We start from the raw sequence: 135,707 nt of genomic DNA, 5'->3' as shown, positions 1-135,707 counted from the left end.
ATATCTTTCTATTGTTTTGTCCAATTTCCTTTAAAAGGGGGAAATAAAAGGGGGATTGGAAATAAAAGGGAGACAGAGACAGAAATAGAGAGAGAGCGGTGGAAAGAGAGAGAGAGAGAGAGAGAGAGAGAGAAAGAAAGAGAGAGTGTGTATGTATAGAGAGGGAGAGAGAGGGGGGGAGAGAGAGAGAGAGAGAGAGAAGAGAGAGAGAGAGAGAGAGAGAGAGAGAAAAGACCTCCACGCCTGCATACATTTATACTGTGAAGAAAAGTGCCTCACAGCTGGAAATACAAATTTAGCACCAAGATTTATTTAATGCCAGGAACGAAAAGGTACACCACAAATTAAACCCAGTCTAGCGGCTCTGACCGCATGCAGTAATCGAGGGAGAATTTGGTTGAAATCAAAGCACAGCGTGAAACGCGAATTCTCGATCGTTATTCATCGAAGGCTCAATATGGAAACAAAAATGTTGATCAATTCTATAAAAGGGAGGCAAAGTGCACGCTCAGACCTCGATGGTGTCATGTACATGTGTAGCTTAGAGATCATCAATACAAAGAACATGATCGCATGATCGAATACGATCGCAAAGACTTCGAAAAATCAACCCAAGGACATTTTAAAAATGACATGACAATGACATATAATGTTATTCGAATATGATTTCTAAAGGCAACATACATGACAGGTATTGAAATTTCCCTCAGATTGATTGCTTGGGTTTAAGTCTTAGGTTTTAGATCCCGTTGAAATAGATTCGACATAATTCTAACAAAAGAGAATTGAGAATATCTTTATCCATGCAGACAGAGCAAACCGAATGACAAAATGGCTTGATTGATCATTCAACAAGTAAATCATCAACGCGCGCTTACATAGTGTGGAGGTTTAATGAGCGATAATCACTTTTGAAAAAGCATTTATAACCATGAGTTCTAATCTCATTAAAATTAATCACCTAACTTTAAGCAATATCAGGCCTTTCGGCGTCGGATCATTATAAATTGAAATTGAGTTGTATCAGGACGTGCCTTGATTTCCCGGATGGCACATGTAGTAAAGGTAATGTTGTTATCTTAAAACAAAAAGGGCCGACGGGAAAGCATAAAGAATGCTGTCCGACTAACACATATTTGCCAGTGAAACATGATCTAGTGTGTAAGGCAAATAAACCTACGACTGTATGAGACCAGTTTGTATTGTCGCTGATGTACAAATATTCTTCTTTTTTTTGCAAACAAAAGTGACATTCACACACATAATGTATGAGATGAGTAATGACTTATGTCATCAAAACTAGTTGATTCCTCTCATAGTACCATACGCATGGTATTCAGCATTTCGTTACTTTCGGATTACGTCATAATTGCAAAAAAATGCGATTGAAAGTGATGATTTGAAGGCGCTAATGACTTTCTTTGGCTAACCGGAAAAAGACCCGCATGAAAGATTTGGCATTAAAGAAATTGATAATAGGGTCATTAAGCTCTGTGACTTTTAGAAAAAGTAATTGAAACTCTTTCTGGCGTTGCAAATGATGTCGAATTCTGCAATAGTGAGCGTAATTATTATCATAGTCATTCCATATTTTTAGAGCTTCTTTTTCTGGCAGTCAATAATGGTGTCTGAAATGGGATTCGGATTAAAAAAAATGAAATTATAGCAAAATGTGTGGGCCACTAACCACTACCTAAAGTCAAATGAAGTAAGCAGCATTGAGACTCACTCGTATATTCTTTCTAATTTTAGTTCATCCAATTTTGTTTTATAAATTATTGCTGTCAAAATGATGTGTACCATATTACAAATGTTGCAGATTAAATTAACTATCTGGAGTATAATTCTAAATAATTTGTCTCTAATTTGCCTCGTAAGCACGTTCCCCTAAGGTTTCTACTACAAAGGAAATTTCCATTTGAAATTTCGTTATGCCTTTAATAATAATGCTCCTTAGGTTTCCACTACATGGGAAAATTTCAGAAATTTCAGCATGCTGTGAATTCAATTATACTAGTCTAATTTCTTTCTGTCTGTGCCTATTTATTTCCACCCACTCTCCCGCTCTATCTGTGTCTCACTCTCCATCACTGTGTTCGTGTGTGTATCTGTCTCTGGTTGTCTATTCCTCATCTTTCTCTCTCCCTCTCTGTGGCTTTTTTTTGTGGGTCAATAATGCACACGTATAAGCGCTTGCATTAAAGTAATGAGTATGTACATGTATAGTGTACAAGTAACAAATGCATTTTGATAGAACGGTGGTTTTTGTAATTTTTTCAATTTCAATTTCAATTTCAACTGCTAGACTTATATTATGAAAGTCTAGCCGGAATTAGTGTATAACACGAATATTTTAATGACATTTGGTTCATGATATATATATGCATTTTTGTTAATCATTTGATTCTGGCAAGAGAATCTGCCAACCATTATGATAGTAACTGCACAATATTTCAGAAACGAAATGGACGATTATCATTTATCTTATAGCTATTAATTTGGAAAATTTACAATGAATAAAACTGAAATCAATGTAGACGTCGCGACGTTTTTACCCCAGATTAACCAATTGAATTGTTAACATCATGAATTAAATTCTGAATATTTCAAGAAATGTGCATAGAATGAACAGACACAGGTAGTATTAAAGCATCCATTTTTTAAAACGTGATTATCCTACAACGAGGGAATGACATTTTTTATAGTGGCAATCTTTTGGGAAATATTTGTGGCGACTGTGCGTAGAAGCGATAAAAGTACAACATGTTTCAAGATTGTGCAATTGTGGATAATGAATTTGACTAATATTCCGGCACGATATAAAAGTATTGATCTCCACGCTGCATGTCGATATTACCCTTTTAATATGAGCGACTTAGTGAATTCCAAATATCTCCACACAAACGGCATTCGTGCAGTTGCCTGATTTCGATCAATTAAAATCATTATACACACTGTAATGTAATAATCTAGGAAGCTGATATTCGTTTACTTACGAAATTCATATAGTATACTATAGTTGATTTAAAAGCAAAATCCCATTACTTTGACAGCACAATTTGTTGTACCACGCAGTCGAATTATGTAGACCCATCGACTCCGGAGACAACAGTACTATCGTAAAGAAAAACGAGTTCGATGTTCTTGCACCAATAACTTTCATAATGGTTGTAATTGAGAAGTTTAAGTAATACATACATTTTGAAACAAGCTTCAAAGAAGCTACATGAGTAACTGAGCTGGCGGAATCCATCTTTATTATTACTATTACATTAATATTAGTATTTAGAGAATAACAATCATTGGCAGATGACGAAGAAATAGAGAAACGAGGTAATAACGAAAATAACACATGATGGGGAATACTCACCGCTATTGTAGTTCAACATCTAACGGAGATAAACAGGAAAGGGCAGTTTCACAACTTTGGCGACGAAGCAGCAAACAAAAGGTGTGTTCTTTCCCCAAACACTCACCGTCGTCTGAATAATAAACTACATGTACAGCCCGTATTTCCCTGCGCCACCCGGCCCTCGCCGTTAGTGGGACGTACGTGCGAGAAGTAAGCTTCGTGTAAAACAAAAAATCGAATCGAAGAGAGAGAGAGAGAGAGAGAGAGAGAGAGAGAGAGAGATGAGGAGGGAGTGAGGGAAAGGGAGAAAGGGTAACTCGAGAGAGTGGGATAGAGAGAGAGAGCATTTGCAACAGTACGCATCAACGGATAATGAACTCAATCCATTAACTCCAGCTAGTCTTGCACCGTAAACTCCCATCGTTTTGTTATTCTACAGATGTGGGAATTGAAGCAAATTTAGGCAAGTTTCATTGAGGTTTGATCACACCGAAAGATCAGATCATTTAATTTCAATATCACGGGTGATATTCTACATGTGCACTATTATACCTTGGGCAATGTGCACTGGTGTAGGCCTATCTAGTTATATACAAATTTGAAATAAGAGGAGGAGATTGGGAGCTGCGATGAGAACAGAACCAAAGGCGGTGAATTGCGGGAGTATGCTTCCCTCGGAATCAAATTGAATATAAATCTCTACATCAATATGTCATGCCAGAACTAACAGAAACCAATGTTTTGCAACCAACACTATTCTGCATGCCGTTAAAGACATATTTCCCGATTCAAATTTTGCATATGTTTACAGAGAAAGAGAGAGAGAGAGAGAGAGAGAGAGAGAAAGAAAAAGAGAGAGGAATAGAAATAGAGAGAGAGAGAGAGAGAGAGGGAAAAAGGGGGGGGGTAGAGAGAGAGAGGAAGTTCAATGTACAAATTACACACAAAAAATATTTGATTTCGTATAATTTGAATAACCGTTGAGCACCCATCAAGATTTAATGATCTGATGATGTAGAATACTTCATATTTTTCAGACGCCTGCAACGAATAAAGAAAATGCAATTCACCACTGCAGTTATACTGAATATTAAGGAGAGCATTCTATTTTTGGTTTATCTTGAAAGAAAGGGATTTAACAGTTTTCCTATTCGGTTCTAACAATAGGATATTTGCTATAATATCGGCTAGTTTAGTCCTCTCTTTACCTCTTCATATAACAAAGAGAAAAATTTGGTTTGTGGATGCCAAAAATATATATTGTATACATATATCTTTCTTCGAATTTTACACTTCAATATACCCCCTCCATTATTACTATTAAACTATGTATGTAATAGGAAACTTATTTTGAATGAAGATATTGATTCTGTAATGATTTAATTAACAAAAGGCTGGTAGTAATATCGTATAATGGTATGATATTATCAGTTATAAATAGGAGAAATGCACTAGTTAATTGCTATAATATGCATATTTCTTTTGTCTTTGTTGAGCTCTTATGTTATGTTTGTAAAATTTTATTTCTTTCGTTACACCCTGCCTATAGTGTGATTAAGCAGTAATGTTCATATAACCACACAGAGGACCGGGGTTTTTATGTCGCATCTTTATCGTAATTTAATTTGATTTTCATGTACATTATGAAAAAAAGAATGACTGAAAAAAGATGATCAATATATTACAACATATTCATAAAAATCCTCTGTAATTGATTTGAAGTATTAGAAATTTTAATAAATTTTATATACAAAATCAAAAGATTATATTGTTCAATGAATTTTTATTGTGCGGAGTTTTATCAGCATTTAGGTGTTTCATAGAAGAAAATATAAATATGAAAAAGAATGAAAGAATTGAGAAAACATGTAGAATTTTATTTTTTGCAATAAGTTGTTTTATATTTCAGATTTAACATTTTGGTCTGTTTTCGAATTGAATAATCCCCGCTTAATCATGCTTCCTTATCACGTTATATCATTAAATTGTTTTGATTGAATTAAATGTCACTAAGTCAAGTGGAAATATTGAAACGAGCATGTACCTGGAGCCCGGAGGAGATGTAAAGGTGTTGTTGTCTATCAAATATGGCTAGTTTAGTATTTTGAAATTTGTTGGAATGAATTTTTCAAAAATTGACACATTTATCTTCATTGGCCGATCGGAAAGCTCACAAAATAATGGATTTATCCACACCTAGTATACTCTTTGACAAAATCAAGTGTTTTTATTCAAAACAAACAAAATATTTCATAATCACTGATTTTTACGATTCAAAGGTAAAGACAATAGGAAAGAATAACAACCATCCCAGCGACTTGAAGACCTCGATGACATAGGAAAGTGGTCTATCCTACAGAGATAATGATGGTATCCCCTGGGGGAAGTTGTCATGGCTACGAGAGTATATCAGGGAAAAGTGCGCTGCATCAATCCAAAGCTGCTACACCGCAGATATTATCTCGATAATTAGACATGTAGATGACAGACTCAATAGAAACAACACTCTAATATGCCATTCCAGGTACTAGGCATCAGATAATTGAGGACATTAACATGCTTTCTTAGTTGATCTTGTTACCATAGAGCCTAGGATGACACTCACTAGTACGCGACATAATACTTTTATTTGTATACGTCTAAGATTATTATTATTGAAAACAAGTGTGAGAGAAAGAGAGAGAGAGAGAGAGAGAGAGAAAATATATATTGATATAGAGAGAAAGAGAGAGAGAGAGAGAGAAGAGGATTATAGAGAAGAAAAGAGAAGAGCAGAGAAGTACACAAAAATGACGTTTACCAAACCATGCATACCAAGAATGTTATACAGTATTAAACGATTCATCAACTCCCTAAGGATTGCCCTTGACAACCTGAAATCTTGCCCGAGGCTTTTCTGACATAGCAACAAGTAAAATATACAGATTGGATTCCAAGTATTGTATTTCATTCATTAATCACAGGTTTAAAAAAATGGCAAAACTCGTCACTATCCCTAAAGCCCCTTTCACACCGGGCCATGCGTATAGTGGCGTAGTGTTGCGTACCGACTACGCCGAGCGTACGCTGCCCTACGAAAATATACACTGAGGGACGTACGCAAAGGGGTACGCGAGATGGACGCGCGTACTTTCGGTGTAGACCCTAGACGCAGAAAATACACATTTGTTTACGCCAGTCTAGGCAACACTACGCTACAGTACGCCAAGCCTACGCAGTAGTACGCTTCCCTACGCCAGTCCGACGAAGCTTTAAAAGCTTGCGCACACAGGGCAATAGTTCGGTTTACAAACATATTCAAATTTATGGATGTTTCTTCCCTGGGAACCTAGTGACGAAGTATTCCATTAACCTGTTATTAATGGATGAAGTACAACTTATTTATCCAGTCTGCATACAATTTATTAGAATATTTTAGTAAACCGGTCTATAGATTTCAAAAGCCTTGTCCAAAACGTAATAAAATGTGATAATATGACCATGACGTACTTTTACGAAATTCGAACATGCAATAAAGTACTGAAATTTGTCGAAATTCTCTGCTATCGTGTTAAATATATATATATATTTTTAAAGTGATGAATACCGATGTAATTAAGAGTACGAACTAACTGAGCTTTACATTGGATGGACATTATATAGATACGGGTCATTCTGGGTGCGGCGAAACATTCTTTTTTCTTCAAGATACTGGACAGTTCAACACCTCCCCCCCCCCCATCACGATTAACAAGTGGTCACGAAATGCTTTTGATTACAATGTTTCTTATATTATTTTGATGTTATCCGTAATACAGCCTTCCTTGTTGTATTTCGTTTCTGCCGACAATTAGTGGTAGTAGTACACAATACAATGCGTCCCTCCGTTTCGTTGACGATCAGCCATGCACAAAAAAGACGAAAGACTTGATGTATGGCTGATCGTCACCGAAACGGGGTTAAGTTATGGTCATACCTCAGAGCGGCGACCGACCGATTTGTAGTCTGCTCGGTCGCCGCTGGAATTTAGGTATCGCCCAACGATTTTCGAGCAGGCTGTAGAGCCCCAAGTCCCCAACGATTCCTGGGCGGTGGCCTGTCGATTTCCCGTCGGTCGCCGGTCAATTTTAGGTCAAAACTGGGTCCCCAACAGGACAAATTAATCTGTAGGGCCATACATTTTGATTAAAGGCATGCCCACATAAAGGATTTTTTTTATGTTAGGGGTCGGGGCAAAATGCAATGAATTATTGATAATTGATTGCATTTGCTTTGTTGTTTGTATTTGTGGGGGCGGCGACGTACCTTGGCCCCCGCTGCGTACAGTCATGATTTAGTGGCTAAGCAATGGCCTCGTTACTGTGAGGCCCCATGATCAAAACCGTGTCGATCAGCTATATTAGTGCCCTTTTATGAGGCATTATTCCTCATTACTGTCAGTTATGATTTAATGGCGTAGGTCCCCTAGTTGATTACCATAGTAACATACACGTGCTTTAGCAGTCACGCAAAAAAAAACACTCACAAATTATTATTCAATAAAATCTGAGAATATACTTTTATCTAGATCTATTAGGAATAAATCATTGTCAAAATCATTCCATAAATTGGGGTAAAAATAATTACTACACCATTATGACCAACAGTGTATATTACCCCTTAGATTAGCCAATGCTTTTCATCGGCACACCATATTAAAGAGGGAGCTTTATTGGGTATCCTGCTCAGGCGATGAATTTATTTGTGCAACTACGGTTAGTTACTGGTCATGAAGAAAAAACCAATGGCGTTTCCAGCACTGGATTTAGAGGGTTTCAACCCCTTCCACCCCCGAATCATTGTCTACGGAGAGTAACCTAACCCCTTCTATTCAGTTGGCATTTATTAATATCATGCAGCCTGTCAACAACAAAAATGATGAAATTTAGATGCTCAAGCTTGTCCCATCGCGGCAAAAACCTGTAAAATCTGTTAAGGACATCTTCAAATGGTTCCTTTAGAAAAATGGTGTTGCTAAAATTAATTTATAGTTATTTGAATAATCACAATGATGTTCAAAAAGCCGCCATTTGTATACGTTCAAATGTGAATTGAAACCCTTTTCTTCACTAGAGCGTATTAATCAATGTACAGAGCTCTCAACCCAGGTGCGGAACCGAATTTTTCCAAAAAGGGGTTGGGGCGTGAAATGTACTTAATTGCGGGTGCGAAGCGTTTACGGGGTGGGGTCTGGGGCGCGAATTTTTTTATTCCCAAACAGGTTTGCAATTTCTTATATTTCCGTGCTTCTCAATGGCTGATATGTTCTACGTCATTATCAGCTTGGAAAGAGGTCACAAACAATAAAATTAGACTTTGATTTTTTATTGCTTTGCCTCACTATTTATAAAGGCAAAAAAACGGATTAAACCGTGACTTGAACCCACAACACTATGGTTGTAAAACGCTGACCTTACCGATTGAGCCAACGATGGGTTGATGAAATGTGATTCTGCATGATTTCTATAACCTTATCACTCACCCTTACGGTTTCGTCATAATGACGTAACATATCAGCCAATCAGAAGACCGGAAAAATTAGCATTGGCAAACCTGTTTGGGAAAAAAAATAGCGTCCGGGGCCCGCCTATTTTAAACCTTGAGTTCCGTATATGGTACTATGGTGCTCTTTTGCATACTTAAATGATTTCAGTGAGGCCACGTCATCGTCATAATTTACGATAAAGCTGCAGGGGACAAGTCTCGCGACATAATTGCATTCCACATTTTTAAAAGTATATCGAAGTTAGTATACATGTACCTATTCATATTTCGTTTTTTTTTTGTCACATTACTATTGTACGTCGTAGCCTATAATAAAGAAAAGCTGTAAGGACAAGAACCCTACCATGTACAAAGCCCCATCCCGCTCTGTACCGTGATGGTCTACCTTCGGTTAATACCGATTATTCCATCTCCGAATACTTAGAGGTTTTCCGAAACCATCCAATATTAATTTTGTAAGGAAAAATGTGAGCAATTGATTTTAAATACTGTGAATTGTTTTCTTGTTCAATTCTTAGGTCAAAGACAAATATTGTTTTTCTTTTTAATAATTTCATTTCATTCGATTTCAAATGATTTCATTTCTTTTCATTTGAATTAATTTAAGTTTTCATGTTTCATTTAATTTTGCATTTCATGGTTTCGGTATTTACAAAGTATGTCCGTTTTTTCCATTCATGGGACCGTCTTGCAGTCGTTTGTATTGCACAAAATTTGTCTCTTCTTATCAAATAAGATGATAATGTATTTAGATTTCACATTGGCGCAGCCTAATTTTTGTTAAAAGGAAAAGAAAAACAAACACAAGTATTTCCAAGTTTGACATAACTCTTTGTGTCATTTGAAATTGTTTTGTGTTATGTCGTAACATTTTTTCAAATCTTGCTCAAACTCGACAGTGTATTCATTTGGTTAATATGATTTGAATTTCATCCTGACAAATTTTTCATGAATTAATTCTTTAAACTGACGTTCATCAGTCAAGACATATTAATGTCAGTAATTTTTATTTAGAGCTATCATAAAATATACATATACAAAAGATGAAGAATAGAATGGATATTTAAAATGGCCCTAACACTGTGTTTCGAAAAGATATCAAGCATTTCATTATGACCCCCCCAAAAAAAAAGACAATTTATATTGCATGAATTAAAAAAGATACCAAACCAGCTCATGTAGGCCTAGGTAATAACCGCAAATACCAATTTACTACTCATAATTATGATATTGCAAATATTTGCGATTTTTATTTTAGTTGTGCTTTTCTTAATTGCAGAAATTTACAAATCGCAAAATGAACACTGCTGTAAAGTTTTGACAAATCATTGCAATATAATTGTTTATTTTGTCCGTGATACTAACCTATACAAAAAAAAGTTATCCAATGAACGTCATTTGGATGTAATTTATTGTCACTTTAAAGAGCTTGCAATAATATGTTGTGGGTTTAATTCGACCCTTAGTAACAACGGCTATTGAATGCATGAAAAACGCATTGCGATTTATACATTTCTGAAATTCAAAAATGTAACAAAGAAAGAGAAATTAAAATTGAATTAGAATCGAATTAAATTTTTAAAATAGATAATTTGATATCTTGTCGAAAACAAGGTTTGACTACAACATCCTAACCAGCTCGTCTACGACCTATTTATATTTCGTTTTTTTTTGCCACATTACTATTGAGGCTTCGTAGCCTATAGTAAAGAAAAGCTGTAATGACAAGAACCCTACCATGTACAGAGCCCAATCCCGCTCTATACCGTGACGGTCTACCTTCGGTTAATACCGATTATTCCATCTCCGAATGCTTAGAAGTTTTCCAAAACCATCCGATATTGTAAGGAAAAATGTGAGCAATTGATTTTAAATCCTGTGAATTGTTTTCTTGTTCAGTTTTTAGGACAAAGACAAATATTGTTTTCTTTTTAATGATTTAATTTCATTCGATTTCAAATGATTTCATTTCTTTTCATTTGAATTAATTTAACTTTTCATAGTTTCGGTATTTACAAAGTATGTCCGTTTATTCCATTCATGGGATCGTCTTGCAGTCGGTTGTATTGCACAAGATTTTTCTCTTCTTTTCAAATCAGACGGTACTATGTTTAGATTTCACATGGGCGCAGCCTGCCTTTTGTTAAAAAGAAAAGTAAAAAAACACAAGTAGGCTATTTCCAAGTTTGACAGAACTCTTTGTGTCATTTGAAATTGTTATGTGCTATACCGTTACATTATTAAAAATCTTGCTCAAACTCAAAAGTGTATTCATTTGGTTCTTATGATTTGAATTTCAATGTGAAAAGTTTTTCATGAACTCAAGACATAGTAATTCCTGTTTAGTTATATCATCAAATACATATACAAAACACGAAGAATAGAATGAATATTTACAATACTTACCTAACACTGTATTTCGAAAAGATATCAGACATTTCATTATAACCCCCCCCCCTCAAAAAAAAAAAAGATTGACTTTTCATTTTGCATGAACTAAAAAGATACCAAACCAGCGCATGTAGGCCTAAATGTAATAACGCAAATACCAATATATAATTATGATACTGAATTCATTTGCGTTTTCCATATTAGTTGTGCTTTTCTTAATTGTAGAAATTTACAAATCGCAAATTGTCCACTGCTGTAAAGTCTTGACAAATTAGGCCTATTGCTTTATCTTTGTAGTTTTTTTGGGGTGATACTTACCTATCTCCAAAGATAAATTATCCAATAAAAGTCATTTGGATGTCTTTTGTTTTCACTTTAAAGAGCTTGCAATAATATGTTGTGAGTTAAATTCGACTTTTAGTAACAACGGCTTTTGAATGCATGAAAAACGCATGGCGATTTGTACATTTCCGGAATTGGAAAATATAACAAAGAAAGAGAAATTGAAATTGAATTGAAATTGAATTGAATTAAAAAAATTAATATAATCTCATATTTTATCGAATACAGTGCTTGTCTACATCATTCTCTCCAGCTCGGCTACGACTTCGTCGATGCTAGGTCGGCAGAGTTGTGAGCTCTGTCGACAGATGTTGCCGATGGCGGTGAGATCGGCGTTTGTCGTAGCACCTCCCATTAAGGTGAGAAGTCTTCCGAGCTGGAACACGTCGCTCGCGACCGAGGTCAGCCGGTCATCGAGGGCGCATTCAGGAGCGATGTGGACATACACCTCCTGTAAAAATAAGAGGGGAATACATGACGATTGAAATTCTTTTAAATAAAAGGGTATTTGTTTATATTTTTAACTACCTGTACATCAAATTCATTGCACACCGAGAAGATCACAAGCTACTGAAATACAAATTATATAAACTTGAGTGAAATACTATGACGTAATACGGGTAGATAGCCAAGAAAGGGAAGCGTTCCGGGCCCAATTCTTAATGTTTGAGATCCTGTGGGCACATTGTCTATGATGTCAACAGAAATATGAAAAACAATAATTAGCCAAATAATCCTGTTAGTAATATCTATATATTCGCTTATTCTGCCCCTTTCCATTTTTCTCACACACACAGAAAAATGATTTACCAAATTTCATAGGAACCACATTAGAAGAAAAAGAAAAAAATAATCAGCATACCCTTCTACGGTACTTCTCCTTGTTTTCATTGGAAAAGCGGTAGAAGTAAGGTGCATCGCAAGGACACGCGAGCCCGAAGTCCACGATAACTGCTTGCCACCGACCAGTTGGTGTCTTCCGGAGCAAGCAGTTATCTTCTTTAAGGTCGTTCATGAGAAAGCCTTTCTCATGGATGCGACCTAGGGACTTGGCGATGTCGAGAGCCAGAGCTAGCCTGTTTGAAGAAAAAAGGACGGTAATTGGTTTCACAATAATGCATTATTCTATACAACCTGTGTACTGCCCTGAAGTACAACGACATCGTCATCATCATCGTTTATTTTACCTGGGTCGAAAGTGGCAAATGGAGATCAATGTCTTTCCACAGACTGCTGTCATATCCACAAGGCCTCTATCAAAATAATGTAGCACTCACAAAAAGACTTTTGATCGTTCAAAGACTTAAAGATTTAAAGAGAAACTCATCTGTACTCACCAGCCTTGCTGGCTAAGGGCTAGGTTTCGCATGCCACGGCTCAGTGTCCAGGACTCTCCCGTCATCGTATCCCCGACGAAATCCATCGCAAGACCTATCTTACCTGGGCTGATCTCCAAGCATCCAAGAAAAGTGGGAAAGCAATCCTCCCTGCCGAGAACGTCAAGGATGAAAGCTTCCGACTGGATGGCGGTCGCCTGTAAGGTTGAACAAAAAAAAGAAGATACTTGAGTATAGATACAAATTCATGACCATTATCAGTATTGTTGTTTTTATGTTTTCATCATCATTCTCATTCTTCCCTCTCTTTAGTCATCGTATGTCGCTACAATGCTCAGTCATAAAGGGGCGGCAACCAAATTATTTTGTTAATTTTTTGTTAACCCACCTTCCTTGTCATTGATTTGATGTCGTTAGGTAGCTCGAAGGTTTTCAGCGCGATCGGATGGTCGGTTGCACGATGACGGTAGAGATGTACCGTCCCGTTGGCCCCGCTGCCCAAGAAGACGTCGCCACCGCCCTTGTGAAACGACATTAGATCAGACGTCCCCCAAACGTAGGAGGAGGCTGATGGGCCTTGGGCTGGGACAGCTGCTCTGCTCGAAGGCGAAGTGGTTCCAACATCAGCAGCACTCACTTTTGGAGATCTGGTTAGAGAAGATAGATATCGAAGTAATAACAAAAATATAAAAATACAATCAAACAAACAAATCACAAAAAACCTTCTCAGATTTTTGCATTTTCCCACTTAAATGAAAAGGTAATTAATGTTTTCATTTGTTTTAGAAATTTCCAAACAAAAATATTTTTAAAAATGTTGTTAAAGAAAAATTAATGTTGTCTTACCGTGAAGCTGTGCGTGGAGTAAGTTGGGGAACCACAGGGGCCTGAGCGGGCAGAGGAACTGTTAGAGGGGTACCAGCTAGAGGGGTACCATGGTCACTAACCAAAGGGCTGGGGCTAGGTGGTCTAATGAAAAAATGGAAAATCAGAAGAATTCGTTCATGTTTATCCTTTCATTCCACAAGATAATACTTTCTGACCAGACTAGTGTCAGATCCAAGGGCACACAAACGTTGCTTGCATCTCTCTAGGATGTGACATATATACATACGTATTTTGTTGGGGTATTTATTTATTCATGGTTTCCTCGTGTATATTCATTCTTTTAGTTATTAGTTAATCAATTAATTAATTCATCTATAATCCGAATTTTATTCCATCATTTATTTGTTTGTTTGTATGTTTTATTTATCACTATTTTTGTTTACATAGGGTAGCCCTTTGTTTGTGATTCTTACATGAGGGATAACGGGACGGTGTCGATGGGGGCTGTGCTAGGAGTAGATGGATGGGTGGGTGCTACTCCATTGTCTAATGGTGCTGTAGATGGTGTTTGGGGATTAACTCCAGAACACCTAAAGACAACAGAAACACCGACATAACATTTCCCATCATGATATTGGCCTCCTGTGAGTATCAATCGATATTGATTCCATGGCGTAATGCTCTTCACAAAAAGTTGTAAATATTAACTGTTTCTCAATTACACCACTTTAAATTAACAAGAGCATTACTATTTCACTTTTATTGTGCTTAATGTATTGTTTGTTTTTGATATTTACCAAGAAACACAAGTAGACGGGCCGCTGTCGGCAGGAGATAGGACCGTTGGCTGCCATGTCAGATCCTAAAGGAAAAACACAAAAGAAAATCAAACAGTATTTCTAATAGACATTCTATAGGTATACAACTATGAATTTATTTGTTCGTATCATATTAGCATGCCTTTTTTTCTCGATTTTGAAATAAGAGAACCCTATCGGAAGAGACAAAAATGGTGAAAACCAATGGGACTAATGAAAAGCAACATTGTTATACCGTCAAACCGATATGCAACAAAAATAGAAAAATAAATAAATAAATGGTTTACTTGGAGATTCTTCAAAGCAGCATCTTTCTGCTTTCTGGCCTCAGCCAGCTCTAGCTCCAAGATTTGGCCATTCATGGTATTGTCCAGGTACCTCTCCTCAAATGCCTTAGCCCTTCTCTCTGCTGACACTCTCCTCCTCTCTGATTCTGTCACCAGAGAGCTGATCTTAGTGAGGAGGGCTGTGCTATCTCCATCAGCCCTAACTCCAAGCTGAGTTGCCAGGCTCTGTCATCCAAAACAAAGCAAGAAAATAAAAAAATAAAGATTTCTTTTTGAATTTTGGGTTTCTTATTTCAATCTCTGATTTTTTTAATAAATATTATATGACACTTGTATTAAAGCATCAGATATACAATTCAGTTTTACCTAATATGGTTTAAAACTTATATTATGCGATATTTAGTTTCACCATTGCCATCATAATTGCCATAATGAAATTGTTGATTTCATACTATCGATGATATGTATTTCTAGCGCAAAAATGAGAAATCCGAATTGATTGATTTCAGCTATTATTACTTTACTAGTACTCAAGACTTACAGCAATGCCTTGCTGAAGTTGTTCTTTCTCCAAGTTGTTCTGGAGGTACTTCAGAAGGAGCTTGCCCGACATAGCTGGTGTGGGTGAGATGGTAGAAGGCAGAGAGAAGCTGGGGTCTTGGAAGGACCTACATAACTCCTGTTTATATCAAGTTTGAGGCAAAAATTGTAACTGTTTTTTTTGTGTGTATCGGTGAACTGATGTCCATGTATACGGCTATATCATACAGTAGGCCACCTACACAATTCCAGTGACTATGCATGGTAAACGCAAAGTATACTATCTAAATGTGTTTTATATTTTCTTTTTCGTATTATCTTCCAAATAACTGTTTTTTCTTCTTCATTTTGTTAACATTTTTGCCTATATATTTTACGTTGGTTATCATGTTTTTGTTGATCGTTTGAAGAATTTTTCGTATCTATCTGGATCTATATACCTCTATATATTTTTCTTATTATTTTATTTATTTCATTTCATGTTTTATTTTCTTGCTTACATCCTGGGGGATAGCCATCGGGATGGCAACAGGAAAAGTTGACCTGATACAGGGTAAAGGTCTGCCAAGGATATAGGGGTGTGGGGAGCGAAGACGTCCAACGCAAAACATTTCCAGTGATATTATTTAGAAACTGTGATCTAAACGAGGGGGGGGGGGCGAAAGAAAAAAGGAGACGAAGTTGAAATGCATAAATAGCACATGAAAAGAAAAGGGGAGATAATATCATCACGTAAGCGGGTTTGGCAGACATCATGATCAAGATCATAGTTAACAGCGTCGTCATGATACGGGAATAGATGTGAACAACAAAAGTCAACGAAAAGTTCTTTTTGCTTCGATAAAATATAGAATATTGTTCCGTTTTTCTTCAAATTTGATCTAAATAATCATTAATGTGTAAGAATTAGGTACTTACGTGGCGGATGGAAATAAGATCTTTTAAAAGAGTGGAAAATAGGCAAAAACTGTCAAAAGTTTGGCAGAAAGTTCTCGAGATCGCAAAGTGCAAGAGAATGTGATTTGTGTACATTTTTGTTACCAGGGCGTTAGCTAGGGCGTAAATACTTGCAACGCGCAGCGCATACATGAAGCGCATCATTATGCTTCCAGTTTAGTGGCCCGTATTGGAGTTAAGCGCTTTAACTACGCCCTTTCACGCCCTGTAACGCGCAGAAGCCAGTGCCTTGTGACGATACTGTCATTCAAGTTGTCAATGTCAATGTAATGACGTCATCAGAGTTTCACATAACTGACCAATCGTGGAGCATGAACCTTGCTTAGTTTCGAAAATTATTGTTTGGTTACCAATAAAAAAAACGTTTCGTTCCACTTTTAAATAAAGTTTAAAGATAAAATTGTTCTTTTTTTAATACAAAAGGGGATGAAACTGAATGAAAAAGCATTGCTTATTTATCATTTTTGAAATTAAAATTAAAAAAATATCCCTTATCTGACCAATCACGAAAAGCCTACTATTCATGACAGGCGGTAAAGCAAACTTTTTAACCAATCAGAAGTGATACCTTTCTCAGGTGGAGTGAGGGGGACGGGCCGTAATTGACTTACCCGGATGCGTTATTTTTTTATGCGGCACATATTGGGGCATGGCGCGTGTTAAACCTATGGGAAGTACGTTCTTTCCCTTCTGAATAGTGTCTGCACGTACGTGAGACTAGTCATGTTAGCTAGCGCATTAGCGCTGCGAAGAAGTTTGTATATCCATCGCGAACTATGTGTTTAGATAACATTCCTCTTCGTTTAAGTTAGTTAAGTTTTATTGACTAATTATTGTGATGTTTTCCTTATTGACGTGCTGCCTCCTCTTCAGATTTCCAATTTGATTTTGATTGTTGATGTAATGATTTTCCATACGGTAGTGGAATAAATGTAACACTATTAAAAACAGACCTCATACTGTCTAGTACGCACACGACCACTATTAGTCTGTAAATCAAGACCCCTTTAAAAAAAAGCCCCAATCTGTGCCGCATAAAAAAATAACGCTACCCGGATTAGATTGATTTTGGATTATAGGAAATGGAAGTAACTTCGCCGTCAGGTTAACACTTACAAACTATGCGTGACCTGACCCTATCTTCGGAGTCATCTTCATATGAGGAGAGGTATTTCTTAATACAGACTGAGCATAATGCTTATCCATTTTCTCCCCCACCACCTGCCTGCTCCCACCTTCACACACAGAGGCGGATCCAGAATTTTTTTCCCGGGGGGGGGGGGGGGGGGGCAGGGGGGGATCCAGGATTTCTTAGGGGGGGGGGGGGGGGGCCCAAATTTGAAATTATGCGAGCCAAATATTGGTACGTAATGGTGACCAACAATGACGTAATGCGGGGGGGGGGGTCGATGCAGGGAGGGGCGAGTTTCCCCCTCCCTCCTCCGCGAACGCGGAAGTTTTGAAGTTTCATTAAATTATTAGAGAAATAAGACGATTCGTTGTACCGTTCTAAAAAATAATTCTCGTCTGAATTTAGTTTTTCCCCTCCCGCGCAAAGCGCGGAAAATTTTACGATTTATTAAATTATTACGATTCTTTGGAGAGTTCTCGACTCTTAATCCTCGTCTGAATTCAGGTTCGCGCGGAAGCTTTTTAAGTTTCCTTTAATCATTAGAGAAAGAAGACGATTCGTTGTACCGTTTTCGACTGTAATCCTCGCCTGAAATCTGTTTTCCCCCTTCCGCGCGAAGCGCGGAAGCTTTTACGATTCATTGAATCAGAGAAAGAAGACGATTCGTTATTCCGTTCTCGAAAATAATCCTCGTCGCAATTTAGTTCCCCCTACATCACGCGCGAATCATTCGAAAGAAGCCGATTCGTTGTACAGTTCTCGACTCTTAATCCTCGTCCAAATTCAGGTCCCCCCCCCTCTTTCCCGCGCGAAGCGCGGAAGCTTTTAAGTTCCATAAGATTATGAGAGAAAGAAGACGATTGGCTGTACAGTTCTCGACTCTTAATCCTCGTCTGAATTCAGTTCCCCCCTCCCGCGCTAAGTGCGGAAGCTTTTACGTTTCATTAAATCATTCGAAAGAAGACGATTCTTTGGAGAGCTCTCGACTCTTAATCCTCGTCTGAATTCAGGTCCGCCCCCCTCTCGCGCGAAGCGCGGAAGCTTTTACGTTTCATTAAATCATTAGAGAAAGAAGACGATTCGTTGTACCGTTCTCGACTCTTAATCCTCGTCTGAATTCAGTCCCTCCCCCCCCTCCCGCGCGAAGCGCGGAAGCTTTTACGTTTCATTAAATCATTCGAAAGAAGACGATTCGTTGTACAGTTCTCGACTCTTAATCCTCGTCCAATTTCAGGTCCCTCCCCTCCCGCGCGAAGCGCGGAATTTTTTAATTTTCATTAAATCATTAGAGAAAGAAGACGATTCGTTGTACCGTTCTCGAAAAATAATCCTCGTCGGAATATAGTTTCCCCTCCATCCCGCGCGAAGCGCGGAAGCTTTTACGTTTCATTAATTTATTAAAGATTCGTATTACCGTTCTCGCCTCTGAATCCTCGTCTGAATTCATTTCCCCCCCCCCTCCCGCGCGAAGCGCGGAAGCCTTTACGTTTCATTAAAGCATTCGAAAGAAGACGATCCGTTTTACAGTTCTCGATTCTTAATCATCGTCCGAATTCAGGTCCCCCCCCCCCCCTTTCCCGCGCGAAGCGCGGAAGCTTTTAAGTTTCATAAGATTATGAGAGAAAGAAGACGATTGGCTGTACAGTTCTCGATTCTTAATCCTCGTCTGAATTCAGTTCCCCCCCCAACCCGCGCTAAGCGCGGAAGCTTTTACGTGTCATTAAATAATTCGAAAGAAGACGATTCGTTGTACAGTAATTCTCGACTCTTAATCCTCGTCCAATTTCAGGTCCCTCCCCTCCCGCGCGAAGCGCGGAAGTTTTTAATTTTCATTAAATCATTAGAGAAAGAAGACGATTCGTTGTACCGTTCTCGAAAAATAATCCTCGTCGGAATATAGTTTCCCCTCCATCCCGCGCGAAGCGCGGAAGCTTTTACATTTCATTAATTTATTAAAGATTCGTATTACCGTTCTCGCCTCTGAATCCTCGTCTGAATTCATTTCCCCCCCCCTCCCGCGCGAAGCGCGGAAGCCTTTACGTTTCATTTAAGCATTCGGAAGAAGACGATCCGTTTTACAGTTCTCGACTCTTAATCATCGTCCGAATTCAGGTCACCCCCCTCCTTTCCCGCGCGAAGCGCGGAAGCTTTTAAATTTCATAAGATTATGAGAGAAAGAAGACGATTGGCTGTACAGTTCTCGACTCTTAATCCTCGTCTGAATTCAGTTCCCCCCATCCCGCGTTAAGCGCGGAAGCTTTTACGTTTCATTAAATCATTCGAAAGATGACGATTCGTTGTACAGTTCTCGACTCTTAATCCTCGTCCGAATTCAGGTCCCCCTCCCCCCCCCCTTCCCGCGCAAAGCGCGGAAGCTTTTAGATTTCATAATGTTATGAGAGAAAGAAGACGATTGGCTGTACAGTTCTCGACTCTAAATCCTCGTCTGAATTCAGGAAGTTTTTAATTTTCGTTAACTCATTAGAGAGCGCGGAAGCTTTTACGTTTCATTAATTTATTAAAGATTCGTATTACCGTTCTCGCCTCTGAATCCTCGTCTGAATTCCCGCGAAGCGCGGAAGCTTTTAGATTTCATAATGTTATGAGAGAAAGAAGACGATTGGCTGTACAGTTCTCGACTCTAAATCCTCGTCTGAATTCAGGAAGTTTTTAATTTTCGTTAACTCATTAGAGAAAGAAGACGATTCGTTGTACCGTTCTCGAAAAATAATCCTCGTCGGAATATAGTTTCTCCTCCATCCCGCGCGAAGCGCGGAGGCTTTTACGTTTCATTAAATCATTAAAGATTCGTATAACCGTTCTCGCCTCTGAATCCTCGTCTGAATTCAGGTTCCCCACTCTTGCGCTTCGCGCTGAAGCTTTGACGTTTCACAAGATTATGAGAGAAAGAAGACGATTCGCTGTACCGTTCTCGATTCTTAATCCTTGTCTGAATTCAGTTCCCCCCTCCCCTCCTGAGCGAAGCTTTGACGTTTCATTAAATTATTAGAGAAAGAAGACGATGCGTTGTACCGTTGTCTATACTCTTAATCCTTTTTTAAATGTGTTCTTTGTCTGCTCTTTTTTCTTCCTACGTCCTCTTCCGATTTGGGGGGACCGCCCCCCCCCCCCCTGGCTACGCGCCTGCGGTCAGATAAACACATTTTGATACCTTGTCCGACCCCGCAAGCATTTAGGGGCTCGCCTTAGGGCCCCTGGTGGGTTCCAGGGGGCGAAGCCCCCCCCCCCAATCAGGGGTTTTAGGCATTAAATTACCGTCAGATGAGTATCTAAGGGCCCGCCGTAGGGTCCTAGGTGGAATCCAGGGGCAGAGCCCACGGGAGCTTAGGGGTTGTAGGCATTTAATCACGGTCAGATGAGCATATTTAGATGCCTCATTAATTTTTAACACTGGCAGTTAACTATTGTTTCTTTCTTGCTCTCATTCTATTTTATTTCTCTTTAATATACTTTTTCAAAAAAGTGGGGGGGGGGGGGGGAGCTCGAGGCTCCCGATCCCCGCCCCACCTCGGGCCTGACATGTAGGAATCTCAAGAATCATATTTCTTGCCTGGCTGTAAATTTAGTAATTTGTCATTCTCCAACAAACACATACAAACGTATTTACTCAAAAGTGAGGAAAAATCTCGGAATTATGTCATTTCTTTCCCTTTCCTTCCTTCTCTCTTATTTTTTTTATTGGGGGGGGGGGGGGGGGGGGGGGGGGGGGGTCAACAGCCTGAGAGGCAAGGTCCTTTCGACCCCCCCAATCTCCTTCTTCCCCCTTTTCTTTTTTCTTTCTCTTCTTTCTTTCCCTTCTCTCCTCTTTCCCTTTTCCTTCTTTTCCTTTCTTCTCTCTCTTTTTTTTTTTTTTTTTTTTTTTTTGCGGGGGGGGGGGGGGGCCAAGGCCCGCTCGGCCCCCCCTGGATCCGCGCCTGGGGGGGGGGGGGGGGCACACGGGGGGGGGGGGGGGGTAAGAGGACATATATATATTTTTGTTTGGTCCAAAAAAAATCGCAACGACTCAGCCAGCCGCTGAAAAAGCGGGGGGGGGGGGGGGGGAGGGTAAGAGGAAATATATATATATATTTTTTTTTTTGTTCCCGAAAATTTGAAAATCGCGCCGCAAACTCGCTCAGTGATGGAGGGGGGGGGGGGTAGTGCGCACTATTTTTTATTTATTATTTTTTTTTGGGGGGGGCACGTGCCTCCTGTGCCCCCTCCCTAGATCCGTCCCTGACACCCCCCCCCCCCCCCCACTCCCAACCTCCCTTCACTTCATCTCATTCAGTCTCTCCCTCTCTTTTCTTTCTCTCTCTCTCTCTCTATCTACCCCAAGGACAACCACCCCGAGGATAACAACTACCCCCGGAAAATTTCCCCCTAGGACAATATTATTCTTTTATAAATGTAATGCTTCTTGGGAGAAATTTCAATTATTTAAACATTATGCTTAAATATTATTCTTGTAAAAAAAATGAACAGAAATGTACCTTTTCTTCTTTGCTCAAGGGGACCCCTCACTATGCCACCCCCCCATCCCCCCTCCACTGAACGATTTTCAAAGTTTCGGGGACAAAATAAAAACAAATATTAAGTGCTCACTAACCCCCCCCCCCCCCCCCCCACTAAGCGAACTATCGGCCGGCAGGATTTTCAAATTTCAGCACACTAAATTTCAAATTAATTTCAAATTTGGCCCCCCCCCCCTAAGAAATCCTGGATCCGCGCCTGCGGCAGGCAGCCAGTGAAAACGAATTCGTTTAACCAAATTGTAGAAATGCAAGCTGATTGAGGTTTCATATGAAAGGGCAGAAAATGAACTTTCTAGAAATGAGATTTCCTCTTTGAAATTTAGATACCGCCCGCCAAATTACTTTTTGGTATCCTCTCTTCAAATTGTTCTTAATCATCCACGTGTGAAATATGCATCATATGAGTTGAATCAAATGAAAGAGGAGGATCTAAGCTTTACAAATATGTGTCATTTATTAATTTTAATTGTGATTAAGTTATGATAAAACACCGATAATTCTCGGTTCCGTTTTTCCTGGGACGCACTGTATATAAATGTATAGCATCAAACAAGAACCCTCCAGAAATGCTTTTGTTTAGACTAAAAGGTACCTGTAAGAAGCCTAAATTAAATCTTAATTACTTAGGAATATAAAAGATAAAAAACCTTACAGCATTTAAAAATATATACTGATTCAGAATTTGTTTTTGTCTTATTGATGACGTTAAACGGGTTTTCTGTGCACGCATACAGGCATAATTCTATACTTCAGTTCGTATAGTGATTCACCTTTCTTAATTCAATAAGTCCGCCGAAGTTTGCATGTGAAGCTACGTGTTTTTAATTTACTTAATGTCTCGCACTCGTGTTCGAACACAGGTGGAAATACCTCATTTTATGGAGGGGAGGCATGGACCTCGCATCACTCACTTGTTATCTACATGCATAAAGTTTTTCCTCAATAGGATGTATTGACGGGTGTTTAACGCCCCTCCCCTTTTCCCTTGCCCAATCTTAAAACTTGGTCAATAATGACACCAACCCCCCTCCTAGGAAATAAGAAAAATAAGTACTCATGTGCAAGAAGTTTTATAAGCATGAGCTCATTGAAATAATGAGTTCAATGGCGTTGCAGAAGAAAAAAAATCGAGCCTTCAAGCCCAACCCCCCCCCCCCCCCCCTCAAAAAAAAAGTAGTATCACGCGCCTCTGATTACAAAGTGATGGCGTGTGTACCTCTTCTTCAGGGGTTATTCATGTCCACGAACGAAAGTAGTGTTTGTTTCCTCTCTCTCTCTCTCTCTCTCTCTCTCTCTCTCTCTCTCTCTCGCTGTGTCTCTCTCTCTGTCTCACTCTCTCTCTCTGTCTCTCTCAATCTGTGGAACTTGAGGCTGACAAAAGAAAGAAACTCGAAGCGAAGTCATGTTTATATACCAATTACAGACAGTTCTCAAGGATTGTTGACATGAATACACTTATAACATTACATGCCTGTTTGACTGTTATGAGAAGACTATTAGTGGGTGTGACTGTGTTTTTTTGTTGTTTTTGTTTATCCGGAGAGGTATTAATTTGAATTGCGATATTTTGAATTTGCGAACAAGCGATTTCCTCTCCCACTTTGAAGTAATGTAACCCAACGAGAATCGTACTTTGGAATTCCTTGTCTTTCTTTTCTTTTTACCCCCTTTTTCCCTTTTATACATTCGGCTTTCGGCAAATTGTCTCTTGCACGAGAATCCCAGTCAATACATCATGGCCCTTTGATCCCATGGTTATGTTTTTATGACTGCGAGCTATGTGTAAATGTATATGTAAATTGACAGAATTTGCACTTAGTGTTTCTCTTTCCCCCTTTCCTCTTCCCCCATCTCTTTCTTTCTCTCTCTCTCTCTCTCTCTCTCTCTCTCTCTCTCTCTCTCTCTCTCTCTCTCTCTCATGCACGGACCATTTTCCTAAAACTGTTGTTATCGGCAGTATTCAATCAAAGTAGTATCGCTCTTCTGCAGACCCCCCTACACGACTGAGTTGATCAACAGCTATTCTTGAACATGGAAAATAAGATAATAAATTGCGCAATAGCAGTGTCTTATTAACAAAATCCACGATGAAACTAATCTGTCTTAAATTTCTCTCTAGGATACTTTCTGCACGTATCGCCGAACTTGAAAACCTCCTGCACACTGATAAAACAGAGAAAATATCGTCATGTTCAAGATATATATGAAGAGAATATATATTTATCACAAGATGTCTGAAAATATTTAACGGTCAAATATTTGTAAATTAACCAAAAGATTTTTGCTATTAAAAAACATACTTAAATTATGTTATAGGATATTAGATCCATGGCTCTGTGTAAAAACCCTTTTTTCACTTGTTATTCTTGCAAAATTGCATAATTTTTCTTTATCATATTATCAATAAGAAGGATCAATCGCACAGTTGTTGAAAGTAAGATTGATCACCTTGGCAGTGAAACATTTTGTATAGCTTGCTTCATACCAACATGGAGGACGTCAATTCAATTTGACAATGATTCAATTCAATATATTCATAGTGCGACATTTATTATGCAAACATAGAAACTATTCTCTCCTGACATATTACTGGCATGTATCTATGTCGCAATTTGTAACTTGTATTGCAGTACGTCGTCAAAATAGAATGCAAGTGGCGGATTCAAGGGGAGGAGAGGGGAGAGAGGGGACTAAGGGGCACGACCCTCACCTCGACTTAACCTTTCCCCCTACCCCTCCCACGAGCCACTTCAGTATACGCCACTAAATCTTTTATTTAGTCCCGTTTCTGTTTATTCTGTTATGGAAAATTCATTCATCCTACATATCTCATCGACTGATCAAACTACACATGTGATTTTGCGATCTTCCAAATATAGCTATTCTCAATTTTCTCGCTATCCATATGCCTGTTCATATCGGCTCCAAATTTACCATCCTACAAAATGCCAACTGCAGACTATTTATTCTCAGTCAGATCCATGTAAGCCCACATCTTTCGTTCATAACTAAATACGAAGTAAATCGAATATGCATCTCTCTTCTGTCTCTGTCTCTTTTTTTTTCTTTCTGATAGTCTTTTTACATACACTTGTTTGGATTAAAATATGTTTGTATTTTTACTAGAATTGCTTCATGCACGAATTTTGATCGACATCATCTATGATGTTCAAACTGTAATGACCAATTACTGATTGCACAAATACAAGGTAAGTGATAACAAACACACTAAACATGTAAAGTATTAAAAAATGATGAAGATAGAAGTAATAGAAATGAAGAACAGAGAAAGTGCTTTTTAAGTATCAATCATATTTTAATAATTTTTCTTACGAAATTGCATTGCACAACATGGTTATCAGATCATGGATGTATGCATATTAAAACGAATCTTGACATATTTCTATTAAAATCATACATTTGGAGCATTATAGGTTTGGAACAAATAATAGATTGTGTCAATCAAAATCTAATTACTCATACTCCAACTGACATCTGTCCAGATTAATTTTCTCACATAACATCTTCATCTACTGTTTCCTTTTCTGGTTGGTCTGGCCATGCATACAAATTTCCTGCTGGTCCTAATATAGGACTCATTTTCTTTCCAACATAAGGGCATGTGCGATGTAACATTATTATTCACTTTTCAAATAAAAAATTATTGAATTAAAATCAGGATGAAAGGGATGATCCGAAGGTCAATCCTGGGGTACATATCAATAATTCAAATTCAAATTCAAATGCATATGGTTTACAGGTTTGTTTTTTAATTAAAAATAAATATTTGATCATCAAACCATAACATATGAACTACCAAGAATTGATTTGGAGCTGTTTCATATACATATCTTTTATCTCAAAAAAAGTAATACCGTAGGTAAAAAAAAAAACCCCAACAACAAACAAAAAAACCTTACATTTATATGAGATGATGTTGCCAGTCAATATATTCAGATTTTCTTACAGAAGGTATTCTATCAGACTTATCTGTCATTAAACGAAGATATAATTATTGATGACCTGAGTGAATGGTTGGCTTATTCTGCATCTCGGTTTCAAGTCTTGTTTGGAAACATATTGCCAGTGGCACCAACTTCGGTGGCAGGTACATAAAATATTACAACAATATAGCAATGTCGATCATAACACATTATCAACGTCTTTTGTATAAAAACATGAGACCAAAATTAATTGACCAAGATTAAAGCCATACAGTCATGTATTTCATATTATCTCTGATTTGTATTCACTTTCTTTCTATCAGACACATGAATAACTATTTGAAATGGGCTGGTACTTACTCCCTCCCTCCCTCCATAAAACCTTGGTATTAAAAAACACCTCTTTACAAGGAGACAGCAATGCCTCATTCATGCATGTTCCCAAAATCTCTGGCTCGTAACAAAGAAAAAGATCTGCCCCTATTGACTTTACAAACCAGACTTATGCTGAAAAGGGGGGGGGGGGGTGCTGAAAAGGCTCATAATTACAAAAGAAAAAGATCTACCCGTATTGACTTTACATACCAGACTTATGCTGAGAAGGGGGGGGGGGGGTTGCTGGGAACGCACATATGCGTACCCTTAATAACACTGAGGGGGAGGGGGGGGATATACCATGGTAAACGGTGTAGATTTATTTTATAAAAATGTAATAGCCTGGCAACAGTGCACTTTGAACGAACGAACAAGGTACCAATATCTGAGTATTGGAACATTCAAGGAGGAACCTAGTATATCCGACTGTGGACGTCTGCCGGAGCCCCTCTGCTGCATGTGGCCCCTAGGGCCAGTTAAAAAGAGGCCCAAAATGTATTTGATCAAATGAAAAAGATTTCTACGAACTAGATGTAACTACAGAAGTCTATCTGGAACAAGAAAGTGGTAGTGCGAATGACCATTCTAAATGTTACAGAAGCTTCTTTATTGTGAACAGGGCATCTATAGGCCTAACCACAATGCAAACAACCAGTACAAAATCTCGACACTCAGGGAGAGAAGTTCAACGCCAAGATCAGATGCCAAATGTTAACTGAAGGGCTCTTGTATCTTAAGCAGAAGACCATCAAACAAAAGGTGGAACTATTGTCAGATTGCCTCACCAAAGATGGATGTGATGCAATAATTGCTGCTGCCCCTGAAGAAGTATTGACAGAGTAAAGGCTCTAGTTGGCGATAGAGATATCTTATCGCCAAAGAGGCTAAAAGTTTAGAAAGCTTTGGGTATAGAAGGGGATGGGGGATAGGTAAGATTGTATGTGTGTCTGAGTATATGAGTGTATGTCTGAGTGTGTGTCTATCTGTGCGTGAGGCTCTTTTTGGGGGTAAATATTACTCATTCAGTGCACAACATATCATATTGTTATAATGAGTAATAACTTATAACTGTATATAGTTCTGTTATGTTTCTGTGATAATAAATGTAAGTATGCTTTGTTATGCATTTGTAATAGTTTGAGATGTAAAAATGGAAAGTTGTGATTTGTTATTATATAATTCATTTACGTGAAAGTATTGTAACTCCAATATCTTGTAATATTATGACGAATTATATATATGTTATCATTCTGTTATTATTTCTTGTGAATTGAATGAACAATAAAATAACTTTTAAGAAAAAACAAAAAAAAACAAAAAAAACAAAACAAAACAAAGGGGGGGGGGTTTTAGTTTTTTTTAGGGGGGTTTACACACATAAAAATACCAAAGGGGGGGGGGTTTGAACCCCCAAACCCCCTCCCCCTGCGTACGCCCTGGAAGAAGGCATTGCAGAGCAACCGGGCAATCACGTTCTGGAAATATTGGCGTTCGTGAAAAGCATTGACGGAAGACTCAAACGTCAAGAAACGAAGGCAGAAGATCGCGACGCCACAACTAACACTACCTTTGTGAAAGAGGGCATCGTAGAGGAGACTGACGACACTATCCTTAATTGAGGATCTGCCCGGAAATGACGAGGATCTGCCCGGAAATGACGAAAATCAAGACATACAGGAGATAATAACGGTGCCGACATCTAACCGCATCAAAGTTCTTGCTGTTCAAGAAACAATGACAGAAGCTTTGCCGTTAACACCTACTACTTCTACTTCACCGCCATACCAGGAGCAGATAGAGGGCTACATCCACCGACATCGTGTGATCCGCAACAAACATGATGTAGTTGTGGTCGGAGATTCGATGATCAAACACGTCGACGGAAGACATCTCCCCCGCAGCAAGAACGTGAAGTGCGTCTCTTTCCCTGGTGCAAAAGTGAGAGACATCTTCACCGCTTCGCCTTGGGTTTACTGAAGGGCTCTTGTATCTTTTGTACTGTTAAGCGAAAGACCATCAAACAGAAGGTGGAACTATTGTCAGATTGCCTCACCAAAGATGGATGTGATGCAATAGTTGCTGCTGCCCCTAAAGCAGTATTGACAGAGTAAAGGCTCTAGTTGCCGATAGAGATATCTTATCGCCAAAGAGGCTCAATACCACAGGTCTTCCAAGCATGAATTCTTAAGAGAAGCAGCAGCTGTTCAAGAGACTGGAGGCACATCAAATAGGTGTCTACATGCAACTACTTTTGAATCAATATCAGACACGATTGAGAAAGAGCTAAATGGGAATGGCAAAGCAATGCTTTCATCATCCATCATGGAATTATACAGGAATGAATTTCTGAGCGCAGGCGGAACAACAGTAGATATTGCCTGTTATACAGCTCAAGCTTTGATGAAAAAGATAAAGGACAAATATGGTGAAAAAATCTCTGTAGCTACTTTTAACAAACGGAAGGTTAATGTCTAGTTAAGTTCTGCAATGTCTTAAGGCGATGCTAGAGCAAGCCTCTATAGTGATGATGAGAAGAATCTCCACATGATACACAATGCAGGATGTGATCAAGGCTATGCCCAATTGGGAAACACCAACTCCTACATCTGTATCATCACTGAATGCATGTTTACTAGATCTTCCGGAAAAACCATTACTGTTCTACAAAAAACACTGCCGTGTGGCCTTTGCGTATCGTCTTGTGTCTCCACTATTCGACCTCCAGTTCCTTCTCATATTATCATATTATAACAGCCGCCTCACAGACCTTTCAAGTGGACGCGTTTATGCTACTATCTCAAGGAGACATCTTCCTGGGGGGACTTCCATCCCTAAAGACAACATTATCAAGGTGTATGATTTGTACATTGAAAAGACTGTAAGTCCAGTCTCAATGAAAGTGTACCGTGATGTCTTCCAGAAAGAGTTCAATCTTGGCTTCCATCAGCCAAAGAAAGAGATTTGCAAGGACTGTGTTGCATTTGATGGTTTGACCACAGTGGAAAGGGCCTTGTACAGCAAGAGCATGATAATCATGTATCTCTCAAAGAAAGCTGCCAGAAAGATAAAGCACTTGACAAAATCAGAGCGGCTGAGAGTGACAAAGCTTTTCATAGTGTGACTTTTGATTTGCAGCAAGTGCTGAATATTCCTACCGGGAATGCTTCCTCCCTGTACTACAAGCAGAAGCTGGCCACATACAACTTGACCTCCTTCGATCAGATTTCACATGAGTGCACATGTTATGTGTGGCACGAGTTACGAGGTAGCCTCAGGGTCTGCCAGAAGAAATTAAAGAAGTGATATTGTTTTCAGACTCATGCATTGGTCAAAATCAAAACAAAAATGTGGCTGCAGGCTTATTTCATGTGGTGCAGACTAGTTCATCTTTGCATACCATCGACCACAAAGTCCTCCTGAGTGGTCACACCGAGATGGAGGTTGATAGTATGCTTTATAGCTGCATTGAGAGGGCAAAGAAGGGTCGTGTCATCCACCATCCGGATCAATGGCAAGGGGTGATGCAGATGGCCAGGAGGAAGAAGCCATATGTCATCAACAGTGTCCCTGGCAGTGAATTTGTTGATCCGAAAGAGCTTTCCCAACTTTTCCGACGGAAGACATCTCTCCCGCAGCAAGAACGTGAAGTGCGTCTCTTTCCCTGGTGCAAAAGTGAGAAACATCTTCACCTCTTCGCCTTGGGTTTACTGAAGGGGTCTTGTATCTTTTGTACTGTTAAGCAAAAGACCATCAAACAGAAGGTGGAACTATTGTCAGATTGCCTCACCAGAGATGGATGTGATGCAATAGTTGCTGCTGCCCCTAAAGCAGTATTGACAGAGTAAAGGCTCTAGTTGCCGATAGAGATATCTTATCGCCAAAGAGGCTCAACACCACAGGTCTTCCAAGCATGAATTCTTAAGAGAAGCAGCAGCTGTTCAAGAGACTGGAGGCACATCAAATAGATGTCTACATGCAACTACTTTTGAATCAATATCAGACACGATTGAGAAAGAGCTAAATGGGAATGGCAAAGCAATGCTTTCATCATCCATCATGGAATTATACAGGAATGAATTTCTGAGCGCAGGCGGAACAACAGTAGATATTGCCTGTTATACAGCTCAAGCTTTGATGAAAAAGATAAAGGACAAATATGGTGAAAAAATCTCTGTAGCTACTTTAAACAAACGGAAGGGTAATGTCTAGTAAAGTTCTGCAATGTCTTAAGGCGATGCTAGAGCAAGCCTCTATAGTGCTGATGAGAAGAATCTCCACATGATACACAATGCAGGATGTGATCAAGGCTATGCCCAATTGGGAAACACCAACTCCTACATCTGTATCATCACTGAATGCATGTTTACTAGATCTTCCGGAAAAACCATTACTGTTCTACAAAAAACACTGCCGTGTGGCCTTTGCGTATCGTCTTGTGTCTCCACTATTCGACCTCCAGTTCCTTCTCATATTATCATATTATAACAGCCGCCTCACAGACCTTTCAAATGGACGCGTTTATGCTACTATCTCAAGGAGACATCTTCCTGGCGGGACTTACATCCCTAAAGACAACATTATCAAGGTGTACGATTTGTACATTGAAAAGACTGTAAGTCCAGTCTCAATGAAAGTGTAACGTGATGTCTTCCAGAAAGAGTTCAATTTTGGCTTCCATCAGCCAAAGAAAGAGATTTGCAAGGACTGTGTTGCATTTGATGGTTTGACCACAGTGGAAAGGGCCTTGTACAGCAAGAGCATGATAATCATGTATCTCTCAAAGAAAGCTGCCAGAAAGAAGTGGTATTGTTTTCAGACTCATGCATTGGCCAAAATCAAAACAAAAATGTGGCTGTAGGCTTATTTCATGTGGTGCAGACTAGTTCATCTTTGCATACCATCGACCACAAAGTCCTCCTGAGTGGTCACACCGAGATGGAGGTTGATAGTATGCTTTATAGCTGCATTGAGAGGGCCAAGAAGGGTCATGTCATCCACCATCCGGATCAATGGCAAGGGGTGATGCAGATGGCCAGGAGGAAGAAGCCATATGTCATCAACAGTGTCCCTGGCAGTGAATTTGTTGATCCGAAAGAGCTTTCCCAGCGTCTATTTCCTTCTGGGACAAACCGATGCACGACTGGCAAGACACATCAGTTGGTTGTCAGTCAGCTAAGAAAGCATCACATAGGACACAATCAGCAAGATCATCAATAACACCAGCATCGGAGACTGCAAGTCTTCTGGCTACATAGCTTGAAATTGAATGTGAGCGACTACTTGTTGAGAAGGAGAACCTGTCACTTAGAATGGAGGGATTCTCCTTGAAGAAAGAGAAAATGGAAATGATGAAGGGGATGCTAATAATCCTTCATCAATTGGCAAGGAGTGAGGCATAAATTCATGATGTTTAAAGACCCTCTAAAGTTACCATGATGAAGGAGATCTATGTTAACTATCCTTCATCAATTGGCAAAGAGTGAGGCATAGATTCAGGATGTTTAAAGACCTTCTAAAGTTACCCTTCTACTGACCAGGGACGACAATTTGAAGCTAACATTGTCAAACAACTGTGCAAGACCCTGGGAATCAGGAAATCCCGCTCTTCACCCTACCATCCACAAGGAGCAGGTATTGTGGAAAGAACAAACAGGGTCATTAAGGACCAAATAGCTAAGTACCTAGCTGAAAGGGGAGGAGAGTGGGACCAGTACCTGGATCAGCTCGAGATAGCATGGAACACTAGTGTGCACTCATCAACAGGTCTCATGCCTTTCTTCATGGTACATGGGAGAGAAGCAAGACCCCCCCCCTACATTACTCCTGCAATACACCCATAACCTCCATCAAAGTCTGAACACAGCTTTTCTGTATGCCTGATCCCGTAACGATCAGGCTAGAGCAAGGCAGAAGTTCATGTATGACAAGAAGGAAAGAAGTTTTGTCTACAAGCCTGGAGATCTCGTCTGGCTTAACGATCCCATCACATCTAGAAGCAAGTTGGCGCCAAACTGAAAATGACCGTACCGAGTCTTGTCATCCGCCACCAACCACACCCATAGAATCCTGAACCTGCATGATGACCAGCAGAAACGATTGGTTGTACAGCAGAACAGACTCAATCGTATCGATCCAAGTGAACTCCGCACACCAGAGCTGACGTCCAATCGTCTAACACAGACGTTCCTCCTATTTTATGTAAAATCGGGTTTTGCAGTAATTTCTTGTACCAAAACGATTTCCAAAAACGTGCAAATCAGTTTATGGATTCATATGGTGTTCATGTAGTGAATGTTTGTTCTCATGAATATTTTTTAGCAACTTTGAATTATGACGTTCCTTTGTAGTACAACTCATGTGTATCAAATTCTTGTAATTGACGATAATTGTTAGTTGATACATGTAGGAGTAAAATCAAAGCACATGGAAAAGGCCATCATAATGTGAAATGTGTGTATTGAAAATGTTCTACAGGTGCAAAAATATAGCTCAAGGTGTACACAATTATCATAAATTTTAGATACAATGAGTCATGTTCATGTTATGTATATATTTGAAGTTTATACAGGATGTATTTTACATGGACATTTTAGTTGAATACAAAATAATGTCTTTCATCTATTTCTATTAGTGTGAAAACAGTGTGTATATGCACAAATTAAATTAATTGCTCTAACTAATGTTGTATGAAAGACAGCACAGGCTAAGAAAGCATCACATACGATGCAATCAGCAAGATCTTCAGTAACACCAGCATCAGAGACTGCAAGTCTTCTGGCTACACAGCTTGAAATTGAATGTGAGCGAATACATGTTGAGAAGGAGAACCTGTCACTTAGAATGGAGGAATTCTCCTTGAAAAAAGAGCATATGGAAATGAAGAAAGAGAAAATGGCAATGATGAAGGAGATGTTGACTATCCTTCGTCAATTGGCAAAGAGTGAGGCATAAATTCATGATGTTTAAAGACCCTCTAAAGTTTTGGGAACAATGATGTACGCAGACTATTCACATTTTGTAATCTTCATCAATATTTGTCTTTAAAGTATATTTTCTCATGTAAGTAGGATCTTGATGAGTAGTTTTTGTGTATTGGAATAGAATTTAAAATTCCTAGTAAAGGATTATTCGTTTTGTGGTTGTCTATCAAAATATTTGATTACATTTTCTCTCCCACCGTTGTCATTTCTCTCAGTCTATTATGATGCAAGATATGAAGAAGCATCTAGCAGACTTGGGGACGCTGGTAAAGAACATGAAGCTAGCCATGGATAGCAAGGAAGCGGAAGTAGAAGCTGCTTCTGCACAGGCAGAGGCGAAGGCTGCCAAGGAAGGGTCTAGAAACATCAACAAGATGTATCTACGGAGGAGGCTACCTCAGGGACAGCTTCCCACCAAGAAACAGCTAGCCCCATGGCGCCCAGAGAAAAGCAGTGATCCCTCTGCGGAGGACTGGATTGAAGATGCACAAATGGTGATGGTCTCTATGAACTTACGGGAAGAAGAGCAAGTAGCATTTCTCCTCAAACACTTGTGTGGAAAAGCCCGGACAGAGATTCTCGGAAGAGGGGTTGACGTGAAGAAGGACCCGTCTAGAATTTTTGCTGTGCTGTGTTTGGGGACAGCAACCTGCCACAGCTTCAGCAGAAGCTTTACAGCTACCGTCGGGCCGATGGTGAGGACATTGTGTCATTGTCACTTGAACTGTTGCGATTGTTTGATCGCATTATTGCGCTTGACCCCTCTCTCAAGAGACAAGAGAGAACCAAATCAAGAACCGCTTGGCAGAGGCAGTGAGAGAGGAGAAGGAATGAGCCGTTCTTCAAGGATGTGATGACTGGAAAACTTGGCCCCACCGCCCAATACTGGTGCATGTATGTCTTCATGATTAATCGAGTTTACATGGACCTAATGCACTCTGCTCAAATGATCTTGATGGATACATCTTCTTTGTACTGAATCGACCCAATTATGCTCGATGGGTGTACTCTTTCTCAGTCAGCTCACATCAGCAAAGCGGGGTACGTCCCTCACAGAACAGCGGCCGTGAAGCAGCAAGCAAAAGAGTTACAGACCTCCAGAATTGAGAAGGAAAGTTGCCAAAGGGATGTTTTGGTACATGTCATTATAGACACATGTCACCCTTTCTCTTCTCTAGTAACAACACCCACGTGTCTGCTCAACATAGCTACATGCAAAGCCGAATTTCAGGAAACCCAAGACTATCTGACTGGAAGTCTTGGAACTGGCTATGAACTTCGTTGAGGTTCCAGGATGAAAGTGTAGGAGACAAGCAAAGATTCCTGAAGCCTATCTACAGACGGAAGGTAGACATTTTTCCATGGGACGATTTAAAGAGGCATCCTATTGTGTCTGAAACAAGAATGATTATTCTGTCCTCTAAATGATATATATTGTTTATATGCATGATTTGGTCAGGTGGTCAACCTCTAGATGTATGCCATTAGGCAAGAAACTTAACCTCATGACTGTTTATATTCTGTCTACATGTCAAGGACCTTCTCAGTGTATAAAAGTTGAGCATGTCTATAAATCGTCACTTGTTTTCCCAGACCCTATACAGTTGCTATCTTAGTCATTCTTACGAGTACACAAAACACCCCATCACAAAAGGAAAATCATCAACATTCTGTAACTAACATTGTCCATTTATTTACTTTATTTTAAGTTTCTTTTCAAAGGGGTCGCAATTCTAAGAAGCTTGGTGCCTTTTAGAGCAGCTATGGAAGGTTAGCAGAGGTGAGATCGCTCATCCCTAGTGCTGTTCCAGTCATGAGTTTGACCGCGACTTCTACACTGGCCTTGAGGAGTGAACTTATCACCAGCCTGTCACTAACATCACCAACAATCATCACAGACTCACCGGACCGGCCAAACTTTTTCTACAACCTCATACAAACATCCCAGAAAGAGAACCCATAAATTTTCCACTAAAACAAAACAAGCAAAAAAAGCCAAGATCTATTATCTTTTGTCGCTCCCACAGGCAATGCCGTTCTCTCTACAGTTATTTACATGATGAACTTGGCAGTGAATACAAACAGTATTTTGCAATGTTTCACTCTACAACAGATGACAATATGAAAGAGTATGTCTTGAAATCATTTTCAGACCCAAATGGTCCAATTTATGCACGATTGCATTTGGTATGGGCATTGATTGTAAGAACTCAAACCCCAGGGCTTTGTTTAAAAAAACCCAATCTGTACATAACATTAGAATGCGCAGTGCACAAAATGCAGGATTAATTTTACCCGAAATAAAAACCCACATGGGAAAACAAAGTTTTTCATTTGATGGTGCGGCTTTTTGGAATAGTTTACCTAATTTTTAAGAAATGCGCCATCAAATTCTTCATTTACTCTTTTGTTTTGGCATTATAATAATTTAAATCATTGAACTGGTCAATTGTGTTGTTTTTGTTTCTTTTCTTTTGTTCGAAAATGTTGTAACTAAATTAATTTTGTTTCGATTTGGATTGTTTACATCAATATGTTTGTAAATTTTGTATTTATGTTGTAGGGCCTCCACGGAAAACAGTTAACTAATGATGGAGCTACCCTACTAAAAAAAGACTAATAAATAAATAAAATAAATAAATAAATAAACTTGAAATCAATCTACCACTACGACCCATCAGTATTAAATTAACATTGTCCATTTATTTACTTTAATTTTATGTTTCCTTTCAAAGGGATCAAAATTCTAAGAAGCTTGGTGCCTTTTGGAGCAGGCATGGAAGGTTAGCAGAGGTGCGATCGCCCCTCCCTAGTGCTGTTCCAGTCATGAGTTTGATCGCGACTTCTAAACTGGCCTGGAGGGGTGAGCTTCAATATCACCAGCCTGTCACTAACATCAGCAATAATCTTCACAGACTCACCAGACCGACCAAACATTTTTTACAACCTCATACAAATATCCCAGAAGAAGAACCCACAAATTTTCCACCGCCTTGTCTTGGAACTGAAACAAAACAAGCAACAAACGCCAAGATCTATCATCTTTTGTCGCACCCACAGGCAGTGCCGTTCTCCCCACAGTTATTTCCATGATGAATTTGGCAGTGGATCCAAACAGTATTTTGCAATGTTTCACTCTACAACAGATGACAATATGAAAGAATATGTCTTGAAATCATTTTCAGACCCAAATGGTCCAATTCATGTGCTGTTTTGCACGATTGCATTTGGTATGGGCATCAATTGAACGAATTCGAGAACAATTTACCACTACGGCCCATCAGAGGATGACTATGTGCAGGAAAGTGGGGTGGAGGACCTGGGCCCCGTATTATAAAAATTTTGACTTACCATAATAGTAACTCCCCGAGTTACTATTATGGTAGTTACCATCAATGGTAACTACCATCGGAGCTTAATATCCGTTGCATAAAACCGATATTAACTAATATAAGAAAAACCCGCGAATGGTCTTCTTGGACGAGCCAGAAATTTTAGCGCATGCGCAATACACGTCGTCTGCTAGATATAGCCACTGAGATAAACACCGAAGACGGCTGCTGCCAATCTACAATTATCGCATATCGTACGTATTTCTTGACTTTAATCATATTTATGTGTTAATCGAAAGAGCATATTCATTCTGCTATACATATTGATAAATGTATCAGTACTGGCAATAAACTTGCAGCCTTTACTCAGACAGTATTTGCCATCGTACTGGGGTTTAATTGTAATGTTTACGTCAGTCTCCGCAGCCCTACGTGCTTTCAGAAGCCAGCGGCGACTAGAGTACTGAGCTCCCCGGAGGAGCTGGGTAGCATAATCTGACATTCCACTACTAGCATGACTAGATTGGGTGGTGTTTTGAACATTCGTTTATCTACAATACCCGATGATTTAAAGTTGTTTAAGGGTAAACAACTTGCAATTACCTCATAATATCATTCTAAAATGTAAAATACTAGACTCTCAATTAGAATATCTAGATAAAATTAAGACTCTCGATAGACTCTAAGGGTGGTATTCTGGTAGCGCGTACTAAGTTAGCGCGTGCTTAGTTAGTTCACACTTTTATGGAGTGCCTGTTGTGAACTAATTTACCCTGAACAGATTATTTTAATCCTTCAATGAAAAGCGTCCAAAAAATTAATTTTGCAATGAAATGGGAAGAAAAAGATAATATGAGTATGAACTGAATTTCAACAAAGTCTTTGGTAGATTATCCTTGTCACGAATATTGAAGGAGGAAGATGAAACCTAGCATTCCATAGAAGTGTGAACTAAAATTCTTGTTTAGTCTGGACTTAGTCCCGGCTTAACTTATGAGAATACCACCCTAAGTCGATTAGAATTTCAACTTCATTCCAATTTCCAGTCTATAATTATAAAGACTCTCAATTATAATTTCAACTTTATTCAGCTTCAGACTAGTAGTAGATCTATAATCAGATACTACTTAAAATATAATAGACCCTAGACTATGTCTAGTGTCAGGCGCGGATCCAGGATTTCTTAGGGGGGGGGGCCCAAATGTGAAATTATGCGAGCCAAATATTGGTACGTAATGGTGACCAGCAGTGACGTAATGCGGGGAGGGGGGGTGGGTGCAGGGAGGGGCGAGTTCCCCCTCCCTCTCGACGTTTCATTGAATTATTAGAGAAAGAAGACGTTTCGTTATACCGTTTTCGAAAATAATCCTCGTCTAAATTCAGTTTTTCCCTGCCCGCGCAAAGCGCGGGAGCTTTTACGATTCATTAAACCATTAGAGAAAAAAGACGATTCGTCGTACAGTTCTCGACTCTAAATCCTCGTCTGAATTCAGGTCCCCCCCCCCCCACTCGCGCGGAAGCTTTTGCGATTCATTAAACCATTAGAGAAAAAAAACGATTCGTCGTACAGTTCTCGACTCTAAATCCTCTTCTGAATTCAGGCCCCTCTCCCGCGCGAAGCTTTTAAGTTTCATTAAAAGCATTAAAGAAAGAAGACGATTCGTTGTACCGTTCTCGAAAATAATCCTCGTCTGAATTTAGTTTCCCCCCCCCCCCAACTCCCGCGCGAAGCTTTTACATTTCATTAAATCATTAGAGAAACAAGACGATTCGTATTACCTTTCACGACTCTGAATCCTAGTCTGAATTCAGTTTTTCCCCTACCGCAAAGCAAACCCCTTAAACTTTAATTTATTTTTCAATTGATAATAATAATAATTATTATTGATAATAATAATAATATATTGTAAAATGCATTAACTACATGTAGAGTCTAGTCTATATTTAGATGTTAAATGGTGGTAATTTAATTGGCAGGTTTTGGACCTATACTAGTAGAAATATTGAGATACTACATGAGTCTAGATCTAGATCGAGGCCCTATACTGATCGAGTAACAAAACCAAACAACAATCTTGTGTTTAAAAGGGTTTGATACCGTCAAATTTGATTTAACAGAACTCATTTTAAACAATCTTTCTGGCTTCTCATTAGTTTTTTAATTTTGTTTCTTCATTCTAGGAAATGGTGAAACGCAGGCCGAACTTGACAGGTCGGGATGTCCTGGCAGCTTTCGTAAAAAAGAACCGCCAAGCTTTGTTCGGCAAAGCGGGGAACTGTGTGGAAAAGGTTTGTAAAATCCAATGCAGATCTATCTATGAAAATTTCCAGAACATAACTATGATTTCGAATTTGAATAAAGAGTCTTTTTATCTAACTTATTTTTATTTTTCCTTCTTTCAACATTTCTTCTAATAAGTATACCGAAAATGATCTTTTGGTTTTCATTTTTTCTGATGCCCAAGACAGAATGCAGTCCACTGTCTTTGGAGACAGTTGGATGCTATCATATGAGAGTATTCTTTCAAAATAAGTAAGGGTGAATTAATATGTTAATCATCTATTGCATATAATTAAAGAGAACTTGAGTAGGTTCCAATTTACATTGTACTTTTTGTTCTTAAATTTTTGTAGATCATAAAACGAAAAGAGGATGCATGGGCCCTAGGGCTCGTATCCCTAGAGGCCCAGGGACTCCAACCAGGTAGGACGGTTAAGGACTTACGTCTTACCTGGAACGAAATGGCGGCAAAGGCTCGAAAGTACAGGGACTCAAAGAACAAGACAGGTAAATTAAGCTGTCTTTATTGTGTAACAGATAAAACTGTAAAAGGTACCTTTCTTGTATACTCCTACCACATGTAATTTATCACCAATAGTTACCTGTGCTTGCATGGTATATCGTATTTCAATAAAGAATACTCTGAGTAGCCTGTCAAGAAGAGTATTGAATTAGTAAAGGGGTTTATTATTATTAGGAGACTTAGTTGGTAGATTGGTGGTCTCATAATCCGGTGACCTAGGTTCAAAACCATGTCGTCGATGCACTAGTGCCCTTTGGTATTCAGGCATTATTCCTCATTACCAAGGTCCCTTAGGACCTAAAGTCGTCGGTTAATAACAAGCACTCGTGCTTTTTTAGCAGTCGGGTAAAATAACCACCACTTAACCGCAAATCACAACTTATATTTATTTGGTATAGGTTATTAACCATCACGACCTAATCCAAGATCTCTCTTTAACTGTTATGGAAAACAAAATTACGATCGATATTAACATTTCGTAAAATTTATGGTAAGAAGTTAACATTTATTTCTTTGACTTTGGATCAGGAGGTGGACCACCAGTGGAATACAATGAAAAACACGAGGCTGTACTGGAGGCAATGGTGGAGGAGAGTGTCGAGGGCATTCTGGGGCCAGAAGAGGAGGCTGGATACCTAGCTCTCCCTTCGAGCCAAATGTCACAGGTAAAATTCGTAGAATTTGATTGACCCCCTCTCTGGGTATGAGAGTACAAACAAACAAACATAAAAATATACATAGCGATGCATGACTTGTGAATATGTACATCTTTGGTTTAATAACTTAGCTACTTGGCAGAAAGCAAATCATGCCGCTCAATCTTCGAAGCGGGACCTCAACTGGGACTTTCATCCCCGTCAGCTCGCATCTTCCGATACTCCAACCAACCCCGCCCCTTCAGACTTTGAAGTATTTGTTCGGAAAAGAATTTCTGACATTCGTTCAATGCTTTCTAATTTTGAGGAAGCTCTAGCCTACCAAGATGCTTGTACTACAGAGTTAGAGAAGAAGATTACCCCACTTGAGAAGAAGGTGAATGACTTAGAAGCCCGCATTTTGACCCATGAATCCCGTCTGCAGATGGAAGAGCTAGCTGAAAATAAACTGGAATGTTTTTCTCCGAGAAACAACTTCAGAATTGTCGGAGTACATTATTACCCCAATGAGAATGCTATGGATGTCGCAAAAGATATTCTCAAGAGATATTTTGGTACGGAAAACCCACAAATTGAACGTGCCAATCGAGACGGCCCCCAAATGAAGGATTTGCCACGTCATCTTTTGGCAAAAATGCTGTCTTTTCAAGACAAGAGATATGTCGTTTCCCAGCAGAGAAAAAAGCTAGAAAAGGAGAAAATATACGTCTATACGATTCGACCAAGAAAGATAGAGAAGAGAAGAAAAAATGGCTGAAGGAAGTCAATGCTGCGTTTCTTTCTTGATCGCGTTATCATTTCTCTGCCGGAAAAACCACCAACTTCCCCACTCCTAGAAACTCCGTCTTTGGCCGATGACACCCAAACACCACCAACTTCCCCCTCGCCCAGGAACCCCATCCACGGCTGATGACACCTAACCACCACCAGCTTCCCCTCTCCAAGAAACCCCGTCCCCGGCTAAAGACACCCAAACACCACCATTTTCCCCTCTCCCAGAAATCCCACCCCATCAGCATGATGACGACGGAACAAGCGTAAATGCGAACCCTGTCAACGCGTGGTATGAATATACTAATGACACTGGAACCCAAACATCAGACCCCGAGGACCACATCGCCAAATTAATGGACAGATGCCATATTTCTATCAAACAAAACCCGGACTCAACACGCACCGAGGCCTGCAGCGAGACTAAGAGCTATTTTCACACGTTAAAAAGTAGAGAAAGTGTTGCCCGGGTCTTCGAGACTCTTCACCTTCCTGGAGGAGGGTTTGATATGAGATTCGAGTATAAAGTTCGCAAGTATTAAAGCCTCCTCTACCCTATTTTGCCTCTTTTATCTTTCTATCAACTTCTTAATCTTTTTCTATCTCTATCCCTATTTCTTCTGTAACCCCACTGATAAGTATATATATATATATATATATATATGATTATTGTGTGTATATAGGTCAATTGAGCATTACTTTGATAAAGACTTAATGGGGAGGCCAAATTACCTAGTTAATAAGATAATCTTTTTGAGGTGAATTTCAACCGAAGAATATATACGTCAAATTTTGGCAGGACAAGAGATGTTATTTGAGTAAATGAATATTCGATTAATAGATTTTTTTTGGAGACATGTATATGCGTTAAGGTGATTGATTGATGTTGTTGATGATGATAGGACGTTCCTATCGGGTGATGGATTAAGTGTTCCAAAGAATGGAAATCAAAGAACAAGTAACAGAACTATTAGACAAAGGACTAATAGAACCTACAGATAGTCCCTGGGCCTCTAACATAGTACTCGTTAGAAAGAAGGACGGTACAATATTTATTCATGTGTGTTGAACAACGGGCATGCTTCTATTTTTCCCAATCATATGTGGTGTTAGACAAGGCTGCCCATTTAGCCCCCTTCTGTATACAATTTGTAAAGAAATAATGAGTATATGGATAAGGAGAGATAATGATGTTAAAGGCACCAGAGTGAACAGTACAGAAATTAAGCTTAAGTCATATGCTGATGACACCAAGTCATGTAATGCCAGAAAGGAGGAGGCACCCTACTAGCTCTTCCTAAAGAAAGTGAGGCTGCATGGCCAGGCTTACAACAAGGGATGGTATCCTAATTTTATCAAAAGCGGAAGTTGCTCTAAACACCTGCAAGATGGTTAATTCATTGCTCGATGCAGCATTCATTAAAGAGGAGTTACAAAGTCATTCATTGCTCAGAAAGTCATGTAATGAGAGAAAGGAGGAGGCAACACAACTAGCTCTTCCTCAAGAAAAAACTCATGCAATTAGAGACTTTGTATGCAAGACCTTTAGTGGATACAGAGCCATCGATTTCAACAGACATGTGAGGGAGAGGCTGCCGCACATCCAGAGAAATAAAGTAGAAAAGTAAACTGTGCTAAAATAGTTTTTGTTGTTACTAGTGTGTTTCCCAGATTGTGGTTCATGTATATTATCGTGCTTCATCTGTGAGGCTTCATAGCCAGGCTTACACAAGGGATGGTATCTTAATTTTATAAAAAGCGGAAGTTGCTCTTCTTCCAACTGCAGCATTCACTAAAGAGGAGTTACAAAGTTATTCACAGCTCCAAAACTACAGTAGTATGAAGTTGGAACGCCTTGCGCTCTATTGGGCAATTACCAAGAAATTCCGGGCAAACTACTTGGGGCAGAGTTTGTTGTATTTACAGACAACAATCCTCTGAGCTACTTACAGACGACGGCTAAGCTGGGAGCAACGGAGATCAGGTGGCAGGCGGACCTTGCTCAATTCAATTTCGAGATTAAGCTCAGATCTGGTAGGCTGAATGTGAACGCAGACGCATTGAGCAGAAAAATAGACCATGGGATTGAACAACAGAGACTCAAAGAAGTTGGAGTTAGTCTTCAAAGCCATCCTTCGTCTTTGTCTACACCAGTGCCATTAGCACTTGCAGTGAGAGTAAAAGAAGTCATGGAGATAACAGATACAGACATGCCAGCAAGGAATGACCCAGTCATTAGAAAACTGCTACTCTACAAGGAGAAAGAAAGTGCCCCGACTCCGAGGCAGATGGCTAATGAAGACAAGCCAGTTCGGAAACTGTTGCGACAGTGGGAACGTCTCCTTCTCGTAGATGGTATTCTACACCGCAGAGTTACGCTGAAGGGGCAACCAAGCAAGCAACTTCTGGTACCAGGAGCCTTGAAGAACAGGCTCTTAAGTGCACTCCATAATGAGGTTGGCCACCAAGCTTCAGAAATGACTACTAGATTAGCAGTCCAACGCTTCTACTGACCAGGAATGGAAGCAGAGATCCGCACCCACTGCAAAAGCTGCCAGCGATGCATACTTTCCAAAGCAGGGAGGAAATTGCATCTGAAAATGGGTTCACTGATTGCAAGAGAGCCCCTGCAGGTACTTGCGATAGACTTTATAGTGTTAGAGCCCAGCTCTAACAGGGTGGAGAATGTCCTTGTACTGACAGAGGTCTTCACGAAATACACTCAAGCTATACCTACCAGAGACCAGCGGGCAACTACGGTCGCAAAGGTACTCGTCAAAAACTGGTTTGTAACATTTGGCATGCCTAAGCGGCTGCACAGCGACCAAGGTTTGAACTTTACGAGCATACGATGCATGACCGACTGCGTACTCTTCCGCCGGAGAAGAAGAGAAGATGGCCTGAATATTTCCGAGTTGGTATACGGCTATACGCCTACAACTGTACACCACATTCGTCAACAGGTTATTCTCCATATTATCTCTTCTTGTTAATTCATTGCTTGATGCAGCATTCACCAAAGAAGAGTTATGAAGTCATTCATTGCTCGGAAAGTCATGTAATGCAAGAAAGGAGAAGGCAACACAACCAGCTCTTCTTCAAGAAAAATTCATGTGATTAGAGACTTTGTATTGAAGACCTTTAGTGGATACAGAGCCATCGTTTGCAACAGACATGGGAGAGAGAGGCTGTGAAACATCTAGAGAAATAAAGAAGGAAAGTAATCTGTGCATTAATAGTTTTTGTTTTTACCTTTTGGTGTTGGAATAAAAAGTGAACTACATGCAACAATCCGTGTTGAGCAATATTTTCCTGCATCACATGAAGAAAAAAAAACCTAGGAAGTGAAATCTCAAATTTGATACCTTTTAGACTGTGTATATTAAAATGTTAACATAAACATGAAGCAGAGAGGCCCTAGCAGATGTCCACTTTTGGAAATACTAGGTTCCTCCCCGGATGTTCCAATACTCAGATATTGGTACCTTGTTCGTTTGATCAAAGTGCAATGGGATGCCGGGCTTTATGTCTAATATGCTTCACTTTTTTTATCTTATAACACAAACGGCAAGTGAAAACGTGTAGGACCTTTGATGTATGCACATATTTGCCATTCGTTAACACGTTTTTTAAAAAAATGGTGCAGTTGACTTCGGCAGATGTGAACAGACCTTTAGTTGTTTCCAGGGAGTGACAAGAATTTCAAAGGAAAACATGAAAACTGTGGTGGCAGTTGTTAGCATACATGTATCTCGCTAAAAAGGAGAGAAGAATCCCTCAATCGGAAGAGTGCTCAATTCTGAGTTTGCCTAAAATTTTAGTTGATTACCCCTGTTTTTGCTTCTGAATAGCCTAAGGCAACCACACATCTTACCATTTGACCGTGATTGGATTTTGCTAGAAATTAAAATTGGATCAGTTATATGACTCCTCTTGCACTTTTTCTCCTGATTGAGGTGTCTATTTCAGATAAAAGACAAGACCTGTTACAATAATTTTGATATCACACCACGATTCACAAGAACTGACCATTGACTTGTAGAAGGTGATTTGGCTTTTCCCGGACTGCAAAGCTTATAATGCAATGCCATTTCAATTGAATAGACATATGAATATCATTTATATTCATATGATTATTCAGGACCTCAATTCTTTACAGTTTACATGGGATTTTTGAGAGAAAAAAAAAATATTCTTCTAACATTTCTTTTAAAATCAAGACATAATCAGGTCTTGGGATGCGAGATGGCATCAACGGTATTCCTCTTTAACAAAAGGAACTCCATTTAACTACATACATTCAGCTTCTGATGCATGCAAAGGTCACTTTGATATTGATGTATACCCAGCAATAGTTAAACAAGAAGAGAATAACCAATATTCTGTTGATATCACGTCTTCTGATCGAAAGTCCAATCCTCTTTATGTAGTGCTTTTGCTTGATCGTCAACCTCTGATGTGGTTTCTATGGGTTTCACTGTGAAGTCTTCATCTTCGCCAGCTGTCAGGACCTCAAAACCTGACTTCGTTATCAGGATTGTGTGCTCAAACTGGGCTGATCTAGAATGGACAATGACAAAGAGGATAAAGTATTGAAGTGACTCGGTTGAAGGTTGATGAAAAAACTGTGTAATTTTTCTATGGAATGTTACTTATTATATTCCTTCTACTGTACTAACTCTCTGACATGCAAAAAATCCTGAAAAAATTCTCAAACCACAAAGATATTTATGGTTTTCTTTGAAGGCGTCACTGTGTGACACCCTCTCACAGTAAATTCTCCCAACCATTTTTGAACTTTCCCAACTGTTTTTCCATGAAAATAAGACATAAGACAGGCATTTAAAAATTTGTCAACACTTAAATGTCTGGAATGGTATATAGAGCCAATTCATTGCTTTGTGATGATTTACACCTAAATTCACCTAAAATGTAATCAAATTGTAATGATATAGTTGGGAGAATTAAGGATTCGATCAGATAAGTTTATCCCAAATGTTAACATTAATAATGGTCTGTTTTCACTCAAACTGTCAGATTATCTTTAAATGTACATCTAGCATCGAAGTCACAACCTTAGCACCATTTTCTATCATCTGAACAATGTTACCAAGTCCCTTTAAGACATTAGGATGAATGAAACAAAAACAAATCTCAATAACACCTAGGCTACTGAGACAAGTTCTAAATATATCAATTCTCCAAAAGGCAGTAGCATTTACCTGATATCAATTTTTTTTTTTTTTTGGGGGGGGGGGGGGGGGGGGTTGGGTTTGAAATGGCAGATGATGCACTACTCTAAAATTGCTGACCAAAAATAATATTTGTCATAGACTACTGCATATATATTTTCTAATAGGTTCATATAAAATTACTTTGTCTATCTTATTTAAGTAGGTCTATTCATGATGAAACCTTACAAAAAGAAGGCAAATACCAGTATATGATATCATGAGTCTTTTTATTCATTTGTAAAGCTTATTTCACTTCAAATATGTAGCTTTTCAATGTTAAATACAACCATGCATAAGTAAAGACGTTCTAGCACATCTGTTCGTTGAAAGACATTGTGATAATGGTTTAAATACCTTGTATGATTTTGAGCATACACAGTCCAATCATCATCTCCTGTTACCATCCTGTCCACACTCTCTAAGATCACAGGTTCTATTGTGAATGTCAAACCAGCCATCATGCTCTCTGGATAAAAGTTTGCTGAAGGACAAATAACATTGAACATTTTACAAATTAAAAAGCATTGATATTATTATATTGGCCTTTGACCTTAAAATTCAGGATGTTATCTAGAAAACTCTGTTATATTCTATTGTGGTGAAAGTGGGGGGTAATTTTCATTTAAAAATCTAAACTAAGACAAGTCATTGGTTCATTACACCAGTGACATACAAATCCTTGACAAATATCTACATGTATATAAAGTATGCAAACACAAAATTAAAACACCAGAGACAGAGGCTGAATTGGAGTGATAGCAGTATGGCAGCTAATGGGCATGCAATGCGAAGAGACAAGAAAAAGAAAGAAAGAAACGGGAGTAGAAAGAGATGATACAACCTGCGAAATACCCTAAGTTAATTTGCGCTCTTGCGATTTATACACCTGGTGAGTTCCTTCTCTTCCCCTCCAAGATAGCCAGTACCCCCTTAATAAATGGATTAACATAATGGTCAAAGGGTGGCAGCCATATAAATATCATATTTTTTAATTAAATTTATATGCTCATCAATTATGCTTCATAGATAACTGATATTTCTTTCATTTTAACACCAATATACTTTACACCATTAAATATCAGGACAACTTCTACATGTTCCTGCAAAACAACAAATCAGGAAAAGCTAGATAATGTCACTGCAGCATGTAAAAGATAATCAAATAAAGATACTTTTGTGAGATCTTTGTGAGTTATGCCATCTTTCTTAGCATTATATGTACTGGGAATTCCTTTTCTGAGTAAGCAGTACTTACCATAGTGCCAAATATCAGGTTTGCAGTGAAAATATGTGTTGATTCCATGTCCAATGAAAGATGGTGATACATAGTAATTCCCTTCTGCTGCTATCGCCCTGTGTACACATGAATGATGAGTGAATGCCAGTATAATTGAGGTTACTTCAACACATATGTTTTTTTAATATATACTAGCTTATATTTTTCATATGATAAACACATCCATGTCATCTTTGCGGCACTCTCTCTTCTAGTTATTTTTAACTCATGCAATGATTTTTTTTTAAATAAAGGCCTAAACATGAATGCATCAAACTGAAGTAATACCAAAAACCTTTGCAACTTGAAACTTTTGAAAACTGAAATTTTGGTGGCAAAACTTAAGCAAATAGAAAACATTCAGAATCTATCCGGAATCTGAACTACTTACAATATTCACACACATTCATTGGGAAGTCTTAATTTTACAGTCTTACATGAACAAGACGGATGAAGGCACCTCAAGCAGTGTGCATTGTGCTTAGGGACTCCTAACAACAGATATTTTTTACAGCTCTTTCAGTTATATTTATTGACACAATGTGAAATGTCAAATGACAATGTCTTAAGTCTTAAATGAGAATGCATTTAACAAGATGCACTATGTTTTCATATTATCTCTTTGACACATATTTCTTTGTTCATTCATAGTGCTTACTGCATACAAATGGTATAGATATATTGACTGCTATGAGAGGCATAGCTGTTTCTATAGGCGCAAGGGGACCTTACCACCTGCTATGACCAGAGGCGCGCCGCTCGCTGGGTCATAGCAGGATGTAAGCAGACCTGCCAACCTCTGGAATTCAAAAACTGTATTCTTTAATCCCAAAAGTTGTATTCTTAAAAATAAACACAGACTCTTACAGTTTCTACATACAGGAAGACTTTTTGTATGGATTACTGGTTGAGTATGCATGATTTTGTCACGACTGTTATGTTCGATGAACCAATGAACATCCCAAAAATGTCGATGTGAGATGCATTTTGGCACACTTACACAAAATAAAATACAATCGTACTGTCCTATTTGCTTCTAAAAATCATACGAAATACGACTAAATCATACTGGTTGGCAGGTCTGTGTAAGGCCCCCAAGAGCCAGTATAGAAACAGCTATGCCTCTAATATTAAAGCAGTCCATATATCTTTTATATACCGAATTCACACAAAAATCTACAAAGAATTCTTGCCTTATCCTTTTCTTGAGTAAAGATTGGTTATAAAAATCACAGTAAATCTGAGACACTGTCTGTTAATCTTCGCTGGAAAGTTGCCTGAATGGTACTATCGTTCGTGACTCACACACACACTGCATGGTGCTTGCGCTCGCACAAAGAAACTTTTTACAAGTTAACAAAAGGGGAACTCAGAAAAATTTAACTATGCGGCCCTTTACCCGGGGCAACAGGCATAGTTTGTTTCTTTGCGGGCATGGCTAAAATCATGACTCCAAATTGGACCAATCAGATGACTAGATTATTCAACATACTTAAGAGAGGTATATAAAATCACTTACGATATGGTGTTTCCAATGGCACTGATGGGAACATCTGGTCCACATACTTTGATTGCTTCATCTCTGCATTTCTTAGCATACTCTACCAGACGTTTACCAGCATCATCCACATTCCCTACTAGAAAGGTTTCTGATAGATCAGCATGGAAACCATTCAAGAACACCTATATGAAGTCAAATGTAGAAATGAGAGAGAAAAGGGGATGGAAACAATAAGTCTTCATAAAAAGCTAAACAGCATGAATGTTATGATATTTCAAAAATTAGCACATCCTAGGAATTTCTAAAAGGAATTTACAAAAAATAAATATAACCCTCATTTTTACTTCTGTCACACCGCCACATCAATTTTAAACTGAGTTAAAACGACCGATTCTTGGTCATTAAAATATCTTTGTTCGATCTCCTGTCCATCTGGAATCGGTGCTGTTGGTGTGACAAGGGTGTTAAACTATATATATTTCAAAGTTTCCACTTTGATTTTAAAATCCATTTATAACCAACTGTAAGATGCTTACACAGGAAAATTGAACATGACGGGAAGGATAATCAAACTCAATGGCTGATTTTATGCTGTAACTTCTTCAAATGTTTCATTGTACAGGAGTAGAGAAACTGGATTGAGATATATTCACTAAATAAACATTAACACAGTTACTGTGGTTAAAAACTCCAAACCCCACACAAAAAGAATAAACTGCCTTGTTTTATCTTAACTAACAATATTTAATGACAGTGGTCAAAATGTCAACGCAAAATTATTGCCCATGTCCTGGCCAAAGCGACTGCATACATTACGTGTTGTTAGGTAGGACAAGCCGTAATGTTTGTCCTACCTTGCAACGATTAATAATAATAATAATAATAATAATAATCTTTTAAAGTCCACTCCAAATGTTATTAAGTTAAACCGAAAATGGAAATTCTTTTTGCCCAATTGATCGTGAGCCCGGCAGTTACTGAGCAGCACCAGATCGACGTTCCTCTATCCCTTATTGTTGAACGCCAAACAAGGTAGCAGCAACTCCCGTCTTTTAACGTCTTTTGGTATGACGCGGCCGGGGACGAACCCACGACCTCCCGGTTGTAGGCAATTTGCATTTTGACTACTGAAATAAAATTATTCAAAGCAAGTGCATGAAATAATTTGTAACATGGCACCTATTATTATTATTATTATTTATATACCGCGCTTTTCCCAGAGCGGCCCAAAGCGCTTACATCAAGAAGAATCCTACACAAAATGCAAATGTAAACTTACAGAATCCCAAAAATCTGGATTACAAAAAAGAAATGTTTTAAGTCCCTTTTTGAATGAAGAGACAGATGACGATTGCCCGAGTATTAACCCTACGTTATCTGGGGGGGGGGGGGGGTCAATTTGACCCCCCCTATAAAAATTTCGCGACTACTCCGAAACCGCGGCAGATATACAATTTTCCTTTCATGACTTTTTTCTTTTGAGTCTTACGTATCTTTTAAAACAATTTTTTCGAAAATCAGACGTATAGCTACAAAGTCACATGACCTTTTGTCTTTGCCTGTCAGCCCGAAAATTGCTCATTTTTGTGATTTGTGTACAAAACATATGGAAATGTCATATTTCCTAAAAAGAGATAAAACATTGGTTATTTAGTCTTGTTTAAAGTTTAAGTTGAATTGTAGTTATAAATGAAATAAAACAACAAAACAACAAAAACAATAAAATACATAAGTTAAAAAAACAATGAAATACATAAAGAAATTATCAAAACAAGAGATAACCTGGCTCTTCCAATTTTTTGTGTTGTAATGTATTATTATTCCAAATGGTCTAACAAATATACGTAGTGAAAAAGAATGCTTAAATATGAATAATGTATGATCTATGGGCAAAAATGTGAATTTTATGACCTTATTTGCATAAATTATCATAAATATGCAAATGAGTGAATTTTTCAAAAAATTGAAATTACCATAGTATTCTATACACTTCACTTGACATGTATGCAAATTTTTGCGGCGATCGGTAGTGAAACGGCCAAGATCTTCATTAAAAACCTGGTCTGAAATAGCCCAGTTAAAATAGGGTTAAAGGTAGCATATTCCAGTATTTAGATGCAGTTAAAGTGAAAGTTCTATCTCCAGCAAGTTTCTGTGTGATATATGCATTGAATTCGATTACATTACACAAATAGTCTACAGTATTTCTTTTCATCCTTGGAAATACAGCATGATTACAAGAGTAGTGATTACCGTGATATCTGCAGTGATAATATCCCCATCTTCTAACGGTCTATCATCAGGAATGCCATGGACCATCACATTATTGACTGATGTACACAAGGACTTGGGGAAGCAGTTGTAGTTGAGAGTGGATGGGTAGGCATTGTTGTCTATGCAGGCCTGGTGAAGAACTTCATCCAAACGATCTGTTGTGACCCCGACCTAGTGGATGGGAAGAGAGGGACATAACATCTTGAAAATAGATTGAAAACGAAATTTACACAATAGGTTTTTCCATTTAATGGGGGATCTAGAGCAATAATCTGACGATGATTTCAAAGTGGGTTTCCGTAATGAAAGATTTACAAGGATTAATATCAGTCAGCAGCTGGCATAATTTACATCCTGAATTGTGCTAATGGTTTATCACTGACCATGTTCTTGAGCCATATTATTTTCTTTCTTCATTTAATATTAATTGCTTCAACAATGAACCCATGGACTACAGGAACAAGCTGATTCTTGTGTCATACCTATGAGAAAGAAAAAATCAGCAGCAAACAGGTCAAAAGTTTTTAAACGTACAAGACATTGCTCCAGCTCCTTTGGCATTTTTTAAATATCTAAACAAATCTTTCATAAAGTAATGTTATATTGCCTCATACGAACATATATATGTATGTGTGATAAATCCTTCAACTAAAGATAAACTTTACTTTGTTGTCATTTTGATATGGTCAACAAGTTGACAACAAAGTTTGCATTGTTAACTGGGGCATTGTGGCGTGCGCCTGTAATCCAGCTACCGTAAATGGAAGTTACAAACTGATTCAGTCGAGGACGCAGGTTCGAACCCGAGTCATGTCTTTCGGATGGTGACGTTAAAGGTCGGTCCCCAGACGTAAATAATCATGTCTGATTGATACACGTCTGTAAAAACCCAATTACACACACACACATACACACTTGCCTGCCATGGGGTAATGACTTTCACCACAGATTGTCATGAATACATACGGCCTTTTAGTAAGTACCTGAATATATGATGCTGTAAGATCTAGGAGCTTCCTGCCGAGTTTACCAGCCTCTCTCATACATTGAATAGATTCATGATCCAAGATGAAAACCTTTCTCTGTGGAGCAATCACCGGTTTGCCTGCATGTGCATAATCTGGCATCTCTATCCCTTCTGGTACAGTTCTCATTGGGCTCACCTACAACATCAAAGGAACACAGACAACAGTCAATAAGAAAAAAAGATACAATGAACTCTGCATACTTCGAAATTGAACAAGTCTGATTTCCCTCAAGCTGAATCAATTTTTTTGACCAAATTATGCAAAACGTGTGTGATTCACACTTTTCTAAGTCAAATTTTACAGAAGTCGAAATGTGTTTTGAAGTCCCAACAGATTCAACTCATGCAGATATAACTGCTGATTAATTTTGTTATGAGTTATCCATTATCAACTGCAAACTGTATAGCATAAAGAGTTTATCTTTAATTTAAGGTATGTGTTTTGGCTTGAATGAGATTCATGCTGCCTTTTTAAAACATTTATAAACAAGACACAGTCTCTACCAATTCTTAGTGTTAAGGTTAAGTTTGGGATCAGAGGCATAGCTAAAGGTTGGTAGTGGTCTTAGGGTTATCTTAAGTGGATACTACTATGCTAACTGTGATTAGGCAAGTTTAGGAGAGTATCATAGCTTACAATACTATGGCATAACAAAGGACCGCATCTGGTCAATTAAAATTCACCTTTCACCTCAATGTATCTGGGGTCTAGCTCAGCAGGGTCAGCATGATTTATTTCTTAATATTAAGTTGAAGGCATGCCTGCCACAGTTAAGGAGATGATAGAATGGGGGGAAATGACTATTGACTGGCCCGGTGTATTGTTATTCTTGACATGACATTTTATTTTGCTGTAAAGCTACCTAATACCCTCATGAGTTTGTATGTAAGTTTACCTCTACTAGTCAGACTATTTAATTTGTTTCCCTCTACCAAAATGAGAAAGCACTCCAAGTTGGGGTCGCTTTATGTTCGATTAACCAATTATCATGTATTGTATTCCTATCAAATATTAAAAGGGAACGTAGCTAACAGACCTAGTAATTTTTTAAAACCGTATCATGAGGTTGATTAAATTACTTTCAATGCAAACATTTGAACCACACTCCAAAGGCAAAGAGAATCTCCATCCTTACCTTTCCTGCCTGAACAATTGAGAAGTTACTGGGTGTTGTTGGCTCTGCTTTTTTGCCCCATTTCTGGAAGATATTGAAAGCTGTTCTGGTCTGGGTTTTCTGTAGCTGTTGAAGACATCCTCTGCATAACATCTTGGTCACAGCACGTTTACAGTGAGGCGACAACAGCAGAACTGGCTAACATGTTGGCAGTCCTTGGTTTGGCTTGAGGAGCAAAAGAATACAAAGTTTTAATTACTATTATTTTTTTCTGACCATTTTTTATTGACCAAGAAAAATGTATAGACCTTAGGTCTAGTCTAAGTCTAGAGATAGATTTGGATGATCTCAGTCATCACCCTAGCTTAGCTTCATCTGCATTCACTTCATTTAATCTGAAAATAATATGGCTCAACACTCCTGGTTGAGTGAAACGAGTTGGACTAAGTGTGCACATGAAATGTTTTTACTTTTAGGTTCCTCCTTTTTATTTGAACCACACATAAAATATGGAGAAATAAAGTAGACAGCACAGCACACACGTCACTAGAATATTAGTGATTTCCCCTTAAGTGACCGAATACTGGGCACTCTACCCTAGATCTAGACAGTATGGTGGGGAAAGTTGACAAATTTCAGTTTTATTACCAGACGGTTATTTCTGTCTAGGTCTATAAACAACACACTAACTCAAATCAGTCACGGTCACACTGCAGTCTGGTTATTATTGTAAAGTACATCAAGAATATACGAGCTAGGTTCTAGAGCTAGCTAGCCTAGGTCTAGACCGAAAGCTTCAGTCTCTATACCGTCGGTTGTTCCACTGAGACTACGTCTGGCTCCACTAGACCTCCGGTTATAGAGACTGAACGATCGCCTATGCCAGCCTATGTTGAAGATATCACGGCTAGATTATGAAGGAAAAACTGTGATAAAACCATTACGAACGTGTAGATGGCGCACAGTTTTTCCTTCATAATCATTTTGCCTTCGGCGTAGACTAGAAGGGATGAGATTGACGGCAGCGAGAGTTTAACACGGCTTGCAAGATTTTCAACATGGATGTCGATTTTGACCCATAATTTCCTTAAAAGGGACCATTAAACGGATTATTTCAATCAAGTTAGTAAGTGGAACCGATGTATTATAGCCTAGGCCTAATGTAAAATTGGATATGCACGAGGTAAAATGACATTTTGGGGGATTTTGGGGGCATAACAATACGGCCGTGGCAAGTTTGTTCATGTTTGTGGGAGGGGCCTAACGGCTAAAATCTAGCCGTGATATCTTCAACATAGGCTGGCATAGGCGATCGTTCTGTCTCTATAACCGGAGGTCTAGTGGAGCCAGACGTAGTCTCAGTGGAACAACCGACGGTATAGAGACTGAAGCTTTCGGTCTAGCCTAGGTCTAGATCTACTTGTCAGACCCAAATGCCGCACATGCACATCCCGGGGTCCAACGGGTAAGACGCTCTCACCAACAGTGCAGTAAAACACACCGATCGATACCGGTATCGTGATTCTGAGTCACGTCAGTCCGATCGTTTTCCAATAATTACACACTTAAATGATTGCAATACTTACCTGGAATAACGATAAGTGATAATTTCTCTTCTGTTTCCAAAGGTACATTGAACATTAGACTATAAGATCATACCAGGAGTGGGGAAATTGCTAACTTACCTCAAATCATCCGATGAATTTAGGCCGTAGATCTAGAGCAGGCGTAGAACTTGGAAATGTATGGAACACCTTGCGTAGACCATTAACTTATTTGGGATTTACATATAAATAAAATAAAAAACTTATTTGGGATTTGAACGCTCTGGTTTGTAAAGTAAACTGAGCTCCTGATAAATTATATATCTCATCATTAAAAAAAAAAAAAAATCTCCTTGTGTAAAATCTCACCCTACCTACCCTACCCTAGTGAGCATTTTTTTTTGGCCCTCGAAAATATGAAAAATCGCACCCTCCCCCCCCCCCCCTTGAGCGCCAGAGGAGGGGGCCCATCTATACAAATAAAAAAAAGGGTAAATCAACGTGTTTTTACCGCAGTTGTAATGAAGTCAATTTAAACCATGTTATCTTTATTTGCCATGATCGGCTTGAGGAGTCACACAACGTAGTGGAATATTAAATCATAACATTGCAGACAATCATTTAGTGTGCTGATGTAGCTAGCTTAATTCAGTAGTTAAGAAATATTTTTTTAATTTTTGAGTCTAACTTTGTGGGGCATATTAGGCTCAAATAACTTGTTAAAATTTACAATCTTATGCATCCTTAACACGAGGAGCAAGTTTTCGTAAAATGATAACGGCGGCGCAGTAACAAATCTCATACGACATCCCCCCCCCCCCCCCCCCCCCCACTCCGAGAACGGACGGACCCCATGCGTGTTACTAAAATGTCCGGTAAAGGGGTACTTTTCGTGCGACAAAGTCCGGCCCGAGAATTGTAAAAAAAGGGGTGTATTAACTTTTTTTTTCTCATCTCTTTGGACTCCTGACAAATTATTCCGAATTTAGGGGGGTGACATTGAGCATTTTTCATGATTTAGGGGGTCTCGAATGAAGGAAAAGCCCGCGAAAGGAGGGTTCGGAAATGTTGGCAGTCCTCAGAAAGGGGGGGGGGGGGGTTTCAAAAAGAGGGAACAAGCATATGCGTACCCTAATTAACACTGAGTGGGGGGGGGGGGGGCAGGTACGACATACACCATTTGATTTATGTTTTTCAGTCATTATGAGTATTATAGTATATTTCATACTCATCTAAAGGAACTCTACTTATGAATTGTTGAGGTATAGCTCCTACTTGAGCTCAGGAAATTTAAATTTGATATATGTTTTTATTTTACTTGATTAAGCCAGAGTGAGCATAATCTGCTCTACCACGGCCTATATAGGACGCTTCAGTGTCGTACAACATTTGGGCATTGCTAGCAGTCCTTGTTTATCTACTATATATTTTCATAGATGAGCTTTTAACATTAATATTTCATCACTTAAAAACTATTTAGAAACTTGAATATTTGATATGTAAATATATACAAAATCTCATTCTGTATAAATAGATCTCAGTTTTAAGATATTTCTTTTGTCCGATTCATTATATTGTGACGGTTTCTGGCGTGTGAAATCAGGGAAGAAGAGGGGGGGGGGGTTGATTTGATAGAAATCCCACCGCTGCCACCATTGTGGCGGTTCTGGCGTGAAATCAGGGAAGAAGAGGGGGGGGGGGGGGTTAGAAAGAAAATCCCACCATTGTGACGGTTTGATAGAATCGGGGAATCAAGGGGGGTGGTTAATATGCTTCCACCAGTGTCCCAAAATCATCCCCATCGCTACATAAACTTTCTCCTACTACCATTATAGCGAATTCTATCAATATAGGGAATACAAGTAAAACAGGTCTGGAAAGAAGACTACATTCATAACCACTTTTATGTCAGTCCCTTATACCATGAATTACCATGACGGTTGCTGCCACCACCTAGTCTTAATCTGGAGCGCTAGGATCTCCAAAACAACACGGTTTGTGTGTTTACATTTACTCTGTAATCTGATACACTCTCACTTACATACACAGATTCCTAAGAAACCGGACCATGCGTCCTTCTACTAGTATACGCTTAAAGTCATTGTGACGTATGGCAATTGCTTCCTTTTGGGACGCACTGTCTCGTCCTTTCCCAATCTGTCTCTTGTCACGTGCAAGACGCACTGTCTCACTCTGGGAAAATCCGGTATTGATTTGGCCATTTCCACTCAAAGTTAGCTTCTAGAGTCTCAAACCACTTCACAATATCTTCCATCCTTTTATAGGTGAGTGTTATTCTCACCCCTGATACCGTAATTAAGTATCATTAAGTAGGAACTAATCATGTTTTTGTCTCTCTAACAAGCCTCACAACACCATTTAGACCATAATCATGTCCCATACATTCGTTTCTGTGTATCAAGTCTTCCACTCAGTCACTCACTAAATAACAAAAATAGTATCTTATTCCCTTTCACACTTCCGAGCGATATATAAGGCACGATGACCTGAGTCCGTTTGTCTGAAATATACAGACGAAGTTTTGTGTTCCTGTTTAGTAATCATTCCTACAGTAAGTTCTAAATCTACTATAGATTTTGTACGGTATCATCAACAATGCATACTTAATTTACTAGGCAAACCAGACTAACAAGATTTGTAACTTGAAATCGATCTAAAATCGAATAATGAATTTATTATCCACTAAGCCATTTCTAGGCAACTGTTCAACAATATAAGAACTGTAAAACTCTCAACAAGTATAGAAATACTTCCATGAACTTACTAACTTACTGATTGCTACTACTAGATATACATTAATTAATTATTGTAATAAATGTTTAGATCTACTGCTTGTATTATTTATACAGTATTTCTTAGCTTTAATTTACAGGATGTCAACACTTAATTGACTAGTATAGACTGCATACGATTTAAATAATGTACATGTATAAACTTACTGAACTTAGATAGAGGCTTTTCTAACAAACTTTACAAACCACCATGGCTATCAAACCAAAGTTAGCATTTCTTTCTAACTCCTATTACAAGTAACTCTATTCTGACCGACTACTAGTATTCTCGGTACTCCTACCCCTTGAAACAACTATCTACCTGCGCCCGACACCTTTGGCCAATGTGTCCCTATCGTCCCCATTCTACAAGAATGAAACATTTAAACCAATACACCCTTCCGACCAGGATTTCAAAAGTCTTTCCACTCCTTTATTAAGTAACAAGCTAACACACTCTGTCGGTTAAACATTGTACCTATATAAATCCATCATCACCGTTATAAACTAGCCTCGAGTATTTATCTCCTAGTTATAACTTACTCCAGAATATACTTGTATAAGATTTGACTTTCTAAATTCAAAGATAACCGGCATTCCATTGAATTCGTCCCTTACTGTCTTAAGTTCGCACCTCTTAATTATGTAGTAAAGTAATAATTGCCTGATTTAGATAGGCTCGTAAATGCAGCTATTTAATTAATTAACTACGAGTGTACATATTCAACTGTCCACTATTCAATGTCATTCTATTAATATACATGTCATGCTATATACAATAATGAGTGCAATTCAAATGAGTAAGAAGGGGGGGGGGAAGAAAAGAGACACTGTGTCCATGTCCAAATCTAAGGACACTGTGTCCTCCAAGACAAGCCCATGCATTGTCTATACATATAACGTTCTGTGTCCATTCCAGGTTGAAGGACACACTGTCCCTTCCAAGACAGGACGAAGAAGGAGAAAGGGGGGGGGGGAGTTACACTCATGCCTGTAATAAACTGTTATATATGCATTAAATAAATGTAGATAATAAACTATAGATATACGACAAAGTTGTTTCTCCAACTCTCTCGATCCTTTATACACTTTCTATACAATATCTATATACAATATCAAGTTCATTAAAACATCATTATACGAGCTACGGAGTATCACGCCCTCTAGACGAATACATTTGTTATAAGTTAGCGTTATACAATATTAAATATATGAATTAAACTACGGAGGCACTGGTGACTTTCGGCCTTAATTAGGTCACAAAGGACCGAAGCCTTCCTTTCCAAATATTCATAGTCTAGGAGAAAATCAAGACAACAATACAATGTAATATTTCTTATCAAACATAGTTAAACTGGCCATAGAAATTAAACTAGAAATGGCTAGACTTGAGATATGACCGCATTTGGGACAGATTGTCAGTCTGCCCAACGACCTGAATCACACTCAATTTTATGTGTCCAAATTAATCAATTAGGACACCAAAGAGCAAAAATCTCTCTCTTCCAAAATAGGTTGACCAATTCTAGATTTATTCCTTAACAAAAATGGCAATATTATCTTCACAAAGAAGAAGATAATCACACAAAATAGACATTTCACATAAGAAAAACATCTTTCATGTATTTGTATAATGATAATGATATCTCTATAATAATTAAACTATAATCCCATGCCAATATTCATACACTTAAGGGAGACACTGTGTCCCTAAAACGATAATGGGACGTTCCGTCCCTCTAAAAATAGGACGCACCGACCGTCCTAGACAAGTTCAAGGACGTTTCGTCCATTCACTACCGGTACTGGACATTCTGTCTTGCTTCCCCCCATCCAAACTATAACAAATATAAATGCCTATTTCCAACTTAATATATCACCATCAAAATACTTCAAAACCTCTCTTCATATACACCACTCTGACCGCATTGATCCATAGAACAATAAAATATCCCTCTCCCTCTATCATTTTAGAACGACCCTAGTAAATTTGCATAAGTAAACATTGTATGAGTCACTATTTATATTCACCTTTCGCGTAATACCCTGCAAATAAAACTGTAGTCGCGTACTAGCCTGTAAAAAGCTGTCAGTCACGTACCTGGGTAACCCAGTAACCCACGCGCGGACTATTTATACTGGTTGGGTCGCGCATGGAAAAGAAAGCCGTACGCGCATATACAATCATTTAATTGGCTGCGCACCTTAAACTAATGAATAATACATGAATATTAAGTTATCGATCAATAGTGGAATAAATTAAGCATTGTTGATAAACAAAGAGCACATGCTATTTGTAGACTAGTCGCTCGTTCAGAGCAATCCGTTAAAAACATGTCACAAAATAAGTAACGACTATAAAAGACATTTTATATTTATAATGTTCACAATATTTACAGGTATTGAATATATAAAGAGAAAGAGTAGAAAGAGAAAGATCATTTTCATATATCCGTCACAATATTGTATGTTTATATACATAATTTGCACTCGAGACATTGCCAAAATACCATTTGCCAAATTTGAACAAGTTTTATTTTGTAAAATATTTAAATGTAGTAACTATTATCGTACTGTAGGAGGAAGATTACTCACATAGATGCCATTGTAGTGTAAGTGCATAGAATGCTGCTCTGATTGATAACGTTGAAAGAGTCATATCAAAATTGGACTATGTAAACTATTGGTTATACTGCACAAATGGGCAGAGTTAGGATTATGTAAGGGTTGGGGTGGAGCTCAATGTAGAAAAAAAGGTTGTACGTTTCTTGATAGAGATTTTCCACTCATAAAACAGGTCCGAGAAGCCCCCCCCCCCCCCCCCCCCCCAAGTGAAATTAAAAAAAAATCATTAACGAGCATGGGGCGTGTTATTACGGTTTGTTGGTGCTTTTGTCTGTCTGGAGTCGGAAGGGTAAACTTCTGTGCCATTTGGGATTTGAAGGAAGAATGTGCACTTTAGCATCAAAGAAGCGAAAATACACCAATTTGGTGTAACTACCATTGTACACAGCGAATGGTGCATGCCGCCATAAGAATGTGTATATTGTTGGAGACATACGATTATATTTTGCACGTTTGGATATTCCACAGGCAGTATTCCAGGAGGTTCATTTAGTAGAGGCATTAGTGGCCCTCAAATAGTAGACCTGTCCAGTACTTTATAACAGACTTTAGAGCTGAAAATAATCATATTGATGAATTAGGGTATATTTATTTGTACATTCTTGGATAAATAAAAGTCTAGATAAAAACCTTGTGCCTATTTTGTGTTTGCTTGTGTTTAGCCATGTGATCTTGTTTTGTATCGTTGACACGTTTAAAAATATTTATATAACCATTTTCCTGTTAAACATTCAAGAAAATTCTGGAATATTTAGATATTTTTAAAGTCAATTACACCAGTTATGGTAGATATGAGCAGAAAGAGTGTTGATTAATGAATGGCAAGGACAGGGGATAGAGAGAGAGATAGAGAGAGAGAGAGAGAGAGAGAGAGAGAAAAGAAAGAAAGAAATCAACAAAGGAGTAAAAATATAAAAATTGTCAATTTTTGAATTTCAGTCCTAGTAAAAACGTGTTTCTTCTTCTTCTTCTTCTTCTTTTTTTTCTTCTCCAGGATAATCTGCCTCCTTCACTGCTGAAGATTCTTGCAGATGTGTAAGTGCGTGTGTGCATGTCGGACACGGAGATGCCTACAAAATGTAGGTGTGCAGGTGAAAGGTGTATACACAGTAACCGGTAAAAATGTTGCCGGAATTATGTTGCCGAAATTATGGTTATTATGATTGTGTAATAAATTCTAGTGTGCTTTAAATGAATAAGGCCTAGTGATGTTTTTCAAATTCCTTCTCTTACAAGTTACAAAGTATCCGGTTAAAGTGAAGTAGAGTAACCAGTCCTCCCAATAATTGCCCGCATATTTCAGGTGCATTGCTGACTTACAGACCTGTATTTATCAAAGTGATTTGATTTCGTGCCTAAATAGATTAAAGGATATCATGCAAAATAATCAGTTTGAAAATATTTTATGATATCTAGAGTTATTTAACTAGTCATGTTGAAGAAATTACATTTAAATGTTTGACCTGCATGCGTTAAAAAAAAAATTCATGCATTGTGCTGCACCTGACAAACTTATTAAACTTTTGCTGCGCGCGCATCCTTACCATTGTTGACGTAGAGGCAAGAGCGCATCATGATTAACAATGCGCATGCGCGTATATCTGGTAACCACTAGCACTGCCCATACATTAATTATGACAATCTAATTTCATATCTCTTGCGCACATAGCTTTCGGAGAGTTATTGAGCGATTTTCGCAAATTTTTTCGTAACCTATTGGCAATTTTCAAAATGGGCTCTGCTAAATCCAGACCCCGATCTTTGTCTTTCGAGGAGGAAGTTGAAGATCATTCTGAGACCATTGAGACCTGCTGTTGGGCAAGAATCAGAAAAATGTTCTCCAAGAGCAAGAGGGTAAGGGCCCGGATAAGGGCAGATAATCTTTTCAGAGTCCCACTTGTTAGTTTTATTCACAATCTGCAGTGGCGTATCCAGCATAAAAAGGGGCCGGCTTATGAAGGTCCAGAAAAAAGTAGATAAGCCCGTTCACCATTTGCCCCATGTGAATCGAAGATTTTATTCATATTTAGACACCACTTTTAATTGATATGCCCCCCCCCCCCCCCCCCCCCCCCCCACTCAGTGTTATTTAGGGTACGAGTACGCATGTTCCATCCTTTTGAAAACACCCCCTAAGTCTGGTGTGTTAAGTCAATACGTGGGCGATTTTGTGTGTGTTACGAGCCGGAGTTTGCTGGGTGAAAAGTACCCCTTTACCGGACATTTTGGGAACATGAATGCGGTCCCTCCGTTCCCGGAGTGGGTGGGGGAGGGGGGGCGGGGCCAGTACTTCGCGAAAGGTGTATTCAATTCATGGGTTGAATTCAATCTGTAACTAGTTGACAGTCGAAGAAAATACACATTTAACAGAAAAATAATGCGACTGGCGATACATAATATATTATATATTTATTCAAAACTTGTTGGAAGTTTAGAGAATGAAATTTCAGTTAGATATAGCCTATTAATTTATGTCTTATAGACATATAGTCTGTCGTAAATAACATTATTTAGGGAATTTAAACCAGATTAATTTGAGAGGTAGCTATTACTTAAATTGAGCTTCATTATGGCAAGCTTTTGGGCTTTCACAAGATTCTTAGGATCAGGATTCGACCAAGCGATAATGCAAAATAAATTGTATGAAATTCAAAAGGATGATTCCAACAATTTAAAAATAATCAAAGTACTTTCAATCTACAATTTATTTAGCTAATGTATTATAATTGAACGTAGTGGGGATGAACAGTGTTGTCGAGTGTTCTTTACATGTACAGGATAGACCCATTTCTACAGCACAAAATACTCAGTAAGCTAAATCCGTATAGCAAGCTTTAAATTGAATTGAATCGAATTGATAAGGTTTATTGATAACAATTCAAAGCCACAGCTATAAGCTGACGCACCTTGAACTTACAAATCAAACTGCAACATTTAACATACATCCAAATAGTACAATTTAAAATACCAAAATTGAGACATGCAGTAATTAAATTGATATGATAAAAGGAATAAAAAGAAAAAAAGAAGAAGAGAAAAAAGAAAAATAAGGTCGGAGGAGATAACAAAACATAAAGAAAAAGAAAAGAAAGCAAGACTACGAAAATATGGTTGACAGTAAAATAAGCGTTTACAATCAACGTTTAAAAATCCAGTAATAAAATTGAGATTATAATTAGAAATTCAGTATTTAAACTGTTTCTGACCAGTTTTGTTAATAACTTGTTTATTAATTGCAATAGCGTTGCATTGTCAATAAAAAAGAATTAAAGGTATTTCTATTTACGTAGTATATAGAGACAGGCTGCTATATATAATTATAAATAAACATATTGTTAAGAATATATTATTGTTCTATGCAAGTATTTTAGATTGATATGATATTAAAAACTTGGTTGACTGTAACACAAAAGTTAAGAAGAGCGTACAGTATAAGAGTTTATACTTTCAGGTTCAGTAAAAAAATGGTTTGAACAAGCAAACAGAGACCAAAAATAAATACAATCTGTAAAGCTGATTCCATCAATTAAGAGGAATCGAACAAGCTCTAATCTCAAAATCAATATACAGATATATCATGCTGCAATATGCAATATCATATAATATATTTGTTTATGGTAAACTATAACAGCCAAAGTCGATGGCATTGCAAGTGATGGAGGTCGATATGGACAGTGATGACGACAACGATGACGTCGTCCTTGTCAACGACTCCAGCAATTCAACACCTGCTACTTCGATCCACTCAGCCACTGGCGTCGAGCCATGGGCACTTCAGACATCTTGTTCTGCCCCTGCTGTACTTGGTCAGGATTGCCACCAGTACTTGATCCATTCTTCGAAGAAGGTCGATGACGAGCTACCCTCTACGTCCTATCCGAAGGACGTGAGGGTTTCCTCTCAGTACTTACTGTCCTATCGTAAGTTGCGAGGTCGTTATCTTTGCAAGTTCCCAAAGAAATGTATCTTTGAAGGTTAATTGTTTTGTTTTGATTTTATTTTTGTTAAAACAACACTCTATTCATTGTTAATTGGTTGTCATTTAAGTAGCCTTGTTTCTGCACGAAACAGGAAGAAAAAACCCCAATGGCATTGACCATTTGTGAATGAAAACATACATATTTTGCGTCAGGATAATTATTATTATTAGGTATTTTTATCATACCTTCAGATAGTCAATGATTTAATTTTTTTTAATCAGGTTGGCCTGAGAGACGGTCAGAATCAACATCTTATCTCTGGGCCGTCATCATCAACATCTGCTCAAGCATTTCTCTGTTCATCTACGACACCATGAAGGTGGATAAAGAGAAGGAAGAGGAGGAGGAGAGGAGGAGGAAGAAGAGGATGAGAAGGAAGAGGAGGAGGATGACGAAGAGGAGGTGGAAGAGGAGGAGGAAAGGAAGCGTAGGAAGAGGAGGACGAGGAAGGGGAGGAGGAGGAGGAGGAGGAGGAGGAGGAGGAGAGGAGTAGGAGGAAGAGGAGGTGGAGGAAGAGGAGGACGAGGAAAAGGAAGAGGAAGAGTAGGAAGAGGAGGACGAGGAGGAGGAAGGGGAGGAGGAAGAGGGAGGTGGAGGACGTGGAGGAGCAGGAAGAGGAGAAGGAGGAGGAAGAGGAGGAGGAGGAGGTGGAGGAAGAGGAAGAGGGAGAAGAGGAGGAGGAAAAGGAGGAAGAGATTCGACGAGGAGGAATTTATATGGAGAAGATGGGCGTCGACGAGCATGGAGAAGTCCCTGGATAAACGTATGTAAATAATAGAATCATCAAGCCAATGAAAATTTAAAAGATATTTTTTTCATATTTCAGATAGTCAATGAATTCAATTTTTAGATTCAAGTTGCCCTGAGAGACGGTCAGAATATACATGTTATCTCTGGGCCGTCATCATCAGCATCTGTTCAAGCGTTTCTCTGTTCATCTATGACACCATGAAGGTGAAGAAAGAGATTGAAGAGGAGGAAGAGGAGGAGGAGAAGGAAGGGGAGGAGGAGGAAGGGGAGGAGGAGGAAGAGGAGAAGGAAGAGGAGGAAGAGGAGAAAGAGACTGAAGATGAGGAGGAGAGGAGGAGGAAGAAGAGGAGGAGGAGGTGGAGGAGTAGGAGAAAGAGGAGGAGGATAACGAAGAGGAGGTGGAAGAGGAGCAGGAAGACGAAGAGTAGGAAGAGGAGGACGAGGAGGAGGAAGGGGAGGAGGAGGAGGAAGGGGGGGGGGGGAAGGAGGAGGAAGAGGAGGAGGAGGTGGAGGAAGGGGAGGAGGAGGAAGAAGAGGAGAAGGTGGAAGAGGAGGAGGAAGAGGAAGAGTAGAAGGAGGACGAGGAGGAGGAAGGGGAGGAGGAAGGGGGAAGTGGAGGACGGGGAGGAGCAGGAAGAGGAGAAGGAGGAGGAAGAGGAGGAGGGGGAGGAAGAGGAGGAGGAGGAGGTGGAGGAAGAGGAAGAGGGAGAAGAGGAGGAGGAAAAGGAGGAAGAGATTAAACGAGGAGGAATTTATATGCAAAAGATGGGCGTCGACGAGCATGGAGCAGTCCCTGGATACACGTTTGTAAGTATTAGAATCATCGAGCCAATAAAGATGTAAAAGGTACTTTTTCATATTTCATATTTCAGATAGTCAATGAATTCAATTTTTAGATTCAGGTTGCCCTGAGAGACGGTCAGAATCTTCATGTTATCTCTGGGCCGTCATCATCAGCATGTGTTCAAGCGTTTCTCTGTTCATCTATGACACCATTAAGGTGGAGAAAGAGATTGAAGAGGAGGAAGAGGAGGAGGAGGATGAAGGGGAGGAGGAGGAGGAGGAAGGGGAGGAGGAGGAGGAGGAGGAAGAGGAGGAAGAGACTGAAGATGAGGAGGAGAGGAGGAGGAAGAAGAGGAGGACGAGGAGGAGGAGGAGGAAGGGGAGGAGGAAGGGGGAGGTGGAGGACGGGGAGGAGCAGGAAGAGGAGGAAGAGGAAGAGGAGAAGGTAGGGGAGAAGAAGGAAGAGGAGGAAGAGGAGGAAGAGACTGAAGATGAGGAGGAGAGGAGAAGGAAGAAGAGGAGGAGGAGGTGGAGGAGGAGGAGGAAGGGGAGGAAGATGACGAAGAGGAGGTGCAAGAGGAGGAGGAAGACGAAGAGTAGGAAGGGGAGGGGAAGGAGGAGGAAGAGGAGGAGGAGGTGGAGGAAGGGGAGGAGGAGGAAGGGGAGGAGGAGGTAGAGGAGGAGGAGGTAGAGGAGGATGAGGATGACGAAGAGAAGGTGGAAGAGGAGGAGGAAGAGGAAGAGTAGGAAGAGGAGGACGAGGAGGAGGAAGGGGAGGAGGAAGAGGGAGGTGGAGGACGTGGAGGAGCAGGAAGAGGAGAAGGAGGAGGAAGAGGAGGAGGAGGAGGTGGAGGAAGAGGAAGAGGGAGAAGAGGAGGAGGAAAAGGAGGAAGAGATTCGACGAGGAGGAATTTATATGGAGAAGATGGGCGTCGACGAGCATGGAGAAGTCCCTGGATAAACGTATGTAAATAATAGAATCATCAAGCCAATGAAAATTTAAAAGATATTTTTTTCATATTTCAGATAGTCAATGAATTCAATTTTTAGATTCAAGTTGCCCTGAGAGACGGTCAGAATATACATGTTATCTCTGGGCCGTCATCATCAGCATCTGTTCAAGCGTTTCTCTGTTCATCTATGACACCATGAAGGTGAAGAAAGAGATTGAAGAGGAGGAAGAGGAGGAGGAGAAGGAAGGGGAGGAGGAGGAAGGGGAGGAGGAGGAAGAGGAGAAGGAAGAGGAGGAAGAGGAGAAAGAGACTGAAGATGAGGAGGAGAGGAGGAGGAAGAAGAGGAGGAGGAGGTGGAGGAGTAGGAGAAAGAGGAGGAGGATAACGAAGAGGAGGTGGAAGAGGAGCAGGAAGACGAAGAGTAGGAAGAGGAGGACGAGGAGGAGGAAGGGGAGGAGGAGGAGGAAGGGGGGGGGAGGAGGAGGAAGAGGAGGAGGAGGTGGAGGAAGGGGAGGAGGAGGAAGAAGAGGAGGAGGTAGATGAGGAGGAGGATAACGAAGAGGAGGTGGAAGGGGAGAAGGAAGAGTAAGAGTAGAAGGAGGACGAGGAGGAGGAAGGGGAGGAGGAAGAGGGAGGTGGAGGACGGGGAGGAGCAGGAAGAGGAGAAGGAGGAGGAAGAGGAGGAGGAGGAGGTGGAGGAAGAGGAAGAGGGAGACGAGGAGGAGGAAATAGAGGAAGAAATTCTACGAGGAGGAATTTATATGGAAAAGATGGGCGTCGACGAGCATGGAGCAGTCCCTGGATACACGTTTGTAAGTATTAGAATCATCGAGCCAATGACGATTTAAAAGATATTTTTTCATATTTCATATTTCAGATAGTCAGTGAATTCAATTTTTAGATTCAGGTTGCCCTGAGAGACAGTCAGAATATACATGTTATCTCTGGGCCGTCATCATCAGCATCTGTTCAAGCGTTTCTCTGTTCATCTATGACACCATGAAGGTGGAGAAAGAGATTGAAGAGGAGGAAGAGGAGGAGGAGGAGGAAGGGGAGGAAGGGGAGGAGGAGGAGGAGGAGGAGGAGGAGGAAGGGGAGGAGGAGGAGGAGGAAGAGGAGGAAGAGACTGAAGATGAGGAGGAGAGGAGGAGGAAGAAGAGGAGGACGAGGAGGAGGAGGAGGAAGGGGAGGAGGAAGGGGAGGTGGAGGACGGGGAGGAGCAGGAAGAGGAGAAAGAGGAGGAGGAGGAGGTGGAGGAGAAAGAGGGAGAAGAGGAGGAGGAAAAGGAGGAAGAGGAAGAGGGAGAAGAGGAGGAGGAAAAGGAGGAAGAGATTCGACGAGGAGGAATTTATATGGAAAAGATGGGCGTCGACGAGCATGAAGCAGTCTCTGGATACACGTTTGTAAGTAATAGAATCATCGAGCGAATATGAAGATTTAAAAGGTATTTTGTTCATATTTCATATTTCAGATAGTCAATGAATTCAATTTTTAGATTCAAGTTGGCCTGAGAGACGGTCAGAATCAACATCTTATCTCTGGGCCGTCATCATCAACATCTGCTCAAGCGTTTCTCTGTTCATCTATGACACCATGAAGGTGGAGAAAGAGATTGAAGAGGAGGAAGAGGAGGAGGAGAAGGAAGGGGAGGAGGAGGAAGGGGAGGAGGAGGAAGAGGAGAAGGAAGAGGAGGAAGAGGAGAAAGAGACTGAAGATGAGGAGGAGAGGAGGAGGAGGAAGAAGAGGAGGAGGAGGTGGAGGAGGAGGAGGAAGAGGAGGAGGATAACGAAGAGGAGGTGGAAGAGGAGGAGGAAGACGAAGAGTAGGAAGAGGAGGACGAGGAGGAGGAAGGAGAGGAGGAGGAGGAGGGGGAGGGGAAGAAGAAGGAAGAGGAGGAGGAGGTGGAGGAAGGGGAGGAGGAGGAAGAAGAGGAGAAGGTAGAGGAGGAGGAGGATGACGAAGAGAAGGTGGAAGAGGAGGAGGAAGAGGAAGAGTAGAAGGAGGACGAGGAGGAGGAAGGGGAGGAGGAAGGGGGAAGTGGAGGACGGGGAGGAGCAGGAAGAGGAGAAGGAGGAGGAAGAGGAGGAGGGGGAGGAAGAGGAGGAGGAGGAGGTGGAGGAAGAGGAAGAGGGAGAAGAGGAGGAGGAAAAGGAGGAAGAGATTAAACGAGGAGGAATTTATATGCAAAAGATGGGCGTCGACGAGCATGGAGCAGTCCCTGGATACACGTTTGTAAGTATTAGAATCATCGAGCCAATAAAGATGTAAAAGGTACTTTTTCATATTTCATATTTCAGATAGTCAATGAATTCAATTTTTAGATTCAAGTTGGCCTGAGAGACGGTCAGAATCAACATCTTATCTCTGGGCCGTCATCATCAACATCTGCTCAAGCGTTTCTCTGTTCATCTATGACACCATGAAGGTGGAGAAAGAGATTGAAGAGGAGGAAGAGGAGGAGGAGGATGAAGGGGAGGAGGAGGAGGAGGAAGGGGAGGAGGAGGAGGAGGAGGAGGAAGAGGAGGAAGAGACTGAAGATGAGGAGGAGAGGAGGAGGAAGAAGAGGAGGACGAGGAGGAGGAGGAGGAAGGGGAGGAGGAAGGGGGAGGTGGAGGACGGGGAGGAGCAGGAAGAGGAGGAAGAGGAAGAGGAGAAGGTAGGGGAGAAGAAGGAAGAGGAGGAAGAGGAGGAAGAGACTGAAGATGAGGAGGAGAGGAGAAGGAAGAAGAGGAGGAGGAGGTGGAGGAGGAGGAGGAAGGGGAGGAAGATGACGAAGAGGAGGTGCAAGAGGAGGAGGAAGACGAAGAGTAGGAAGGGGAGGGGAAGGAGGAGGAAGAGGAGGAGGAGGAGGTGGAGGAAGGGGAGGAGGAGGAAGGGGAGGAGGAGGAAGAAGAGGAGGAGGTAGAGGAGGATGAGGATGACGAAGAGAAGGTGGAAGAGGAGGAGGAAGAGGAAGAGTAGGAAGAGGAGGACGAGGAGGAGGAAGGGGAGGAGGAAGAGGGAGGTGGAGGACGTGGAGGAGCAGGAAGAGGAGAAGGAGGAGGAAGAGGAGGAGGAGGAGGTGGAGGAAGAGGAAGAGGGAGAAGAGGAGGAGGAAAAGGAGGAAGAGATTCGACGAGGAGGAATTTATATGGAGAAGATGGGCGTCGACGAGCATGGAGCAGTCCCTGGATACACGTTTGTAAAGTATTAGAATCATCGAGCCAATGAAGATTTAAAAGGTATTTTTTCATATTTCATATTTCAGATAGTCAATGAATTCAATTATTAGATTCAGGTTGCCCTATGAGGAAGAAGGAGAAGAAGAGGAGGAAAAGGAGGAAGAGGATCGACGAGGAGGAATTTATATAGAAAAGATGGGCATCGACGAGCATGGAGCAGTTCCTGGATACACGTATGTAAGTAATAGAATCAGCGAGCAAATGAAAATTTAAAAGACATTTTTTTCATATTTCAGATAGTCAATGAATTCAATTTTTAGATTCAGGTTGCCCTGAGAGACGGTCAGAATATACATGTTATCTCTGGGCCGTCATCATCAACATCTGCTCAAGCGTTTCTCTGTTTCATCTATGACACCATGAAGGTGGAGAAAGAGATTGAAGAGGAGGAAAAGGAGGAGGAGAAGGAAGGGGAGGAGGAGGAGGAGGAGGAGGAAGGGGAGGAGGAGGAAGGGGAGGAAGAGACTGAAGATGAGGAGGAGAGGAGGAGGAAGAAGAGGAGGAGGAGGTGGAGGAGGAGGAGGAAGAGGAGGAGGAAGAAGAGGAGGAAGACGAAGAGTCCAAAGAGGAGGATGAAGAGGAGGAAGGGGAGGAGGAGGAGGAGGAAGGGGAGGAGGAGGAGGAGGAGGAGGAAGAGGAGGAGGAGGAGGTGGAGGAAGGGGAGGAGGAGGAAGAAGAGGAGGAGGTAGAGGAGGAGGAGGATGACGAAGAGGAGGTGGAAGAGGAGGAGGGAGAGGAAGAGTAGGAAGAGAAGGACGAGGAGGAGGAAGGGGAGGAAGGGGGAGGTGGAGGACGGGGAAGAGCAGGAAGAGGAGGAGGAGGAGGAAGAGGAGGAGGAGGAGGTGGAGGAAGAGGAAGAGGGAGAAGAGGAGGAAAAGCAGGAAGAGATTCGACGAGGAGGAATTTATATGAAAAAGATGGGCTTCGACGAGCATTGAGCAGTCCCTGGATACACGTTTGTAAGTATTAGAATCATCGAGCCAATGAAGATTTAAAAGGTATTTTTTCATATTTCATATTTCAGATAGTCAATGAATTCAATTTTTAGATTCAGGTTGCCCTGAGAGACGGTCAGAATCTACATGTTATCTCTGGGCCGTCATCATCAACATCTGCTCAAGCGTTTCTCTGTTCATCTATGACACCATGAAGGTGGAGAAAGAGAAGGAAGAGGAGGAAGAGGAGGAGAAGGAGGTAGGGGAGGAGGAGGAAGGTGAGGAGGAGGAAGGGGAGGAGGAGGAGGAAGAGGAGGAAGAGGAAAAGGAAGAGGAGGAGGAGGAAAGGGGGAAGAAAAAGAAGAGTAGGATGAGAGGAGGAGGAAGAGGAGGGGAGAAGGAGGAAGAGGAGGAGGAGGAAGACGAGGAGGAGGAGGAGGAGGAGGAAGGGGAGGAGGAGGAGGGGTAGGAGGAGAGGAGTAGGAGTAAGAGGAGGTGGAAGAAGAGGAGAATGAGGAAAAGGAAGAGGAGGAGGAGGAAAGGGAAGAAGAAAAAGAAGAGGAGGAGGACGAAGAGGAAGAGGAGGAGGAGGAGGAAGAGGAGGAGGAGGAAGAGGAGGAGGAGGAAGGGGAGAAGGAGGAGGAAGAGGAAGACGAGGAGGAGGAAGAGGAAGAGGAAGAGATTCGACGAGGAGGAATTTATATGCAAAAGATGGGCGTCGACGAGCATTGAGCAGTCCCTGGATACATGTTTGTAAGTATTAGAATCATCGAGCCAATGAAGAAATAAAAGATATTTTTTCAAATTTCATATTTCAGATAGTCATGAATTCAATTATTAGATTCAGGTTGCCCTGAGAGACGGTCTGATTCAACATGTTATTTCTGGGCCGTCATCATCAACATCTGCTCAAGCGTTTCTCTGTTCATCTACGACACCATGAAGGTGGAGATGAAGAATGAAGAGGAGGGGGAGGAAGAAGAGGAGGAGAAGGAAGAGGAGGAGGAAGAGGAGGAGGATGACGAAGAGGAGGTAGAAGAGGAGGAGAAAATGAAGCGTAGGAAGAGGAGGACGAGGAGGAGGAAGGGGAGGAGGAGAAAGAGCAGTGGGAGAAGGAAGGAAAGAGGAGGAGGAGGAGGAGGAAGAGGAAGAGGAAGAGGGAGATGAGGAGGAGCAAAAGGAGGAAGAGGATCGACAAGGAGGAATTTATATGAAAAAGATGGGCGTCGACGAGCATGGAGCAGTTGCTGGATACACGTACGTAAGTAATAGAATCATCGAGACAATGAAGATTTAAAAGTTATTTTTATCATATTTCAGATAGTCAATGAATTCATTTTTAGATTCAGGTTGCCCTGAGAGACGGTCAGAATCTACATGTTATCTCTGGGCCGTCATCATCAACATCTGCTCAAGCGTTTCTCTGTTCATCTTCGACACCATGAAGGTGGAGAAAGAGAAGGAAGAGGAGGAAGAGGAGGAGGAGGAGGTAGGGGAGGAGGAGGAAGGGGAGGTGGAGGGAGGGTAGGAGGAGGAGGAAGAGGAGGAAGAGGAAAAGGAAGAGGTGGAGGAGGAGGAAAGGAGGAAGAAAAAGAAGAGTAGGATGAGAGGACGAGGAGAAAAGGGGAGAAGGAGGAAGAGGAGGAGGAGGAGGAAGGGGAGGAGGAGGAGGGGGAGGAGGAGGAGGGGGAGGAGGAGAGGAGTAGTAGGAAGAGGAAGAGGAGGAGGAAGAGGAGGAGGAGGAAGAGGAGGAGGAGGAAGGGGAGGAGGAGGAGGAGGAAGACGAGGAGGAAGACGAGGAGGAGGAAGAGGAAGAGGAAGAGGAAGAGGGAGAAGAGGAGGAGGAAAAGGAGGAAGAGGATCGACGAGGAGCAGTTTATATGTAAAAGATGGGCGTCGACGAGCATGGAGCAGTCCCTGGATACACGTTTGTAAGTATTAGAATCATCGAGCCAATGAAGATTTAAAAGGTATTTTTTTCATATTTCATATTACAGATAGTCATGAATTCAATTATTAGATTCAGGTTGCCCTGAGAGACGGTCAGATTCAACATGTTATTTCTGGGCCGTCATCATCAACATCTGCTCAAGCATTACTCTGTTCATCTACGACACCATGAAGGTGGAGATGGAGAATGAAGAGGAGGAGGAAGAAGAGGAGGAAGAGGAGGAGGAGGAAAGGGAGGAGGAGGAAGAGGAGGAGGAAAAGGAGGAAGATGAAGAGGAGGAAGGGGTAGAAGAGGAGGAAGGGGAGGAGGAGGAAGAGGAGGAGGAGGAAGGGGAGGAGGAGGAAGAGGAAGAGGAAGAAGAGGAAGAGGAGTAGGAAAGGAGGAGGAGGAGAGGAGGAGGAAGAGGAGGAAAAGGAGGATAAGAAAGAGGAGGAGGAGGGGGAAGAGGAGGAGGAGGAAAGGAGAAAGAAAAAGAAGAGGAGGAGGAGAGGAGGAGGAGGAAGAAGAGGAAGAGAAAGACGTGGAGGAGGAAGAGAAAGAGGAGGAATAGGAAGAGGAGGAAAAGGAAGAGGAGGAGGAGGAGGAGAGAAGGAGGAGAGGAGGAGGAGAGGAGGAGGAGAGGAGGAGGAGAGGAGGAGGAGAGGAGGAGGAGAGGAAGAGGAGAGGAGGAGGAGGAGAGGAGGAGGAGGAGGAGAGAAGGAGGTGGACGAAGAGGAGGAGAAAGGGGATGAAAAGGGAGAGGAAGAGGAGGAGGAAGAGGAGGAGGAAGAGGAGGAGGAGGAGGAGGAATAATATTACTTACATACGTGTATCCAGCGACTGCTCAATGCTCGTCGACGCCCATCTTTTCCATATAAACTCCTCCTCGTCGATCCTCTTCCTCCTCTTCGTCCGCCTCCTCCTCTCTTCCTCCTCCTCTCCTCCTCCTCCTCTCTTCCTCCTCTTCCTCCTCTTCCTCTTCTTCCTCTTCCTCCTCCACGTCTTCCTCCTCCTCTTCTCCTCCTCTTTTTCTTCCTCCTTTCCTCCTCCTCCTCCTCCTCTCCTCCTCTTTCTCCTTTTCCTCCTCCTCCTCTTCCTCCTCCTCATTCTCTTCCTTCTCCTCTCCCTTCTCTTCCTCTTCCTCTTCCTCCTCCTCTTCCTCCTCTTCCTCCGCTTCCTCCTCCTCATCTCCTACTCCTCTTCCTTCTCCTCCCTTTCCTCCTCCTCCTCCTCCCCTTCCTCCTCCTCCTCTTCTTCTTCTTCCTCTTTCTCCTCCGCATCCTCCGCCTCTTCCTCCTCTTTCTCCTTCTCTTCTTTTTCCTCTTTTTCTTCCTCCCTTTCCTCCTCCTCCTCTTCTTCCTCCTCCTCTTCCTCCTCTCCTCTTCTTCCTCCTCTTCCCCCTTCTCCTCCTCTTCTTCCACCCCTCCTCCTTCTCATCACAGCCTCATCACCTCCTCTCCCTTCCTTTTCTCCTCCTTTATGATGTTGTAGATGAACAGAGAGACGCTTTAGAAGATGTTGATGATGACGGCCCAGAGATAAGATGTAGATTCTTACTGTCTCTCTGAAATCAGGAATCCCGGCAGGAATCATCAAGCGTACTTTTTCAACTATGGACAAAAGGGACTCACACAGATTATGAGACCAGCACTAGAATACTGCTCCCACCCTCATAAGAAGAAACATTTTCTCTAAGTGGAATAAGTTCAACGTCGTGCAACTAAACCCTTTCGACCTCTCAGAAGTATTCAGTACAAGTCACGGCTAGAGCAACTAAATTTGCCTCCATTATCATCAGGCACGTAGCCCCGGGGGGGGGGGGGGCATGGGGGGGGGGGGGCACGTGCCCCCCCCCCAAAAAAAAAAATCCGAGATCGGTTGAACTTTTTTAGACCCCTTTTTGACCTCGATCGATTACATGTAGGTGCCCCCCAAACATCAATTTCTGACTACGTGCCTGATTATCATATAGACGTCATAGAAGCGACATGCTACAGGTCTATAATACCCCATTCACAGTGGCCTCAAACACCGCGACAGCAGCGGGACTGTCCCGCTGCTGTCGCGGTGTTGTCTTCAGTGTGAAGGCTCGGACCCGTTATAAACTATCGCGGGATAACACCGCCTAGCGATAACGCCGACACAAACTATCGCTAGGGACGCCTAGCTACAGCAGCGGGACAGTCCCGCTGCTGTCGCGGTGTTTACTCAGTGTGAAGGCTCTCCGCTATAACACCGCGACAAACACGTGTGATTTGTTTACTTACCTATCACTGACCTCTTTTCTACAGCAATGGGGAACGTAAAGTGAAATAGAAATAAAGTAACCAGTGGATTCAAATTGATTTTATTATTATGTAGGTATTATAATTATCCAAATAAAAATATTTCACACTTCAAAAAATTAAAATATTCTGACTGGAAGCAATAAAAATGCTAGTTTTTTAAAAAGTAATATGATCGAGGATACAAAAAGCAACTTGACATGTTTACCGCGCAATTTCAAGCAAGTATTTCCGGTCATATCGGGGTCACTCGCGGGTCATGAGCCATGCATACACGTGTTTGTTACGGAGGTAATAAAAATCACCCGCTGCAGCGTGAATGGGTACATGATATTTATCCCGCTGCTGCAGCGGGATAACTTTTCTACTGTGAATGCATTTGTAGCGGTGTTATGGCGGTGTCGCCGCTCCGCTACAACGCCGCTACAAATTTCAAAACCACTGTGAATGGGGTATTAGGTAATGCATGGAATCGACCTCCAGGCAACTAATTTCTTTCATCGTACCACTGTCGCAGTAACAAGAGGTCACCAGTTCAAACTAGAAAAGAAACGTAAAATCTAAATTGAGGCAGAGCGCTTTTTCACAGAGAGTAGTAAACGAATGGAATGGTCTCCCATCATATGTAGCAGAAAGTCCATCACTCAATTCTTTAAAATCAAATCTTGATAAGTACTGGTCACTGAAGAAGTACAAGTTTAATCCTGATGAACTATTCAACTGTCCATGTTCATCCGTATTCCGTAACTGCGCAACGCCAAATTCAAGAGTAACACACTATAGCGGACACCGAGAGCCAAATAGGTTTTGTATAACTTTATGCCTACTTCCAAGGTATGAGGTATGATATACGCTTCTTCTATATATAGCCTACTACAAGTCTACAAGTCCGGGTATATATTTCATACTTGGAAAAGGTCATATGATTGCGTTTTTATTTTTCCGCCCATCGACCACAACTCATGTGCGTGCTCCTGCTATACGGCTGTAACATTTTTTACGCACACAGGTAGTGGGAAATAGTACCGTGTTGAACTTTTAGGGGACAAATACGAGATACCAGCGCAGTGGAGGTGCTACTGTAAGTGTAATACTCTTGGGCGAAAACCGTATTGGCAGGCAAAGATGTTTGGAATTCCACTATCTCTCCCTACTCTGATAGGAATTATATTAAATGTTATTTTGCTTAAATCTGAACCAAGCTCTGGAGTACTGACATGCACTAGCCCCTGTCAACAAGCGGTAAGCTTACATTCTCTACATATTTTGTTTAGAGTTCTATAGTAGACTACTTCTCTTTATCCGAATGCATAAACTAAACAATGCAAGCATAGAATGTTATGGTGCGAAAAACTATACTTTGATATGTTAGCTTCCAAGTCGTGACATATATCGTCCGAAAATCTGCTGATAAGTTGATAGACCACATTTGATAGTTTTTATGGTATAGGGATATTATAATGTACTATATTGTGAAATAATCTGAGTGGATAATATTATACAACTCTCTTGTCCAACCGAAGTGCCAAGTGGCTGGTTATATTAAGGCCCGGTCACACAGCCCTCCACGGGCGTATCGCGGCCGAATCACGGCCAAAAATTTCTGCCCGTGAAGCAGACGCTGTTGGACGCTTTGAGGTCGCGATAAATTAAAGACGCGATACAGCCGTACTTTACCCGTCGTTACACGCGGTAAGAAATTCACACGCGGTTGGCCGCGCGAAAAAGTTTTGGGCTGCCCAAAAATTTAGACCGCGGGTAATCGCGGGCGGTACACGTGGTACACGTGGTACACACGCGGTAAAGACGCGGTACAGACGCGGAACGAACGTGCTAGGACGTGCTACGGCCGCGGTTAAGACGTGGTTACACGCGGTAGGACGCGAAATTTTAGCGGGTAATCGCGGGTGGAGCACGGTCATAGCACGTTTGTTTCGCGTCTGTACCGCGGCGTTGTTATCACGTGCATTAGCGTGTGTACCGCGTGTAAGCACGGAGCGGTTATGATTTCTACAGCCCGGTTCGGCTGCTTTATTATACCCGTGGTAGGCCGCGGTACCGCCGCGCTTCACCCGCGATAAGGACGCGGAACAGTCGCCGGCGTCTGTTCCGCGGGCATACCACGGGTAAACCGCGGGTAAGCCAATTTTGCACATTTTCCACCACGGGCAACCGCGGGCAAAAAAAAATCGCGAAATTTTACCCGCGATACAGACGCGAAAGGCTGTGTGACCGGGCCTTTAGAGCAATTGTATTAATACTATTATGCAATGGCCAACTCTTGATCGAATACTGGCCTACATTTTACATTATACAGAAAAGTGAAGAGAACATAAGAAAGTGTGTGTATATTAGTTTTATTTTATTTTTAATGTAATATAAGTGACCGGCATGGGTTGACTTCAAAAGCTTTTTTGATGATGTTTTAGGTCAAGATTAATTTGAATATTGAAATAGTCACGTTTTATTAGTATTAACCCTAATTAAGTTGTTCTATCAATGAAATGAGATATGATTGAACTAGATCTAGATTTCTCTCCTCATTCCAGAATCGTTTTGAAGGGTAAGGTGTAATTTTTATGGAACAGTTTCAAATACACTGTTGATGAAAGTGAAAGTGAAAGAGAAAGATAATGTTTACGAAGGTCATACCCCTGTGCCACAACTTGATTTTAGAAATAGTCTAAATAAGGTAGGCCCTAATCACGCTCTCTTACAGCATTCGTTAGGGTTGATGTAAAAAAAATCACAGAATTATATTACTTAAAGATTCATCAAATGGGCAAAGAATAAGATAAACATTTTTGAATGTTGAAATAACAATTGATAGATTGAGATCTACCACTTCTTTTATACCCAATTCACTCTAAATGTTCCTTTTTCTGAATCCTCAATTATTCCTAGTTTGATAATATATGTTTCTTTCCAGTGATAATAAAGACAATGTTAAGCCCCTTCTACATAATATCCATATTTTATTGCACTTGCCGTAGGCTATCCCCTTAAAGTTATCATCATTATGAGGCCTATTTATTTTGTTGCTGTTGTCATTTTGTTATATAAAATTACAGTAACAAAAATTGTCAGAACCCAAAATGCTCTTTGGATGAAATGATGATCCTTTAGTTTATACTCATTCAGATTAATTTGAATACCATGAAGCACATATTCTCCTTGATCCAGCTACTTCTTTCTGTTTTTGTTTTGTGGAGCTTCTCTCAGTAAAGAAATGGGTAAAAATGAAACTGTGAACTCAAACTTTCTTGTTTGCAGACAACTGAAGTAAGATTTATGCCTTGATCTGCCACCAAAGATGGTGCCAGAGGCAGTATGTTTATGACTGGTCAGTCTATCCCATTATGTTGTCACATAGTTCACAAACCATTTTAATATTGTTAAGCTCATACCAGTATGTATCCCCCAGGCAGATGAACTCAGAAGATTGTGGGTCAGCATGTTAAAGGTCAAAATGTTGCTGTGTCAATTTACAGAGAGATCTTCAACATTCATGTTACAGAGATCTTTCGGTTTGTACTCTCTAGTCTGGTTCTTAGGGAATTCACTGAAGTGCGAGGGTGTATGTCACATCTTATTGACTATGTGATTAATAACTTTCTCCTCAGTATTCACTATAGCAGTGCTAGGATTTTTTTTTTTTTTTTTTTTTAGGGGGGGGGAGGGAAGGATGTTGACTTCAATTGACACCCTCTTCTGATGATCGATGGGGGTCCAATACAAAACAAACAAAAACTATGACAAGCAAAAGAAAATTAGGGGCCAGATCCCATCACCATTTTCTCTTGGTATTGAAAAGATAGGGACTGTCACAGTTGCATTAATCTTTACCCAGGCTCACTTGTAAACATTATCTTGAAAGGGGGAACCCTTTGTTTGCCTATAGAAGCAAGGCAAAGTGCTGGATGATATTCGAACTTCAGGGATAGAATCAAGTGGGGCGTGAAGTTCAAAACATGAAACAATGTGCATCACGAAGGAAATCATATCGTCAGGTTTCAAGATAATAATATCAACGGTCAATGTTCAGTGAAGTTATATTACACAAAAACTATACCAGTAAGCGAACCTGAAAGATTGATCTGAAATGTCTCATGATATAGATCACATGAATGCCAATGATGAATATATACATGTAGGCCTATATAATATGGGAGCAATGAGCACTTAAGCTCTGAACTTACAAAGAGGTCTTTTTTTTGGATAAACAATGAAATGTAAGACTTACTTCTAGCAGTCTACTACATTTCAATTGGCATGTAAATCTTAAAAAGGTCTTAACCGTAAGAATAAAGTATTTTGTTTTACATTGGCATGAGTAGTGGTGCAATGATTACTAACAGTGAGAAAGTTGGTTCAAAGAAGGAGCATCTATCAGTGAAGCAGACACATTTATAAAGTTTACTATTTGCAGCAATAGCCAGGAAATATCATAGGTTCTTTAAACAAAAAGTAAAGTTTATCCACATGAGGAAGAGCTCTTTGAAAAGATTTTGTTTCAAATAAGACCTTTCCAACCATGATGACGAATATGAGGAAGGAAGCTAGGAATAGTCGTTCAACACTCATTTCAAGAATTATTCAACATTGGCTTTTCTCTCTAGACTTGGCAAACTGTTAAATGTATGATATCGCTGTACATGAAACTGAATCATATGTGAAGTCTTTTTATTGTAATGGGAAAACAATTTTTGTACCATTAATGTACAAACAGCATTATAGTCTTGATTAGCTCAACTTTAAGCAAATCAACGGCTGCCTGTCGGAAGGCTGTATATGCAATGTATCGTAAACGGCAGTACATTTATCCATATGAGGAAGTGCCCTTTGAAAAGATTTTGTTTCAAATAAAACCTTTCTAACCGAATCATGATGACGACTATGAGGAAGGAAGCTAGGGATCAAGTCGTACAACACTCATATCAAGGTTTATTAAACTTTCGGTTTTCTCTCTAGACTTGGCAAACTGTTAAAATTGTGATAACCTTGTACATTATTAAGACTTAATCGTATGTGATATCTTTTTATTGTATTGGGAAACAATTTGTGTAGACTTTTTACGGGTAGCCGGCAAAATGACAACAAGGAGCTCCTGGATAATCATCAAGAGATCTAAAGAAATATCAGATTTCTTCTTACAATCAGCAGGGGCTGATCTGAAACTTTTAGGGTGGGGGGGGGGGGGAGGAGGGGAGGAGGGGGTACGATAACCGAGAAGACTGACCAGCAAGCAAAGAAAAAAGTGCTCATAAGAATTATTGAGTGTTTATTTACACACAAAAACTATCTAGCACAAAAATGGGTCGCGACCCCATGACCCCCCCCCCCGGATCTATCCATGATTCAGGTTACATGTATTTGAAAAAAAAAGTTGTGAATTGATATTTAGGGTACTTGGTCTCGAAACAGGGCCAAACACTAACAGAAGTCCAGTGCATAATTTTGTTTTAATTGTCAAAGATATTCATAAAATATGTATGTGATTGTAATTTGACAGATTTCAATATTAGGTGATTTATAAAGCTAAGTTGCTTTAGGTTGATTTTTATAAAGGCTTTGCGATTGTTAATGTTTAAAGATTAGGTCAGCCATTGATGGGTTGCTTGAGGTTCATGGATGTTGCTCTTATGCTCTATACCTGGTATTAGCTTAATTGATGTTTGTGTAAAGGGGGTGTTGCTACAGATTGAAGTGGTTTCAATCGAATAGCTGGTAACTTCAGGCCCTGGGAAGGCACTTGAAGAAGATATTTAGGACATTTTCTGTAACCAATCAATCTGAAAGTGACCCCAATTCTCCCGAGAGGTTAGAGGTGCTTTATAAACCTGAAAATTATATGAGCTCATGCCCTTCTGACTCATATCAGATGATTATATTAAAGTAGTAAGATTTTAGTTTTCTACAGAACATGTTCCAAATTATTAAACCTGAATGAAGAATAAGTTTCCTGATGTGTAATTTAATCATTACATTTCCTCTCTTACAGGATGCAACTGGAGCTTCAGGTATACCTTTACCACCATGTGTAATAAGTACTACAAGTAAGTCAATCTAAATATTAACTTCAAAAGTATATATACATGATATCTTATCTATTTTCAACAAAACTGAACTGGAGAAGAATTAGGAAGGATTCACAATAAATTTAAGAAAATGAAAACTTGGATGAGAACTTGAAACTTTTAGATTAATCTTTGTATGTTTTGCCACATTTGCCATTGCCTAGAGCAAAATACTTGCTGGCATGCCACAATCTTGGATCAGCTTAGTACTTGATTAAAATGCTCCCATTGTGCTTAATCTGTACAGTGCTTGATATATAGTTACCTGTTTGATTGTTGGCTTAATGATTTTTTAAAAAAACTTTATGTTTAGAAGTAATACCAATCATTTGACAGAGTTTGTCAATAGATCTTTTTGAAAAATGGTGGCAGAAAGGATCCTTTTGTTTTGTGTATTTAGAGGTTAGAATTTTTGCTGTGTGTCTTAAATTATTTCTTCGCACGCATTGTGTATGCTTTGCCGCTGCCACCAATTCATCTACCAGCTCTCTCTCTCTCTCTTTTCTGTCTCCCCCTCCCTCTTTTATATCTGTTATTCTTATCACAATAATTTTTTTCTTTCACACTAACTTTTTTATTCATAGTCTATAATTTGAATAGGATATCCTTGTGTTTAACAGAATCTTATTATTTTACAACTTGGACACTTTTACTTTCAGAAAAAAATAGTTATTTGTTTTTGCACTCATTTAATGATATTTCAGGCTTGTGAAAATAGCAATTGCTGCTTTTTAATGAAAAATAGTGCGCATAATTTTCTGAGGGTTTTGATGCATTTGTACTTTGCTTTCGAAGGGGAAATCCCTAGGATCAATATTATATTGAGGAGAGATAATAAATCCAGTTAAGCTGTTTTTTAATGCTGGTAGCAACTTAAATTAGATAAAGTACAAGGAATAAAATGTAATTACAAGCTTAGAGTTCAAGTTGTCACAAAATAAAAAAAACCTATGCAGATTTGATACCAATTATCTAAAGAAAACAAATATGGGGAAAGCTATTTTAAAAACTTAACCTAAATATTATCAAATGACCATTTATCTTTGTTGTTTTTTTGGTCTTGTTTTCTTTTGTTTTGTTTTCTTTGGATAAGAAAATGAGAATCGATGGGGGCATAGAGTAAGTCTCGCCATTGAGAGGGCGCTGGAACAACTTTTTTTTTTTTTTTTTTTTTTTTTTTTAGGGGGGGGGGGACACTGACCTTATTGGTGAAAATTAAATATGGGGCTAATGGTCAGGGGGTAGAGGAGATCCAGATACATTCTTCTTATCAATTTCGTTTCTCTCTTTTCTAATTTTGTTCTCCATTATTTGATTTGGGCATTCGCCTCCCTGTAGCTACAGCTCTGTTAATTGATGAAATATATAAATATATGTTATTACTTTGATTAGGAAGTTGTGAAACCGATGTCACTGTACCTATCAATCAGGCACCTGGTCCTCCCCTCCAGGTTGGCTTAGACTCCTACTCCTCCTCCTACATAGCAACAGATGGGAATATATACCTTGATCTGGCCCCTCGCTGGAAGGCTTCGACAGGTAAATGCTACAGATCACTGTCCTATGGTGGCCCTGAAGGGACATCGCGAATAGACTAAATCGTGAAAAATATGCGATAAAATTCACGATATCGTCAATTTTATCGCATATTTTTCACGAAGAAATTCACGAAATTGACGATATCGTGAACTTTTCACGATGAAATTGACGATATCGTGAATTTTATCGTGAAAAGTTCACGATATAAAGTTCACGATATCGTCAATTTTATCGTGTACTCTATCGTGTACTCTCCTGACGGGCGCTTCGTAAACAAAACCAGCCCTAGCTGGGGGAGACAGAGAGAAGGAAAAAAGGGAAAGGGAAAGAGAAGATAAAAGGAAAGAAAGAATAATAAGAAGAAAAGAGGGAAACGGGGGGGGGGGGGCGAAGGGCTCTTGCCTCCTCCTCACTCCCCCCCCCCCCCCGCCAAAAAATAAATAAGGAGAGAGAGAAGGGAAAGGGAAAGGGAAAGAAAATATAAAAGGAAAGAAAGAAGAGGAAGAAGGAAAGAGGGAAACGGGGGAAGGGCGAAAGGCTCTTACCTCCCCCCCCCCCCCCCGCCAAAAAAATAAATAAGAGAGAGAGAGAGAGAAGGGAAAGGGAAAGAAAGAAGAGGAATAAGAGGGAAACAGGGGAAGGGCGAAGGGCTCTTGCCTCCTCCCCCCCCCCGCCAAAAATAAATAAGAGAGAGAAGGAAAAGGGAAAGAAAATATAAAAGGAAAGAAAGAAGAGGAATAAGAAGGAAAGAGGGAAACGGGGGAAGGGCGAAGGGCTCTTGCCTCCTCCCTCCCCACCCCCCGCCAAAAAAATAAATGAGAGATAGAGAGAGAAGGGAAAGGGAAAGGGAAAGAGAAGATAAAAGGAAAGAAAGAAGAGGAAGAAGAAGAAGAAAAGAGGGAAACGGGGGCGAAGGGCTCTTGCATCCCCCCGCCCAAAAAATAAATAAGAGAGAGAGAGAGAGAAGGGAAAGGGAAAGAGAATAAAAAAGGAAAGGAAGAAGAATAAGAAGAAAAGAGGGGCTCTTGCCTCCTCCCCCCCCCCTCCCGCGCCAACAAATAAATAGGAGAGAGAGAGAGAGATAGAGAGAAGGGAAAGGGAAAGGGAAAGAAAATATAAAAGGAAAGAAGGTGAAGAAGACGGAAAGAGGGAAACGGGGGAAGGGCGAAAGGCTCTTACCTCCCCCTCCCCCCTCCCGCCATAAAGGGAAAGAGAAGGGAGAGGGAAAGAAAATATAAAAGGAAAGAAAGAAGAGGAAAAAGAATAAGAAAAGAGGGAAACAGGGGCGAAGGGCTCTTGCCTCCTTTCTTTTCTTTCTTTTCCTTTCTTTCCTATTCTCCCTCTTTTTCGTTTTTCTCTTTCTTTCTTCTCTTTCCCTTTCCTTCTCTCTCTCTCTCTTATTTATTTTTTGGCGGGGGGCGGGGGGACGAGGCAAAAGTCCTTTGCCCCCGTTTCCCTCTTTTCTTCTTCTTCCTCTTCTTTCTTTCCTTTTATCTTCTCTTTCCCTTTCCCTTTCCCTTCTCTCTCTCTCTCTCTCTGATTTATTTTTTGGCGGGGGGGGGGGGGCAAGAGTACTTCGCCCTTCCCCCGTTTCCCTCTTTTCTTCTTCTTCCTCTTCTTTCTTTCCTTTTATCTTCTCTTTCCCTTTCCCTTTCCCTTCTCTCTCTCTCTCTCTGATTTATTTTTTGGCGGGGAGGGGGGGGGGGGGAGTGAGGAGGAGGCAAGAGCCCTTCGCCCCCCCCCCCGTTTCCCTCTTTTCTTATTATTATTATTTCTTTCCTTTTATCTTCTCTTTCCCTTTCCCTTTTTTCCTTCTCTCTGTCTCCCCCAGCTAGGGCTGGTTTTGTTTACGAAGCGCCCGTCAGGAGAGTACACGATAGAGTACACGATAGAGTACACGATAAAATTGACGATATCGTGAACTTTATATCGTGAACTTTTCACGATAAAATTCACGATATCGTCAATTTCATCGTGAAAAGTTCACGATAAAGTTCACGATATCGTCAATTTCGTGAATTTCTTCGTGAAAAATATGCGATAAAATTGACGATATCGTGAATTTTATCGCATATTTTTCACGATTTAGTCTATTCGCGATGTCCCTTCAGGGCCACCATACTGTCCACTTGCAGATTTAAGGGGGATAACCAGCACTTACCCCCCCCCCCCTTGAAACCTAAGTGGCTTAGTTTTAATACCTAAGTCCAAATTTGAGGTGATGGAATTAGTTTTCCTTGTCAACAAATTTTAGGATGTTGTGCCCCCTCGACCCAACTAAATAAAGCCCATTAATTATGTAGTGTAGTATGCACTTATACAGCAATACAAAATTTCAGCCCATTTGAATGTTATTTGAATTATGTAAAACCAAAAAAATCCATCAAAAAAGACACGACAGAGGGAAGTACCCCTCGTTATGTAAAATATGGCAACTAAAGCTGTTTTTTCCCATGAACTTTTCCATGAAATAGAGTATATCATTATGATTGTAGTACTAATGGAATTCACATACATGTACCAACGTTGTTTGAATAAAATGGATGTATACTAATCAGGAAACTCATGGTTGTTATTTATCCAGATCGCATCAGCCTTTTGACTGGATATGAAGTTAAGGTCATGTGTCACCGAAGTATTTGTGCAGCGCAATACTTCTGTGTCACAATTTCATTCAACAGAACATTGACGGTTAATGATGCTCAGGTATGTCACATTGTTTCATTTATTTTCTATTGCATATTGTTTTAAGCCTTTAAAAGATATTTGTGAATTGTGATTTAATACACATTAGACTTTGCATGTATCATATTACCAGGTAGCAGTTAGCACATCTAAAAAAACATATTTGAAGAACAATCCATATGATTTTATTATCTAATGGAAATTGAAAGCTAGACTTTGAAATCTGTTGAAGTCTTTCAAATGAAACATGTTCAAACAACCCACAATTTAATTAGGTTTCAAGGGTACTATCGGTCACCTAATATGTTAATTTTATCCTGCTTGTACATGTATGTTTAAAATCAACTAATCCCTCCTTACAACAACAAAAATAAATGTATTATATAGATTAACATTAACACGAGTATGAAGAAATTAAAAATAATATAAAGCCAAATGCACATAACTTAGTTAGGACTTGGGCTCCTTGTGTGCGTTTGTTTGTACAGATGCTTCGAGTAGTTTATCTGCAAGTTGTTTTTACATTTTTTACAAAAGTATTGTAAACTTGCATTTCTATCTTTACAGAAATATTATTAAAAAGCTGATATTTTGACTATATGCAAGCATTCAAAATTAAATATCTTTTTGTGACCTTAAATAGGCAATTGGTTGTTGTTTATTTTCATAATTCAGTCCGATTTCTCAGTGACTTGCCAGAATGGAGATTTTGCACAACCTGACATGGATTACGTCACCATTATCCGCAGCCTACCAAACAATGATGATAATTCAAATGAAGGAAGATTTCTTACAAAACTTCCAAGTAAGTGGCAGTGAAAAAATATAATGGAAGTAGTGATGAAAATTGACTGTAAGAAAAATCTCAAAGAACTGTAAAAAGTTATAGAAACTCCAATTTTGTTAGGGAATATATATTGTTATCCTGAGGAAATGTACATAATATATCGAATCCAAAAGAACTCATTTGAAGAAGAATCAATTTTACACTGCCTGGCAGATTTTGTTGTTTTCGGTATCATTTTCATTATTTTCATATTCATCTACATGAGCAAACAGTGCCTCGAATGTTTCCTCAAGGGGCAGTGAAGCTACTCTCCTGTTGTAGATATTTACCTTCTGTTTTATTATATTTTTTGTGCAGAGTGTGGACAGGAATCAAATTTAACTGTATGCAACGTTGGTAAGTTTATTACTTTAATACATGTGACACCTTTGCCCAATTTTATGTTTTTTAATGTTAGCTCTCAGTTATGATCTTTAGACAATCTATTTCATATGCATGAAGGAGCAAATCCAGAGAGGTTCAGGATTTCCCAACACATCCAAATGGATCACCTTCGCCTCTTCAAATTGGCCACAATTTTCATTTCACTCTTCACTCTGTAGGGCAAATCAAAATGTGTGTTGATTGAACCCATGTGAATGTTAAAAAAAGACTACAAAATGCCAATTTAGATGAGAACAATGGGTATGAATTCCGCAAATGTTGCCATTCTTTCTATTTTTCAATTAGCTTGTTTATATTTGTAAATAGCACAATGTACTGTAACATAGATGAATCCCAAATTTCCTGTGATTTTACTCGTGCTAAAAGTACATGGATTATGTGTGATACTTTTTAAATCTAAAGATAATCCAAAAAACATCACTTAACGGTAACACTGTCCTGTTTTGTGTTATTTGTTATGAGTGAAATATCTGCAATACTTTTTATGGTAGAGAAACTGCAGGTAAAGTTTACAGGGTTATACAATGTAATTATTTCAAAGGAATAAAAGCCCTGAATAAGGCTGATGGGTGTTGCTAAGAGCTCTTACTAAGAGCTCTTAATTAGCAAAGCCCATCCCTTTTCATGTCTCATATTCCTTTGAAGGACTTATACTGTGTAACCCTGAAAACCTTACCTATGATTCTTTTATAGGTTAATAGAACACTAATGTCATGATAAAAATAAACTTGTTTGCTATGTAGAATCACCCGTCGATTGGATCCCGAAATGGCGGCCAGACGCTACTCAAATTAAAAATGGTTCCGTGGTGGTGAATTTTTGGCCTAGCAATAAATATACGGTCTATGAAGTCTGGCTTGAGAAAGTGGGAGGTAATGAGGAAGTGGGAGGTAACAACAATGGGCAGCATTTAATAACCTTCAATACGGTGAGTAAATGCTAGCTCATTTTTAGGATATAACTAAAGTTTAATTCACGACTTTTTCTTGACCCTAAAGTAAGGAACAATCTTCAATCTCCATATTTACTCACGACAGGCTTCCTCCATGGATTAATTCATGAAAGTTTTTAAAACCTATCTATTTAGTCCTTGGTATCAGTAGAAGTTATGAAATGTTTGCATGTACTTGTTTGGTTGTGTTCCTCTTTCATTCCTGTTATCTTCTCATGTGCTTTAAAAGAAATTTGGTAAATCTCTCATTTATGCTAGATTTAATCTTTTGCCTTCATGATAGGTTTTTTTCATAACCTTTCTGTAATTATTTGTTCAGGAAACTGATCATCCTCCTGTGCTTTTCGACAACGTACAAGAGGGAACTTATAGAGCATATGTAAGTTTTGAAAGTAAGATTATAAAACATAATAATCAAGTGAGCTAATAGTGTTGGTAATTTCAAACATGCTTCAGAAAATGTATCGATTAAATAGTCATCCTTCAAGTCGCATGAAAACTATGGATCTGTTAATCAATTCAGAAGCATTGATTTACTCAACTAAACTTTCATAAATTTGTGAAATTTTAGATTTCTTATTATATGTCCATGATGTTAATGACTTTACTGAATATTTTTCTATTTTCTCTTTTTTCCCTTTAAGAAATATATTTAAGATCATAAGTTCTTGATTACTGAAGGTTGCAGGCTTGTGATTAGACTTTATAAATTGAAATTGAAAATATTTTGTTTATTCATTTGCTTATTTTCATAGTTTATTAATATCAAAAACAACTGAACCCCTTTTTGTAATTAAAAAAAAAAAATCATTCCTCAGGTATGGATTAATGAAGCACTGTGTGAACAATGTCCGATGATTAACTCCAACAAAAACATCAATGTTACAGGTGAGTTCTGAATTCCATTTCTCTTCAAAATGCTCTTTTACTACCTTAAATCCAGATATCACACCCCCGTTTTGATGCAAAATGAACTGAACAGCCTACATGTACTAGCAAATGTAGTGTACACTGAGAGTCCAGAGAACTTCCAAGGATTACTCCTGAGGCATGTAATGCCCTTATCCCATTAAAGGTATAGACCAATTTTGGAAACGTCCCCCTATCAAAATCCGGACCAGATAGATATCGTGCACGTGTCGCGTAGTCCCATATACATCTTTTTGTGAACAGTGCTTGCAACTTTACCAAGACTGGGCCAAATTTCTTATAATTTTGATGATTCCAAAACCTTGCAGTACACACCAGATTTATATGCTAGATGATCAACCTTTTCTGATCGATTCCACAACGTTTCTTTCACAATGCAATTGCATGACCAGAACTGGTCTTTCCCTTCAATAATTTTTGAAGATCTCCGCCAATTAATTTCTGAATTCTCTCATTTCCTTAGGCTTCAGGGCGGAATCCACCTGGTTTCAATAGCAATGTGTTAATTTTTGTTGTCTGATAATTCATATTTTTGTTGCAGCTATGACCCATCCTACCACATCAACCCATCCTACCACATCGACGACCCCTCCTTACCAACCTACACCCTCTTCACATACTAGCTCCCTCAGACCGCCGAATGTCAAATCGGAACCCAGTCTTCCATTGGCAGCAGTCTCTGGAGCTCTGGGAGGAGTCCTAGTCGTGGTCCTGATCTTGTTTTTTGTCTCCCGTACCTGCAAGTGGAGCCCTGGTGTCCCCAGCATGTTCAAGGAGACTGAGGTTGGAAGTTTTCCTACAGAGTCAGCCATGTCTCATCAGAACAACATTCCATATAGTAAGACCAATTGCTTTCATAACATAGGGAAATCATAGTATAAATACTATTTTGATAATAATGATAATAATGGTGATGATAATCATAATCATGAAATTAACAATTTTTAAATTAGTAATGATAATAGTATATGTCCCAATAACAAGTCCCAATTCATTATATGTCTGTGTTTTTAGCCTTTCAATCTCTTATGGTATGTTGTTTATAAATGTCTTTGTTTTCTACAATGTATTCCATTTTTTAAATAAATCTTTGTATGTACAGGGCTCTTTTGTAAAGCCGGCCTTTGGCACTGAAAAGACTACCCTGTTTTTAAATAAAACTGAATAAATAAATAAATATCACAAGGTTTCATTACAACAATTTAGTCTCCTTCATAGTTAAGAATAAGAACCAAGGTATATATTTTTTAGACTGAAGCTTAAGAAATGAAATCAATATTGTTGTTTGAGCTATTGTGTTTAGAGTTTATGACAATTACTTTGTTATTGATCATGATATTGAGTGCGTGCTTTGTTGAACTGAATCTGCAATATAATGATTTGTGTTGCAAAACACTTACAACATTTATTGATATCGGCCTCATGATAATTTTCAATGATTTCCTTCAAAAGACAACTTTGGTGTCATATATTTTCTTGCAGGTGACTGTGATTCTCTGAATGGAACCCAGTACATCAATCACTTCACTCCGTCGAATGGAATTACCATCTACTCTGACTACCCCACCTGCGGATTCACCAGTCCCTCCATGGTACCAGCAACTATTCACCATAACAACATGATGGCCAATGGAAGACTTATGCAGGAGAGTCAGGTTTATGCCAATTCCATGCCTTACAAACAAATGGATAGCATCAGTAAAGTTGCGGATATACATTCCCCTATGGACGTCCAAACACCCTCTAAAATAGAACAACCGTCATCGCCTGACTCTGGTTTAGAGTCACTATACTCAGATGGGACAATGGAGGATGGTAGAACACTGTTCTCTTTAGCTTTAACTTCTTTGGGGGATGAAGTGTAGTATAAACTCAATTCGTATATCATGTTCCTTAAAGATTGGGCTATTTTCACTCTCATTCTATCATCAGAAAATGAAGAGTGGTGCATTACTCAGTCAAGTTATCTACAAATTTGTGTTTTTCATAATAAAGTGGTCAACGCCATATCTGAACGAGGCATAACACAGTTTAAAACGCACTTACAATAAGGACATAAGGGTAACAAGGACATTTAATGAATCATTTAGAGCATTTACTATAAAGAAATGTGTATTGTGAACACACTCTACAAAGTGGCTATCATGTACAATCTTGATATAGTTTTTTGACTATAGGGCTTCAATGGTGCTGATTACTGTTTTTAGAAGTACAACAGTTTATGACATTTTAAAATTCATAAGATGTACGGTGCTAATGAGGTCATGTTAAAGTGCGTTTTAAACTGTGTTATGCCTCGTTCAGATATGGCGCTGTAAACCATAATGGTTCGTTTTTTTATGATAAGCATGTAAATGTAATATGCTTGGCATCTTTTAACACATATCTTTAGTAAATATACACAGGACCCTTTTTTGCACTCAGTTGCTACAAATTTATCTACAATACAAAAAAACAACTGACGGTTTAATGCTTTATATCTAGACGTGCTTTTAAGGCATATCAGGGATTTTTGCGATATGAGAATGTGGGGGATAGAAGTGTGTGGGAGGACATGTGGCGAGTGAGTGTGTGTGGATGTGCGTGTGTGAAGGAGGATGTGTGAGTGTGCTTGAGAGGATGAGGGACTCAATGATTTGGGATTTGCATCAAACAAGGTCCATAATTATCATGTTGTAATATCAGCAATATAGACATGGATTCGTTTACACACAAGGAAATTGATGGTTCATTGTAAATGGAGAGATTCCTATAAAAATAGTGGAAAGAGCGCCATCTGGTGCAGACATCTCTTCCACATTGATACTGTTCCAAGATACTATTCCATTCAGCTGTCGTGTAGTTATAGTATAGTATAGTTTTTTGTTGTTAATGTAAATTTGAATTTTATTGCTGAGTTTTATTGCCGAGTGAAAATCAAACTATACAACTATGAATAGAATTTGTACACATTGTGTACACATGCATCAATAAGGTTTGTTTGTAGTTTTCAAACAACATTTTCTCGTCTTTATATAAAATTGCAATAAGCAACCTTTTAAATAGTACCTTGATGCACATCAAAGTTTATTTTAATGTGAAAAAAGATGTATAATAAATTAAAAGCTTATTGGAAAATACCTTGTGTGTACCAAAAGTTGTTTAACCTTAATTATGATTTATGAGATTTATGTATAAACAACAATTTTTATCTTAGTAAAAATTGCACTTTGATTTATTTCTGACGATGCCTTTTACCTTTATAAAACTGAAGTAGTAATTCATTTGATTGTTAAATTGTTTACTATATGTGAGTGGATTCTCACTGTTTTTATGGTATGCAATCAAATCTGTTCACTTACTATATAAACCTAATCATATTTCCTCCCCATTTACTTGTTCAATTGATACGATTTTCAAGATATTCCAACACAAGTTATTATTCAAGTCATTTGATCTTTTCAGATTAATGAATCACGAGGCTGTGTAGAAAGTTGATTATGCTCATAAGTAGAAATGTGTTGGTGGTTTATTAGTTGAAGAGGCAGACAATGAGGCCTATGTTATGTGCATTTCAATAACACGCAGTATTTATATATAGATTTTAGGTGATTTTTTTTCAACTGTTAAAAATTATCAACAAAAGTGAGAGCAGAACAGACAGAAATCATTGACATGATTGAAGAAAAGGGGAAAAGGGAAACATTATATGAATTGGTTCAACAGAATGATATTAATGTACATCATGAGCCAAATTATTGATAACTAACATTTCCTTTTCGGACCTGATAGCACAAGATATAGGCGGAAATATGCACTGACGTATGAGGAAGTAAAATTCCTTTTTTCTCGGTTATTGTTTATTGCATGATTAGTGGTTAGTGTTGTTACTTTTATACTTTATATTTTTATATCTTTAATAAAGAACGATGAAGACTGTAACATTATAAGCATTGGCAACATCATTTGTGTATAACAGAAATTTATTAAAGTTTATTTCAGAACATAGTTTACATGCACTGCATGAAAATGTTACATGAGACATATCGAAATACATAGTTGTAACACCCACTGCTGGACATGAAAGACAAAAAGTATAAAATAGTTCTTGAGTCATTTTACAAGAGGTACTGTTTAACAGTTTACATAAAAATAATTATGTTAAAAGCAGAGTGGGAAAATGCATAACTATGACTACCACATTTGTACATTGCACATTTACATAACACATTTAATTTTAGATCTCCATTTCGATTCCTAGTGGATGAATATTAATTAAATTAAATGCCTTGATCTAATATGTGATCAGCATAATTGGCAAGAAGATCAAAAACATAACAACAACAGAATGGAAATTTCATGGTACAGAACACGGAGTAAGAGCACAAAGGATATATTTTATTATTCATTATGCTTGCTTGGATATCAGCAAATCATCAAAAATGAGTAATATTGTAATTACCACAAATTCTCTCCCCTTTGTTTGCTAAACATACATCAAATAGTAAGGAAAGTTGGATATCCTTTTATCACACTGACTGCAAGCATGTTGCATGAAATGAAATCAAATGAAATGACTACAGAAATTAAATGGTACTGTTAAGGAAACACATTTCCAAAATCAATAACTCTTGTTCTCACTTTATATGCATCATCTAGTTTTGAATATATCATTGAACTATGAAGAGGAGATTTAGAACTTTAAAAATATGATTAATCCTTAATGTATCGAAAATGTGTTTTCTAAATAACTGTGACAAGATTCACAAGTAACCATGTAATTATATGTCATCATTCTATGTTCCTAATGACTTCGTGTGTACGTTGTTCATGTGGCATACGAGTTGCCTAGTTTGAACAAGATATTAAACAGAATGAACTTAAGGAATCAAATCAGAAGTGAGCAAAGAAAAACTCATATTTCAACCTTAAGAAACAAAATCATATTAACGTAAACAAATACTGGAGTAAACCTGTTTTTTCTTTAAACATATCTCAATGATATTGCTAAGTATTAAAGAAATCATGGTAAATCAATTGAAGGTGTAAGCTATCTAAACAATGTGGTGTTTCGTAAACATTTCATATTTAAACTTTGCAATAAAAAATTATCAAGAGTTATTGCAAAGATTAATTGAAAGAATATCAGAGAAGTTATTGATAATTCACCTTTCACGTGTTTATTATGACACTTATTGATTGGAGACTACGAACGAGAATTGTTTTTACCAGTCTTTATAGAAACGCGGGATCAGTACAGACATAAGTTCTAACATTGGGTCAGATAATGTGATGTGGTAAATGGTCTAACCGTATGGCATGTAATGATGTTATTCCGATGAAACATGACTGATCTTTCCAAATTATCTCCTCCAATCTCTTTATCAAAACCAATTTGTTTAAAAGGAGGTAAAGAGTTCCTCTTACGCGTGGGGGCTATGAGGACCATGATGAGAATAACCCAAGAACTCCTCCCAGAGCTCCGGCCAGCGCTGCTAAATGGAGTGTAGATCCTGATTTATTTGAGATGCTAACCTCCTCAGGGTCTCTAGGACGGGTGTTGATCCGGCGTGAAGTAGGTGGTGTTGAGGGGGCGGGAGTGGGCATGGCTGCAAACACGAGAATAATTAAAATAACAAAACTAATGATAATGATAATAATGATATTAATGATAATAATATAAAAAGGTAGAATAATATGCCACGTTTCTATCACATAGGATGATCAAGGATAATCAAAGATAAAGTACTTTCACATCAAAGTACTCACATATTAAGACATACGGGGTTGTGCCGCTCTAATGGGTGACTTTTTCACGAAAAATCCCTAAACATGTGTCCTATTTTTGACAAAAATACCATTAAAAATGGGTCTTTTTTCAGAATTTCCAAATTGGAAAAATTGGCCTTATTTTGAGAAAAATTCCCCCAAATGACCCATTGAAATGGGTAGGGGTTTCGAGGCTTCAGCGGCACACCCCCGACCAAACCAAATCTGAGTAGGGGGGATCATTACCCTGGCATTAGCTTGGCCGCTACCCTTAGACGCTCAGAGTATTCAGGGAATGACTTCCTACTAGTTTTTCCATTTACTACAGTCATGAGTGGAGAGTGGCACATTTAGCTTAAAGTCTAAAGTGATCTACAGTCTAGTGAAGTATCCATTCGACCACGACACCACTTTTAAAGTTGCAAATAAAAGCTGGGGTTATTCAAACTCTTTAATAATACAATGCACAAATCAAAAGTGAAAAATAATGATAACTCTAAGGGAAAACTTACCACGAGCAGTAATGTTATTGCTCGATCTGAAATACGTGCAATCTGGACAAATGTTTTCATCAATAGATACCTAGGAAATGACAACAAATTAAAATATCTCATTCGAAATACTAAATGTCCCTTTGAAAGAGAAAGATGATGCACAATGTGGTCTTTATCTCTGTTCTAAAATTCATTTTTATTTAGCAAGTATGTTTGGAAGCAAGGAAATAAAAGATATAATGATAATGACAGAGATTGGAGCCCCAATAAAACATATATAACATTGTGGTTAAATTAAAAGTTATTTACATTAAAGTGCTAACATCGAATCAATATGCTATTTGAAATAATTAAATTGATACGACGAAGTTTCAATTCTGTAAAAAGAAACTAAAAGAAGCTCAGAAAACATAAACTTTCAACGCAAAGAAAAAATTGTACAGATTCAAAAAAAAAAAAAAAGTATTTTCATTGACTTACATAAGCTATATAAATTCCCTCGGAAACGTTGTTAAAATACACATTAGGGTTGCCATCTCTTTGCTGGAAAAGTAATCAAAAAGTTCATGATAAATAAACCAACTTCCGGCAACCTAATGACGTAGACTGAAGGAACATGAAGGTCAAAGACGCCGTTGAGAAATATTTAAAGACAGTTATAACTGTTTCTAAAAGGACCAGGTTTTATTTGTCTTTTCATTACATCGTTGGTCAATGGCGTACTAAATGCATTTTGACACTGTTCAATTCAATTTACTACAGAAGTTGGTTGAGGTTAAATTACATATTATGTTAGGAATTAGATGAGGCATCAATTTTTTGTTAATCCTGAAACAAATATGTCATTTCCTTGTATAAAAATGAAGTCAGAAGAATAACACCAAAAAAATATCAATATTCCAAATAATTATATTCTTTTTTCTTGAAAATTCATGTCTTTCATGAAGCTTTGTGTAAAGAAGTTGAGACGTGAGTCTTTACTAATATGAAAAAGTGAGAGAAATAGCATCATTTTCCTTGTTTCGATAATGATGCAGCTGTTATGACTGTGATCTTCATGTACATTTCATATTACTTCACACACACACATACACACACACACAAAACTATTTAAAGATGGTTTGATTATGGTTGATAATCTCCTTAGAATTATTTAACACAATACAAATATAATCGCATTTGATATACTCACTGAATTAAAGTATGCTTCAAAGAAGTGTGGCATTCTGCGTTCTTTAACATCTACTACTTCCTCAAGCAAGACGTGGTATCTAGGGTATGTCTGACTGGTACTCGGCCAAAATGAGACGACTACAGAGCCATTGCTGATCTGACTAATGAAGGGTTTGTATTCTGGCACCCAGTTCTGGGGAGAGTCTACACAACTTTCAGCTTCTTCTAAGTATTCATGGTAATTTGTTTTGATACATTCACATTGCTGCAAATTTGTATTAATCCCCTTAAATATAAAATAAATTGAACTATCAGTGTATTCACCCAATTACTGCCAGGTTAAAATCTTTATAAAACAAATCTACATTTACATGTACCTGTCCCACCGCTATCCCCAGTTACAACATGTTAAGCTACGGTCACAAAGGTTCGTATGAACGATGCGTTCGTACGAATTCCAGAGTTCGTAGATATTCGTAGATTGGGCATAGCTTCTTACGTCCTTCTTACGGATTTGTACGAAGGCCGTTTAATATCTCGTTTTTTTTTTCTTCTCGTAAGAATGCATTGAGTTCTTCTTACGTCAGGCTTACGGCAATTTTACGAGTTTTCGTTCTCTCAAGACGGTTGTACTTGTAACTGAAAGCATTCTCAAGTCATTTGTCAGAAGATCTTACGATTTGTTTGTATATTTTGTCGGGTTGCAAAAAAGCGTTGCACAAATTGGATAACATGTGTACACCTTAGGAGCACCTTGCGAACGCCAGGAGATGTTGTAGGAAGGCCATACCAATCTCCGTTCGTAAGACGTTTTTACCAACGCCGTAAGAGTCCTCTATGAACAACAAGAAATTTGAGGCTTCTAAAATTCGTCCCTATTTTCACGAAGTGACGGTAGTGAGGAAAGTCGTCACGCAAAGCGAATGCAATTTTTTTTTCACTAACGTCACTTCGTGAAAACAGCGACGAATTGTCTCTCGACCCAACGAAACATACGAAGATCTTGCGTGGTTCTTACGATGATATTACGACGTTCGTACGAGGTTGAAAACAATCTTGCAAACTTCCGAACGGTCTACGAACGCTGGTTTCATACGGAGTGGTCTGAAAATCGTTCGTACGGCGTTCTTAGCAGTTCGTAATGGTAGTTGTGACCGAGGCTTAATACAATCAAACAAACAAACAAACAAAACTTACATACATTTTGTACCTATTCAACCGGTGCTATCAATTTTTTTTAGAAACCCTATGCTATGTGAACTTATCCCGCTGCTGCAAAGTTAAAAAAACATTAAAAAAGAAAGGAAGAAACATACATATACATGTATTTATCCGACGCTATTACCAAGTTCAGTTTTAAAAAAAATACATGTCTGTGTCTCTCAGCCCACCGCTGCCAAGCTACACTTAAGTGTGAAGAAGATTTATGTGTATGTATAAATATCAACCCTGCCACCTGCAACCAAAACTGTCAGCAAATCTAGGTGTAACTATCCCACCGCTGCCACCAAGTTAGTAACGACAGAGGAATCCCTCGAATAAATGCAAAACAAACTTACCAATATTGCAAAGAGAAACCTGTGGTTCTTGTTTACAACCTGAGAACAAAAATGAAATCCTAAAATTTGAGTATCCAATTTTCTAGATGAAAGTTTAATCTCATCATTTAAAAGATTTTTTTTGTTTAGATTATTAGCACGTGTCGTTAAATGCAAAACAACTTACAAAACGGACAAAAGCAAACAAGTGAAACCCATGAAATACGCGAATACAGTATAATGAAGACAAGACAGCACGCAGCATAATAATTATCCTACCTTTGAGTAAATGCAACGTAAAATGAGCTTGCTTTCCATCGTACACACAAAACTAATTACCCTTGTTTTGTTTTAGATCGAATAAAGACATTTATTATTCCTTGCTATGAAATGGATCAATTTGCTATGTCAGGGTGCAATCACATATTTACACCATGCGAATGAGGCGGTACATACTTGGAAGGGCTCCGATATGACTTCCTTTGTTTGAATCATCATTATTCTTCGGAAGGCTCTTTATAATAATGACGTAGTCCATGCTAGGCTGGGAAAAATTCCCATACTGACAGCTCACCGTAAAATTAGACTGCAAGAAACAAAGGAGAAAAAAATTAAACATAGGTGTATATTGAAACATTCCCTCGTATGTTGTTTCATAATTTTAATGAACAGTGATATCTAAATCTTAAATGTGCCCTGTGCTACAAATGGCATAATAAAAAAACAAATCAAGTTCGATTATTAAACAAGACCAAGATAGTTTACTTCCCACTGTGCTAATTCTTAATATATCAAATATGTATGTTTTAATATACGGGTAGAATTGCCCTTCCCGCAAATTCAAATTTCTGACGATAGAACGAAAAGAATGTTTTAGAACATGAAATGCAATGACTTACACGAGTATCCTCAATGGTCAATGTTCTGTTGAATAACATTGTGACACAGAAATATTGTGAAGCACAAACATTCCTGCTGCACATGACCTTAACTTCATATCCAGTCAAAAGGCTAATGCGATCTAGGAAAGAAGAAATTTGAGATATGTCAAGTTTTGAAAGGAAGGTGTTTTTTTGAAACACGTAATTATAAGATACTGTTCTCGATTTGTAATTTAAACTAGTCACTACCAATCGATAGATTTGGCTGTGTTTTTCAAATCATGTATGAAGTTTGATTTTATACATATTCCTACCTATTATGCTTTCTACCATTTCACTTCCCATCATAATTATGTGAAACGCGGGCAAAACCGCGGCGGTTATGTTGACGTAAAGTGTAACGTTTCACATTTCTGTATCTTGTAATATACAGAGCTCAGTGAATACACGCAAGTCCTTTGTTGCACGCAGACGCCGTTCATGTAACTTTTACACACCAAAATCGCAGCGGCTAATAGACTTTACTTTGTACTAGATATTCATCTCAAAAAGTTTTTTTCTTGATTACTAAATTTATACTTTTACATTAAAGTTGAAGTACGTATTATTGTACAACTGCTTAACACCAGGATATGACACTCATTTGGCTATTGTTTCACTTCTAAATATATTTTTCCTTGTGTGCTTCGGAATAGAAGTCCTAGATAGATGGTGCCATACAAATGCCCTTTCTTCTTTTATCACTAATTTTTCGTATTCATTTTATTCATATCATTCATAATATTCATATTCATATCATTATTCATATTCATATTATTGTTATACTTATTATTATCATTATTATCATAATTATTATCATTATCATTATCATCACCATCACCATCACCATCATCATCATCATCATCATCATCATCATCAAGTTGTTCACCTTGCGATGCACGCCACTGAGGAGAAATCTCCAGGTAGACCTTTCCATCTGGTCCTATGACAGACGAAGAACCCATACCAACCTGGAGGGGACCACCTGGTGCCTGGTTTACAGGTACGGTGTTCCGATTCCAGCAATCTACCAATCAAAATCAAACCAAAAATAATCAAAATCCCCAGAAAATCTGACAAAAAATGCACTATCCCAGTATCCCCATTTGAGGGTATACTACATACTGACCTGTACACCTTAGCCATTGTTGTCATTAGACCTAATTATACATTTATTGAATAAGGAAGACATTTAATGTGCTTGATGGAATGTTGTGTTATACCTGCAAGCAGATTTGTCCCACCAGCCCGATCATTCTTACAATTCTAGAATGTTTCGGGAAGAATAGATTTCTTTTAATGCTGACAGCACTGGTTTATCTATATATATATATATATATATATATATATATATATATATATATATATATATTATATTATATCAGGCACTTATACAACAACAACAACAAAATTGGGGGAGGGGGAGAAAAGAATTATGAAATGTCGTGTAAAAAGCAAACCTCTCAGTCTCTTAAAAGAGATCACTATATATCAGTCATCTACTTCTGCAAGTAAATGTGTATTGATTTATGGTAGACATCTAGGAGGAATGCAAGAACCATCTTTGACACTTTCTTTGTACCGAATTTATACAATAACTTCCAACCAATCATAAACAACAATCTTGTTTAAACAGATACCTGCTTGTTGTATAGAACTTGATTTAAATATCGTGTTATTAATTTTGCTGCCAGGACAAAAGAAGGGCTTCCAGTAAGTTAATAGATCTGGGTCTCAAATCCTATAGAGGTAAAAGTGACCATAGTTACGTCAAAATAAAAATGTATAAATTGAGTTCATCAGGGCGTTTTCGCAAAATGCTTGTTTGTCCTTAAACGTGGCCATTATTTCTAAATCTTCTTTATTAGGAACCTTATATTGGTATACTTTTAAAAAGGTATATCTTAAGTCATTATAAATGAACTGACGTATCATTTAGGTATGACCATGTGCATTATGAAAGAATACATATTAATGAAAAGAGGGTGAGAGCGAGGAACATAGAGATAGAGATGGATTAAAAGAGAAGGAACAGGGATGTAAAGAGGAAGAAAAAACATGGAAAAAGAGGAAGCTAGAAAGAAGAAGAAAAACGAAGGTGGCAGAACAAAAGAGGGGGAAAGGGAGGAAGAGAAGGGGAGGAGACAAGTAGGCCTATATAATGGTTTTTACAAACATGATTGGTTAAGCAGTGAGAGACGAGACATATATATATTGGTATTAAACCACAAAGCACAAATTGTCATGACAACCTTTCCTCTCCTCTTTTAAACACTGATAATGGATATTATTTACGATGTAGTACATTTCTGACAGAAATATTTTACGTGACTTACTTGGAGTAATAACGCATGGTGGGAGCGATGAACTTGAAACACGAGATGCATCCTGTAACAGAAAGGGGGAACTAAAAATCTGAAAAAGCAATTTAGGAAAACTTGACACCTTTCCCGAGGACTAATGAGAATTTTATGTAACGAAGTCATACTATACTCTTATAAAAATGAGCAGGTTTCTTTTTTATTTGTTATTTTTACAAACTGCAAATCAAACGACCGATCCAATCATGGAAATTAAAGTGTAATATTTTTAACTCTGAATAAAAACAAACTATAACATATAAAATTATCCGACCATGCTATGTTACATTTTGACGTACTATTATTGGGTACCCAATAAACAAAACACTAAAAAGTAACCTCTTTTGGGAGTGTATTTTAAGTGATTTTAAAGTATAGTGCCTTTTGAACTAGATTTAAACGTTATCGACACTTGCCTTCATTTAAACAAAAAAGGTACTCCTGTTCACGTATTCATCTAACCTAAAAACCACCAATTTATCACGCGACTGGAGTAACGTGATTACACTTACCTCTGTAAATCAAGTGTTTATGACCAAATAACCACTTGACCAAGCAACGAGTTCTTTGTCCGTTAACCGGTGGTGGTGATAAATACGTAATTATTTGGTCTTGTAAGCACCTTTATCGATTGGTTTCACAGGTTATCCAAGGTTGATGGTAATAATCACGTTACTTACACCGGCTAATCGTCTTATTGTTCTGTCCGTGAATCTCTGGTTATATTAAATTGGTAATTCTGAGGTGTCTTACACACCTCTTTAAATGGTTTCAAAGTTACCATACGGTTCTTCGTTATGATCACGTGGCTCAAGCTGATTACTAATCTAAGCTGGGCATACGTGACTTTTAGTTGTGAAAAATTAGTAATTATTAGGTGTCTTAAAACAACTTTTTAAATAGTTTCAAAGTTACCATACGTTTCTTCGTTATGGTCACGTGGCTCAAGCTGATTACTAATCTAAGCTGGGCATACGTGACTTTTAGGTGTGAAAAATTAGTAATTATTAGGTGTCTTAAAACAACTTTTTAAATAGTTTCAAAGTTACCATAACTTTCTTGGTAATGATCACGTAGTTAAAACTGATTACTAATCTAAGCTGTGAATACGTGATATTTAGGTGTGAAAAATTAGTAATTGTTAGGTGTCTTAAAACACCTATTTAAATGGTAGTCAAAGTTGCCAGCAGTTCCGCGGTGATGATCTCGTGACTCAAACGGATTATTAATCTAAGCTGGGCATACGTGACTTTAAGGTGTGAAAAATTAGTCATTATTAGGTGTCTTAAAACACCTATTTAAATGGTAGGCAAAGTAGCCATAAGTTCCGCGGTGATGATCTCGTGACTCAAACGGATTATTAATATAAGCTGGGTAGTCCGTGTTTTCCAGGTGTGAAAGTGAGTTATTCTTGGGTGTCTTCATGGTTTCACAGTTACCATTTAAGTTCCGTGATGATAATCCCGTGACTGTTGGCATATTTCTATGTTCACCAGTTGATAACTGACTGTTGGCATATTTTCATTGCACCAGCTGACACCAATTAATTTGCATATTGAATATGGGGTGCGTGCAGATCTATGTTTTTTTAACAATATATCTGAATTTACAGCATATTTCTTAATTACTGATGATTTTGTTATATGCAATTCATTTCGAAAATACTACAAATATAAATTACCAGTTATTAAGACATTTCGCTAATTCGCATAAATTACATTTAGTTAAAACATGAATAAGGGAAACATTAACTATGAACTAAAATAATTTCAATAAAATACAAGTATATGAAAAAATTTCGATTAATTAAATTATGTAAGTCTACTTATTACCAATGCCTTTACATTGGAAATACAGACGTACCAGTATTGAAGTGTTGTTGCTGTTCAACTGGTTGGAAGTTTTACCAAATGGTTCTAATGGCTCAGCTAGACCAGTTGAATTCTAACTGGCCTGGATCAACTGGATCATTTAGCCCATTTCAATTTCCAGGGTTACCAGTTGGCATTAACTGCTTCATCAACTGGACCAGTTGCAACTAGCTTTCTCTTCTGGGATGTTTGCACCCACCCCCTCCCACCCCCTCTAATCCCAAACTGCTTCCGGCGCGCCTGGACGTAATTATGGAAGATCCAAGACACGATGTTCAGAAACGGGATGAGAACGTCACTATTTTGGTTCATTTATTGTGTAACATTTGCGTAATTATTGGGTTGAACAAGGGTTACAGTAACATATTTCCTCTTCGACGTAAATTTCACGTGAATGAAGAACATGATTCATCTCAAGTCAGCCTCGTAATATTCACGTGAATTTCACGCAGATATTTTGACTAAAACTATCACTAACGCTTCACGTGTTTCTGTGACGCGATAATTTCGTTCATGAAGATGTAATTTCATAACCAAACAAACACGGGAGTATTAAGTTTAGTAACCATGGTCTCCAAGGTAGGGATAATCACGTTATTATAATAGTGATATTGCAGTGACAATTGCGTGATTTAGTGTACGTGTGTTTTAAGTTACCTAGTGCAATAAACGTATTAACACATTTACGTAAATGTCAGGTGTTTGAAGAACGTAACTCTCCTCAAGTCGATACCTTGATATTGACGTGATTTTCACGTGATTTTGTTTATTGGGTATCTATGAAAATTATAATTTATAATACCTGGCTGACGGAAACCCCACCTTTACCTAGCCATGCTTACTACATGAATGCCCAACAGTTGGATTTTATACTGATTGCTTTGATTAGTATATAACAAATCGCACGTTTAGTGCTCCGAATGCACAATGTTCTGTTCTTAATCTAAATAAATGAAAATCTGGGAATTCTCAGTTGAGAGCATGCAGGGACAAAGGAGATTTGTCTAGCCGGAGCTACCCCGATAATCAAACCTGACCTACATTATTTTGTCTACACTTATGTATGCCCCCCCCCCCCCTCCACCCCTCCCGCGGGATGATGTAAAGAAAATGACATGATAGTGTGTGTGTGTTTTAAAGTAGAGAAATAAAAGGGTCCGTATCATTGCTGGGGAAATTGTGAACTCGTTTTACCTACACCTCGCCTATAAAGTCGTCTTATGAGACATGTGTTCGCATAGTACACGATCATTTCGAGAATAGCTCTCATCACAATTGTTATGACTCTGAAAACATGGGTGTAGCATTTCAATAAATTGTTCGATAGATATTGGTCAACACATCAGTAAGGTTATAGGCACAAATATTCTTTATCAACATGTTGAAGTTTGTAATTTTAAATAGAGTGATTGTGAGTGTAGACATGAATGTATTGAGGAAAACAAAACTGATTAATTTCCGAGGTCCTCGAACCCATTCAAACCCATTAGAGTGGAGTTGCCACAAGAAACAAAATTTCTGTCCATATATATGACTACACAAAATTGGATGAACTTGGCTCTTATACAAACTTATTGCCAAACAGGAAAACCATTGTTCAGGTGGACACTCTAGTCTAACGTGGGGTCCTACGAGCTCTACGTGTACATGCATGGAGCTTTGACATAACTACATTTCAAAAGATACACCTGGTTTGGATTTTTAAAAATCCGTAATTTAGTTCTTATTTTTTTTTTAAATGACGCTTAGGAACAGAACTGAAATATTATACAGTGCGTCCCAGAAAAAACGAAACCGAGAAGTATCGATGTTCTATCATAACTTAATCACAACTATAATTAATGAATGATACATATTTGGAAAGCTTAGAATCTCCTCTTTCATGTGATGCTACTCAAATAATGCATATTTCACGCATGAGTGATTAAAAGCAATTTGAAGGAAGGAAACCAAAAAGACATTTGGCGGGCGATATCTGAATTTCGAAGAAAAATTCACATTTCTAGAAAGTTGAGTTTCTGCCCTTTCACATGACACCTCAATCAGGAAAAATGAGCGAGGAATGACAAAGTTCTGTTTGTTTAAAGTAGTGCTTGCATTTCCATAATTTTATTAAACGAATTCGTTTTCACTGGCTTCCTGCCGTATCAAAAAACGAAATTAACAAAAGACTTAACTCCGTTTCGTTGACAATCAGCCGTAGACGAGAGTCTTCATGCATGGCTGATTGTCAACGAAACGGAGTTAAGTCTTTTGTCAAATCTGCTTTTTGCTACGGCAGGCACCCAGTGAAAACGAATTCGTTTGTTAAAATTATGAAAATGTAAGGGCTATTTTAAACAAACAGAACTTTGTTATTCCTGGCTTATTTTTCCTGATTGAGGTATCATATGAAAGAGCAGAAAATGAACTTTCTAGGCATATGATTTTTTTCTTTGAAATTCAGATACCGCCCGCTAAATTACTTTTCGGTTTCCTTCCTTCAAATTGCTTTTAATCACTCATGCGTGAAATATGCATCACATGAGTAGCATCAACTAAAAGAAGAGACTCTAAGCTTTCCAAATATGTATCATTCATTAATTATGGTTGTGATTAAGTTATGATAAAACATCGATACTTCTCGGTTTCGTTTTTTCTGGGACGCACTGTATATCAAACCCATCTTTCAACTTGTGAAAAGTCCATTATGCATCTAAACAAATTACAGGTTATTCACTGTTTCTGTATATAGAGTAGGATAGTTTGACATTCTACAAAGAAGATTCATTGAATAGAAGATTAACTTTTGCAAAGTTAAAAAGTGATTGACTGAACTAACAAATGCTTCGAACATACTTTTGAAAAGTGGAAGCTCATATATATCAACGTTTCTCAACCAATAATAAATACAACTCTTCCGTATAATTTTTCAATTCATGAACTCCAGTTTTGTTTATTTTTCCTTCAATGATAACAACACCAACCAAAAGAACAACAATAATGCTGATAAAAATGATGACGATGATGATGATGATGATGATGATGATGATAATAATAACAATAAAAATAATAATAATTAAACAAATAATAATGATTGCAATGATAACAATTATAATAATAATAATAATATTAATAATAACAATGATAATGAGAGTGATAATAGCAACATTAGTATTGATAATCATAATAATAACAATAATAATCATTAAAACAGATATAGGAAGTTGAAAGCATGCAATTATTACCATCAATTAAAAAAAAAAACTTATAATTAAAAAAAAATAAAAAAAAAATTCACATTCCTAGTGTACCTTTGCCGACAAAAATATATCCTTATAATCCTCAACATACATGTATTCTTGCAACTGTTAACATCATTCAGCCGGATGTGATCCATAAATGTATACAGGAAGCTTCATAGGCTATTCCCTTGACATAGACAGAAATGAAATTCAATCATACGAAATTGCACTACGGTCCATAGCTTTCCATATTGTACATGTATATTCTAAACTTACCGTTTGTTGACAAGGACTCGTGCAAATCAATGGCAAGCCACCAGCTAGAATGGCGCCTACTCCAGATGTACACCAAGAAACATAGACCGTTATTATAACCACCCAAAGTGGAAGATAAACCGGAATAATTTGTGCCATCTTTGCAAATATGTTCGCCTCTCCAATAGAAAATAATCGACCCAGCAAGTACCTTACTGGGTGTTGTTTCATGAAACCAACTCTATGACAGTCCTATCTTTGTCCGCGACCAACGGAGATGTCAGGAAGCAGAAAACCCGTTTCACAAAACCATGTTCAGCCCGGTGGCGGATTCAGGAGGGGGGGGGGGGGGGGTGCTGAAACAAAAACAAAATTAGGGCTCATTACCCACCCACCCCCCCCCCCCCCGGCGCATTCGCCGACCGATTCGCCGCTAAATATTTTTTCACGAATAGGGCCCCTCTTGGGTCCCCGCCCTTACCGCCGGCTGGATCCGCCCCTGGTTCAGCGACAAATTAATGACTTCGATCAGGCGCGTACGCAGGATTATTTCAAGGGGGGGGGGGGGTTTAACATTTTTAAATCGGGCCGAAAATTTCGCATCGACTTAGCCAGCTGCTGAATAAGCGGGGGGGGGGGGGGGGGGTAAGAGGATACTTTTTTTTTTTTGGTCCAAAAAAATCGCAACGACTCAGCCGGCCGCTGAATAAGCGGGGGGGGGGGGTACACTTTTTTTTTTTTTTTTTGGTCTCGAAATTTGAAAATTTGACATTTTGCTCCGTTGGGGGGGGGGGGGGGTAAGGTCGCCTTTTTTAGGTCAGTCATGGGAATATTTTTATTAATTAAAAAAAACAAAAAAAAACGAAGGGTTTTTTTTTTTTTTTTTTTTTTAGGGGGGTTTATACACATAAAAATACCAACGGGGGGGGGGGGGGGTTTACCCCCAAACACCCCCCTGTGTACGCGCCTGACTTCGATACTATTGGCTAAAAATATATAGTCTTTGTCACAATCCATCATATTTTATCCTGAATTACCAAAGGAGATTATGAGGGTTAATTTCACTCAAACTGTTTGAAAAATATATAAATCTTAGAGAGCGATAGCACAAATCATACAAATATCTAATTTGCATGAAAAACATGTGTTACTAATGACATCTAAAAAAATGATTCGGCGACTTTTATATGGTAAACACAGGAAGAACGAAATCTGTGCAAATAATCTTATTTACTCGTTAAGGCATTTAATCCTTATGAAACAGTTTTTATGCTTGTTTAATGTTTTTATATTAACAATAATAAGAACTGGTCAGTAAAACTAGAGCTTGAAGAATATTAATTTTTTTTGCTGCCTATATACTCACTTAAAGTTGCCTTGAGATTGCGTTCTCAAAGCATATGACAGCTTTGGAGTTGCAACAAGGCATTGTCGCGGAAGTTGTCACTCATCTTGGCAAAGACAGTTTTGTGAAACACTTAGCGGACAAATTGAGCGACAGCGTCGAGATGTCGTTGATCTTGTAGTTATGACGGTTTTGAGAAACGACCCCTGACTCTTTATTGGTTGCGCGCGCTGTCTGACCTCAGTCATGTATGGTGGCCCAGAAGGGACATCACAAAACGTGAACTTTGTGGAGAAACTCGCGATTTGTCGCATAAATTGTAAAATGAGCAATATTCTAAAATCTTTTTTGGCCCCCGGAATTTGACAATCGCGCCGACCGAAATTTCGCTCAGTGGGGGGGGGGGGGGGGGGGGGGGGGGGGGGGGGGGGAAGCATTAATTTGTTTTAATATTTAACGCGCCTGTCCTCTCCTGACCCAATGGATCGTGTGTCGGGTTGAAAGTAAATAATATCTGTCTATTTCTCACGTGGCGCTTACAAAGTAATCCTATTAAATATATTTAACTTTACGCCAAAAGGATAAAGATTAGTTTCCATTCAGCATCAAGATGGATATTTTATAAAGAAAGTTATGAATGTTTGAAATATGAGACTACTAAGCGGCGAACCTCGAATTTGCAGATTGGTAAGTGCAGGGGCGGCGATCCCGGGGGGACGGGGGGACACGTCCCCCCCCCCCCCCTCAATTTTTTTAGGGGGATCGTCCCCCCCCTGGAAATTTGAAAAAGTGCAAAACAAATTGTATAGCATAATACTGAATAATTACTGCAACACACTTTTAGGCTCCGGAAGGCCCAAAAGTGCAGCGTTTAGACTAATAAAATTGAAAAAAAAAAATCTCGCTCGGTCGCTACGCTCCCTCGCATAACATCATTGTAAAAAATTTCGCATTTCGTCCCCCCCGGTCATTAACAGAAATCGCCGCCCCTGGGTAAGTGGATTGTGATGTAGTCGAAAATAACTCTCCCGCCTTTTATCGTGTAGAAATATATTGACTTCTACTTTTCTCTTAAGACTTAGTTACAGTCCCACATGCAGCTCGTGATTGAATAACAAAAACGAGGAATAGGCCTATGCTCGTGATGAAGATCGAGCAATTATACCTGGAGTCAGGCGCGTACGCAGGGGGGGGGGGTGGGGGGATTTGGGGTTAACCCCGGCCCCCCCCCCTTTTTTTTTTTTTTATGTGTATGTTTTTTGTGAACCCCCCCCCCTTTTGAGTTAAAAAAAAAAAAAAATTATGCCAATGGCTGACCTAAAAATGGTGACCTTACCCCCCCCCCCCCAACGGAACAAAATGTCAAATTTTCAAATTTGGAAACCAAAATTTTTTTTTTAAAATGTCCATTCCATGGTGCTGCCTTTACACCACTACTACAATGTTATCAACGTTTGTCATTCTATGCTTCATGACTATTATTTTCTTATTTTAAGGCCTTTCGTCATATCAATATCCGTATATGTATGGTTTGGTCAGCGAAATATCCCCTTCAGACACATCCACGCTAACTTTGTGATGAAAGAAGCGCATTGCGAAACAAATGAAAAAATTATAAAGTTTAATGAGTTCCCTTACAACAAATGTTAATTCTTATGAACCTATAAATATGATAATGTGTTAACTATTTGCTTATTCTTGTGTATGTGAAAATCTACAGTACTATTTAAAGCGCATATATACCTTTTTAAAGTATTATACGTTGTATAAGAATCTATTGTTATCAACATTATTATTTAACAACAGCATCAATATCATGTCGTCATTGTTATCATCAGCATCACCACCGTCATCATTGTAATGTCAATAGGGACTTTTAGGTTTGCACGAAAACAATGTGGATTGCTACGATCGACGTCCTTTTAATGCACTGCCTTGAATGGACGTCACACGTATCAGTCCACGCAAATCTAAAAGTCCCTATCAACAAACATCACCGTCATCACCATCGTCATTAATTTTATCACTATGCATACATCATCATCACCATCATCGTCAATACGTACCATCGTCACCACTGTATCATAAGCATCATAATCATCAACGACATCGTCATTTCATCATCATCATAACCACAATCAGCAGCCACCATCATCATCACAGTTGTTGTCTATAGATGGATGCACGGGGAGGGGCGAGGAGGGAGCAGCCATTATGAGAATAATTATGTACTATCGAACAAGGAATACTATATTTCCTTGTCAATACATACATTAATCCAAGCTTTCAGTATGACAGTATTATATATTAAACTTGACAGATAGTGTGCCCATTTTCCCAATTAGTTGTTTACATGTTAATTACACCCGATAACAAATAAAACTTAAAAGCACGTTATTGAAATGATTTTTTTCTTCAGGGTCATTTATTGCTTTTCATGTACGTATTGATTAAAATTCGTATTTACAGACACATTGGCTATCTTGAGGCACTTAACATATTCAATTCTTACGACATTGCGTATGTATTTAATAGAAAGAAAACTAGCAACCGTGGATACCAATCCATATGAAGAAACATATCACATTCAGAAATTGACCGTGTATTGCTACAATGGCAACGAGTAATTCGTGCACTTTACGGACCCAATGGATTAATTGACTACTTAGAACAAACAATTCACATTTATGTAATTAACAAAAATTATTTGCCGTCAGATTAACATCTTTTACTCTTATATTAGTATATAACGCGACAACACATTGTGCGCGTAATTTATCTTTAGTTGAATTATTCGATAACAAAGGGATGGAAATGTGAAAATATTTCCTGTCTTATGAATTCATTCATGACAACTTTTGAATCGTAAGAATAATGCCAGTACATAATACTATGATAAGTATATATGACGTAACTTGTTTTAACTCAATGCTTAACTCTATATTTACACGGTCTGTGTTCCTAAACAAAATGTGGTATTAAGGTCGAATTGATAAGTTAAACAAAATGGGAAAGCAGGTATTGATTAATCAGCTGATGGTGACGTTCATTTCGAATATTAAAAAAAGGTATTTACTTAATATGAATGTCACGAAAAAAAAATTACGAACCTCATCAACATAAGTTTACTGCCGATTCAACAATACAGTAAAGAGTGATAATAACGCAATCTCGTAGTAAAAATTAATGATTGATTATCACAAAAAAGTTATCGACCACAAAATGCATAATAACACATTATTTCAAACATCTTGTTGACGAACTACAGATTTAATAACCATACCGTTATGAATATCTTACAATAATCATCGAAACGGGTGATCAAGAATTTGGATAAAAAATTGTTCATACATAAATTAACAAACTAGAATGACTAAGCATTGTGTCTCAAAAACTAATGGGAAATAATTATAGATCACTTAATAATATATACAGACAAGATATTACAACAAATAAAAACCACATTCTAACTATACTCATCATTATTATATGAGATGTTCTTACGATACCAATAGGCAGTCACCTGTCGTCATTGTTGAGGACCACTCACCGTTAAGGGTATACAAGTCCAAAAATTCAGGATTCACGGTAGAATCTACAAGATCCCAGAGGTTTTGTTCGTTGCTGATGAAGTATACCCGTTGAGGCCTGCCTTCGACAACTCAGACCACGCTTTCGCTGGACTCTGTTCTGGTGTAAATTGATGCCAAGTCGATTGTCGCTCGATAGCGACGTCGATGTCCGATTCATACTGCGATATGAAGTCTAAAGAATCCGTCTGTGCTTCAAGGTGAGGAACTTTTGCCTCATCGTTAGCGGAGATTATGTCAGTGATTTCGTCAATGAGGGAGAGATTAGGAACGGATAGAAGATTAAAATCGTCCGGCGCATCTTCCCAGATGTTCATTGGTTCTCTTAGTGGTGAGATGCTTGGGGTAGGTGAAGGTAGAAAGATGTTTTCGATACCAGGGAGTCTAGGAGGAGGAGTTGACATACGGGATGGAAGCGGTTCTTCGGTCGGTTTGACGGGAGTAGTGAAGTCATGATGGTTTGAATCTGCTAAAGGCATCCTGTTGACTCTGCAAATACCAGCTGCTAGCCTCAGTTTCCTCGCCTTTTCACGTTTCTTTCTCTTTGCCAGGTCCTTTTCTCTCCTTGAAACAATATCCAACTTATTAATGCGTGATGTCTTGTGATGGTGCTTTTTCTTCTTCTTAATGAATTCTTCAACAATACTCGGAGTGCATGGTCTACTCTTTCGAACGGAAACGGCTTCTGCTTTTTCCAGTATTGATCTCCAGTTTCCAATCAGTCTCCAGCGGTTCGAACCACGGGACGTCGAACCTTCCTCTGTAATGACTCGCTCGAAGCAACTAAAGACTGTCAAGTTGTGGCGCACAGAGTTCTTCCAATGAAGACGGTTCTCTTGGTAGTACGGAAACTTGTATGTGATCATGTCATAGATCTCCCTTATCGTAGCTTCATGACCTGGGCAGTCCAGCAGGGACATGATCACAATCCTGACATAGGAATGAGGAGGCCTGGAGTCAACATCGCCATGGACATCGAGTGGAGATGGCGGAGGGGTCACTGTACTGTAAGTCTTTTGTGACATAGTATCGTTACCCCCTGATACATACAGCTTTAACTTTGATAGCTGAGTAGCATCCACATCTAAAGATTCAACATCCACACTCATATTTATGACTTTGAGGTCCCCAAACGGTTAGATTACTTTCTCCGTTTTTAGCAGCGAGAGGTAGGCCGAACGTGTGGTGTACTCGCCTAAGTCCGATCATTAAATGAACTTGATGGTTGTATACATCACCCGGACCATAGCATTGTCAAGGAAACCAAATTCATGCGGTGTCTACAACCTTAGCATACAACGAACAAGATACAAAGGCTATGCAATGCTAACGGCTATTGTTTGACATACATGTTCGAAGAAATTGAATGTGCCTTTTATGTAAGGTAAGCTTCTAGACCTCGGGAAGAAGTGCATTGACAGAAGCATTGTCAAACAAAATGGTTAAGCTGTATTGAGGCAGATGATTCCCGGACACGGAATCTAACTCCTCGTCTACAATGCCCCCTCAATCACAATCTCCAAGGAAACAAGATGACCAGTGAATGAAAAGTAGACGTGATTGGGGAGGGATTCTTTTGTGATAGATAAATCCAAACGAATGACTGGGGCCATAGTTGGGAAGACTGGTTGGAGAGCAGGTAGAAACGGGAAAATGAATGGCATTGTACATGTATTACTTTATGAGAGAAATTGAGTGGATAGTTTTCTCCTTCTTGCTATTCCTTCTCTTCCACCTTCTTCTTCATTTTCTTTTTTTCTTTCATCTTCGTCTTCCTCTTCTTCTATTCCTTCTTCTTCATTTTTTCTTCTCGTCTTCTTTTCTTCTTCATCGTCTTCTATATCTGATTCATCTTCATATTCTTCTTCTTATTTGTCTTCATCTTCTACTTCTTCTCAAAGGGTACACAAACACTATATTTCAAACTCTCTTCCTCTTAAAAGTGGTAGCACAGTGAGTGAAAGTAGTAGAAGGTGAAATGAACACTCCACATTAACTCAATTTGACATGTTTGTTTGTAGACTTCATGATAGAAATTTATCTTGAAATTTATTTATTGCTGTCAGAAAAAATAGAGATCAAAATGGATAGCTCAACATTCAGTGAATACATGTTCAATAGTAAAGTATAATCAAATAAATAATTTGTAACAGTTAAAATTCACTTCAATATTTAGAGTCACCAAAGTGAACAAACAGTCATCAATTATTTCCCTGATTACCGGGTAAAACATCATTTTAAACATTTATTTGAAAGAAATATGAATATCTAAAAAGTATAGGAATCAAAGAATAGAAGTCTAGAATGACACTACAGGGGAGCTACATGTTTTGTTTTTCATATATATCATTGTTAGTATAACCGATTTGCCATCATTTTATCTAACGTGTCGTGGTTCATGGTCTTTTCCAAGGCTAAACTATTCAGAGGTGATAAGAAATGTTAACTTTAATGTAATCAAAGCGTTATTAAAATAATTAAAATATTTACTTCAGGACTAAAAGGGTATAGCATGACATTTAATTGGAATATCAATCCTCTGACATGTTCATAGAGCTCAGATATCACTCTCCTAATAAAATAATTTGCAATTCAAAATCATACATCACACCTATGTTGCAATAGCATATATTTTGTTGACACATAAACACCTTTTGAAACTGTGGGTTAGCCGTTAGTGTCAAATTACCAATAAAAACAATATAACAAGTATGTAAGACTAACTATCAAATGATTTAGCCCTTCTACGTTGAGTTTGATTCAAGACCAATATCAGGAATGTTGAGAATATCATAAATGCAATTTTTACTAACAAACTATGAAGGACAAGCTTTTCTACAGCAGGAATTACAGCGACTCTGTTACTCTATTTTTGTTCTCCTACAGTGTTAAGAATAAAGAAGAGCCATATTTGAGCACTTACAAGATACAATTAAGAAAGCTGTAAAATGCTACAGTATTAAGATAAAATAAATTGAAAGTGTTAATAAATATCCACTTAGAACTAGTGAAGTATAAGTTTCCAATTACTCTGGCTCTCCAAACTATAGATTTTAAATAAAAAGAGCTCTATAGAGGCCTCTGTTTCAATTGATAAAACAAACAAAAAAGAAACCTACAAAAAAATATAAGGTTTATTATTTATCACAGCAAATAGGGAGCTCATTTAATATTGATGACGTGATACATAGTATTACATTATAACCCTGCTACTACATTCAGCATTTCTCTTCGTCTTTGCATACAAACTCCACAGAACCATTCGTTTCATCAATAGACTACAACAATTAAACCTAAGCCAAGATAGGGCCAACAAATCAGAAAAAAAGAATGATAAAATATAATCATCTGAAAAGCACACATAGTATCCCTAATATCTCACAAAATAGCCTCTTACATGAAGGTTATATAGGTTGAGTGTCAGAAATGGGGGAGGGGGGGGGGGTACATCCCTTTCTGCAAGGAATACTACTATACAAGGAAAATGTCATCTAATCAACTATAGTTAATGTATCTTAATATGCCTAAATCTAAAATGCGTCACTGCTTTAATATCTAATTCCACATTGTTCAACTGAAACTGGTTGCTAACAAATTATTTTGCTACATTATCAGACCATGCAACACTAAGAGAGAAACGAGCTTAATTAGAGAGGACTTACAGGTTAATGGGTAGTACTGTGAACAAGATTATATGCATTTACATTTGTTAGCATTAAAATGTCTACTTAAAGTACCCTGGTCATTTTTATAGCAAGTTTCAAAGAGGCATGAAACTGTTGAAAGAAACTGAATCATTTGTGGGAGATAATAACTATTCCATAGAATTTTGACGAAAGATACGAAAACAGAATACACGAATACCTCACAGGAGATAAACAAAAGAACAGAACGATTATCAACTGATTGCACATACATGTATGCAAAGAAGCAACATACTTTCCAACAAACTGATATATATGTATATATATTGACTATATACTGCCACACACAAGACAACAGTAGCTACTGACCGAAATGTGATTAATCAGTTCAGATAAAGTCAAAGGGTTGAAATAACCTTCATGATTTAATACACCTATGAAAGCAGAACCCAGATGCTGACCTGAGTAATTAATAGCCTTACTTGCAAGATATCACACACATAAAATGGAACTGTTGTGAGTTAACTTTCATTGGCTTTCATTAACTATATGTGTCAGGTATTTAAGAGATGAAGAGCAGCAGCTCTATAAATCTAGGACAGCACAAAAATACGAAGACATACCAACATGCCCATGCGAAACAACAGATTCCCAACGATGGAAAGTAGTTTTGGACATATTGAATGGTGTAATGACTATTGGAAGACATGATTGTAGCATTAAGCATTACCATAATAATTATCGTAATTATTTATGATCATTATTATCATTTATCATTGTTTTTTCTCAAATAATATGGATTCTAACATCAAAGAACTGAACAGAAACTAAAAAGTCTAAATGTCTCAAAGGTAAAGTTTCACAACTGAATAAAAAAGGGGCAAATTGACAAAATAGTACAGACTAACTAAAACCTTCCAAAATGATGTATCAATCGGGCGGGGAACAGTGAAATCAGAAACTTGACTATTTAAAAATTTTTACTAAATGTAGTGACATCTCACAAATTATCTACATATTAGTATACGTATACAGAACCAGCATCATTTCCATTGGCTATTAAGTAGACTGTGTGAAATTAAAAATAATTATTACTGATATGTCAGAACATTGTAATCATTTCCTGATATCAAAACTGACATAGTTGCATATGAATAATATCCACTTATGAATCAGCTTTCTTTCCATATCCTCTACTTTTTGCCCCCTTTCTTTTTACTCTTTCCCTTAGACTTGGATGCAGCATCAGGATCCAGACCAGATGCAATGGCTAGCTGACGTTTCAAGTCCAGCAATGCCTTGACCTCTGCATCCACTACTGCCTTGTCAGCCTTCTCACCCTTCACCTTACGAACTTTCTCTCCCTGAAAAAAAAAGAAGAAAAAACAGGACTTATTAAGAATTTTCATTAATTCTCCTCCTCCCCTTTCTTCTACTTCTGTCTTTCCTCCTTCTTTGTGCCTTTCTCAAAAGAGTTAACACCTATATCTTTCTATTCCTCCTCCCTGCATTCATCTTCTTCTAGCTCTTCTTGTTCTTCTTGTTCTTCTTGTTCTCCTCCTCTTTTGTGTCTAAGCCTCGTTACCTACCGCACACTACATTGTTTACAAAATCATTGTGTGGCTAATTCAGTGTAGGATTTGAAGTCTTCTACAAGTCTGACAGCTTAATAGTATAATTCATTCTACAAATCAAAATTGCCGGTAGATGCAACGCTACTTTATGAAAACAAGAAAACTAATCTCTTCTTATTATAAAAAAACAGTCATTCTTTTTTACAGAACAAAAATTCTGAGTTTTAAATGATCTTACCTGAGCTGTAACTTGTGCAGTGAGTCTCTCTATCTCCTGAGGGCTTGCTGGAGTGGCTTGGTTGCTTGTAGGTGGGTTTGATGTAGGTGGGGCTGGGGTGGCCGCTGCACTAGGCTTTGCAGCACTTTCAACCTATGGAAGACACAGACAATAGTTGAGAAAGCAAAGTTATACCATCAATGAAACTAAATACAGACACAAATACATGTGATTATATCATGAAAACAAGTAACTTCAGCAAGATTATTGGAAGGAGAGGTAGGACTTTTGGTGTGTCTAGGAAGAGGTAAAGTGGGGTCAGAGCAATTGTTATGCAGGTAGTATATAAGACTCTTTATGTGATAGTGAACAAATTACAAAGAGGGCCAACAAAATACAAAAATCACAGAAACTCTTACAAAATGACTGATTTGTTCTTGAAGCAGATTTCAAAAGCAATGATTTTGCTTGGATCTACTCAAATCCAGAATGCTTAAGAGCGATAAATATATTCTGTAAAGCAGGCAAATAAATGAGAAATGCAATTCATTCAAAAGCAAAACAACTTACACTCATCAAATGTAGTTCACAAAAATCAGTAGACACAAAGTCAAGGGTATCTACTATTCAATATTGTTGCTTACCTTTTGCTGTTTGCCTGCGAATCTCTTCTTGAATTCTTCAGCTTGGGCTGGTTCAATCTTGGAGAAGAGTGGACTTGGCTGAATGGTAGGAATGTGGAAGAGAGCGTATATTACCATGTATCATTCCTAAGGTATAGAGTGGTTGCTAACATGAAATAGCATGCACATTACGGACATCGTGTAAACATATTGTGCAGCATATATGAAACCAACAATTTTTTCTCAATTTGAGAATTTGGAAGTGGATTGATACATACTCAAGGCTGTTGTTTGGAGTGTGTAAACGGCAAGAACAAAAATCTGATTCTAGCAAGAGTTACCCTAAATAGATATCTGTGGCTCGCTTTGTAAGACCAATTCTAAAAGTTTAAAGCAGGCGCGTCCCTCAATGAAGTGTTAAAGTGAAACCAACTTATAGGATGACAATTACCAGCTCTTGTAAAGTATGTATTGGAGCAGCGTAATTTCGCACTGGGTGCCCATTCCAAAATCTGTTGTTGCCACAGATGATGCAGACAAGCAAGGTTAAACAAAAATGCTGATTCACTTTCACATATGATTTCATAAACCTTCCCCCATCCTACAAATCAAGCTTATTTCAAATTTGTCATAAAGTTTGCTGAGAGCCATGAGGGTGATAACTCAATGTAAAACCCTGTTACTGATACTTGACACTCTTCAGGCTCTTGGCAAATAAGATCCTATAATCCAAAGATTCACAAAATTCTAAAATATTAACCCCCCCGCCCCGCCCCCCCCCCCCCCCCTCAAAAAAAAAAATCCCTCGCAACCTTGCCTATCCTGTGAACCTTGTCCAGGTAGCAAACAAAGTCTTCCACCAGCACGTAAAAAAAAATAATATCAACCTCCCCTCTCCCCCTCCCTCCCCCTCCCCCAACCTGCCCTGATGCTCCTCTAACATTGCCTATCTTGTGACCCTTGTCAAGGTAGAAAACAAAGTCTTCCACCAGGCACTTCAAATAAAAAAAAATATCAACTTCCCCTTCCCCTCCCCCTCCCCTCCCCCACAACCTGCCATGATGCTCCTCTAACGTTGCCTATCTTGTGACCCTTGTCAAGGTAGCAAACAAAGTCTTCCACCAGGCACTTCAAATAAAAAATATCACCTTCCCTTCCCCCCTCCCCCTCCTCCACCCCTCCCCCCACAACCCGCCCTGATGCTCTCCTTACCTTGCCTATCTTGTGACCCTTGTCCAGGTAACAAACAAATTCTTCCACCAGCACGTAACATTCAGCAGGAGCCTGGAGCTGAGCTTGGATGGTAGCACTCGTCTCTGGCATGAATGGTTGCAGAATGACCGAGAGGAGGCAGGAGATGTTTGCTGCCAGACCAATCACAGTACCAGCCCGGAGTCTATGAGAACAAAACAAAAATATGCAAACGATCAATTTAAGTTAACAAAACTGAAATTACTCATAGTTCATTATTTTTCAGATAAATAGCCATTATGAGAAATGCCAATTTGTACTTTGCTATGTAATTTCCTCAAATATGTACGTTTCGCTACTTATGTCAATACAAAAATTGCATCCCGTAAATTACATTGCTATGTATATATAACACTCCTATAAATGAGGTATATATATATATATATATATATATAACTTTTTTATATGTCATTTTTATCTATGTGAAACTGAAAAAGATATGTACATGATCAGAAAACATGGAGACATGACTTAATGTATGACAACTTAATGCATGAAGCAGAGTTAAAGATTGGAAAAAAACAATAAATTGCAACAATTATGATTTTCTAGCACATTAAGTGTTGAACTACAAGTTATGATCATTTTAAACAAAGGTTTGCTTGCTGTTGGACTCACTTTTCTTGAGGATTGCCTTTGACTAGCACCCATGGCTTGCATGCTTGAATATGTTGATTACCAAGACGAGATATGTTGAGGATGTGCTTCAAGGCATCACGGATTCTACATTAGGGAAAAGAAACAAAAACAAAATCTAATAGAGTATGAATGTCATTATCTATTTAAAAAGTAAAATAGTCCACAGCGGAGTCGGAGTCAATCTTACATGACCCAAAGTACTGACTAGATTCTTACTAGATTAGACCGGTACTTATGATCTCAACTTATTTCCTAGTTATTCTATACATGTGAAGTACAAAAAACACTGCTATTCCAGGAAGACAGCGAAGGCCCTAGAGCATCATCATGTGAGGAAAAGGGGAAACATGTCCCTCCCCCCCCCTCTTTTTTTTAACTTAAAAGGAGAAGAATTTCTGGAGTATTCTTAAAAATTCTACTATGATTAAATGCCTATTTTTCGTCCCAAATATAAGATGCTTATCCTCTGCAAGGTTCTAGCCCCCTCCTTTACCCAGCCTCAGCTCAGTTGCTTTGCTTCCTCTTGAAGTCCCCCCCCCCCATTCCACCTCACACAAACATTTTTGAGTACCCATGAAACCCCTGTAGATAGCTGTCCAGCATGAACATGGGTAATAAGCATAGCATAACAGGATCAATGAGTTTATTTTTCTGTTCAATTAAGCACTAAAATATGATATCAATTACTTAATTTACCCAATTTCTACTGAATGATGCAAAACCAAGTTACATAAAATATTTTTTGTTATACATACATTGAATTATTCTTTGGCTAATATTGTGAATTGTCACTAGAAATTGAACTAAGTATTGATGACGATTCATTGTCTTCGTTAATTATATTGTATTTTAACTGGTATTATTTGAAACAATTGTGAAAGAAATTTTATATGTTTTTAATTGTAAATTGTCATGCAATTCAGCCGAGGCAGCAAAATGATGGTATTAATAAACTGAACTGAGCTGAACTGTCACTTATACTTACTTGACCTTCTCCTGTAATGCAATGTAGCTCTTGAGTTCTCTGTTGATCTCAGCAATCAGCCTCTCATCTTCACTCTCCAATCTTATCTCGGGTATTACACTGCCAAAACTATTCTCCAGGAATGTTAAGCCTCTGAAGCAACAACAAAAGGAATACAACATATACCTTCAAAGTCACAAGTCTTGTTTAGACGGAGGCAATCTACTCCAGGGTAAAGGTCGTGCTAAAAGCTAGTCGGTGTAAATATGGTGAGGTAGGTGTAAAGGTACGAATAGTGACCGTCTGAACGATGGTTGTGTTAGCTACGCCTACTTTTACCCTGACCTGTTTTCTCCTAGATTTATCCAGGAGTAACTCACTAACAAGACTAGAGAGTAGCATAAGTTGAACGTGTGGATGCTCTCGCTTACACTCGGGAGTATCTGTGACCTTTCACAAGGGTTGTTTGTTACAATTGAAAATGAAAATTAAATTTTGCACGGTTTAGATGCAAAAGGCGGGTTGAGATCGACTAGTTAAGTGTTAACTTAATCGTGGCAAGTTGGTCCGAGTAAGAGTGTGTGGACAACTTATAGTGTAAGTGAAATATACATGAGGTATTTACTGCTGTAGGGATTAATTTACGCCCACTAGTAAAACCACGTCTGAACATGGCTATATACACATGACAACATTGCTAATTCAATGTGACTAGCAAGAACTCTTTTTTTTTTAAAGAAGAAATGAACATGTTTGGGGTAACAGATCGAACAAAAGACCCATTACTCATACAAGAGTTATTTTCAGACAAAATTAGGTCAGCCTGTTGCATTACAAATCCTTACAAACCAGCTTAAGTTTAAAGCAGATCATGCCATTCTAAAATTTTGCATAAGAATCTCCCCTCTCCCAATGGGATACAAAATGCAGTATTTCACCTTCTCTTCCACTTCCTGGTCAGGCAGATTTGCATGAATTTTGCCAACCATAATTTTGGAAGAAATAGTCAACAAACAAATAGTTAAAGAGTCTGGTGCAACCACCCTATAGTATAATTTTAGACAAAATAGGTTTCATGTACTGTGTAACTTCCTTTCATGCCTATATTCCCAAGTATCACATGTACTACAGTTTTATTTGATTTTTTTTCCCTACAAAATCTGAATTCTTCAAGTGGACTTGTTTATTTGGGTTGAAAACAAAATATTGGTCCAACGGTACATGGTTTGGCTACATGTTAGCTTTATCAGGTTCATAACGACACAGACCTGTTGATGAAGTTGCCCAGGTTGTTGAGAAGCTCACTGTTATTCTTCCAGACAAAGTCAGCCCAGCTGAAGGCACTGTCCTGGGTCTCGGGTCTGATGTAGAGGAGATAGAAACGCCAGATGTCTGCTGGGATACCGGTTGATTGAGCGTTGTCACCAAACACACCGATGCCACGACTCTTGGAAAACTTGGTGTCCTCATAGTTCAGGTATTCTGTGATGGAGTAATAGGCGGTAGCATTTTGAAGTTCAAAATCACAACCATATATTGAGGGGCCAGTGACAAAAAGACGTAACTCTATTTCGGCCATTTTGAGAAAAAGTGGTTTATGTGTAACTGAGCACTTGGCCCTTAAGGAGTTAAGTCTATGTTTGACTAGCCATTGACTTCAATGGGGTGTTGGGTGGAGTTAAGTATTTGTGTTTCCTGAAAAGCCCACATTTTACTGAACATTTTGATATCAAATACTCATTTTGGCAAAATATGGATTTACGTCTTTGTGTCACTGAACCCTCGATATGAATCCATAGATTCAGAAAATAAGAAGGGGCGATCGTGCACATAGTTAGGTCCATAATGATTTAATTTGACCATAACCAAGGATTGAATGGACAAACTAATTGACTGATTAACATTGATGTTATGTATTTCAATTACTTAGACTGTCATAAGGAGTAGCTTTCTATTTGAATACATTACTTATCATAGTGTTGCTTAAAACTGCTTCCCGAATTGTTATTCAAACATTTCAGGATATAATATCTACTATTCAAATGCTTTCATTTTCACTGGATAAAACTAAACAGCACATATAAAATAATGTCTTTTTTTTTAGATGCAACAATAATTATGTGTGTAGCATGTTTTCTGCCATTAAATAATTCTATGCCAATAAATGTATCCCAGTAAAGCATTTATCACTGGATTTACCATTTATTTATTCATCCATCCATCCATTCATTTATTTGTTAATTTGTTCGTTAGTTCATTTGTTTGTTATTTCGTTCATTCATTCATTCATTCATTTAATAATTTATTTATTTATCAATCCATTTATTTATTAATTCATTCATTCATATATTTATTATTCATTAATTAATTCATTGATTTATTTACATAATGCAAAGTAATTACCTGTGGCTATAAGATGATTGACCATGGTGTAGTTATCATTAGCCCCAATCAAACAGCTTGGGAATATCACACTGTGGAATGGCACATTGTCTTTCGCCATGAAGTTGTATAGTTGGACCTGACAAAGAATGACATACATTAAAATCAATCTCAAATCATTTTCTGCTTTAGTTGTTAACCTACACAGCTTATATACATGTACCACAAAAACCAACAAAGAGTAATCCAAATTGAGAGATAAAAGAATATTAGGTCATATGTTGGTCTATGATTTTAATGCACTTCACCTATGTATCAAAATCAATACACCTCATTACATTCTTGTTGTTCATTGCTCATTACAAGTGGTGGAACGATTACCGGTAGACCATGATTACTTAGAACACACAATGTACAACATCCTTAGCCTTTTATATATTCCATATACTCATGACCCCTTTTTAATTCCCATTGTGAGCATCAATGAATACAGATTAACTATTTTGTCCTGAGTTCAATGTGTTGGTAAGAGGTTATTGTCCTCAATTTAAGTTGAGAAACAGGACTTAAGTTCTCTTATATATGTACCAGTACTTGAATGAGGATTAAGAAGCTTTAATTGCCCTTCTTTATGCTATTAAGTGGAGAGATAAGCCAGACAAAAAAGAGGTAGAGTGAAATAGCAGCTGTTTGCAGACATCCTGAACCTGCTTCCTGCTTCTTTCCTCATTGTTGTACAATATTAGTTCATGTTTGTTTAATAAGCTTAAAGCCTCTCTAAAGTATTGGGAAGTCCAAAAATTTGATGGCAAGATTTCACCTAAAATGTTAGAAAATTGAGGTTTTCTCTCTCATTTCAATATTTACAAAAAGCACTAATTTACCTGCTGTGGGTTTTTCCACCATTTCTCCCACTGGTCTGTGTAATTTGCTGTGATGGACGGATAGCCAATAGGAGCATCATACCATACATAGAACACCTGGAATGAGAGAAAATATTGTACAAGTAATTAACAACAAGGAGGCATTACATTTAAAGAAATTCTAAGTAAATCATACACATAGTACAGAGATGCCAACTTTTGGAAAACATAAATAGGGAGGATTTGTAACGGACACCAAATAATGTGCGCGTAGCGCACATCTCGAGCGCGTAGCGCCCGACCCATGCGGCCGGGGTCCAGGGCCCGCCTTAGGGCCCTGGAAGCTCTGGGGTTCTAGATACTCTCTGGTGCAATCTGAGCCTTATTTTGCAGCATTTTACATGTGTATTTAGTTCAATAATTCCCACTTTTTTTTAAAATAACATACAAATTGTACAAAATGCATGATGAATTCCTTTCATATATATGATACAGTGTTCGGTCTTATACTTCTGATACCATTTCTTGGTCTTCTTTAGCTGATTTTCCGCCATTTGGATTCTGTGTCAATATCCACGCATTGGTTACGGCGATCCATATGCTGAAACAATCTTTCGCTACTCTTAATTTGTCTTTTAATATAGTGGATTTACTACATGCTAAAGTTAACAGACGATATTTCTCATTCAATTCACAGATATATATACTGATAAGCGCCAAAAAAAAAAAAAAAAAAAAAAAAAAAAAAAAAAAAAAAAAAAAAAAAAAAAAAAAAAAAAAAAAAAAAAAAATCATTTTTTAAATTTTTTATAATAAATCGGGAGGATAAGGATGGTGATCGTAAGGTCGGGAGTTGGGGTGAATTATCGGGAGCCTCCCGATGAAATCAGGAGGGTTGGCATCTCTGCATAGTACACCAGTTTAGCAGAAAGAATATTATTTAATGAAAACAGTGGAAAAAGTTGCAGTAGAAATTTAAAGAGAACTTGAACTCAATAGCAAGAGAAGAAAAAACATCAAACAATTGTTGTCTGGATTGTAAACATATGTTGTTTTGGAAGTACTCTCTCTTTTAAAGAAGAAGAAGAAGAATATGTTGTTCTTGAATAGCGCATATCACATTATGACAATATGTCTCTATGTAATTCCAAAGGCTATTATTACCCCAGCTTTAGCTCCTGCAACAAAAGCACTGAGTACAATCAAGGAATAAATCCTAACAAGTACCCACTTTCTACACCTTGGTTGAATGTGGCAAATGTAGATTAATGTCTTGCCAAGGTCATTAGTGCTGCAGCCCGGATTCGAACCCTGTACCTTGCGGTTCACAGTCTGGAAACTTCACCAGGATACCTCTATGTCAAGAATTACCTTATCTGTGTATCCTTTCAGTGGAACAGGTGTGCCCCACTTCAGATCCCGAGTGATACATCGTGGCTTCAGTCCATCCCTCACCCATGAGTTTGTAATGAGCTTAGCATTGGCAGACCAGTTGCCTTCGGTTGTAGACTTCTTTAAGAACACCTCAAGTGCTGGTGCTAGCTTGGGAAGGTCTAAGAACAGATGCCTGGAAGTCTTGATGACAGGGGTGTTACTGCAGACTTTACATCTAGGTTGCTGTCAAAATAAAATATATAACAAAAAATATATATATCTCCAGAAAAGGTTCTTTAACTCTTTAAATGCCACACAAATAATCTACTTGTGACACATTGTATTTATCATGAGATAGAAATACTGAAGGTATCAAGGTTAGAACTGTTTCCAGTGCAAGATTAATCTATATCCCGGGGTTAAAGAGGTTGTCCTAGAGCTAGTCAAGATCGAAAATGGGTAATTTTGCAAAATAAAAGTGTGTTGCATGAAGCAATTGTTCTGCCAAATGTTGCCTATTGTTTTGTGGTACATTGCATGAATGGCAAACAAGTGACTGTGCAGAGATGCAAAGAGAGCAATCAAAGTGTTAACTCCAATTGTCCATTATAAAATCAAAATAATGGTATAAGAATGGCTTTACGGCTCTCAAAAGAGCTAATTTTCTATGATCTAATATTTATTTCTTCGTTTCTAGAGTGAAGATATTCCAATATCAACATCCTTCTATATTTGGCATATCATACAAACAAAAGGAAGAATAGCATGATGCATAATGTTCAATGATGCAGTAACAAATCAATCCCCATCCCATAAAAGGAGCATATTGTAAAACCAGAACATACACTTGCATGAAATGTTCTCAAATTTCACAAGCGTTTCAGAAAGTTACATGCCAGGAAATAGTTAAATCATAAACAATGAAACACTACACATCGATGATTCACAATATTTTCTTGCCTTAAAAACAGTTGTCATTTTTAACTCCACAAAGTTTCTGGTTTTACAGTAAACATTACACAGTACAGTCAAACCTGTCTATAGCAACCCCCCAAGGGAAAAGTGGTCTCTGCAGACAGGTGGTCTTTGTAGACAAGTTCCTTTAGTACATGTTCCAATGAGAAACCATTTTCAAGGGAAACAAAAGAGGTGGTCCTTGTAGACAGGTGGTCTTTGTAGACAGGTGGTCACTAAAGCAGGTTTGACTGTACCACCAAGAAATTGCTACTACTCACTTTAAGGTCCGTTGCATTGATGAGCTTTCCGCATTTATCACACTGGTCTCCTCTAGCATCCTCATAACTACAGAGTGGACAGATTCCTTCAACAAAGCGATCAGCTAGAAAGCGGTTGCACTTCTGACACTGGAGCTGTTCTACCGTATCCTCTAGAATATGACCAGCCGCATGCAGACGGTGGAAGATGTCCTGAGCAATCCTGCGTATCAAGAATAAGCACAAAAAAAGATACAATGACAGAAACAGTGGTGATGAATTTCAGACTGATGTTTTATATTATTACTAATAACAAGATGATTTCAAGAGGAACACAGTTCAGTGCAATTTGTACAGGTATATGGTAATTTTTAAACCTTTAAATGTGAAAAAGCAGATAGTTCGATAAATTTGTACAAATCTATAAATGCTTCAGAAAAAAACATTTTCTTGGCTTTGTCTACTATTCATACATGGTTACCGATGATTTAAAGGAAATTTAAAGTGAAACTCACTCAGTCTGCTTTTGGGTGGTGGTTCTACCAAAGTGGTCAAAGTCAATATTAAACCATTTGTAGATGTCTCGATGAAGTGCATGGTATTTGTCACAGATCTGCTGAGGAGTCAAGCCTTCTTCTAATGCCTTGGTTTCAGTAGCAGTCCCATACTCATCTGTACCACAGATGTACAGGGTGTTGTAGTTCCTGAGACGACAGAATCTATCGGCAAATGAACAACAGAAATCACAGTTTGGTAATTATCACAAAGAACAAAATTCAACATAAATATCAATTTACATTTGATGATATAACAAAAATGTTTGACATATCATCACTTTATACGATCAGATAATTTATAATATTTGAAGAAAATAAACCATATACAAGATAGTCAGTAAGGCATGATGGCTGGCTCAGGGGTTGGGCAGTGGTCTAAAAACCAAGAGGTTCTAGTTTTGGAATCAAGTGGAGATATTGGTGACCTTTGGTAAGGCAATAATCCCTAAATTACTGAATTCTCTGGACTGGATTTATAGTCAATGGTCCACTGGTAACTTATCAATAAGCACATACAGTCAAACCTGCTTTAGTGACCACCTGTCTACAAAGACCACATGTTTTGTTTCCCTTGAAAATGGTTTCTCATTGAAACATGTACTAAAGGAAACTGTCTACAAAGACCACCAGTCTACAAAGACGACTTTTTGTGTTTCCCTTGGGTGGTCGCTACAGACAGGTTTGATTGTACTTGATTTCTTTAATAGCAGTGAAATGGGACGTTAACAACATCAACATCTCCACTTCGGACAAATGAAATATTTCAAGAAGACAAAAGGTGCCTCAAGCAGAAGGAAGAAATCATGGCTCACCTTGAGAAGACATCCCCACTGAGAACGCACCCTATGATGGTTCCTAGGTGAGGTACATTGTTCACATACGGAAGAGCGCTGGTGATGAGGATGTTCTTCCCGGAAGATTGAGGTAGTCTGATTCAGGAATGATAAAAAACGAAATACATTCAAAATACATTACAAATTTAGTTTCAGAGAGAGGGTGGTCAGCTAAAAATGATGGTAACAAGAACTTGCCATGCGAATCGATACAAGGTATACATACAAATATAAACATCCCTTTTTAACTTAACACATGTACAAATAAAACTTACAACTCCTATATGATGGCAATTATAATCTATTTTGTCTTTTTTTAAACAAATTTTGAAAAAAAGAGAGAGAGAGAGAGAGGGAGAGAGAGAGGGAGAGAGAGAGTGATTGAGAAGAACTGTAGTTCATAATTTTCTCACAATATCTTGGAACAAAATGGCAAGACTTTTTAAAACTGTATTTACACGATAACATGATCCATCTGAAAAAAAATATGATATAATGTGTAAGGACCGTTTTTTCCCGGCATAACTCCAAATGAATATATTTATGATATGCATACAAATATTTCATAAGTAGACTTCATTTGAAGTATTCTAAACAGAATATTTGTGAAGGGTATACTAACACTGGATGAACTCTCTTGGTCAATTTAGGTAATGACTTTTTTCCTCTGGTGAAAGCTGCCTTAGCCGCAGCTATCTCTTCAGGTGGAATGTCCTTTTTGCTCTCATCCTGAAATAAAGGACACACTTTACATTGGTTTGAACTGGCACAATATATATTATTATTTTTCCAAATTTTCTTTGTCATTTTATCCTCAAGATGTGAATAATGGTTGTAAATCTCAAAGGCAGTGCAATTCATATGTTTTTAATGATGGTAAGTTTTTTCTGGTTGTCTGATTTCTCTTCAGAACATTGAGGTATTTATTTACTGTGCATATCTGTACTTAAAAGGACTTTGTAACATTGTTCAGATGAAAGAAAATGGTGCTAAGGTAGTGATTCTGATGCTAAATGTACAATTAAAGATAATCTGAAAGTTTGAAATTATTGATACAAATTGGGAAAAACTGATCTGATCGATTTCTTAATTCTCCCAACTATACAATGAATTGGCTCTGTAAACCATTCCAGACATTTAAGTGGTGAAAGCTTTTTAAAAAGCCTGTCTTATGTCTTATTTTCATGGAAAAATGGTTAGGAAAATTAAAAAAAGTTGGGAGAATTTACTTTTAGAGAGTGTGGCACAGTGACACCTTCAAAGAAAACCATAAATATCTTAACGCGTTTAGAGAATTTGTTCAGGATTTTTTGCATGTCAGAGGATTAGTACAGTAAAAGGAATGTAATAAGTAACATTACATTATTATGCATTTTCCATCAACTTTCAAAATTGTTACTGAGTCACTTTAAACAACTTGAAGTCCTAATGTATACCTGTCCATCTGAAGCCTGACTAATAGCTGCCTGTTGTCCTCTCTCACGACCGGCATCAGACAGCGGAACCTTGACATGCTGAGACAAGATGGCTTCCTTGAAGGCACTTGCACCCTTCCCTGATGTCACGGTAGCAACACCCTTCTGAAAGCTCTCTTGGGATGCAAGGCCCTGGAACCAGCATTGAAGGTGCTTGTAGTCAGCACAAAGGCTTGGGTTGTCGGTAATGGCTGGGTACAGGGCACACCATACCACAATGTCAGCTGCGGTCAGGCTTGTCTATGTAGGAAAAAAAAATCAAACTTTATTGAGAGTAGACTTCATGGTTTCATAATCCGACATAGTTATTATTCCTTTTGCAAGAATACGTTTAAATCATTGAAACATGAACTTCATAAAATTCCTTGTTTGTTTCTTTATTTGTTTGTCAACATTCATGGCATACACTGTAAAGAATGTGTGATGGATGCATGGGAGGCATAGTATACACTTTTAGCATCTAATGCTACTTGAGTGCAGCCTTTGAACCATTCTTACAGTGAAATGCTGTTTATAGAAATATTTCAAAACAAAGCAGTGTGTGAATTTATTGGATTTAGGCATGATATATTCGCAATTTGAAGTAAGTGTGAACTTTAAGAACAAATAGCACAAAGCCACAAATCTACAATTTTCCTCCTTTGATTGACCAATGAAGTTTTTGATTTTGGGTGAAGAAGTGACAATGAAAGTGATACCTCTAATATTACTACCAACCAGAACCATTTCAACGTTGCCAACATTCAGCATCAATGGGGGCATGCAGGTTTTTTTTTACAAAAATGCTTCCGTCTTAAACAAGATATTGAATGTAACTGCGACCCTGTCAAATTTCTTTGCATAAACGTTAGAGGAGCTTGAAAGCTTTGTTTAATTTAATCAATTATGCAAATAATAGAAATTATGGGGAAAACAATTTTCTAGCATAAATTGGGCAAAGGTACTTTCTGTAATGGTTCCATGTTTGTTTAAAAAAAATATAATCACATATAAAATACTTACCCCCACTAAATATTGTTTATTGGCCAGCACATCATTTAATTTGCAGAATGGAAGCTTAAATGGCTCTGCATTCTTCTTTCCGCCTCCAAAGACAGCAGTTAAGTAAGGGGCTAGCAAAGCCTGAAAAAGAGAAAAAAAGGAAGTCATTGAACGTATCAATTTAAAAATATGTCATTCATACAAGGTAAATTCTCTTTCCTATTTAATGTATTACAGAATTGTCAGTGTTTTGTTAAATACAGCACCAACGCTTATGAATTATTTTGAAAACGTAGACATAAAAACACAAACAAACAAACAAACAAACAAATGCTAACATGAAATGTGTCTCAGCCTATTCCTCAAATTGGCAATAGTATAATATTGCTTCCTTATCTTGGCCAGGTAGGGGCTTGCAGAGAAGACACCACAAAGCAGTTCAGGGAAGAAAAAAAATATATACCTCGCATTTTGCAATAAAGTAATCATATCCTATCATGTAAATATAACACTGTGATTTATTGTAAAAGATAAACCTGAGTTTAGGTAAAGAAAGAAATAAGAAGAAGAAATTCCACAGAGTCGAAAGAAACATAAATTTAATATATATTCAAAATTACAAATACATATAATGTGGCAATTGATTTTGGTAATACAGTAATAGCTGATTAATTGGAAAACAGAGATTTAAGGCAACCAAACTGACAATCATGACCAAGAGCAAATACATCAACTAAAATAAATTGTGCATCATTAGTGAATGACATTACAAGCATGTTTTGGCTAGCTTGCTTATGTTTGCAATTAATAACAACCCATCTATGCAATTTAGAATTGATTTAATAGACATTTCCTTTCGAAAATCCAGTTCAATGAAGATAATGATGATGATGATATTATTAGTAGTAGTAGTATTAGTAGTAGTAGTATTAGTAGTAGTAGTAATAGTAGTAGTAGTAGTAGTAGTAGTAGTAGTAGTAGTAGTAGTATCATTATTATTATTATCATTATATACTTAAAACAAAACTATTCTGGATTAATATAGCGCTTGATACATCAACGTTGTCTGTAAGCGCTCTACATATATCATTGATTATTGCATCAAGTTTACAGGAACCTTAAGAATGGAAACATATTAATATCATGTTCCCTCTGACTGTAGCTCATCCATGAAATGAAAACACTTGCCTGTAAGTGAGTACTCTCCCACTCGACCCACTCCTCAACTTTCAACTCCCAAGTTTGCTCAGAGCCGTTGGACAGGATATACCTGAAATGCACCAAAACAAGATAAAGTGATCATTAAAAAAATCAAGAGGAAATATCAAATATGAAGAATATCATATTTAATGCACTACCTACTTCTTTGTAAGTGTGTGCTTTCTAAATGGTGTCTTTATTTACAGCAAATATATCCATTTAAGTGAGTAAATTTCTGTTAAGACAACTTTGCCTGATATGTAAAATATAAGTAGACAAAATTCTCATTGCAACTGCATTCACCATGTTTTCTAAAAAGGAGTAACACCTTTTACTTCATAATAATCTCATTTTTAACTAAAGAAAGATGTTCTGTGACTTCTTAAAATGACCATATCAAGTTGATGACACCATACCTGCAGATGTTGTTTGCTGAAAAGATGTACTCATTTGGTGATATCTCAAGAACTGGAAGTTTGCCCCTCTTCAAGTATGGCACCTTGGAATCTGCAAGCAAACAAATATTTTATATGAATAGCAAGCACAGTATTAGATGCTGCTTGTAAGTGTCGGCTTGCATGGTGATGTAGATATACAGTAGGTTTGTGGGTGCACCATGTGAGAGAGAGAGAGAGAGAGGGTTGAGGACGTTGGGGACTGATCCTTCCACCATCCATCCGTACTACAATCAGTCCCCAATGCCCTCATCTGCCGAGCCCATCAACTCAGCGATGCAGACCATCTAGACCAGGAAATCCAGCATGTCACCACAGCCCTGACTATCATCAACAAATACCCAAGACATAAGATCAAATCCAAGACTCCCGCCAAGAAGCCCGCAGCCAACACCACCCCTGAAGAGAACCAACCTGCAGCTACACCACCGAAGCAAACCATTGTTCTTCCCTGTATCGGTCAAGCCTCTCACAAGATTCAACATATCCTTCAAGCAGCAGACATCCAAGTTCGACACAGTTCCTCCAACAAACTCCATTCGATATTCCACTCCCACAAAGACAAGCATCCAAACCACAAGAAAGCTGGAGTCTACAAAATACCATGAGAATGTGGAAAAGTCTACATTGGTGAAACGGGGAGAAATCTGGAAACAAGACTCAAGGAGCACAGAACCAGCTTCAGACTCAGCGATTGGGATAAGTCAGCTATCCTCAAAAACGCCCAGCAAAACGAACACACCATCGAATGGGATAATAGTCATCTCATCTCCATAATGAAGCACTGGCATACTTGCGGAATCCGAGAAGCCATCGAAATTCACCGCCACAACACCGTGCCCCAAGACTCAGGACTATACATCAACGACATCTGGAAACCCCTCATCAACAAGTACCCGGTCACTCCTCCTCCACCATCGCCTCCACCACCGCCCTCACCACCCCGACAGACACCTGTACATCAACCACCGCCACCCGCCAAACCCTCAAAGCAGTCGCCAGCCTCACAGCTACAATACACAGCAGACGACAACAGACTACAACGCCGCCTATGTCGGGGACACACACAGCGTCTCACCGACAGCACACCCCACTCATCAAATCGAAACTCTCCTAAGTCCGCAACCCGGAGACTCCAGCCCAGACGGACAGTCAGACGTACCAGCCGACCATCCACGCCCACTCCCCGATGACTCAAGCCAACACGGTCACCTATTTTCCCCTGATGCCGCACTCCGGTGACTTAAGCTCATGCACGCCAGCCATTCTCTACTCCTGACGACGGATAGCCAACCTGTTCGAAATGTCGAGCCACTCATCCTCTCCAAGCGCTATAGTTCTCCTTAGAACTATATGCTAAGAAAGATAACAAACAGTCCTTTTCAGGACTACCACACCCCTAAGAAAGATTAATGAGTCAGAGTCCTTTTCAGGACTCCTCAACCCTCTCTTTCTCTCTCTCTCTCACATGGTGCACCCGCAAACCTACTGTATAAGCACAGTATTGTCTGAAAAGTCTGATATTCTATCCTATCTTTCAATGAATATGAAACTATATCTTCTTCAAGTTCTTGTTACATTATTCAAGTGATTAGTATAAAAAGGCGTGCTCGCAGGTTGTTCAATAAAATCAGTGAACTTTGTCTGTGTGCCTTAGTATACTAATCTAATCACGATTAAAATTATTGTATCGTACTGTTAGTGTTCACCGTGCGTAGATCCATTTGGATCCGGGCTAACTCGGACCAGGGGACAACTCGGACCAGCTGCAAAAACGGTCATTTTTTGTCATTTTAGCCTAACTCTAACCCTAACCCTAAACCTAACCCTAAACATGCAAAAAATGACCGTTTTTACAGCTGGGCCGAGTTTTCCCCTGGTCCGAGTTAGCCCGACTCCATCTAGACATCTAGATCTAGATCTATTTGCATTTCAAGCAGAACCAACATCGAAAACTCTCGGAAGGTTCAGCTTTTTTGTAATATAAATCGCATTGCTAGCTCATTATCATCAGGAACACAAGGAAGATATGCAGATCGCTATCTCTAACAAAGTTACAGTACAAGGCTCAAAATACATGGGGCCTTGGGCGATTCGCCCAATGCCAATGGGATAGCAAAATTAAAAATCACCCCACAGTGGAGTTATAAAATATAGATCTAGATCTAGATCTAGGTCTAGATCTAGATACCGGGGGGGGGGGGTGATCATTTCCCTTAACTTTCACACAATATTGAGTTCCAACTTCTCTTAGTCTTGAGACTAGAGTCGGAGTTTCAGCTCGCGGGCACGCCTTAACTGTGTATCGCCTATCTGAAAGTACGAGATCGAAATAGTTATCGGGGAGATGCAGTCCGCCCGCGCTAGCTAGAGTGCGAGGCTGCTGCAGCGGAGCAGTGCCGCAGCGGCGCGGTAGTGCAGCTGTTATCTAATTTGTACAACTACAGGTCTTAGTTACTTTATAAGCTCACCTGTAATACTCGTAAATTGAATCTCTAGCTTCAGATTAGCTAAAGCAGCAGCAACTACTGCTTTTAGAGTATGTTGATTTCCTGGATCAGAATATATCTTCATCTTAGCAAATGTTAATTTTGACACATGAACAGAATGACGAAACTTACCCGAAATATACTAGTCTTTTTCAAGGAGGACATTAAATATCCTCTCTCACTGATAAACTACTTGTAATCCTTTGTTGAAGAGGAGGGGGTGTGAAGCGATGTCTTATCCACATGACCACGTTGCTTCATTGATATTAACTTGTTCGGTTCAAGATGTTAACACTTTCTGATATTAATGACTTTAAACAAATATGCTGATAAACTTCTTGTACTCCTTTGTTGAGTAGGAGGGGATGTCCCCTAAACAAAAAAAAGAGAAGGACAAATCAATAGGAAGAAAAAAATGATTAAAACTAATAGAGGTAGAAACTAGAAAGGCATAGCCGGGAATCGAACCGAGTACATCTGCATTGTGAAGCGATGTCTTATCCACAAGACCACTGTGCTTCACTAATATTAACTTGTTCGGTTAAAGATGTTAACACTTTTTGATGTTAATGACTTTAACGTCATCACAGTTAGCCTGTTCTAATCCCTGCCACTATATAGGTCCAAGCTGCCACACACACTAGACATGTGGAATTGTGTCAATCAATTAATTTACTTAAATCCCCAAATTGACTCCATTGCCATAAATGGTAAACTTCCAGTAATCCAAGGAAACCTTGACGCTTTTGATTTGATTAGCTGTTGAGTGATGGATTAATAATGGGCTTGGTATGGCTAACCCTTAAAGGTAATACAACGTTTTGGTATTGGGTCAAGAATTTGGTTCAAATGAACATATTGGAAGCATATGCGATCTTACAATATTCAGAGATAGTACTGTTGTCGCGGTTGAAATCGAATCTAAAATCATGAAATTGTAAATAGTAAACTCTTCATGTTGTATAGCTCCCTCTCAATGTCAATATATTAATTAAGCTATAAAACAATGTTTCTTGACAAAAATCGACCGATTAGCTATTCTCGTTTGGAAATTATATATCACAACTACATTTTCTGAGATTTTCATGGTCGCAGCTACCTTAGCACGGCCGTAGGCGCTATTTGAAATTCATCAAAATTTACCGGGAGCACCGGTAAATTTTTTAATTCAATTTTTCTCGAAAACATAAGTTTTTTATTGGCTAAATTTTCTAGTGCTTATAATACATCCACAGGGGCATCCAAATATATCAAAATCGTAAAGATTCACTATCCACCCAATTTCAAAATTTCCCAAAACTTTGTATTACCTTTAATCCAGTTATTATTTTTTAGGAGGGGGGAGGGGGGCCGGAGGCAAACGCTCAGATCTATCAGAAATACATTGGTCCAATCATCACTAATTACACACAAACACTAGTTTGAAGCCTATTCTAACATCATTTTTTATATTTATTTATTGGGGCAAATGGAAATTGAATAAGTGTTAAATTAAATGCTTTAATTTTTTTTAAAGGGAGCGCAGTACTATAGTCGAACCGAAATCGAAAACAAACCATATAATCTCGTACATTCAATGAGTACGCAGGGGCAGCGGAGCGACTTCCAAAGTGGGGAGGGGGAGGCACTTTCTGTGAAAAAAGGGGCACCTTTGTTGGTATATACCCCTACAGTGTCATAACATTATCAAGTATGATTTCAATATTTGTTTCGATATTGCTTGAGTATCATATTATCAGAAGCGGATCTAGAGGGGGGGGGGGTTGGGGGGGGGGGGGGTTGCAACCCCCCCAAAAAAAATCCGGGGACCATTTTTTTTAAATCTTATCTTTTTTTTTAAACTTGTAATTTTATTTTATTCTATTTCTATGTATTTATTTCATTTATTATTATTATTATTATTATTATTAT

The 135,707-nt window shown here is 38.7% G+C and overlaps 6 protein-coding genes across 6 annotated transcripts; 1 reads left to right on the top strand and 5 right to left on the bottom strand.

Annotated features, from left to right (window-relative positions):
* Window positions 1-41,580: 41,580 nt before the first annotated feature.
* Window positions 41,581-53,525, bottom strand: LOC115922991 (methionine aminopeptidase 1D, mitochondrial-like). The gene is made up of 7 exons (XM_030982925.1): window positions 53,353-53,525; window positions 52,173-52,352; window positions 51,169-51,360; window positions 48,934-49,097; window positions 47,394-47,491; window positions 46,493-46,619; window positions 41,581-45,464 (listed from the first exon to the last, which is right to left on the bottom strand). Exons 1-7 carry the CDS (start codon window positions 53,482-53,484, stop codon window positions 45,296-45,298), a joined length of 1,062 nt encoding a protein of 353 aa, XP_030838785.1. The 5' UTR covers window positions 53,485-53,525; the 3' UTR covers window positions 41,581-45,295.
* A 22,087-nt stretch (window positions 53,526-75,612) lies between these two features.
* Window positions 75,613-92,464, top strand: LOC100892589. The gene is made up of 11 exons (XM_030982912.1): window positions 75,613-76,371; window positions 81,131-81,185; window positions 82,599-82,745; window positions 85,330-85,451; window positions 86,106-86,235; window positions 86,575-86,613; window positions 87,405-87,589; window positions 87,933-87,992; window positions 88,432-88,501; window positions 89,085-89,381; window positions 90,026-92,464. Exons 1-11 carry the CDS (start codon window positions 76,255-76,257, stop codon window positions 90,406-90,408), a joined length of 1,605 nt encoding a protein of 534 aa, XP_030838772.1. The 5' UTR covers window positions 75,613-76,254; the 3' UTR covers window positions 90,409-92,464.
* A 23-nt stretch (window positions 92,465-92,487) lies between these two features.
* Window positions 92,488-97,638, bottom strand: LOC115922990. The gene is made up of 5 exons (XM_030982917.1): window positions 97,518-97,638; window positions 95,978-96,183; window positions 95,266-95,328; window positions 94,804-94,873; window positions 92,488-94,131 (listed from the first exon to the last, which is right to left on the bottom strand). Exons 2-5 carry the CDS (start codon window positions 96,008-96,010, stop codon window positions 93,959-93,961), a joined length of 339 nt encoding a protein of 112 aa, XP_030838777.1. The 5' UTR covers window positions 96,011-96,183; window positions 97,518-97,638; the 3' UTR covers window positions 92,488-93,958.
* Window positions 97,639-97,838: 200 nt separating this feature from the next.
* LOC115922955 lies at window positions 97,839-106,187 on the bottom strand. The gene is made up of 5 exons (XM_030982761.1): window positions 106,148-106,187; window positions 100,753-100,804; window positions 99,306-99,443; window positions 98,396-98,517; window positions 97,839-98,082 (listed from the first exon to the last, which is right to left on the bottom strand). Exons 3-5 carry the CDS (start codon window positions 99,379-99,381, stop codon window positions 97,924-97,926), a joined length of 357 nt encoding a protein of 118 aa, XP_030838621.1. The 5' UTR covers window positions 99,382-99,443; window positions 100,753-100,804; window positions 106,148-106,187; the 3' UTR covers window positions 97,839-97,923.
* A 4,784-nt stretch (window positions 106,188-110,971) lies between these two features.
* Window positions 110,972-112,170, bottom strand: foxx (forkhead transcription factor X). Its single transcript, NM_001079557.2, is given in 2 exon segments — window positions 110,972-111,083; window positions 111,086-112,170. Coding segments are annotated over 2 exon segments (1,197 nt in total).
* An 899-nt stretch (window positions 112,171-113,069) lies between these two features.
* LOC594037 (methionine--tRNA ligase, cytoplasmic) lies at window positions 113,070-133,955 on the bottom strand. Its single transcript, XM_030982902.1, has 19 exons — window positions 133,779-133,955; window positions 131,269-131,359; window positions 130,841-130,922; window positions 129,674-129,793; window positions 128,633-128,911; window positions 127,819-127,925; window positions 127,176-127,292; window positions 126,322-126,525; window positions 125,828-126,029; window positions 124,590-124,835; window positions 123,240-123,335; window positions 122,377-122,494; window positions 121,242-121,455; window positions 119,995-120,126; window positions 118,989-119,093; window positions 118,332-118,515; window positions 117,141-117,218; window positions 116,518-116,649; window positions 113,070-116,069 (listed from the first exon to the last, which is right to left on the bottom strand). Exons 1-19 carry the CDS (start codon window positions 133,879-133,881, stop codon window positions 115,899-115,901), a joined length of 2,781 nt encoding a protein of 926 aa, XP_030838762.1. The 5' UTR covers window positions 133,882-133,955; the 3' UTR covers window positions 113,070-115,898.
* Between the last annotated feature and the right edge of the window lie 1,752 nt (window positions 133,956-135,707).

This window comes from Strongylocentrotus purpuratus, unplaced genomic scaffold, assembly GCF_000002235.5.
Source record: "Strongylocentrotus purpuratus isolate Spur 01 unplaced genomic scaffold, Spur_5.0 spur5_contig_827, whole genome shotgun sequence".
In the NCBI taxonomy this organism is placed as follows: domain Eukaryota; kingdom Metazoa; phylum Echinodermata; class Echinoidea; order Camarodonta; family Strongylocentrotidae; genus Strongylocentrotus; species Strongylocentrotus purpuratus.
The sequence above is the reverse complement of the archived record's forward strand: the minus strand, read 5'-3'. Positions and strand labels throughout refer to the sequence as shown.

Excerpts from the sequence above, each read along its gene's own strand:
- LOC115922991 (XM_030982925.1), bottom strand. The coding sequence starts at position 53,484 with ATGTTATGCAGAGGATGTCTTCAACAGCTACAGAAAACCCAGACCAGA. Across the intron at positions 47,492-48,933 it reads GCCATTGGAAACACCATATC|GGCGATAGCAGCAGAAGGGA; the intron begins GTAAGTGATTTT and ends ATGTGTACACAG. Across the intron at positions 46,620-47,393 it reads ACCTGATATTTGGCACTATG|CAAACTTTTATCCAGAGAGC; the intron begins GTAAGTACTGCT and ends TTTGTCCTTCAG.
- LOC100892589 (XM_030982912.1), top strand. The coding sequence starts at position 76,255 with ATGTTTGGAATTCCACTATCTCTCCCTACTCTGATAGGAATTATATTA. Across the intron at positions 87,590-87,932 it reads ATTTAATAACCTTCAATACG|GAAACTGATCATCCTCCTGT; the intron begins GTGAGTAAATGC and ends TTATTTGTTCAG. Across the intron at positions 87,993-88,431 it reads AGGGAACTTATAGAGCATAT|GTATGGATTAATGAAGCACT; the intron begins GTAAGTTTTGAA and ends ATCATTCCTCAG.
- LOC115922990 (XM_030982917.1), bottom strand. The coding sequence starts at position 96,010 with ATGCCACACTTCTTTGAAGCATACTTTAATTCA. Across the intron at positions 94,874-95,265 it reads AGGGAATTTATATAGCTTAT|GTATCTATTGATGAAAACAT; the intron begins GTAAGTCAATGA and ends GTCATTTCCTAG. Across the intron at positions 94,132-94,803 it reads CAATAACATTACTGCTCGTG|CCATGCCCACTCCCGCCCCC; the intron begins GTAAGTTTTCCC and ends TCGTGTTTGCAG.
- LOC115922955 (XM_030982761.1), bottom strand. The coding sequence starts at position 99,381 with ATGGGTTCTTCGTCTGTCATAGGACCAGATGGAAAGGTCTACCTGGAG. Across the intron at positions 98,518-99,305 it reads TCAGTGGCGTGCATCGCAAG|ATCGCATTAGCCTTTTGACT; the intron begins GTGAACAACTTG and ends CTTCTTTCCTAG. Across the intron at positions 98,083-98,395 it reads TGACCATTGAGGATACTCGT|TCTAATTTTACGGTGAGCTG; the intron begins GTAAGTCATTGC and ends TGTTTCTTGCAG.
- LOC594037 (XM_030982902.1), bottom strand. The coding sequence starts at position 133,881 with ATGAAGATATATTCTGATCCAGGAAATCAACATACTCTAAAAGCAGTA. Across the intron at positions 129,794-130,840 it reads GGGAGAGTACTCACTTACAG|GCTTTGCTAGCCCCTTACTT; the intron begins GCAAGTGTTTTC and ends TCTCTTTTTCAG. Across the intron at positions 117,219-118,331 it reads AGGGTCACAAGATAGGCAAG|CCAAGTCCACTCTTCTCCAA; the intron begins GTAAGGAGAGCA and ends CCTACCATTCAG.